This window comes from Leptodactylus fuscus, unplaced genomic scaffold (genome assembly GCF_031893055.1).
Source record: "Leptodactylus fuscus isolate aLepFus1 unplaced genomic scaffold, aLepFus1.hap2 HAP2_SCAFFOLD_184, whole genome shotgun sequence".
Lineage (NCBI taxonomy): Eukaryota > Metazoa > Chordata > Amphibia > Anura > Leptodactylidae > Leptodactylus > Leptodactylus fuscus.
In genome coordinates this window covers 77512-210282 of record NW_027440207.1, presented here as the reverse complement: position 1 = coordinate 210282, position 132771 = coordinate 77512, and the positions used below count along the sequence as shown (strand labels likewise).

The 132771-nt window shown below is 45.5% G+C and overlaps 2 protein-coding genes across 2 annotated transcripts in view; one reads left to right on the top strand and one right to left on the bottom strand.

The window, feature by feature from the left end:
• The first annotated feature begins 11180 nt into the window (after positions 1-11180).
• Positions 11181-74867, top strand: DOK1 (docking protein 1). The gene is made up of 5 exons (XM_075261530.1): positions 11181-11350; positions 40140-40442; positions 48646-48745; positions 69367-69539; positions 73248-74867. The coding sequence occupies exons 1-5, from the start codon at positions 11285-11287 to the stop codon at positions 74502-74504; spliced, it is 1899 nt and encodes a 632-aa protein (XP_075117631.1). The 5' UTR covers positions 11181-11284; the 3' UTR covers positions 74505-74867.
• Positions 74868-124739: 49872 nt separating this feature from the next.
• M1AP (meiosis 1 associated protein) overlaps positions 124740-132771 on the bottom strand; it is a 62620-nt gene continuing 54588 nt past the window's right edge. The window contains exon 9 of the mRNA XM_075261531.1: positions 124740-124877. Within this exon, the coding sequence (XP_075117632.1) occupies positions 124740-124877 (138 nt within the window). The remainder of the gene's footprint in view (positions 124878-132771) is intronic.

The window sequence follows — 132771 nt, the reverse complement described above, 5'->3', positions numbered from 1 at the left end:
TATTCCCGATGCCGGCATTGGCCACACAGCCCCAAAGCATGATGGAACCTCCACCAAATTTTACAGTGGGTAGCATGTGTTTTTCTTGGAATGCTGTTTCTTTTTGGACGCCATGCATAACGCCTTTTTTTATAACCAAACAACTCAATTTTTGTTTCCAAAATGAAGCTGCCTTGTCCAAATGTGCTTTTTCATACCTCAGGCAACTCTATTTGTGGCGTACGTGCAGAAACGGCTTCTTTCTCATCACTCTCCCATACAGCTTCTATTTGTGCAAAGTGCGCTGTATAGTTGACCGATGCACAGTGACACCATCTGCAGCAAGATGATGCTGCAGCTCTTTGGAGGTGGTCTGTGGATTGTCCTTGACTCTTCTCACCATTCTTCTTCTCTGCCTTTCTGATATTTTTCTTGGCCTGCCACTTCTGGGCTTAACAAGAACTGTCCCTGTGCTCTTCCATTTCCTTACTATGTTCCTCACAGTGGAAACTGACAGGTTAAATCTCTGAGACAGCTTTTTGTATCCTTCCCCTGAACAACTATGTTGAACAATCTTTGTTTTCAGATCATTTGAGAGTTGTTTTGAGTAGCCCATGATGCCACTCTTCAGAGGAGATTCAAATAGGTAGAACAACTTGCAATTGGCCACCTTAAATACCTTTTCTTATGATTGGATACACCTGGCTATGAAGTTCAAAGCTCACTGAGGTTACAAAACCAATTTTGTGCTTCAGTAAGTCAGTAAAAAGTAGTTAGGGGAATTCAAATCAATAAAATGATAAGGGTGCCCATACTTTTGCACCGGTCAAATTTTGGTTTAATGCATATTGCACATTTTCTGTTAGTACAATAAACCTCATTTCAATCCTGAAATATTACTGTGTCCATCAGTTATTAGATATATCAAACTGAAATGGCTGTTGCAAACACCAAAATATTTAGAACAAAAAATGATTAAGATTAATAGGGGTGCCCAAACTTTTTCATAGGACTGTATATAGTACACTGATGTATGGGCGGTCAGGCTCTCATACAGGACAGTATATAGCAGTATATATATATATAGTACACTGATGTGTGGGCGGTCAGGCTCTCATACAGGACAGTATATGGCAGTATATATATATATATAGTACACTGATGTGTGGGCGGTCAGGCTCTCATACAGGACAGTATATAGCAGTATATATATATAGTACACTGGTGTGTGGGTGGTCAGGCTCTCATACAGGACAGTATATAGCAGTATATATATATAGTACACTGTGTGTGGGCGGTCAGGCTCTCATACAGGACAGTATATAGCAGTATATATAATATAGTACACTGATGTGTGGGCGGTCAGGCTCTCATACAGGACAGTATATAGCAGTATATATATATTATAGTACACTGATGTGTGGCGGTCAGGCTCTCATACAGGACAGTATATAGCAGTATATATATATATATATAGTACACTGATGTGTGGGCGGTCAGGCTCTCATACAGGACAGTATATAGCAGTATATATATATATAGTACACTGATGTGTGGGCGGTCAGGCTCTCATACAGGACAGTATATAGCAGTATATATATATATAGTACACTGATGTGTGGGCGGTCAGGCTCTCATACAGGACAGTATATAGCAGTATATATATATATTAGTACACTGATGTGTGGGCGGTCAGGCTCTCATACAGGGACAGTATATAGCAGTATATCTATATATATATATAGTACACTGATGTGTGGGCGGTCAGGCTCTCATACAGGACAGTATATAGCAGTATATATATAATATATAGTACACTGATGTATGGGCGGTCAGGCTCTCATACAGGACAGTATATAGCAGTATATATAATATATAGTACACTGATGTGTGGGGCGGTCAGGCTCTCATACAGGACAGTATATAGCAGTATATATATATATAGTACACTGATGTGTGGGCGGTCAGGCTCTCATACAGGGACAGTATATAGCAGTATATATATATATAGTACACTGATGTGTGGGCGGTCAGGCTCTCATACAGGAGACAGTATATAGCAGTATATATATATATATATATAGTACACTGATGTGTGGGCGGTCAGGCTCTCATACAGGACAGTATATAGCAGTACTATATATATATATAGTACACTGATGTATGGGCGGTCAGGCTCTCATACAGGACAGTATATAGCAGTATATATATATATAGTACACTGATGTGTGGGCGGTCAGGCTCTCATACAGGACAGTATATAGCAGTATATATATATATAGTACACTGATGTGTGGGCGGTCAGGCTGTTATACAGGACAGTATATAGCAGTATATATATAGTACACTGATGTGTGGGCGGTCAGGCTCTCATACAGGATGCTCTCATACAGGACAGTATATAGCAGTGTATATATATATATAGTACACTGATGTGTGGGCGGTCAGGCTCTCATACAGGACAGTATATAGCAGTATATATATAGTACACTGATGTGTGGGCGGTCAGGCTCTCATACAGGACAGTATATAGCAGTATATATATATAGTACACTGATGTGTGGGCGGTCAGGCTCTCATACAGGACAGTATATAGCAGTATATATATATATATAGTACACTGATGTAGTGGGCGGTCAGGCTCTCATACAGGACAGTATATAGCAGTATATATATATATATAGTACACTGATGTGTGGGCGGTCAGGCTCTCATACAGGACAGTATATAGCAGTATATATATAGTACACTGATGTGTGGGCGGTCAGGCTCTCATACAGGACAGTATATAGCAGTATATATATATATAATACACTGATGTGTGGGCGGTCAGGCTCTCATACAGGACAGTATATAGCAGTATATATATATAGTACACTGATGTGTGGGCGGGTCAGGCTCTCATACAGGACAGTATATAGCAGTATATATATATATAGTACACTGATGTGTGGGCGGTCAGGCTCTCATACAGGACAGTATATAGCAGTATATATATAGTACACTGATGTGAGGGCGGTCAGGCTCTCATACAGGGCAGTATATAGCAGTATATATATATATAGTACACTGATGTGTGGGTGGTCAGGCTCTCATACAGGACAGTATATAGCAGTATATATATATATAGTACACTGATGTGTGGGTGGTCAGGCTCTCATACAGGACAGTATATAGCAGTATATATATATAGTACACTGATGTGTGGGCGGTCAGGCTCTCATACAGGACAGTATATAGCAGTATAGTATATATAGTACACTGATGTATGGCGGTCAGGCTCTCATACAGGACAGTATATAGCAGTATATATATATATAGTACACTGATGTGTGGTGGTCAGGCTCTCATACAGGACAGTATATAGCAGTATATATATATAGTACACTGATGTGTGGGCGGTCAGGCTCTCATACAGGACAGTATATAGCAGTATATATATATAGTACACTGATGTATGGGCGGTCAGGCTCTCATACAGGACAGTATATAGCAGTATATATATATATAATACACTGATGTGTGGGTGGTCAGGCTCTCATACAGGACAGTATATAGCAGTATATATATATATATATATATAGTACACTGATGTGTGGGCGGTCAGGCTCTCATACAGGACAGTATATAGCAGTATATATATATAGTACACTGGTGTGTGGGCGGTCAGGCTGTTATACAGGACAGTATATAGCAGTATATATATATATATATAGTACACTGATGTGTGGGCGGTCAGGCTCTCATACAGGACAGTATATAGCAGTATATATATATATAGTACACTGATGTGTGGGCGGTCAGGCTCTCATACAGGACAGTATATAGCAGTATATATATATATATATAGTACACTGATGTGTGGGCGGTCAGGCTCTCATACAGGACAGTATATAGCAGTATATATATATAGTACACTGATGTGTGGGCAGTCAGGCTCTCATACAGGACAGTATATAGCAGTATATATATATATATAGTACACTGATTTGTGGGCAGTCAGGCTCTCATACAGGACAGTATATAGCAGTATATATATATATAGTACACTGATGTGTGGGCGGTCAGGCTCTCATACAGGACAGTATATAGCAGTATATATATATATATATATAGTACACTGATGTGTGGGCGGTCAGGCTCTCATACAGGACAGTATATAGCAGTATATATATATAGTACACTGATGTGTGGGCGGTCAGGCTCTCATACAGGACAGTATATAGCAGTATATATATATATATAGTACACTGATGTGTGGGCGGTCAGGCTCTCATACAGGACAGTATATAGCAGTATATATATATAGTACACTGATGTGAGGGCGGTCAGGCTCTCATACAGGACAGTATATAGCAGTATATATATATAGTACACTGATGTGTGGGCGGTCAGGCTCTCATACAGGACAGTATATAGCAGTATATATATATATATAGTACACTGATGTGTGGGCGGTCAGGCTCTCATACAGGACAGTATATAGCAGTATATATATATAGTACACTGATGTGAGGGCGGTCAGGCTCTCATACAGGACAGTATATAGCAGTATATATATATAGTACACTGATGTGTGGGCGGTCAGGCTCTCATACAGGGCAGTATATAGCAGTATATATATATATATAGTACACTGATGTGTGGGCGGTCAGGCTCTCATACAGGACAGTATATAGCAGTATATATATATAGTACACTGATGTGAGGGCGGTCAGGCTCTCATACAGGACAGTATATAGCAGTATATATATATAGTACACTGATGTGTGGGCGGTCAGGCTCTCATACAGGACAGTATATAGCAGTATATATATAGTACACTGATGTGTGGGCGGTCAGGCTCTCATACAGGACAGTATATAGCAGTATATATATATATAGTACACTGATGTGTGGGCGGTCAGGCTCTCATACAGGACAGTATATAGCAGTATATATATATATATATATAGTACACTGATGTGTGGGCGGTCAGGCTCTCATACAGGACAGTATATAGCAGTATATATATATAGTACACTGGTGTGTGGGTGGTCAGGCTCTCATACAGGACAGTATATAGCAGTATATATATATATAGTACACTGGTGTGTGGGCGGTCAGGCTCTCATACAGGACAGTATATAGCAGTATATATATATATATATAGTACACTGATGTGTTGGCGGTCAGGCTCTCATACAGGACAGTATATAGCAGTATATATATATAGTACACTGATGTGAGGGCGGTCAGGCTCTCATACAGGACAGTATATAGCAGTATATATATATATATATATAGTACACTGATGTGTGGGCGGTCAGGCTCTCATACAGGACAGTATATAGCAGTATATATATATATATATAGTACACTGATGTGTGGGCGGTCAGGCTCTCATACAGGACAGTATATAGCAGTATATATATATATATATATATATAGTACACTGATGTGTGGGCGGTCAGGCTCTCATACAGGACAGTATATAGCAGTATATATATATATATATATATAGTACACTGATGTGTGGGCGGTCAGGCTCTCATACAGGACAGTATATAGCAGTATATATATATAGTACACTGATGTGTGGGCGGTCAGGCTCTCATACAGGACAGTATATAGCAGTATATATATATAGTACACTGGTGTGTGGGTGGTCAGGCTCTCATACAGGACAGTATATAGCAGTATATATATATATAATACACTGATGTGTGGGCGGTCAGGCTCTCATACAGGACAGTATATAGCAGTATATATATAGTACACTGGTGTGTGGGTGGTCAGGCTCTCATACAGGGCAGTATATAGCAGTATATATATAGTACACTGATGTGTGGGCGGTCAGGCTCTCATACAGGACAATATATAGCAGTATATATATATATAGTACACTGATGTGTGGGTGGTCAGGCTCTCATACAGGACAGTATATAGCAGTATATATATATATAGTACACTGATGTGTGGGCGGTCAGGCTCTCATACAGGACAGTATATAGCAGTATATATATATATAGTACACTGATGTGTGGGCGGTCAGGCTCTCATACAGGACAATATATAGCAGTATATATATATATAGTACACTGATGTGTGGGTGGTCAGGCTCTCATACAGGACAGTATATAGCAGTATATATATATATAGTACACTGATGTGTGGGCGGTCAGGCTCTCATACAGGACAGTATATAGCAGTATATATATAGTACACTGATGTATGGGCGGTCAGGCTCTCATACAGGGCAGTATATAGCAGTATATATATAGTACACTGATGTGTGGGCGGTCAGGCTCTCATACAGGACAGTATATAGCAGTATATATATATAGTACACTGATGTGTGGGCGGTCAGGCTCTCATACAGGACAGTATATAGCAGTATATATATATAGTACACTGATGTGTGGGCGGTCAGGCTCTCATACAGGACAGTATATAGCAGTATATATATATAGTACACTGATGTGTGGGCGGTCAGGTTCTCATACAGGACAGTATATAGCAGTATATATATATAGTACACTGATGTGTGGGCGGTCAGGCTCTCATACAGGACAGTATATAGCAGTATATATATATATAGTACACTGATGTGTGGGCGGTCAGGCTCTCATACAGGACAGTATAGAGCAGTATATATATATATATATAGTACACTGGTGTGTGGGCGGTCAGGCTCTCATACAGGACAGTATATAGCAGTATATATATAGTACACTGATGTGTGGGCGGTCAGGCTCTCATACAGGACAGTATATAGCAGTATATATATATATATAGTACACTGATGTGTGGGCGGTCAGGCTCTCATACAGGACAGTATATAGCAGTATATATATATAGTACACTGATGTGTGGGTGGTCAGGTTCTCATACAGGGCAGTATATAGCAGTATATATATATATAGTACACTGATGTGTGGGCGGTCAGGCTCTCATACAGGACAGTATATAGCAGTATATATATATATATAGTACACTGATGTGTGGGCGGTCAGGCTCTCATACAGGACAGTATATAGCAGTATATATATATATATATATAGTACACTGATGTGTGGGCGGTCATACAGGACAATATAGAGCAGTATATATATAGAACACTGATGTGTGGGCGGTCAGGTTCTCATACAGGACAGTATATAGCAGTATATATATATATAGTACACTGATGTGTGGGCGGTCAGGCTCTCATACAGGACAGTATATAGCAGTATATATATATATATATATAGTACACTGATGTGTGGGCGGTCAGGCTCTCATACAGGACAGTATATAGCAGTATATATATATAGTACACTGGTGTGTGGGTGGTCAGGCTCTCATACAGGACAGTATATAGCAGTATATATATAGTACACTGATGTGTGGGCGGTCAGGCTCTCATACAGGACAGTATATAGCAGTATATATATATATAGTACACTGATGTGTGGGCGGTCAGGTTCTCATACAGGACAGTATATAGCAGTATATATATATATAGTACACTGGTGTGTGGGCGGTCAGGTTCTCATACAGGACAGTATATAGCAGTATATATATATATAGTACACTGGTGTGTGGGCGGTCAGGTTCTCATACAGGACAGTATATAGCAGTATACATATATATATAGTACACTGGTGTGTGGGCGGTCAGGCTCTCATACAGGACAGTATATAGCAGTATATATATATAGTACACTGATGTGTGGGCGGTCAGGCTCTCATACAGGACAGTATATAGCAGTATATATATATATATATATAGTACACTGATGTGTGGGCGGTCAGGCTCTCATACAGGACAGTATATAGCAGTATATATATAGTACACTGATGTGTGGGCGGTCAGGCTCTCATACAGGACAGTATATAGCAGTACATATATATATATATATAGTACACTGATGTGTGGGCGGTCAGGCTCTCATACAGGACAGTATATAGCAGTATATATATATAGTACACTGATGTGTGGGCGGTCAGGCTCTCATACAGGACAGTATATAGCAGTATATATATATAGTACACTGATGTGTGGGCGGTCAGGCTCTCATACAGGACAGTATATAGCAGTATATATATATAGTACACTGATGTGTGGGCGGTCAGGCTCTCATACAGGACAGTATATAGCAGTATATATATATATATATAGTACACTGATGTGTGGGCGGTCAGGTTCTCATACAGGACAGTATATAGCAGTATATATATATATATAGTACACTGATGTGTGGGCGGTCAGGCTCTCATACAGGACAGTATATAGCAGTATATATATATAGTACACTGATGTGTGGGCGGTCAGGCTCTCATACAGGACAGTATATAGCAGTATATATATATATAGTACACTGATGTGTGGGCGGTCAGGCTCTCATACAGGACAGTATATAGCAGTATATATATATATATATAGTACACTGATGTGTGGGCGGTCAGGTTCTCATACAGGACAGTATATAGCAGTATATATATATAGTACACTGGTGTGTGGGCGGTCAGGCTCTCATACAGGACAGTATATAGCAGTATATATATATAGTACACTGATGTGTGGGCGGTCAGGCTCTCATACAGGACAGTATATAGCAGTATATATATATATAGTACACTGATGTGTGGGCGGTCAGGCTCTCATACAGGACAGTATATAGCAGTATATATATATAGTACACTGGTGTGTGGGCGGTCAGGCTCTCATACAGGACAGTATATAGCAGTATATATATATAGTACACTGATGTGTGGGCGGTCAGGCTCTCATACAGGACAGTATATAGCAGTATATATATATAGTACACTGATGTGTGGGCGGTCAGGCTCTCATACAGGACAGTATATAGCAGTATATATATATAGTACACTGGTGTGTGGGCGGTCAGGTTCTCATACAGGACAGTATATAGCAGTATATATATATATATAGTACACTGATGTGAGGGCGGTCAGGCTCTCATACAGGACAGTATATAGCAGTATATATATATAGTACACTGATGTGTGGGCGGTCAGGCTCTCATACAGGACAGTATATAGCAGTATATATATATAGTACACTGATGTGTGGGCGGTCAGGCTCTCATACAGGACAGTATATAGCAGTATATATATATATAGTACACTGATGTGTGGGCGGTCAGGCTCTCATACAGGACAGTATATAGCAGTATATATATATATAGTACACTGATGTGTGGGCGGTCAGGTTCTCATACAGGACAGTATATAGCAGTATATATATATATAGTACACTGATGTGTGGGCGGTCAGGCTCTCATACAGGACAGTATATAGCAGTATATATATATAGTACACTGATGTGTGGGCGGTCAGGCTCTCATACAGGACAGTATATAGCAGTATATATATATAGTACACTGGTGTGTGGGCGGTCAGGTTCTCATACAGGACAGTATATAGCAGTATATATATATATATAGTACACTGATGTGTGGGCGGTCAGGCTCTCATACAGGACAGTATATAGCAGTATATATATATAGTACACTGATGTGTGGGCGGTCAGGCTCTCATACAGGACAGTATATAGCAGTATATATATATAGTACACTGATGTGTGGGCGGTCAGGCTCTCATACAGGACAGTATATAGCAGTATATATATATAGTACACTGATGTGTGGGCGGTCAGGCTCTCATACAGGACAGTATATAGCAGTATATATATATATAGTACACTGATGTGTGGGCGGTCAGGCTCTCATACAGGACAGTATATAGCAGTATATATATATATAGTACACTGATGTGTGGGCGGTCAGGCTCTCATACAGGACAGTATATAGCAGTATATATATATAGTACACTGATGTGTGGGCGGTCAGGCTCTCATACAGGACAGTATATAGCAGTATATATATATAGTACACTGATGTGTGGGCGGTCAGGCTCTCATACAGGACAGTATATAGCAGTATATATATATATAGTACACTGATGTGTGGGCGGTCAGGTTCTCATACAGGACAGTATATAGCAGTATATATATATATATATAGTACACTGATGTGTGGGCGGTCAGGCTCTCATACAGGACAGTATATAGCAGTATATATATATATATATATATATATAGTACACTGATGTGTGGGCGGTCAGGCTCTCATACAGGACAGTATATAGCAGTATATATATATAGTACACTGATGTGTGGGCGGTCAGGCTCTCATACAGGACAGTATATAGCAGTATATATATATATATAGTACACTGATGTGTGGGCGGTCAGGCTCTCATACAGGACAGTATATAGCAGTATATATATATAGTACACTGATGTGTGGGCGGTCAGGCTCTCATACAGGACAGTATATAGCAGTATATATATATATAGTACACTGATGTGTGGGCGGTCAGGCTCTCATACAGGACAGTATATAGCAGTATATATATATATAGTACACTGATGTGTGGGCGGTCAGGCTCTCATACAGGACAGTATATAGCAGTATATATATATATAGTACACTGATGTGTGGGCGGTCAGGCTCTCATACAGGACAGTATATAGCAGTATATATATATATAGTACACTGATGTGTGGGCGGTCAGGCTCTCATACAGGGCAGTATATAGCAGTATATATATATAGTACACTGATGTGTGGGCGGTCAGGTTCTCATACAGGACAGTATATAGCAGTATATATATATAGTACACTGATGTGTGGGCGGTCAGGCTCTCATACAGGACAGTATATAGCAGTATATATATATAGTACACTGATCTGTGGGCAGTCAGGCTCTCATACAGGACAGTATATAGCAGTATATATATATATAGTACACTGATGTGTGGGCGGTCAGGCTCTCATACAGGGCAGTATATAGCAGTATATATATATATATAGTACACTGATGTGTGGGCGGTCAGGCTCTCATACAGGACAGTATATAGCAGTATATATATATATATAGTACACTGATGTGTGGGCGGTCAGGCTCTCATACAGGACAGTATATAGCAGTATATATATATAGTACACTGATGTGTGGGCGGTCAGGCTCTCATACAGGACAGTATATAGCAGTATATATATATAGTACACTGATGTGTGGGCGGTCAGGCTCTCATACAGGACAGTATATAGCAGTATATATATATAGTACACTGATGTGTGGGCGGTCAGGTTCTCATACAGGAAGCTGACAGAGGAGGAAGTTATAGAAAAAGCAGAAATGTAGGAGGGGGAGGGGCAGAGAGGAGAGAAGTTGGGTGAGGAGTTGAGAAGTGTCAGCTCTGCGGGTCGCTCCGGTGTGGACATGTCCTGAGGAGGGGCCGGTGCAGGGTCAGTGATGGCGGCCACAGACAGACCCCTGATGGAGGGAAAACTGCATATCAAGCAGAACAAGTTCGGGAAGGTGAGTGCGCTGTAATCTGTATACTGTACCTAGCCAGTATATACTATGTATACTCCCCCCTACCCCAGTATATACTATGTATACTCCCCCTACCCCAATATATACTACGTATACTCCCCCTACCCCAGTATATACTATGTATACTCCCCCTACCCAGTATATACTATGTATACTCCCCCTACCCAGTGTATACTATGTATACTCCCCCCTACCCCAGTATATACTATGTATACTCCCCCTACCCAGTATATACTACGTATACTCCCCCTACCCCAGTATATACTATGTATACTCCCCCTACCCCAGTATATACTATGTATACTCCCCCTACCCCAGTATATACTATGTATACTCCCCCTACCCAGTATATACTACGTATACTCCCCCCTACCCCAGTATATACTATGTATACTCCCCCTACCCCAATATATACTACGTATACTCCCCCTACCCCAGTATATACTATGTATACTCCCCCTACCCCAATATATACTACGTATACTCCCCCTACCCCAGTATACACTATGTATACTCCCCCTACCCAGTATATACTATGTATACTCCATCTACCCCAGTATATACTATGTATACTCCACCTACCCCAGTATATACTATGTATACTCCCCCTACCCAGTATATACTATGTATACTCCACCTACCCCAGTATATACTATGTATACTCCACCTACCCCAGTATATACTATGTATACTCCCCCCTACCCCAGTATATACTATGTATACTCCACCTACCCCAGTATATACTATGTATACTCCCCCTACCCCAGTATATACTATGTATACTCCCCCTACCCAGTATATACTATGTATACTCCCCCTACCCCAGTATATACTATGTATACTCCCCCTACCCCAATATATACTATGTATACTCCCCATACCCCAGTATATACTATGTATACTCCCCCTACCCAGTGTATACTATGTATACTCCCCCTACCCCAGTATATACTATGTATACTCCCCCTACCCCAGTATGTACTATGTATACTCCCCCTACCCAGTATATACTATGTATACTCCCCCTACCCAGTATATACTATGTATACTCCATCTACCCCAGTATATACTATGTATACTCCACCTACCCCAGTATATACTATGTATACTCCCCCTACCCCAGTATATACTATGTATACTCCCCCTACCCCAGTATATACTATGTATACTCCCCCTACCCCAGTATATACTATGTATACTCCCCCTACCCCAGTATATACTATGTATACTCCCCCTACCCCAGTATATACTATGTATACTCCCCCTACCCCAATATATACTATGTATACTCCCCCTACCCCAGTATATACTATGTATACTCCCCCTACCCAGTATATACTATGTATACTCCCCCTACCCCAGTATATACTATGTATACTCCCCCTACCCAGTATATACTATGTATACTCCCCCTACCCAGTATATACTATGTATACTCCATCTACCCCAGTATATACTATGTATACTCCCCCTACCCCAGTATATACTATGTATACTCCCCCTACCCCAGTATATACTATGTATACTCCCCCTACCCCAGTATATACTATGTATACTCCCCCTACCCCAATATGTACTACGTATACTCCCCCTACCCCAGTATATACTACGTATACTCCACCTACCCCAGTATATACTATGTATACTCCACCTACCCCAGTATATACTACGTATACTCCCCCTACCCAGTGTATACTATGTATACTCCCCCTACCCCAGTATATACTATGTATACTCCCCCTACCCAGTATATACTATGTATACTCCCCCTACCCCAGTATATACTATGTATACTCCCCCTACCCAGTATATACTATGTATACTCCCCCTACCCCAGTATATACTATGTATACTCCCCCTACCCCAGTATATACTATGTATACTCCCCCTACCCCAGTATATACTATGTATACTCCCCCTACCCAGTATATACTATGTATACTCCCCCTACCCCAGTATATACTATGTATACTCCCCCTACCCCAGTATATACTATGTATACTCCCCCTACCCCAGTATATACTATGTATTCCCCCCTCTACCCCAGTATATACTATGTATACTCCCCCTACCCCAGTATATACTACGTATACTCCCCCTACCCAGTATATACTATGTATACTCCCCCTACCCCAGTATATACTACGTATACTCCCCCTACCCCAGTATATACTATGTATACTCCCCCTACCCCAGTATATACTATGTATACTCCCCCTACCCAGTATATACTATGTATACTCCACCTACCCCAGTATATACTATGTATACTCCCCCTACCCCAGTATATACTAAGTATACTCCCCCTACCCAGTATATACTATGTATACTCCCCCTACCCAGTGTATACTATGTATACTCCCCCTACCCAGTATATACTATGTATACTCCATCTTCCCCAGTATATACTATTTATACTCCACCTACCCCAGTATATACTATGTATACTCCCCCTACCCCAGTATATACTATGTATACTCCCCCTACCCCAGTATATACTATGTATACTCCCCCTACCCCAATATATACTACGTATACTCCCCCTACCCCAGTATATACTACGTATACTCCCCCTACCCAGTATATACTACGTATACTCCCCCTACCCAGTATATACTATGTATACTCCACCTACCCCAGTATATACTATGTATACTTCACCTACCCCAGTATATACTATGTATACTCCCCCTACCCCAGTATATACTATGTATTCTCCCCTACCCAGTATATACTATGTATACTCCCCCTACCCCAGTATATACTATGTATACTCCACCTACCCCAGTATATACTATGTATAATCCCCCTACCCAGTATATACTATGTATACTCCCCCTACCCAGTATATACTATGTATACTCCCCCTACCTCAGTATATACTATGTATACTCCCCCTACCCCAGTATATACTATGTATACTCCCCCTACCCAGTATATACTATGTATACTCCCCCTACCCCAGTATATACTATGTATACTCCCCCTACCCCAGTATATACTATGTATACTCCCCCTACCCCAGTATATACTATGTATACTCCCGCTACCCAGTATATACTATGTATACTCCCCCTACCCAGTGTATACTATGTATACTCCCCCTACCCTGTATATACTATGTATACTCCATCTTCCCCAGTATATACTATTTATACTCCACCTACCCCAGTATATACTATGTATACTCCCCCTACCCCAGTATATACTATGTATACTCCCCCTACCCCAATATATACTACGTATACTCCCCCTAACCCAGTATATACTACGTATACTCCCCCTACCCAGTATATACTATGTATACTCCACCTACCCCAGTATATACTATGTATACTCCACCTACCCCAGTATATATTATGTATACTCCACCTACCCCAGTATATACTATGTATACTCCCCCTACCCCAGTATATACTATGTATACTCCCCCTACCCCAGTATATACTATGTATACTCCCCCTACCCCAGTATATACTATGTATACTCCCCCTACCCCAATATGTACTACGTATACTCCCCCTACCCCAGTATATACTACGTATACTCCACCTACCCCAGTATATACTATGTATACTTCACCTACCCCAGTATATACTATGTATACTCCCCCTACCCCAGTATATACTATGTATTCTCCCCTACCCAGTATATACTATGTATACTCCCCCTACCCCAGTATATACTATGTATACTCCACCTACCCCAGTATATACTATGTATAATCCCCCTACCCAGTATATACTATGTATACTCCCCCTACCCAGTATATACTATGTATACTCCCCCTACCTCAGTATATACTATGTATACTCCCCCTACCCCAGTATATACTATGTATACTCCCCCTACCCCAGTATATACTATGTATACTCCCCCTACCCCAGTATATACTATGTATACTCCCCCTACCCCAGTATATACTATGTATACTCCCGCTACCCAGTATATACTATGTATACTCCCCCTACCCAGTGTATACTATGTATACTCCCCCTACCCTGTATATACTATGTATACTCCATCTTCCCCAGTATATACTATTTATACTCCACCTACCCCAGTATATACTATGTATACTCCCCCTACCCCAGTATATACTATGTATACTCCCCCTACCCCAGTATATACTATGTATACTCCCCCTACCCCAATATATACTACGTATACTCCCCCTAACCCAGTATATACTACGTATACTCCCCCTACCCAGTATATACTATGTATACTCCACCTACCCCAGTATATACTATGTATACTCCACCTACCCCAGTATATATTATGTATACTCCACCTACCCCAGTATATACTATGTATACTCCCCCTACCCCAGTATATACTATGTATACTCCCCCTACCCCAGTATATACTATGTATACTCCCCCTACCCCAGTATATACTATGTATACTCCCCCTACCCCAATATGTACTACGTATACTCCCCCTACCCCAGTATATACTACGTATACTCCACCTACCCCAGTATATACTATGTATACTCCACCTACCCCAGTATATACTACGTATACTCCCCCTACCCAGTGTATACTATGTATACTCCCCCTACCCCAGTATATACTATGTATACTCCCCCTACCCCAGTATATACTATGTATACTCCCCCTACCCAGTATATACTATGTATACTCCCCCTACCCCAGTATATACTATGTATACTCCCCCTACCCAGTATATACTATGTATACTCCCCCTACCCCAGTATATACTATGTATACTCCCCCTACCCCAGTATATACTATGTATACTCCCCCTACCCCAGTATATACTATGTATACTCCCCCTACCCAGTATATACTATGTATACTCCCCCTACCCCAGTATATACTATGTATACTCCCCCTACCCCAGTATATACTATGTATACTCCCCCTACCCCAGTATATACTATGTATACTCCCCCTACCCCAGTATATACTATGTATACTCCCCCTACCCCAGTATATACTACGTATACTCCCCCTACCCAGTATATACTATGTATACTCCCCCTACCCCAGTATATACTACGTATACTCCCCCTACCCCAGTATATACTATGTATACTCCCCCTACCCCAGTATATACTATGTATACTCCCCCTACCCAGTATATACTATGTATACTCCCCCTACCCCAGTATATACTATGTATACTCCCCCTACCCAGTATATACTATGTATACTCCACCTACCCCAGTATATACTATGTATACTCCCCCTACCCCAGTATATACTAAGTATACTCCCCCTACCCAGTATATACTATGTATACTCCCCCTACCCAGTGTATACTATGTATACTCCCCCTACCCAGTATATACTATGTATACTCCATCTTCCCCAGTATATACTATTTATACTCCACCTACCCCAGTATATACTATGTATACTCCCCCTACCCCAGTATATACTATGTATACTCCCCCTACCCCAGTATATACTATGTATACTCCCCCTACCCCAATATATACTACGTATACTCCCCCTACCCCAGTATATACTACGTATACTCCCCTTACCCAGTATATACTACGTATACTCCCCCTACCCAGTATATACTATGTATACTCCACCTACCCCAGTATATACTATGTATACTTCACCTACCCCAGTATATACTATGTATACTCCCCCTACCCCAGTATATACTATGTATTCTCCCCTACCCAGTATATACTATGTATACTCCCCCTACCCCAGTATATACTATGTATACTCCACCTACCCCAGTATATACTATGTATAATCCCCCTACCCAGTATATACTATGTATACTCCCCCTACCCAGTATATACTATGTATACTCCCCCTACCTCAGTATATACTATGTATACTCCCCCTACCCCAGTATATACTATGTATACTCCCCCTACCCCAGTATATACTATGTATACTCCCCCTACCCCAGTATATACTATGTATACTCCCCCTACCCCAGTATATACTATGTATACTCCCGCTACCCAGTATATACTATGTATACTCCCCCTACCCAGTGTATACTATGTATACTCCCCCTACCCTGTATATACTATGTATACTCCATCTTCCCCAGTATATACTATTTATACTCCACCTACCCCAGTATATACTATGTATACTCCCCCTACCCCAGTATATACTATGTATACTCCCCCTACCCCAGTATATACTATGTATACTCCCCCTACCCCAATATATACTACGTATACTCCCCCTAACCCAGTATATACTACGTATACTCCCCCTACCCAGTATATACTATGTATACTCCACCTACCCCAGTATATACTATGTATACTCCCCATACCCCAGTATCAAATCAAATCAAAAAATGCTTTATTGGCACGTCCGAATAGGTATTTGGCATTGCCAAAGCTAGTAAAGTGTGTGTGGGGGGGGGAGTTGGGTTATAACAGTCCATGGAGTCTCATCTTCCTCTTCGTTGGTGACTGCTATATGGGGAGGTGGGGTGGGGTGGGGCGGGTGTATTGGGATAAATATAACAGTCCGTGGAGTCTCATCTTCCTCTTGTTTGGTGACAGCTGGACACGTATTGGGCAGCGATCTCCACAGTGGCCTCTTCTTCTCCCAGTAGGATGCAGAGTTTCCTCTTCTCCCAGTCTGGGATGTGGGCAGAGAGTCTTTGGTAGTAGACGGCCCTCACAGCTGAGTATTTGGTGCAGTGTAGCAGGAAGTGGGTCTGGTCTTCTAGGACCCCCTGGTCACAGTGCTGGCACAGTCTCTTCTCCCGTGGCTTGTACGTCTGTCTGTATCGCCCCGTCTCTATCTCTAGGTTGTGGGCGCTCAGTCTGTACCGGCTCAGGGTCTGTCTGTGCTTGGGGTGGCGTATTCTCTCCAGGTAGGTGGCCATGGTGTAGTCCCTTTGTAGGGATTGGTACACATTGGTGAGTTTCTTGGAGTTATTTATTTCGTTTCTCCATTCTTCAATGTACCGCTCTCTGTTTGCCTCTGTGGTCGCCTTTATTTCGGCCTTGGTTATCATCTGTTGGTGTTTTTGGTTTGGTGGTTGGCTGCTGTTTGGTTGGTGAGTATGTATACTCCCCCTACCCCAGTATATACTATGTATAATCCCCCTACCCCAGTATATACTATGTATAATCCCCCTACCCCAGTATATACTATGTATACTCCACCTACCCCAGTATATACTATGTATAATCCCCCTACCCCAGTACATACTATGTATACTCCCCCTACCCCAGTATATACTATGTATAATCCCCCTACCCCAGTATATACTATGTATACTCCACCTACCCCAGTATATACTATGTATAATCCCCCTACCCCAGTACATACTATGTATACTCCCCATACCCCAGTATATACTATGTATACTCCACCTACCCCAGTATATACTATGTATACTCCCCCCTACCCCAGTATATACTATGTATACTCCCCCTACCCAGTATATACTATGTATACTCCCCCTACCCCAGTATATACTATGTATACTCCCCCTACCCCAGTATATACTATGTATTCTCCCCTACCCAGTATATACTATGTATAATCCCCCTACCCCAGTATATACTATGTATACTCCACCTACCCCAGTATATACTATGTATTCTCCCCTACCCAGTATATACTATGTATAATCCCCCTACCCAGTATATACTATGTATACTCCCCCTACCCCAGTATATACTATGTATACTCCCCCTACCCCAGTATATACTATGTATACTCCCCCTACCCAGTATATACTATGTATACTCCATCTACCCCAGTATATACTATGTATACTCCACCTACCCCAGTATATACTATGTATACTACACCTACCCCAGTATATACTATGTATACTCCCCCTACCCCAGTATATACTATGTATACTCCCCCTACCCAGTATATACTATGTATACTCCCCCTACCCAGTATATACTATGTATACTCCACCTACCCCAGTATATACTATGTATACTCCACCTACCCCAATATATACTATGTATACTCCACCTACCTCAGTATATACTATGTATACTCCCCCTACCCCAGTATATACTATGTATACTCCCCCTACCCCAGTATATACTATGTATACTCCCCCTACCCCAGTATATATTATGTATACTCCCCCTACCCCAATATATACTACGTATACTCCCCCTACCCCAGTATATACTATGTATACTCCCCCTACCCCAGTATATACTATGTATACTCCCCCTACCCCAGTATATACTATGTATACTCCCCCTACCCCAGTATATATTATGTATACTCCCCCTACCCCAGTATATACTACGTATACTCCCCCTACCCCAGTATATACTATGTATACTCCCCCTACCCCAGTATATACTATGTATACTCCCCCTACCCCAATATATACTACGTATACTCCCCCTACCCAGTATATACTATGTATTCTCCCCTACCCAGTATATACTATGTATACTCCCCCTACCCCAGTATATACTATGTATACTCCCCCTACCCAGTGTATACTATGTATACTCCACCTACCCCAGTATATACTATGTATACTCCCCCTACCCCAGTATATACTATGTATACTCCCCCTACCCAGTGTATACTATGTATACTCCACCTACCCCAGTATATACTATGTATACTCCACCTACCCCAGTATATACTATGTATACTCCCCCTACCCCAGTATATACTATGTATACTCCCCCTACCCAGTATATACTATGTATACTCCACCTACCCCAGTATATACTATGTATACTCCCCCTACCCAGTATATACTATGTATACTCCACCTACCCCAGTATATACTATGTATACTCCACCTACCCCAGTATATACTACGTATACTCCCCCTACCCCAGTATGTACTATGTATGCTCCACCTACCCCAGTATATACTATGTATACTCCACCTACCCAGTATATACTATGTATACTCCCCCTACCCCAGTATATACTATGTATACTCCCCCTACCCCAATATATACTACGTATACTCCCCCTACCCAGTATATACTATGTATACTCCACCTACCCCAGTATATACTATGTATACTCCACCTACCCCAGTATATACTATGTATACTCCCCCTACCCAGTATATACTATGTATACTCCCCCTACCCAGTATATACTATGTATACTCCACCTACCCCAGTATATACTATGTATACTCCACCTACCCCAGTATATACTATGTATACTCCCCCTACCCAGTATATACTATGTATACTCCCCCTACCCAGTATATACTATGTATACTCCACCTACCCCAGTATATACTATGTATACTCCCCCTACCCCAATATATACTATGTATACTCCCCCTACCCAGTATATACTATGTATTCTCCCCCTACCCCAGTATATACTATGTATACTCCCCCTACCCCAATATATACTACGTATACTCCCCCTACCCAGTATATACTATGTATACTCCACCTACCCCAGTATATACTATGTATACTCCCCCTACCCCAGTATATACTATGTATACTCCCCCTACCCAGTGTATACTATGTATACTCCACCTACCCCAGTATATACTATGTATACTCCACCTACCCCAGTATATACTATGTATACTCTCCCTACCCCAGTATATACTATGTATACTCCCCCTACCCAGTATATACTATGTATACTCCACCTACCCCAGTATATACTATGTATACTCCACCTACCCCAGTATATACTATGTATTCTCCCCTACCCAGTATATACTATGTATACTCCACCTACCCCAGTATATACTATGTATACTCCACCTACCCCAGTATATACTATGTATACTCCCCCTACCCAGTATATACTATGTATACTCCCCCTACCCAGTATATACTATGTATACTCCCCCTACCCAGTATATATTATGTATACTCCACCTACCCAGTATATACTATGTATACTCCACCTACCCAGTATATATTATGTATACTCCACCTACCCAGTGTATACTATGTATACTCCACCTACCCCAGTATATATTATGTATACTCCCCCTACCCCAGTATATACTATGTATACTCCCCCTACCCAGTATATACTATGTATACTCAACCTACCCCAGTATATACTATGTATTCTCCCCTACCCAGTATATACTATGTATACTCCACCTACCCCAGTATATACTATGTATACTCCACCTACCCCAGTATATACTATGTATACTCCCCCTACCCAGTATATACTATGTATACTCCACCTACCCAGTATATACTATGTATACTCCACCTACCCAGTATATATTATGTATACTCCACCTACCCAGTGTATACTATGTATACTCCCCCTACCCCAGTATATATTATGTATACTCCCCCTACCCCAGTATATACTATGTATACTCCCCCTACCCAGTATATACTATGTATACTCCACCTACCTCAGTATATACTATGTATACTCCCCCTACCCCAGTATATACTATGTATACTCCCCCTACCCAGTATATACTATGTATACTTCACCTACCCCAGTATATACTATGTATACTCCACCTACCCCAGTATATACTATGTATTCTCCCCTACCCCAGTATATACTATGTATACTCCCCCTACCCCAGTATATACTATGTATACTCCCCCTACCCCAGTATATACTATGTGTACTCCCCCTACCCCAGTATATATTATGTATACTCCCTCTACCCAGTATATACTATGTATACTCCACCTACCCAGTATATACTATTTATACTCCACCTACCCCAATATATACTATGTATACTCCCCCTACCCAGTATATACTATGTATACTCCCCCTACCCAGTATATACTATGTATACTCCACCTACCCCAGTATATACTATGTATACTCCACCTACCCCAGTATATACTATGTATTCTCCCCTACCCAGTATATACTATGTATACTCCACCTACCCCAGTATATACTATGTATACTCCACCTACCCCAGTATATACTATGTATACTCCCCCTACCCAGTATATACTATGTGTACTCCCCCTACCCCAGTATATATTATGTATACTCCCTCTACCCAGTATATACTATGTATACTCCACCTACCCAGTATATACTATTTATACTCCACCTACCCCAATATATACTATGTATACTCCCCCTACCCAGTATATACTATGTATACTCCCCCTACCCAGTATATACTATGTATACTCCACCTACCCCAGTATATACTATGTATACTCCACCTACCCCAGTATATACTATGTATACTCCACCTACCCCAGTATATACTATGTATTCTCCCCTACCCAGTATATACTATGTATACTCCACCTACCCCAGTATATACTATGTATACTCCCCCTACCCAGTATATACTATGTATACTCCACCTACCCAGTATATACTATGTATACTCCACCTACCCAGTATATATTATGTATACTCCACCTACCCAGTGTATACTATGTATACTCCCCCTACCCCAGTATATATTATGTATACTCCCCCTACCCCAGTATATACTGTGTCAAATCAAATAAAATAAAATCAAACAAGCTTTATTGGCACGTCCGAATACATATTTGGCATTGCCAAAACTAGTAAAGTGTGTGTGTGTGTGGGGGGGGGAGTTGGATTCGGGTGGGTGAGTGGTGGGTATGGGGGGTGGGGGGGTGGTTTGGGGTATAACAGTCCGTGGAGTCTCGTCTTCCTCTTCGTTGGCGACTGCTATATGGGGAGGTGGGGGTGGGGTGGGTGTTTTGGGATAAATATAACAGTCCATGGAGTCTCATCTTCCTCTGGTTTGGTGGCAGCTGGACACGTATTGGGCAGCGATCTCCACAGTGGCCTCTTCTTCTCCCAGTAAGATGTAGAGTTTTCTCTTCTCCCAGTCTGGGATGTGGGCAGAGAGTCTTTGGTAGTAGACGGCCCTCACAGCTGAGTATTTGGTGCAGTGTAGCAGGAAGTGGGTCTGGTCTTCTAGGGCCCCCTGGTCACAGTGCTGGCACAGTCTCTTCTCCCGTGGCTTGTACGTCTGCCTGTATCGCCCTGTCTCTATCTCTAGGTTGTGGGCGCTCAGTCTGTACCGGCTCAGGGTCTGTCTGTGCTTGGGGTGGCGTATTCTCTCCAGGTAGGTGGCCATGGTGTAGTCCCTTTGTAGGGATTGGTACACATTGGTGAGTTTCTTGGAGTTATTTATTTCGTTTCTCCATTCTTCAATGTACCGCTCTCTGTTTGCCTCTGTGGTCGCCTTTATTTCGGCCTTGGTTATCATCTGTTGGTGTTTTTGGTTTGGTGGTTGGCTGCTGTTTGGTTGGTGAATGTCTGGTTTGCTCAGGTGGCTTAGCCAGGCTTGGTGGTGGTAGGAGTTGCTCCCCTGGATGTGTGCCTGGAAAGCTAGCGCCCTCTTCTGTATGGTGAGCCATAGGGGGAGTCTGCCTAGCTCTGCCCTGCAGGCCATGTTGGTGGTGTTGCGATGGACATGGAGCAGGTATTTGCAGAACTCCAGGTGGAAGTTCTCTGTTGGGCTGGAATCCCACTGTGACTGGTCTGGGTAGGTGGCTGGGCCCCAAACCTCGCTGCCATAGAGAAGGATCGGGGAGATGACTGCGTCAAATATCTTCATCCAGACCCTCACCGGTGGTTTGAGGTGGTACAGTTGTCTTCTGATGGCGTAGAAGGTTCTGCAGGCTTTTGCTTTCAGGGTTTCTATTGCTGCTTTGAAGCTTCCTGATTGGCTGAGCTCCAGCCCCAGGTAGGTGTAGTTGTTGGTTTTCTCCAGTGTGGAGCCGTTCAGTGTGAATTGTGGGGTGGTGGAGGCTTTATTGTGGCCCTTCTTCTGGAATACCATGATTTTGGTCTTCTTCTGGTTGATGGGTAGGGCCCATGTGGTGCTGAATTTTTCCAGCACTGACAGGCTTTCTTGGAGGTCTTTCTCGGTGGGGGCCAGGAGTAGGAGGTCATCGGCGTATAGCAGGAACTTCACCTCTCGATTGTTCAGGGTGAGGCCTGGGGTTGGTGAGGCCTCCAGGGCTGTAGCCAGTTCATTGATGTAGATGTTGAAGAGCGTTGGGCTCAGGCTACAGCCTTGTCTGACCCCTCGGGCCTGTTGGAAGTATGCTGTCCTTTTCCCATTCACCTTCACACTGCACTGGTTTCCGGTGTAGGAGCTCTTGATGACGTTGTACGTTCTTCCTCCTATTCCACTCTCTAGGAGTTTTAGGAGTAGGCCTGGGTGCCATACTGAATCAAACGCCTTCTTAAAGTCCACGAAGCAGGCGAATATCTTGCCTCTTCTGGTGTTGTGGACGTGCGTCTTGATGAAGCTGTGCAGGGTGTAGATATGGTCTGTGGTGCGGTGGTTTGGCATGAACCCTGCTTGGCTCTTGCTGAGGACCCCGTGTTGTGTGAGGAAGGTGAGGATTCTGTTATTGATGATGCTGTTGAACAGTTTCCCCAGCTATGTGCTGCTGACGCAGATCCCTCTGTAGTTGTTGGGGTCATATTGGTCCCCATTCTTGTAGATGGGGGTTATGAGCCCTTTGTTCCAGTCTTCGGGGAAGTGTCCAGCATTGAGCACGAGGGTGAATAGCTTTGCCAGTGCCGCGTGTATTGCTGGAGAGCTGTATTTCATCATCTCTGGTAGGATGCCGTCAGGGCCACTGGCCTTTTTGCCTTTCAGCAGGACAATTCTTTCCTGTATATCTTTTATGGTGATTGGTGACTGTCACGGGATGGTTAGAGTCTATACTATAGGCCATGTGTAATATATATTTCATGTGGAATGTATTCTCTAACCTGTTATATACATCAATGTGTAGTTGGCTGATTCGGGTCTAGTGTGTTAGCACATTGTATGCAAATCCCTCTAACTAGTGAGGATAATGGGTGGAGATAATCTGATCAGTGTCTCCAAGAAGATGTTGGACGGTGCATTGTCCATAGTAGACAGGGAGTCTGCTCTCCTTGGTATAGGTGAGGGGGGAAGGATCTGTGACTCAGCCCTTCCCCCCCACAGATATAGGTGTAACAGTCTTAGTATATAGTATATAGCGAGCAGTTAGTATGTGTTAGCCGGCCTGTGCACAGCTCTGCAGAGAGCCAGGATTTAGTTACAGGACCAAGGAGCCAAAGCTATCATTGGATTGTGACTTCTGTGGACTTATTGTTATTACGGTTGATGTGACCGCCGCCGGCTACTAACTTTGTGGATTACAATAAATTGCTGTTGTCTCCCGACCTCTTGCGTCCGTGTTGATTCAAAAGACCTTCCGGAGGAAGACGTATACCTTTGCTCCGTGACAACTGGTGGCAGCGGTGGGATCAACAGCGGACAGCGAGATGGACTACAACAGCTCAGTGATTAATGGAGCCACAACCTCAGAATACAGGAACTGGACTATGGCAAGTCTGCAAGTAAGGGCCCGGGAACTAAACCTGAGTTATCAGGGAAGAACGAAAGATCAACTGATCGAGGCACTGGAGGAGATGACCCTGCAAAGCGACCATGAGGAGGGCTGCCCCCAGGAGACAGTAGAGATACGGGAGTGGCAGGTACAGACCCAAAAGAGCAGATGGGTTGTTTTGTATGAGGAGGAATTGGCAGTGCTGGGGCTAGGAGCAACTGCAGAGCAAAGGAGTAGAGCATTACAGAGGGCTCAGGAAACGGAGAAGGAGGAACAGAGAATGGCGCATGAAAAGGAAAGAATGGCGCATGAAATGCGAATGGCTGAGATAACTACGCGGAATTATAATCAAATGTCGACCCCCAGCCCAACAGTGAGAGAACCACCATATGTCTCCCATAAACACTTCAAGACCTTTGAGGAAGCGGCTGGGGATGTTGATGGATATTTTCAGGACTTCGAACATCAGTGCCACCTGATGGAAGTCCCAGAGAAGGATTGGGTCCGGTATCTGGTGGGGCACCTACGAGATGGGGCTGCGGAAGCTCTCAGAGCCATGGACCCTAGTGATCAGCGGGACTATGAGGCCATTAAAAGAGCGGTGCAGAAGTATTATGCAGTCACTCCAGAGACCTACCGAGTTCAGTTCCGCTCTTTGTCTTACAATGGGGGAAGCTCCTTCCACATGTTCGCCCACAAGTTGAAGCAAGCATGCAAGCGCTGGCTAGAAGGAGAGGAGGCTGTCACAGTCGATAAGATCCTCCAAGTCATACTTAAGGAACAGTTCTTTTCCCAGTGCCCCGCTGAGATCCGTGAGTGGGTGCTGGAACGGAACCCAGCCACAGTGGAGCAAGCTGCTTCCCTTGCAGATGAGGGCCTGACCATCAAGCCGCAGTGGAAGAGGTTGTTTGCAGAGAAGCGGAAAACTACCACAGTCCGCCAGACACCCTTCATCCAGCCACCCACCTTTCGTGCCCGGCCTCAGGATTACAATTCCCCCTCTACCCTTGCCCCAGCCCATCGGCCTCCAGCTATGAACAACCCTGTCCCTAGACAACGACCTACTGGAAGAATGCTAGAGCGCAGATGTTTTGGGTGCGGGCGGCCTGGACATTTGCAAGCTAGCTGCCCTGCTAACATGGGGGCACGGGCCACCGTGGCATCCCGGCCTATTCACTACCTGGGAACCACCCCTAGGACAGAAAGTTTGGCCCCATTTCCAGATGACTCCATGAATGACCCATCTGTTCCACCTCCAGGGGTCTATGGGATTCAGCCTTCCGCCACACATCCCGCAAACCTTCAGCGGAAGCACTTGCAGGAGGTCCTACTGGATGGCCGAACAGTTGTTGGATTCCGGGACTCGGGAGCTTTCCTAACGGTAGCGGACCCCCGAGTGGTTCGACCCGAGGCCCTAGAGGAGGGCCCTGGCCTTTCTATCGAGTTGGCAGGAGTTACTCGGAAACGTATTCCTAAAGCTACCGTGGAACTCGACTATGGTTATGGACCAAAACGATGCACAATTGGTGTGATGAGCGGGCTGCCGGCCGATGTTCTGTTAGGCAACGATGTTGGAAATCTACAGTGCCACTTTGTGGGAGCAGTGACCCGAAGCCAAGCTCAGAGAGACGCCAACATGGATCGACCGGATTTTCTGCCAGATGCCAGCCCTTCAAACCTACAACTTTACCATTCAGTACCGCCGAGGGAACCAACACCAGAACGCAGATGGGTTATCCCGGCAGGAGGACATATGAGCTATAGAGACTGATGTGCATTCCCCAATTTACCTGTGTAGGCCAATTGTGTCATGCACATGTTTTGAGAGGGGGAGGGGTTGTCACGGGATGGTTAGAGTCTATACTATAGGCCATGTGTAATATATATTTCATGTGGAATATATTCTCTAACCTGTTATATACATCAATGTGTAGTTGGCTGATTGGGGTCTAGTGTGTTAGCACATTGTATGCAAATACCCCTAACTAGTGAGGACCAGTGAGGACAATGGGTGGAGATAATCTGATCAGTGTCTCCAAGAAGATGTTGGACTGTGCATTGTCCATAGTAGACAGGGAGTCTGCTCTCCTTGGTATAGGTGAGGGGGGAAGGATCTGTGACTCAGCCCTTCCCACCCACAGATATAGGTGTAACAGTCTTAGTATATAGTTGTAGCTTGCAGTTAGTATGTGTTAGCCGGCCTGTGCACAGCTCTGCAGAGAGCCAGGATTTAGTTACAGGACCAAGGAGCCAAAGCTATCATTGGATTGTGACTTCTGTGGACTTATTGTTATTACGGTTGATGTGACCGCCGCCGGCTACTAACTTTGTGGATTACAATAAATTGCTGTTGTCTCCCGACCTCTTGCGTCCGTGTTGATTCAAAAGACCATCCGGAGGAAGACGTATACAGTGGGGCAAAAAAGTATTTAGTCAGTCACCAATAGTGCAAGTTCCACCACTTACAAAGATGAGAGGCGTCTGTAATTTACATCATAGGTAGACCTCAACTATGAGAGACAAAATGAGAAAACAAATCCAGAAAATCACATTGTCTGATTTTGTAAGAATTTATTTTCAAATTATGGTGGAAAATAAGTATTTGGTCACCTACAAACAATCAAGATTTCTGGCTCTCACAGACCTGTAACTTCTTCTTTAAGAGTCTCCTCTTTCCTCCACTCCTTACCTGTAGTAATGGCACCTGTTTAAACTTGTTATCAGTATAAAAAGACACCTGTGCGCACCCTCAAACAGTAAGATTCCAAACTCCACTATGGTGAAGACCAAAGAGCTGTCAAAGGACACCAGAAACAAAATTGTAGCCCTGCACCAGGCTGGGAAGACTGAATCTGCAATAGGCAACCAGCTTGGATTGAAGAAATCAACTGTGGGAGCAATAATTAGAAAGTGGAAGACATACAAGACCACTGATAATCTCCCTCGATCTGGGGCTCCACGCAAAATCTCACCCCATGGGGTCAAAATGATCACAAGAACGGTGAGCAAAAATCCCAGAACAACGCGGGGGGGACCTAGTGAATGAACTGCAGAGAGCTGGGACCAATGTAACAAAGCCTACCATCAGTAACACACTACGCCGCCAGGGACTCCGATCCTGCAGTGCCAGACGTGTCCCACTGCTTAAGCCAGTACATGGCCGGGCCCCTCTGAAGTTTGCTAGAGAGCATTTGGATGATCCAGAAAAGTATTGGGAGAATGTCCTATGGTCTGATGAAACCAAACTGGAACTGTTTGGTAGAAACACAACTTTACGTGTTTGGAGGAAAAAGAATACTGAGTTGCATCCATCAAACACCAGACCTACTGTAAAGCATGGGGGGGGGAACATCATGCTTTGGGGCTGTTTCTCTGCAAAGGGGCCAGGACGACTGATCCGGGTACATGAAAGAATGAATGGGGCCATGTATCGTGAGATTGTGAGTGCAAACCTCCTTCATCAGCAAGGGCATTGAAGATGAAACGTGGCTGGGTCTTTCAACATGACAATGATCCAAAGCACACCGCCAGGGCAACGAAGGAGTGGCTTTGTAAGAAGCATTTCAAGGTCCTGGAGTGGCCGAGCCAGTCTCCAGATCTCAACCCTATAGAAAACCTATGGAGGGAGTTGAAAGTCCGTGTTGCCAAGCGACAGCCCCAAAACATCACTGCTCTAGAGGAGATCTGCATGGAGGAATGGGCCAACATACCAACAACAGTGTGTGCCAACCTTGTGAAGACTTACAGAAAACCTCTGACCTCTGTCATTGCCAACAAAGGAGAGAGAACAAAGGATTGAGATGAAATGTTGTTACTGACCAAATACTTATTTTCCACCATAATTTGAAAATAAATTCTTACAAAATCAGACAATGTGATTTTCTGGATTTGTTTTCTCATTTTGTCTCTCATAGTTGAGGTCACCTATGATGTAAATTACAGACGCCTCTCATCTTTATAAGTGGTGGAACTTGCACTATTGGTGACTGACTAAATACTTTTTTGCCCCATTGTACCTTTGCTCCGTGACAGTGAGTCCAGAGGGTTCTGGAAGTCTTTGATGACTTTCTCCATGTCCCTCAGTTTGGTGATTATCTGTTGCTGTTCTGGAGTTAGTTCTTCTTCTGGGATGTTTTTGTAGAGACCTCTGAAGTAGTTGAGCCAGATATTGCCATTTTGGATGTGGAGAGAGTTTTTCTTGGGCTTTGTGCCCATGTGGTGCCAGGTCTCCCAGAATGAGCTGTCCTGGAGGGAGTCCTCTAGTTGCTCTATTTTGTGGGAGAGGTATCTCTGTTTCTTCTCTCTGAGGGTGCCCTTGTATTGCTTGCATAGATTGCTGTAGGCTTCCCTCACCTCCTTGTTGTTGGGGTCCCTGTGTTTTTGGTTGGAGGCTGTTCTTAGGGTATGGCGTAGTGCTCTGCAGTCGCTGTCGAACCATTTGTGGGACTGTTTGTTGGTTTGTCTTATTGGTTTGGTTCGTTTCAGGCCTGCTAGTTCTGCTGTGGTCTGTAGGATGTACTTGAGATCCTTCACAGCTCTGGTGACTCCCTGTTGGTCTGGCTGATAGGTGTTTGTATGGAAGTTTGTGAGCAGTGTCTTGATTTCGGGTCGGTTGGTTGCGTTGGTATATTCTATGGCCTGGTGGTTGGCTCATGTGAAATGTCTTGGTAGGTTGTAGAGGCCGGACTGTTGGGGCTCATGTATGGGTGTTTTGTTCCTGGTTCTCATGTATAGTAGGATCTGGTTGTGGTCTGATAGATGGGAGTCAGGTGCGATTGTGAAGTCTTCAATGTCTGACAGGTCTGCGTCTGTAATGGCATAGTCCACCACGCTGTTGCCCACTTGAGAGTTTAGTGTGAAGCGTCCTCTGGGATCGCCTGTGGTACGTCCGTTTATTATGTACAGTCCTAGGCTTCGGCACATGTTCAGCAGTTGTCTCCCACTCTTGTTGACAATTCTGTCTTGGCTGTTTCTTCTTGTCTGTGTGGGTTCTGGGTGGTGGATCTCACTACCGTGCGTATGTGGGTTGTCGTCCGGGGGCAGGTAGTCTATCTCTGTGCCTGTCCTTGCATTCAGGTCTCCGCATATTAGTACTCTGCCTTTGGGTTGGAAGTGGACAGCTTCCCTTTGTAGGACCTCGTAAGTGTCGGGGTGGTGGTAGGGGGACCCTGGTGGGGGCATATATACTGCACAGAGATAGATGTCCTGCTGGCCGCTGAGGATGGAGCTGCTTATTTTTATCCATATGTGATTAGTTCCACGTTTGGTAGCTTTTACGTGTTCTTTGAGCTCCTCCTTGTACCATATTAGTATGCCTCCTGAGTGGCGGCCATGTTTGGTGGTCTTATTTTTCTGGGCGGGCACTGAGAATTCCTTGTAGCCCATGGGTGTTAGGGACTCGTCATCTGCCCGGGTCCATGTCTCTAGGAGGATTTGAATGTCTATGTTTTTTAGTCTGTCTATGAAGTCTGGATCTTTTGGGTTAGATCTATAGGCTGAGGCGTTCAGCCCTTGTATGTTCCAACTACTGATAGTTAGTGATTTCATCTTCAGTGTGTAAACCTTGTAATGAGCTGTCCTGCAGAGGACGGGCTGGGTTCTTGGTTGGTTGCAGTGTGGCCAGGTATTGGTTTATGTGCATTGCTGTTGTGGCCATTGTAGTGGCCGCATGCTCTATTCTCTTTATTGTCTCTATGTTGGTGCTCTGGGTTGCTCTGGTTGGCTTTTTCTTGATAGGTGGCATCTTTGGGGGGTTCTGTCTTGGATATTGGCGGTTGTCGGGTATTATTTCCATGGTTCTTTGTCTTGTTTGTTGTCTAGGCCCGGGGGCTCTGTTGAGCACTAAGTCTTTGAATTCCTTCGCTAGGAGGCTGACGCCATGTTTATTGAGGTGTTTGTCATCATATAGGTGACGCTTATCTATGGAGGGGTGTTGTGCCAGGGTGATGCCTGATGTTTGTCTGATTCTGGTCGCCAGCTCTTTGTTGATCCCCATGATGGTAGCTTCAGAGATGTCTCCTCGTGGGAGCAGAGATGACAGGATGATACTACTGTCTGGGAACTGTTGCTTTGCTTTCTCTGCTAGTTGGACCAGTTGGCCCGCTGTCTGTTGGGGCTGGTCAGAGAGATCTTCTGTGCCTGTGTGTATGACAATGTGTTTCGGGGTAGTGAAGAAAGGCTTGCAAATGACAATGTTGGCTTTTTCAATGGTTGGGCTGTGGATTTTCTTGACTCTTTGCCGTGGGAAGAGCTTTCTTGTATTAATGTACTTGCCATTGGAGTCTATGATCAGGACTATATCTGGGTTTGAGGTTCTCGTTGTTTGGGTTCTCTCTGGCTCTATGTCTGGGGTGATGGGCAGTTCTGGGCTTTCTTGTGATGTGTGAGGCATTTCTGGCTTATTGATACCTTGATCAGAGTCTGTTGTGTTTTCCTCCCCCTCTTCCTTAGATCTTATCTCTTGTGTCTGTAGTTTCAGGCCTGATAACTCTTCCTTTAGATCTGTGATTTCTTGTAGGCACTGCGCCATTATATCCCACAGCTTGGAATTCTCTTGCTGGCAGGCTGCTATCTCTTCTCTCAGATTTGTATTTTCCTGGATAAGTTTGTGAATGGCTTTTGTGTCACCATTTATGCTGGGCAGTTCTCTGGCTATTTGTGTGTCCTTGACATTACAATTTCTCTCACAGTTGTGTTTATAGATAGTAAAATCTCTCTCCAGCCGGGATACAATCTCTGTGAGGGACTCCAGTGAGAGGTGTGAGGGAGCGGGGGAGGGCTTGCTGGCTTGTTGTGTGCTGGCGGTTATGGATGGCTTTCTTGGGTTGGGGGAGGTCACGGGTGATTCACCTGAGTCAGTGGGTGTATCTGTCTCCCTTTTGTTTAGTTGTGCCTGATTCTTGATCTCTGGGAATTTTTCTATACACTGGAGAAGCCTATCTTCTCTTCCTTGAATCATTAAAGTTCCATTAATAAATATGGATGTTGTGAGAATCACTTCGCCGGCCCCTTGTGGGTTTTTTATTCTGATTGTTATTTTGCCTGTATCCGCCTCTTCTGTTGTTGTACTCTTGTAGCAGTCACATATTGCATGCTGCCAGGCTCTTATATGATCGGTGTGCATAATAAGGTTGGTCATTCTTTGGTTTGATGTGTAATCAGCAAACAGGGTCTCAGCAAGGGCTCTGAGGAGATCTTTCTTTGCATTTTTCTTTTCATTGGCACTCATGTTATCAGGGTATGTAATCTGTAGAGTGGCCTGCCCCCCGCTGTGTACAGAGACAGTGCTCTTAGCGTTACAGTCAATGTCCTCCATTGGCTCCATTGCTTCTTTCACACCTTCCAGAATGTCTGACCCCCTGCTTTGCTGGGATCTTGTCCTAGGCTCTGTCTTATAGTTAGCTATGGAGCTCATACAAAGTTCATCTAAGAATTCAGTATCCATATTGTAATTTCCCAGGTTCCCAAATTCTGAGGGTGTCCCCGATTTCCTTATTTCTGAGGGATGATCTACTTGGTTTGGGGATTAGCCAGGTGGTGGCCCTACCTTCTGTGATGTGGGATCCTGGGGTCAGATGTGATGTTCCTGTTGCATTCAGCCAGTCTGAGGTCTGTAGGAATCTTCTCTTGTATTTTAAAATCCTTTTTTTGTTCTTATTTCATTTTTCTTTTGGGATGTTTTTAGTCTTCCTTAGTTCTGTCTTCCATGGAGCCGATATTTCCTGGTTTTCGTCTTGCAGGTAGCTCAATTACAAGGTTTTACTTTGAAGGCATTCAGGAGCTCATGTTGGGAGATGCTTACACTCCAACTGCTGCAATATATACAGTTAGGGCCAGAAATATTTGGACAGTGACACAATTTTGGCGAGTTGGGCTCTGCATGCCACCACATTGGTTTTGCAATGAAACCTCTACAACAGAATTCCAGTGCAGATTGTAACGTTTAATTTGAAGGGTTGAACAGAAATCTCTGATAGTAAATGTAGGAATTGTAGACATTTCTTTACAAACACTCCACATTTTAGGAGCTCAAAAGTAATTGGACAAATAAACATAACCCAAACAAAATATTTTTATTTTCAATATTTTGTTGCGAATCCTTTGGAGGCAATCACTGCCTTAAGTCTGGAACCCATGGACATCACCAAACGCTGGGTTTCCTCCTTCTTAATGCTTTGCCAGGCCTTTACAGCCGCAGCCTTCAGGTCTTGCTTGTTTGTGGGTCTTTCCGCCTTAAGTCTGGATTTGAGCAAGTGAAATGCATGCTCAATTGGGTTAAGATCTGGTGAGTGACTTGGCCATTGCAGAATGTTCCACTTTTTTGCACTCATGAACTCCTGGGTAGCTTTGGCTGTATGCTTGGGGTCATTGTCCATCTGTACTATGAAGCGCCGTCCCATCAACTTGGCAGCATTTGGCTGAATCTGGGCTGAAAGTATATCCCGGTACACTTCAGAATTCATCCGGCTACTCTTGTCTGCTGTTATGTCATCAATAAACACAAGTGACCCAGTGCCGCCATTGAAAGCCATGCATGCCCATGCCATCACGTGGCCTCCACCATGTGTTACAGAGGATGTGGTGTGCCTTGGATCATGTGCCGTTCCCTTTCTTCTCCAAACTTTTTTCTTCCCATCATTCTGGTACAGGTTGATCTTTGTCTCATCTGTCCATAGAATACTTTTCCAGAACTGAGCTGGCTTCTGGAGGTGTTTTTCAGCAAATGTAACTCTGGCCTGTCTATTTTTGGAATTGATGAATGGTTTGCATCTAGATGTGAACCCTTTGTATTTACTTTCATGGAGTCTTCTCTTTACTGGTGACTTAGAGACAGATACACCTACTTCACTGAGAGTCTTCTGGACTTCAGTTGATGTTGTGATCGGGTTCTTCTTGACCAAAGAAAGTATGCGGCGATCATCCACCACTGTTCTCATCCGTGGACGCCCAGGCCTTTTTGAGTTCCCAAGCTCACCAGTCAATTCCTTTTTTCTTAGAATGTACCCGACTGTTGATTTTGCTACTCCAAGCATGTCTGCTATCTCTCTGATGGATATTTTCTTTTTTTTCAGCCTCAGGATGTTCTGCTTCACCTCAATTGAGAGTTCCTTTGACCGCATGTTGTCTGGTCACAGCAACAGCTTCCAAATGCAAAACCACACACCTGGAATCAACCCCAGACCTTTTAACTACTTCATTGATTACAGGTTTACGAGGGAGACGCCTTCAGAGTTAATTGCAGCCCTTAGAGTCCATTGTCCAATTACTTTTGGTCCCTTGAAAAAGAGGAGGCTATGCATTACAGAGCTATGATTCCTAAACCCTTTCTCCGATTTGGATGTGGAAACTCTCATATTGCAGCTGGGAGTGTGCACTTTCAGCCCATATTATATATATCATTGTATTTCTGAACATGTTTTAGTAAACAGCTAAAATAACAAAACTTGTGTCACTGTCCAAATATTTCTGGCCCTAACTGTATACACTCTACCTAGCCAGTATATACTATGTATACTCCACCTACCCCAGTATATACTATGGATACTCCACCTACCCAGTATATACTATATATACACTCTACCTACCTAGTATACACACTCATGACCAAAAGTTTAGAGACTGCCACAAATCTCCTCTTGTCACATGATCTGCTCCCTCTGGGTTCTGTGTTTGTCGGATGGTTTTATCACATACAGAAATAGAATTGCAATCATATTCTGAGTAATAAAAGCTTATAGTGACAGTTAGAAGGAGTTACTGCAGTGGTGTAATATTTGCAGTGTTGCCCCTTCTTCTTCTTCAGGACCTCTGCAATTCTCCCTGGCAGCTCTCAATCACCTTCTGCACCAAATCCTGACTGATAGCCGTCCATTCTTGCACAATCAATGCTTGCATTTTGTCAGAATTTGTAGGTTTTTGTTTGTCCACCCGTCTCTTGATGATTGACCACAAGTTCTCAATGGGATTAAGATCTGGGGAGTTTCCAGGCCATGGACCCAAAATCTCTGTGTTTTGTTCCCTGAGCCATTTAGTTCTCCCCTTTGCTTTATGGCAAGGTGCTCCATCATGCTGGAGAAGGCATTGTTGGTGGCCAAACTGCTCTTGGACGGTTGGGAGAAGTTGATCTTGGAGGACATTCTGGTCCCATTCTTTATTCATGGCTGTGTTTTTAGGCAAGACTGTGAGAGAGCCGATTCCCTTGGCTGAGAAGCCACCCCACACATGAATGGTTTCAGGAGGCTTTACAGTTGGCATGAGACAAGACTGGTGGTAGCGCTCACCTCCTCTTCTCCCAATAAGATGTTCTCCAGATGTCCCAAACAATCGAAAAGGGGATTCATCAGAGAAAATGACTTTCCCCCAGTCCTCAGCAGTCCACTCCCTGGACCTTCTGCAGAATATCAGTCTGTCCCTGATGGTTTTTCTGGAGAGAAGTGGCTTCTTTGCTGCCCTCCTTGAGACCAGGCCTTGCTCCAAGAGTCTCCGCAGTCTCACAGTGCGTGCAGATGCCCTCACACCTGCCTGCTGCCATTCCTGAGCAAGCTCTGCACTGCTGGTAGCCTGATCCCGCAGCTGAAACACTTTTAAGAGACGGTCCTGGCGCCTGCTGGTCTTTCTTGGGCGCCCTGGAGCCTTTTTGCCAACAATGGAACCTTTCTCCTTGAAGTTCTTGATGATGCGATAGATTGGTGACTGCGGTGCAATCTTTCTAGCTGCGATCCTCTTCCCTGTTAGGCCATTTTTGTGCAGTGCAATGATGACTGCACGTGTTTCTTTAGAGATAACCATGAGTAACAGAAGAGAAACAATGATGCCAAGCACCAGCCTCCTTTTACAGTGTCCAGTGGTGTCATTCTTACTTAATCATGACAGACTGATCTCCAGCCCTGTCCTCATCAACACCCACACCTGTGTTACTGGAGCAATCACTGAAACCATGTTAGCTGGTGCTTTTAAGGCAGGACTGCAATGATGTTGAAATGTGTTTTGGGGGATACAGTTAATTTTCTAGGCAAATATTGACTTTGCAAGTAATTGCTGTTAAGCTGATCACTCTTTATAACATTCTGGAGTATATGCAAATTGCCATTAGGAAAACTGAAGCCGTAGACTTTGTAACAATTACTATTTGTATCATTCTCAGAACTTTTGGCCATGACTGTACTATGTATACTCCACCTAGCTGGTATATACTATGGATACTCCCCCTACCTAGTATATACTATGGATACTCTACCTACCCCAGTATATACTATGGATACTCCCCCTACCTAGTATATACTATGGATACTCCACCTAGCCAGTATATACTATGGATACTCCCCCTACCTAGTATATACTATGGATACTCTACCTACCCCAGTATATACTATGGATACTCCACCTACCCAGTATATACTATGGATACTCCCCCTACCTAGTATATACTATGGATACTCCACCCACCCAGTATATACTATGGATACTCTGTCAGGAAAAAATCACAACCATTACCCCCTACCAAACCAGAAACAGGGCCATCATAAACCATTGTGGAAGCTTCCTGTGCCATACAGAGCAACGTAGACACAGACATGGAGGAGATAAAGACTCTGCTCAGCACCCTGATCCCGACTGTACTCAACATCCCACAACATGGCCACCAGTCAGGAACCCAGCCCGTCCTCTGCAGGACAGCCCATTACAAGGTTTACCCACCAAATCAAATCAAATCAAAAAAATGCTTTATTGGCACGTCCGAATAGGTATTTGGCATTGCCAAAGCTAGTAAAGTGGGTGGGTGGGGGTGGGGAGTTGGGTTGGGTGGGTGGTGGGTATGGGGGGGGGGTTCGGTTATAACAGTCCATGGAGTCTCATCTTCCTCTTCGTTGGTGACTGCTATATGGGGAGGTGGGGGTGGGGGTGGGTGGGGCGGGTGTTTTGGGATAAATATAACAGTCCATGGAGTCTCATCTTCCTCTTGTTTGGTGACAGCTGGACACGTATTGGGCAGCGATCTCCACAGTGGCCTCTTCTTCTCCCAGTAGGATGTAGAGTTTCCTCTTCTCGTCTGCAGATATGAAGTCTGGGATGTGGGCAGAGAGTCTTTGGTAGTAGACGGCCCTCATAGCTGAGTATTTGGTGCAGTGTAGCAGGAAGTGGGTCTCGTCTTCTAGGGCCCCCTGGTCACAGTGCTGGCACAGTCTCTTCTCCCGTGGCTTGTACGTCTGTCTGTATCGCCCCGTCTCTATCTCTAGGTTGTGGGCGCTCAGTCTGTACCGGCTCAGGGTCTGTCTGTGCTTGGGGTGGCGTATTCTCTCCAGGTAGGTGGCCATGGTGTAGTCCCTTTGTAGGGATTGGTACACATTGGTGAGTTTCTTGGAGTTATTTATTTGGTTTCTCCATTCTTCAATGTACCGCTCTCTGTTTGCCTCTGTGGTCGCCTTTATTTCGGCCTTGGTTATCATCTGTTGGTGTTTTTGGTTTGGTGGTTGGCTGCTGTTTGGTTGGTGAGTGTCTGGTTTGCTCAGGTGGCTTAGCCATGCTTGGTGGTGGTAGGAGTCGCTCCCCTGGATGTGTGCCTGGAAAGCTAGCGCCCTCTTCTGTATGGTGAGCCATAGGGGGAGTCTGCCTAGCTCTGCCCTGCAGGCCATGTTGGTGGTGTTGCGATGGACATGGAGCAGGTATTTGCAGAACTCCAGGTGGAAGTTCTCTGTTGGGCTGGAATCCCACCTTGACTGGTCTGGGTAGGTGGCTGGGCCCCAAACCTCACTGCCATAGAGAAGGATCGGGGAGATGACTGCGTCAAATATCTTCAGCCAGACCCTCACCGGTGGTTTGAGGTGGTACAGTTGTCTTCTGATGGCGTAGAAGGTTCTGCAGGCTTTTGCTTTCAGGGTTTCTATTGCTGCTTTGAAGCTTCCTGATTGGCTGAGCTCCAGCCCCAGGTCGGTGTAGCTGTTGGTTTTCTCCAGTGTGGAGCCGTTCAGTGTGAATTGTGAGGTGGTGGAGGCTTTATTGTGGCCCTTCTTCTGGAATACCATGACTTTGGTCTTCTTCTGGTTGATGGGTAGGGCCCATGTGGTGCTGAATTTTTCCAGCACTGACAGGCTTTCTTGGAGGTCTTTCTCGGTGGGGGCCAGGAGTAGGAGGTCATCGGCGTATAGCAGGAACTTCACCTCTCGATTGTTCAGGGTGAGGCCTGGGGTTGGTGAGGCCTCCAGGGCTGTAGCCAGTTCATTGATATAGATGTTGAAGAGCGTTGGGCTCAGGCTACAGCCTTGTCTGACCCCTCGGGCCTGTTGGAAGTATGCTGTCCTTTTCCCATTCACCTTCACACTGCACTGGTTTCCGGTGTAGGAGCTCTTGATGACGTCGTACGTTCTTCCTCCTATTCCACTCTCTAGGAGTTTTAGGAGTAGGCCTGGGTGCCATACTGAATCAAACGCCTTCTTAAAGTCCACGAAGCAGGCGAATATCTTGCCTCTTCTGGTGTTGTGGACGTGCGTCTTGATGAGGCTGTGCAGGGTGTAGATATGGTCTGTGGTGCGGTGGTTTGGCATGAACCCTGCTTGGCTCTTGCTGAGGACCCCGTGTTGTGTGAGGAAGGTGAGGATTCTGTTATTGATGATGCTGTTGAACAGTTTCCCTAGCGTGCTGCTGACGCAGATCCCTCTGTAGTTGTTGGGGTCATATTGGTCCCCATTCTTGTAGATGGGGGTTATGAGCCCTTTGTTCCAGTCTTCGGGGAAGTGTCCAGCATTGAGCACGAGGGTGAATAGCTTTGCCAGTGCCGTGTGTATTGCTGGAGAGCTGTATTTGATCATCTCTGGTAGGATGCCGTCAGGGCCACTGGCCTTTTTGCCTTTCAGCAGGACAATTCTTTCCTGTATATCTTTTATGGTGATTGGTGAGTCCAGAGGGTTCTGGAAGTCTTTGATGACTTTCTCCATGTCCCTCAGTTTGGTGATTATCTGTTGCTGTTCTGGAGTTAGTTCTTCTTCTGGGATGTTTTTGTAGAGACCTCTGAAGTAGTTGAGCCAGATATTGCCATTTTGGATGTGAAATCACTAACTATCTGTAGTTGGGACATACAAGGAACATTGTGGGGGGTGGCGTGATTTACTGTGGTTATTTAGGGGTTAAGGCCTGTGATCAGAGCTCTGCCCCGTCTGTGGGTGTCAGCCATATGACATGTAATAGTACAGTGGGATATGGGCCATACCATGACATGTCAGGAGGGGGTTCCCGCCGCACACACAATGGCTTTAACATGAAATGTTTTTCTCAGAAAATTAGAATTTTGTGCTAAAGTTGTGCAGTGTCGACTCCAGGTGTCCCCTTGGGGGGAGGGGGCTCCTCTGCTGGTCACTTTTAGTGACTGGATTCTCTGGACGATTTGATTTATGCCCATTGTCCTGGTCCAGTCATAGGTCCATGTTCTGAATGATTTCGTTTGGGTCTCCCCTCTTACTAACACGATGTTTCGCTCCCTCCTAGAAGTGGAAGAGATGCTACGTGGCTTTGTATCCAGACTCGCAGTTTGGTGTGGCTCGATTAGAGATCTATGATTGGAAGGATGGCACAATGACTGGAGAGAAGCCGTATGCCCGCCGCGCCGCTGATCGGAAGGTCGTACGACTGGCAGAATGTATTCATGTGGCACCTGCCCCAACCGAGAACGGCCATAAAGAAAACATGGCGGCTTTTATCATAGAGACCAGCGACAAGACCATGCTTCTCTCTGCTGAGCGCCCCCGGTGTGAGGAATGGGTGCAGAGGGTCAGCGAGGTGGCCTTCCCGGTGAGTAGCCGTGGACATCATCTCAAGGACTGTGTAATGAGCTCCTAAGGACAAGAACCGCGGTGGTGTCACCAGGAAGATAATAGTAATAGAGATACAGATAGAGCCGTGAAGCTGGCACACCAAAGTTTAACGACCCAGATCTACATATGTCCCCTCTGTGGAGGTATAGACTCCCACGTATGTCCTCTCTATGGAGGTGATGTCTCCTACGTAGGTCCCTCTATAGACGTGATATCTCCCTCATATGTTCTCTCTATGGAGGTGATGTCTACTACGTATGTCCTCTCTATGGAGGTGATGTCTCCTACGTAGGTCCCTCTATAGACGTGATATCTCCCTCATATGTTCTCTCTATGGAGGTGATGTCTCCTACGTATGTTCTCTCTATGGAGGTGATGTCTCCTACGTATGTTCTCTCTATGGATGTGATGTCTCCTACGTATGTTCCCTCTATGGGGGTGATGTCTACTACGTATGTTCTCTCTATGGGGGTGATGTCTACTACGTATGTCCTCTCTATGGAGGTGATGTCTACTACGTATGTTCTCTCTATGGAGGTGATGTCTACTATGTATGTTCCCTCTATTGAGGTGATGTCTCCTACGTATGTCCTCTCTATGGAGGTGATGTCTCCTACGTATGTTCCCTCTATGGAGGTGATGTCTCCTACGTATGTTCCCTCTGTGGAGGTGATGTCTCCTACGTATGTCCTCTCTATGGAGGTGATGTCTACTACGTATGTTCTCTCTATGGAGGTGATGTCTACTATGTATGTTCCCTCTATTGAGGTGATGTCTCCTACGTATGTCCTCTCTATGGAGGTGATGTCTCCTACGTATGTTCCCTCTATGGAGGTGATGTCTCCTACGTATGTTCCCTCTGTGGAGGTGATGTCTCCTACGTATGTCCTCTCTATGGGGGTGATGTCTCCTACGTATGTCCTCTCTATGGAGGTGATGTCTACTACGTATGTTCTCTCTATGGAGGTGATGTCTCCTACGTATGTCCTCTCTATGGGGGTGATGTCTCCTATGTATGTTCTCTCTATGGAGGTGATGTCTACTACGTATGTTCTCTCTATGGAGGTGATGTCTACTACGTATGTTCTCTCTATGGAGGTGATGTCTCCTATGTATGTCCTCTCTATGGGGGTGATGTCTCCTACGTATGTCCTCTCTATGGAGGTGATGTCTCCTACGTATGGTCCCTCTATGGAGGTGATGTCTCCTACGTATGTCCTCTCCATGGAGGTGATGTCTCCCACGTATGTTCCCTCTATGGAGGTGATGTCTCCTACGTATGTTCTCTCTATGGAGGTGATGTCTCCTACGTATGTTCTCTCTATGGAGGTGATGTCTCCTACGTATGTTCCCTCTATGGGGGTGATGTCTCCTACGTATGTTCTCTCTATGGAGGTGATGTCTCCTACGTATGTTCCCTCTATGGAGGTGATGTCTACTACGTATGTTCTCTCTATGGAGGTGATGTCTCCTACGTATGTTCTCTCTATGGAGGTGATGTCTCCTATGTATGTTCCCTCTATGGAGGTGATGTCTCCTACGTATGTCCTCTCTATGGAGGTGATGTCTACTACGTATGTTCTCTCTATGGAGGTGATGTCTACTACGTATGTTCTCTCTATGGAGGTGATGTCTCCTACGTATGTTCCCTCTATGGAGGTGATGTCTCCTACGTATGTTCTCTCTATGGAGGTGATGTCTCCTACGTATGTTCTCTCTATGGAGGTGATGTCTCCTACGTATGTTCTCTCTATGGAGGTGATGTCTCCTACGTATGTTCTCTCTATGGAGGTGATGTCTCCTACGTATGTTCTCTCTATGGAGGTGATGTCTCCTACGTATGTTCTCTCTATGGAGGTGATGTCTCCTACGTATGTTCTCTCTATGGAGGTGATGTCTCCTACGTATGTTCTCTCTATGGAGGTGATGTCTCCTACGTATGTTCTCTCTATGGAAGTGATGTCTACTACGTATGTTCTCTCTATGGAGGTGATGTCTACTACGTATGTCCTCTCTATAGAGGTGATGTCTACTACGTATGTTCTCTCTATGGAGGTGATGTCTACTACGTATGTTCCCTCTATGGAGGTGATGTCTCCTACGTATGTTCCCTCTATGGAGGTGATGCCTCCTATGTATGTTCTCTCTATAGAGGTGATGTCTACTACGTATGTTCTCTCTATGGAGGTGATGTCTCCTATGTATGTTCTCTCTATGGAGGTGATGTCTCCTACGTATGTTCTCTCTATGGATGTGATGTCTCCTACGTATGTCCTCTCTATGGAGGTGATGTCTCCTACGTATGTTCCCTCTATGGAGGTGATGTCTACTACGTATGTTCTCTCTATGGAGGTGATGTCTCCTACGTATGTTCCCTCTATGGAGGTGATGTCTCCTATGTATGTTCTCTCTATGGAAGTGATGTCTCCTACGTATGTTCTCTCTATGGAGGTGATGTCTCCTACGTATGTTCCCTCTATGGAGGTGATGTCTACTACGTATGTTCTCTCTATGGAGGTGATGTCTCCTACGTATGTTCCCTCTATGGAGGTGATGTCTCCTATGTATGTTCTCTCTATGGAAGTGATGTCTCCTACGTATGTTCTCTCTATGGAGGTGATGTCTCCTACGTATGTTCCCTCTATGGAGGTGATGTCTACTACGTATGTTCTCTCTATGGAGGTGATGTCTCCTACGTATGTTCTCTCTATGGAGGTGATGTCTCCTACGTATGTTCCCTCTATGGAGGTGATGTCTCCTACGTATGTTCTCTCTATGGAGGTGATGTCTCCTATGTATGTTCTCTCTATGGAAGTGATGTCTCCTACGTATGTCCTCTCTATGGAGGTGATGTCTCCTACGTATGTTCTCTCTATGGAGGTGATGTCTACTACGTATGTTCTCTCTATGGAGGTGATGTCTCCTATGTATGTTCTCTCTATGGAGGTGATGTCTCCTACGTATGTTCTCTCTATGGAGGTGATGTCTCCTATGTATGTCCTCTCTATGGAGGTGATGTCTACTACGTATGTTCTCTCTATGGAGGTGATGTCTCCTACGTATGTTCCCTCTATGGAGGTGATGTCTACTACGTATGTTCTCTCTATGGAGGTGATGTCTCCTACGTATGTTCCCTCTATGGAGGTGATGTCTCCTATGTATGTTCTCTCTATGGAAGTGATGTCTCCTACGTATGTTCTCTCTATGGAGGTGATGTCTCCTATGTATGTTCTCTCTATGGAGGTGATGTCTCCTACGTATGTCCTCTCTATGGAGGTGATGTCTCCTACGTATGTTCCCTCTATGGAGGTGATGTCTCCTACGTATGTTCTCTCTATGGAGGTGATGTCTACTACGTATGTTCTCTCTATGGAGGTGATGTCTCCTATGTATGTTCTCTCTATGGAGGTGATGTCTCCTACGTATGTTCTCTCTATGGAGGTGATGTCTCCTATGTATGTCCTCTCTATGGAGGTGATGTCTACTACGTATGTTCTCTCTATGGAGGTGATGTCTACTACGTATGTTCCCTCTATGGAGGTGATGTCTCCTACGTATGTCCTCTCTATGGAGGTGATGTCTCCCTCATATGTTCTCTCTGTTGAGGTGATGTCTACTACGTATGTCCTCTCTATAGAGGTGATGTCTCCTACGTATGTTCTCTCTATGGAAGTGATGTCTACTACGTATGTTCTCTCTATGGAGGTGATGTCTCCTACGTATGTTCTCTCTATGGAGGTGATGTCTACTACGTATGTCCTCTCTATGGAGGTGATGTCTCCTACGTATGTTCTCTCTATGGAGGTGATGTCTCCTACGTATGTTCTCTCTATGGAGGTGATGTCTCCTACGTATGTTCTCTCTATGGAGGTGATGTCTCCTACGTATGTTCTCTCTATGGAGGTGATGTCTACTACGTATGTCCTCTCTATGGAGGTGATGTCTCCTACGTATGTCCTCTCTATGGAGGTGATGTCTCCTACGTATGTTCTCTCTATGGAGGTGATGTCTCCTACGTATGTTCTCTCTATGGAGGTGATGTCTACTACGTATGTTCCCTCTATGGAGGTGATGTCTACTACGTATGTCCTCTCTATGGAGGTGATGTCTCCTACGTATGTTCTCTCTATGGAGGTGATGTCTCCTACGTATGTCCTCTCTATGGAGGTGATGTCTACTACGTATGTTCCCTCTATGGAGGTGATGTCTACTACGTATGTCCCTCTATAGACGTGATATCTCCCTCATATGTTCTCTCTGTTGAGGTGATGTCTCCTACGTATGTTCTCTCTGTTGAGGTGATGTCTACTACGTATGTTCCCTCTATGGAGGTGATGTCTCCTACGTATGTTCTCTCTATGGAGGTGATGTCTCCTATGTATGTTCTCTCTATGGAGGTGATGTCTCCTACGTATGTCCTCTCTATGGAGGTGATGTCTCCCTCATATGTTCTCTCTGTTGAGGTGATGTCTACTACGTATGTCCTCTCTATGGAGGTGATGTCTCCTACGTATGTTCTCTCTATGGAGGTGATGTCTCCTACGTATGTCCTCTCTATGGAGGTGATGTCTACTACGTATGTTCCCTCTATGGAGGTGATGTCTACTACGTATGTCCTCTCTATGGAGGTGATGTCTCCTACGTATGTTCTCTCTATGGGGGTGATGTCTCCTACGTATGTTCTCTCTATGGGGGTGATGTCTCCTACGTATGTTCTCTCTATGGGGGTGATGTCTCCTACGTATGTTCTCTCTATGGAGGTGATGTCTCCTACGTATGTTCTCTCTATGGGGGTGATGTCTCCTACGTATGTCCTCTCTATGGAGGTGATGTCTACTACGTATGTTCCCTCTATGGAGGTGATGTCTACTACGTATGTCCCTCTATAGACGTGATATCTCCCTCATATGTTCTCTCTGTTGAGGTGATGTCTCCTACGTATGTTCTCTCTATGGAGGTGATGTCTCCTACGTATGTTCTCTCTGTTGAGGTGATGTCTACTACGTATGTTCCCTCTATGGAGGTGATGTCTCCTACGTATGTTCTCTCTATGGAGGTGATGTCTCCTATGTATGTTCTCTCTATGGAGGTGATGTCTCCTATGTATGTTCCCTCTATGGAGGTGATGTCTCCTACGTATGTTCTCTCTATGGAGGTGATGTCTCCTATGTATGTTCCCTCTATGGAGGTGATGTCTACTACGTATGTTCTCTCTATGGAGGTGATGTCTCCTACGTATGTCCTCTCTATGGAGGTGATGTCTCCTACGTATGTTCTCTCTATGGATGTGATGTCTCCTACGTATGTCCTCTCTATGGAGGTGATGTCTCCTACGTATGTCCTCTCTATGGAGGTGATGTCTACTACGTATGTTCTCTCTATGGATGTGATGTCTCCTACGTATGTTCTCTCTATGGAGGTGATGTCTCCTATGTATGTCCTCTCTATGGAGGTGATGTCTCCTACGTATGTTCCCTCTATGGAGGTGATGTCTACTACGTATGTTCTCTCTATGGAGGTGATGTCTTCTACGTATGTCCTCTCTATGGAGGTGATGTCTCCTACGTATGTTCCCTCTATGGAGGTGATGTCTCCTACGTATGTTCTCTCTATGGAGGTGATGTCTCCTACGTATGTTCTCTCTATGGAGGTGATGTCTCCTACGTATGTTCTCTCTATGGAGGTGATGTCTCCTACGTATGGTCCCTCTATGGAGGTGATGTCTACTACGTATGTTCTCTCTATGGAGGTGATGTCTCCTACATATGTTCTCTCTATGGAGGTGATGTCTCCTACGTATGTCCTCTCTATGGAGGTGATGTCTCCTACGTATGTTCTCTCTATGGAGGTGATGTCTCCTACGTATGTTCTCTCTATGGAGGTGATGTCTCCTACGTATGTCCTCTCTATGGAGGTGATGTCTCCTACGTATGTCCTCTCTATGGAGGTGATGTCTCCTATGTATGTTCTCTCTATGGAGGTGATGCCTCCTATGTATGTTCTCTCTATGGAGGTGATGTCTCCTATGTATGTCCTCTCTATGGAGGTGATGTCTCCTATGTATGTTCTCTCTATGGAGGTGATGCCTCCTATGTATGTTCTCTCTATGGAGGTGATGTCTCCTACGTATGTTCTCTCTATGGAGGTGATGCCTCCTATGTATGTTCTCTCTATGGAGGTGATGTCTCCTACGTATGTTCTCTCTATGGAGGTGATGTCTCCTACGTATGTTCTCTCTATGGAGGTGATGTCTCCTACGTATGTTCTCTCTATGGAGGTGATGTCTCCTACGTATGTTCTCTCTATGGAGGTGATGCCTCCTATGTATGTTCTCTCTATGGAGGTGATGCCTCCTATGTATGTTCTCTCTATGGAGGTGATGTCTCCTATGTATGTCCTCTCTATGGAGGTGATGTCTACTACGTATGTTCTCTCTATGGAGGTGATGTCTCCTACGTATGTTCTCTCTATGGAGGTGATGTCTCCTATGTATGTCCTCTCTATGGAGGTGATGTCTACTACGTATGTTCTCTCTATGGAGGTGATGTCTCCTACGTATGTTCTCTCTATGGAGGTGATGTCTCCTATGTATGTCCTCTCTATGGAGGTGATGTCTACTACGTATGTTCTCTCTATGGAGGTGATGTCTCCTATGTATGTCCTCTCTATGGAGGTGATGTCTCCTACGTATGTTCCCTCTATGGAGGTGATGTCTACTACGTATGTTCTCTCTATGGAGGTGATGTCTCCTACGTATGTTCTCTCTGTGGAGGTGATGTCTACTACGTATGTTCTCTCTATGGAGGTGATGTCTACTACGTATGTTCTCTCTATGGAGGTGATGTCTACTACGTATGTTCTCTCTATGGAGGTGATGTCTCCTACGTATGTTCTCTCTATGGAGGTGATGTCTCCTATGTATGTCCTCTCTATGGAGGTGATGTCTCCTACGTATGTTCTCTCTATGGAGGTGATGTCTCCTATGTATGTCCTCTCTATGGAGGTGATGTCTACTACGTATGTTCTCTCTATGGAGGTGATGTCTCCTATGTATGTCCTCTCTATGGAGGTGATGTCTACTACGTATGTCCTCTCTATGGAGGTGATGTCTACTACGTATGTTCTCTCTATGGAGGTGATGTCTACTACGTATGTTCTCTCTATGGAGGTGATGTCTCCTATGTATGTCCTCTCTATGGAGGTGATGTCTACTACGTATGTTCTCTCTATGGAGGTGATGTCTCCTACGTATGTTCTCTCTATGGAGGTGATGTCTCCTATGTATGTTCTCTCTATGGAGGTGATGTCTACTACGTATGTTCTCTCTATGGAGGTGATGTCTCCTATGTATGTCCTCTCTATGGAGGTGATGTCTACTACGTATGTTCTCTCTATGGAGGTGATGTCTCCTACGTATGTTCTCTCTGTGGAGGTGATGTCTCCTACGTATGTTCCCTCTATGGAGGTGATGTCTACTACGTATGTTCCCTCTATGGAGGTGATGCCTCCTATGTATGTTCTCTCTATGGAGGTGATGTCTCCTACGTATGTTCCCTCTATGGAGGTGATGCCTCCTATGTATGTTCTCTCTATGGAGGTGATGTCTCCTATGTATGTTCTCTCTATGGAGGTGATGTCTCCTACGTATGTTCTCTCTATGGAGGTGATGTATGTCCTCTGTATAAAGGTGATAGCCCTCCATATGTCTTCTCTGCACTACTTACACATATACAAGTGAAGTCTCCACAATGTCCAGAGATGAGGTCTTACAGTCTTATCTTACTTGCTTTTTGCCTTCTCCACCAGCCCAGACCATTGTGATGACTTCTCCCAACATCTTTGCCCCTTTCTTACCTAGTAACAGTCCATCGTCCCGTTGCCTCCTCTAATTCTTTGGATGCAACTACAAAATGTTCTGCCCCGTAGTCATTTTTTAATTCCCTCTTCCCACCCCACAAATTAGTTATCAGCCACATTAACGGCAGGAGCGGGGCGGGGCGAGTCTAGGAGAAACCCCCTCCCCCTAAATGAATGGTCTTGTGGGACAGACATGTAACACCCGCAATCACTAATGACAATGTCCCTGTGGTGGGACCTGGCTGAGATGGCCATCTGCTACTTACTATGGCCACATCTCGCACATTCTCTGCTTTCCCTGATTATTTTCTGTTCTCTCATAGGGAAAGGTCAATGGCTCCCAGGACAAAGGGCCGGAGGCCTCAGATGGGACCACATCCCTGGAGATGGCTGTGAACAGCATTTACTTCTCCAGAGAGGAAGGTAAGAGGGTTTACTGGTAGAATAAGTCTGCGGATAATGGTGCCGGGGACAATGGGGTGAGGGACAAGGACCGAGGATAGAGGGGACAATGGTGATAGGGACAAGGATGGAGGATAGAGGGGACAATGGTGATAGGGACAAGGACCGAGGGTAGAGGGGACAATGGGGTGAGGGACAAGGACCGAGGATAGAGGGGACAATGGGGTGAGGGACAAGGATGGAGGATAGAGGGGACAATGGTGATAGGGACAAGGACCGAGGATAGAGGGGACAATGGGGTGAGGGACAAGGATGGAGGATAGAGGGGACAATGGGGTGAGGGACAAGGATGGAGGATAGAGGGGACAATGGTGATAGGGACAAGGACCGAGGATAGAGGGGACAATGGGGTGAGGGACAAGGACCGAGGATAGAGGGGACAATGGGGTGAGGGACAAGGACCGAGGATAGAGGGGACAATGGGGTGAGGGACAAGGGTGGAGGATAGAGGGGACAATGGGGTGAGGGACAAGGACCGAGGATAAAGGGGACAATAGTGATAGGGACAAGGACCAAGGATAGAGGGGACAATGGTGATAGGGACAAGGACCGAGGATAGAGGGGACAATGGGGTGAGGGACAAGGACCGAGGATAGAGGGGACAATGGGGTGAGGGACAAGGACCGAGGATAAAGGGGACAATAGTGATAGGGACAAGGACCGAGGATAGAGGGGACAATGGTGATAGGGACAAGGACCGAGGATAGAGGGGACAATGGGGTGAGGGACAAGGACCGAGGATAGAGGGGACAATGGGGTGAGGGACAAGGACCGAGGATAGAGGGGACAATGGGGTGAGGGACAAGGACCGAGGATAAAGGGGACAATAGTGATAGGGACAAGGACCGAGGATAGAGGGGACAATGGTGATAGGGACAAGGACCGAGGATAGAGGGGACAATGGGGTGAGGGACAAGGACCGAGGATAGAGGGGACAATGGGGTGAGGGACAAGGACCGAGGATAGAGGGGACAATGGGGTGAGGGACAAGGACCGAGGATAAAGGGGACAATGGGGTGAGGGACAAGGGTGGAGGATAGAGGGGACAATGGGGTGAGGGACAAGGATGGAGGATAGAGGGGACAATGGTGATAGGGACATGGACCGAGGATAGAGGGGACAATGGTGTGAGGGACAAGGATGGGGGATAGAGGGGACAATGGGGTGAGGGACAAGGACCGAGGATAGAGGGGACAATGGGGTGAGGGACAAGGGTGGAGGATAGAGGGGACAATGGTGATAGGGACAAGGACCGAGGATAGAGGGGACAATGGGGTGAGGGACAAGGATGGGGGATAGAGGGGACAATGGGGTGAGGGACAAGGACCGAGGATAGAGGGGACAATGGGGTGAGGGACAAGGGTGGAGGATAGAGGGGACAATGGGGTGAGGGACAAAGACCGAGGATAAAGGGGACAATGGGGTGAGGGACAAGGACCGAGGATAGAGGGGACAATGGGGTGAGGGACAAGGACCGAGGATAGAGGGGACAATGGGGTGAGGGACAAGGGTGGAGGATAGAGGGGACAATGGGGTGAGGGACAAGGGTGGAGGATAGAGGGGACAATGGGGTGAGGGACAAGGACCGAGGATAAAGGGGACAATGGGGTGAGGGACAAGGACCGAGGATAGAGGGGACAATGGGGTGAGGGACAAGGATGGAGGATAGAGGGGACAATGGGGTGAGGGACAAGGGTGGAGGATAGAGGGGACAGTGGGGTGAGGGACAAGGACCGAGGATAAAGGGGACAATGGGGTGAGGGACAAGGATGGAGGATAGAGGGGACAATGGTGATAGGGACAAGGACCGAGGATAGAGGGGACAATGGGGTGAGGGACAAGGACCGAGGATAGAGGGGACAATGGTGATAGGGACAAGGATGGAGGATAGAGGGGACAATGGTGATAGGGACAAGGATGGAGGATAGAGGGGACAATGGGGTGAGGGACAAGGACCGAGGATAGAGGGGACAATGGTGATAGGGACAAGGATGGAGGATAGAGGGGACAATGGGGTGAGGGACAAGGACCGAGGATAGAGGGGACAATGGGGTGAGGGACAAGGACCAAGGATAGAGGGGACAATGGGGTGAGGGACAAGGACCGAGGATAGAGGGGACAATGGGGTGAGGGACAAGGACCGAGGATAGAGGGGACAATGGTGATAGGGACAAGGATGGAGGATAGAGGGGACAATGGTGATAGGGACAAGGACCGAGGATAGAGGGGACAATGGTGATAGGGACAAGGACCGAGGATAGAGGGGACAATGGTGATAGGGACAAGGACCGAGGATAGAGGGGACAATGGTGATAGGGACAAGGACCGAGGATAGAGGGGACAATGGGGTGAGGGACAAGGACCGAGGATAGAGGGGACAATAGTGATAGGGACAAAGACCGAGGATAGAGGGGACAATAGTGATAGGGACAAGGATGGAGGATAGAGGGGACAATGGGGTGAGGGACAAGGACCGAGGATAGAGGGGACAATAGTGATAGGGACAAGGATGGAGGATAGAGGGGACAATGGGGTGAGGGACAAGGACCGAGGATAGAGGGGACAATAGTGATAGGGACAAAGACGGAGGATAGAGGGGACAATAGTGATAGGGACAAAGACGGAGGATAGAGGGGACAATAGTGATAGGGACAAAGACGGGGGATAGAGGGGCCAATGGTGATAAGGACAAGGACGGGGGATAGAGGGGACAATAGTGATAGGGACAAAGACCGAGGATAGAGGGGACAATGGTGATAGGGACAAACACGGAGGATAGAGGGCACAATGGTGATAGGGACAAGGATGGGGGATAGAGGGGACAATGGGGTGAGGGATGAAGACGGGGGATAGAGGGGACAATGGGGTGAGGGACAAGGACCGAGGGTTGAGGGGACAATGGGGTGAGGGACAAGGACGGGGGATAGAGGGGACAATGGGGTGAGGGACAAGGACCGAGGGTTGAGGGGACAATGGGGTGAGGAACAAGGATGGGGGATAGAGGGGACAATGGGGTGAGGGACAAAGATGATGGATAGCCCCCCGGTAATGTCTGTGGCCCCCCGGTAATGTCTGTGGCCCCTCACTGGTTAAAGTGGAGCTGCATATATCACACTTTGACTTTCACTAGTGTGCAGCAGATCCTGTCCCGGTCACTGTGATGACCCCAGGGGACTATGATAACTCCCCACCCAAATTGTCAGACATATACAGTACAGACCAATAGTTTGGCCGCACCTTCTCATTCAAAGAGTTTTCTGTATTTTCATGACGATGACAATTGTAGATTCACACTGAAGGCATCAAAACTATGAAGTACTGTGTTTCCCCGAAAGTAGGAAACCCCCCGAAAGTAAGGCATGCCCAAAAATCATTGCAGCTGGCTGAACACTGTGCGATGTGCTGCTGCCTCTGCTGCTGTAGGATGAGCTGGTAGATGCCGCTGTGCATAAGCTGCTGTGTCGACTCTCCCAGCTCATCCCAGAGGCAGCAGCACACAGAGCACATCGCTCAGCATCCAGCCGGCTGCAATGCCAGTGAAGTGAGGCTCTCCAGCGAAACCGCCGTAAGCCTCGCTAAGCCCCGCCCACCGCTGCTGCCGGGACAGACAGCAGCACCAGCGCTGCTATGAAGATGGGAAAGGTAAGTAGGATACCTTCCCCCCTCCCCTACACTACCTACAACTGGCAGTCATGCTGACTCTCCGCTAAGGAAGTGCTGGCATGACTGCCGGTTGTAATAAGATATTCCCCGAAAATAAGACAGGTCCTATATTTAGGGTGACAATTTAATATAAGACACTGTCTTATTTTCAGGGAAACATGGTACACATGTGGAATTGTAGACTTACCAAACAGTGGGACACCACTGACAATCTGTCTTCTATTCTCGCTTCTTCCTTTTGCTCTGATTCCTGCTTTGCACACTCTTGGTATTGTCTTGATGAGCTCCATGAGGTAGTCACCGGGAATGGTCTTCCAACAGTCTTGAAGGAGTTCCCAGAGATGCTTAGCACTTGTCAGCCCTTTTGCCTTCACTCTGTGCTCCAGCTCACCCCAAACCATCTGGATTGGGTTCAGGTCTGGTGACTGTGGGGGCCGGGTCATCCGGTGTAGCCCCCCCATCACTCTCCTTCTTGGTCACAGCCTGGAGGTATTTGGGGTCATTGTCCGGATGGAATAGCATGCCGCTGCAAGATGCTGTGGTAGCCATGCTGGTTCAGTATAAATCCCCAATAGTGTCCCCAGCTTGGCCCCGCCCCCCCCCACACCATCACACCTCCTCCTCCAGGCTTCACGGTGGGAACCATCCCGTCACCTTTTCCCCAGTGTGAATCTACAATTGTCATAGTCATAAAAATACAGAAACTTCTGAATGAGAAGGTGCGGCCAGACTTTTGGTCTGGGCTGTACTTTCCAGTTAACCCCTTATATGCTGCTCACGTTACGTCAGTTATTTTACAAATAGACTTTTCCCACCTTGTTAATGGCGTCGCCAGATCCGTAACGTTATTCATTTTATGATAAGTCGCCATAATCCTTCACATTCTAGAATTCATGTATCCTCCATTTGGTATAAGGAGAATGTTTGTTTTGGTAACGTGTTAGCCAGTGGTTATGAAATATTAAAAAAAACAAAAAACTTACAAGTCTTCAGTAGGTGACACCTTTATTAATGGCTGACTCATAATGATGACAGAATATGACGCTTCGAAGCTTCCTCTGAGCTTCTTCTTCAGATATATATAAAAAAACTTTCTGCAGGCTGCATATATATATATATATATATATATATATATATATATATATATATATAACTGGACACAGGGGTAGGATTACAGGAGGGGGGGAGGGGCTTATTACTATATACATATACAAACAAATAATCAATCCCCAGTTCCCAGGTTCTTTATCTTTATGGCTCTTAGTTCAGTGATTTGTATAGAATGACATGAACCCATGTGACACATTCATTCCATTATCCAGAGTCTTGAATAGGGTCATGGTCTTGTACTCATATATCAGTCGCTGTTTTCTTGATTTAAAATTCCCTCTTACAATTAAAATTTTCATGTCACTGGTGATATTATGATCTTCCTGGCAGAAATGTTTTGGCACGGGAAGGTCCATTCTCTGTTGTTTAACCACTTCCAAACCACCCATAGACATATACATCCGGGAAGTGGTTGCCTAGTTCTGATAGGACGTACCGGTACGTCCAGTCAGAACACAGCAGCTGCACGGAGATCATGTAACTTCAGCCGGAGCTCCCAGAGAGATGGCAGGGAAGATTTTTTACCTCCCCTGCTATCTCGATCGCTGTGTATACAACGCTCAATGAGCGCTATATACACAGCTATGCACGCTGCCATAATTCAGCTGCCCTCTGACCCGGCCGACACGTGATCTGCCGGGAGCAGCATCTTACCAGAGCTGCTGGGTCCTACAGGACCCAGATCAGCTCTGTATACTGTGTACAGGACCCAGATAAGCTCTGTACACTGTGTACAGGACCCAGATCAGCTCAGTATACTGTGAACAGGACCCAGATCAGCTCTGTATACTGTGTACAGGACCCAGATAAGCTCTGTACACTGTGTACAGGACCCAGATCAGCTTAGTATACTGTGAACAGGACCCAGATAAGCTCTGTATACTGTGTACAGGACCCAGATCAGCTCAGTATACTGTGTTCAGGACCCAGATCAGCTCTGTATAATGTGTACAGGACCCAGATAAGCTCTGTATACTGTGTACAGGACCCAGAGCAGCTCAGTATAATGTGTACAGGACCCAGATCAGCTCAGTATACTGTGTACAGGACCCAGATCAGCTCAGTATACTGTGTACAGGACCCAGATCAGCTCTGTATACTGTGTACAGGACCCAGATCAGCTCTGTATAATGTGTACAGGACCCAGATAAGCTCTGTATACTGTGTACAGGACCCAGATCAGCTCAGTAAGCTGTATATACAGTGTGCAGGAGGCTGGATTTCTCCTGCAACTGGGGTTAAATGTAGCCGTTCCAGTTATAGGAGAAATCAGCCTCCAGTACAAAAAAAATAAGTGATCAGATGTCCCCAAAGGTCTCTAATCACCTTATGGGGACATAATCTGGAAAAAAAATAAAATAAAAATATAATAAAAAAGTAAAAAAAAAAGTAAATAAAATAATAATAAAAAATAAATACCTATAAGACTATAAGACGCACTTAATTTCGAAGGAAAATGAGGGTGCGTCTTATAGTCTGAATGTGGGGGGAGGAGCGGATTTACAGCATGGCCGCGCTACTGCCACCGCTGGTTTTCTTCAGCGGCAGGAGCGTGACTATACTGCAGGCCCCGGCAGCTAAGACACTCCCCGGCATCCGCCGGTCTATTACAGCAGATGCCGGGGACTGTCTTAGCTGCCGGGGCCGCGCTCCTGCCGCTGAAGAAAACCAGCGGTGACAGAAGTGTGGCCATGCTGCAAACCCACTCCTCCTCCACAGCTCCCGGCAGTCAGTTAGCCCCCCCCCCCCCACCGGCCCCATACCTTTAGTGATGCAGGCCGGCTCCTGCACGGCGAGGCCGCAGGAGCCGACCTGTTCCGATGACAGCCGGGAACCTAATGAAGGCTCCGAGGCCTGTCATAGATATATATTACTATCGCGGCTGGTCTATGACCCTCCGCGATAGTAATGTATAGAATCTCCCATAGACGGCAATACACTTGTATTGCCGTCTATGGGACTTGCAATCAAATGATTGCAGGTTCAAGCCCCCTAGGCGGGGGATATTAAAATAGTAAAAAAAAAAAAAAAAAAACACAAAAAAAAATATAATAAAAAATAATATAAAAGTTCACCTCCTTTCCCTAGAATACATATAAAAGTATAACATTACTGTGAAACATACACATTAGGTATCCCTGTGTCTGAAAATGCCCGGTCTACTAATAGCTTTATGTACAGTGAACGTCAAAATCAAAAGTGCTAAACTGCCGGGTTTTTCTCTCTGTTTTGCCTCTGAATTAAATAAAAGGTGATCTAAGCAATAAACATTTCCCAAAATGGTATATCTAAAAAGTACAGCTGGCCCCACAAAAACCGCCCTATACATCCCCGTACAGCTGCAGGGTCACCTGTCATTGTGGCCTTGCAGCTGTTCCAAAACTACAACTCCCATATATTAAATATTTTACCATTTTTTGCCTGAAAATTTTTTTTCCCTATTTTTCTCCTCTAAAACCTGGGTGCGTCTTATAGTCCGAAAAATAGGGTGGCCCTGGCTAAGTGTCAGAAACGCCCTTCTGACTGTAAATCGCTACGGTACCGGGACCGATAGCGCTTTACACCGGGCACAGATCGGGAAAGCCGACAGTGCACTGAATTCCAGCAGTATATAGAACTTTCCAGCAGTATATAGAACTTTCCAGCAGTATATAGAACTTTCCAGCAGTATATAGAACTTTCCAGCAGTATATAGAACTTTCCAGCAGTATATAGAACTTTCCAGCAGTATATAGAACTTTCCAGCAGTATATAGAACTTTCCAGCAGTATATAGAACTTTCCAGCAGTATATAGAACTTTCCAGCAGTATATAGAACTGCCTGCGCCCAATCTGATGAAAGGTCCTCTCTAATTGTATGGTGATGTGAGTTCATACGTGTTCTGAGCTGCGGTCCGGTCTCTCCATCATACAGATTATCAGGGGGACACTTGCTGCACATTATTACATACACTACATGCGGTGTTACAGTCCCGGGGTCTTATATTCCCTGTTAGTTTGGGATCTCTATCCTGTCAGGGGTCAGTATGTGGGGGCAGGTTTTGCTCCTTTTCTCTCCACATGGGAATGTTCCTGTGTTAGTTGGAGGTGACAGTGAGCTACTGACAATCACCATATTCCTGAGGTTTGGTGTCTGTAGCACAGGAGAGGGGGGTCTGGAGATCTGGATATTACACAAAGACATCATCATTAAACCAGCGGACAAGGGTGGTGCCATAGTCATGAGGAACACATCAGACTACATACAGGAAGCACACAGACAGCTGACTGACACACACTATTACACAGACAGCTGACTGACACACACTATTACACAGACAGCTGACTGACACACACTATTACACAGACAACTGACTGACACACGCTACTACACAGACAACTGACTGACACACACTATTACACAGACAACTGACTGACACACACTATTACACAGACAACTGACTGACACACACTATTACACAGACAACTGACTGACACACACTATTACACAGACAACTGACTGACACACGCTATTACACAGACAGCTGACTGACACACGCTATTACACAGACAACTGACTGACACACACTATTACACAGACAACTGACTGACACACACTATTACACAGACAACTGACTGACACACGCTATTACACAGACAGCTGACTGACACACGCTATTACACAGACAACTGACTGACACACGCTATTACACAGACAACTGACTGACACACGCTATTACACAGACAACTGACTGACACACGCTACTACACAGACAACTGACTGACACACACTATTACACAGACAACTGACTGACACACGCTATTACACAGACAACTGACTGACACACGCTATTACACAGACAACTGACTGACACACACTATTACACAGACAGCTGACTGACACACGCTATTACACAGACAGCTGACTGACACACGCTATTACACAGACAACTGACTGACACACGCTATTACACAGACAACTGACTGACACACACTATTACACAGACAGCTGACTGACACACACTATTACACAGACAACTGACTGACACACACTATTACACAGACAACTGACTGACACACGCTACTACACAGACAACTGACTGACACACACTATTACACAGACAACTGACTGACACACACTATTACACAGACAGCTGACTGACACACACTATTACACAGACAACTGACTGACACACACTATTACACAGACAACTGACTGACACACGCTACTACACAGACAACTGACTGACACACGCTATTACACAGACAACTGACTGACACACACTATTACACAGACAACTGACTGACACACGCTATTACACAGACAACTGACTGACACACGCTATTACACAGACAGCTGACTGACACACGCTATTACACAGACAACTGACTGACACACGCTATTACACAGACAACTGACTGACACACGCTATTACACAGACAACTGACTGACACACGCTATTACACAGACAGCTGACTGACACACGCTATTACACAGACAACTGACTGACACACGCTATTACACAGACAACTGACTGACACACGCTATTACACAGACAACTGACTGACACACGCTATTACACAGACAACTGACTGACACACGCTATTACACAGACAACTGACTGACACACGCTATTACACAGACAACTGACTGACACACGCTATTACACAGACAGCTGACTGACACACGCTATTACACAGACAACTGACTGACACACGCTATTACACAGACAACTGACTGACACACGCTATTACACAGACAACTGACTGACACACACTACTACACAGACAACTGACTGACACACACTATTACACAGACAACTGACTGACACACTATTACACAGACAACTGACTGACACACACTATTACACAGACAACTGACTGACACACACTATTACACAGACAACTGACTGACACACACTATTACACAGACAACTGACTGACACACACTATTACACAGACAACTGACTGACACACACTATTACACAGACAACTGACTGACACACGCTATTACACAGACAGCTGACTGACACACGCTATTACACAGACAGCTGACTGACACACTATTACACAGACAACTGACTGACACACACTACTACACAGAAAACTGACTGACACACACTATTACACAGACAACTGACTGACACACACTATTACACAGACAACTGACTGACACACACTATTACACAGACAGCCGACTGACACACACTACTACTCCAAGTTGGATCCAGACCCCACAGTGGAATACTCCAAAAAACTGAAAAAGGTGATCTCCGGCCTATCTAATGCAGCAGCAAGCCTAAGCGACCTCATACCAGCAAGTCCAAGGACGGGGACCTTTTATTTGCTTCCAGAACTGCACAAACCTGGGAACCCAGGGAGACCGATCATTTCATGTGTTGGCACCCTCACTGAACAGATCTCCGGATGGGTGGAGGGTACTCTTAAACCCTTCTGCCAGGAAGATCATAATATCACCAGTGTTAGAGACATCAAGCAGTCCCCATAATAAGAGTATGTTGCAGAGTTCCAAATTAAATAACAGGCCTGGATGATCTCACCCATCCTTTAGCCTGGAGAAGCCACATACACACAGCTGATAGTGTATCAAGTGAGTTCAGATTTTAATAGTGCAAAAAGGTAGTTTAAATACAATACAGACAAAAGCAGGTTGGACTATTCTAATGACATAACATTGTAGAGTTTTAACATAAACCTGGCACATGACTATTGGCTAAAGACCTGATGTAATTTGCATCTCATTATAGCTTTCCAAACTAGGATGGAATTTGTCCTTAAACACAAAGTTTCAAAATACTTATGTGTGAACTAACATCTCACACTATGTCTATATGTATATATCATGGCAAGATAGAGAAGATTACATGCTGGTGCCAATCAATTCCAACCTTGAAGATAACGAATAGGCTACATAAACTCTAAGTATATACACTCTACACACTCTAAGTGTATACATCGAGTAAAAGAGATAAGAGATATACAAATAGTCAGCTGCATCTTCAAAAGATGAGACTCTTGAGATAGACAAAGATAAGGATTCATCCACACAGCATTCCTTAAGTACCCAAAAGGGCCTCTTGAACTTTAAACAGACATACGTATACAATTTATATGAAAAAGGTTACAAGATGGCTCACAAAATACAAAGATGGAGGACTTAACTCTAACATTTCCCCCATTTTGAGATGGTTGAATACAGGAATTCATATTTAGGTACTTCAGTGACTTAATGTCTACTGCTGGACTTTTCCATATTCCCCTCGTATATTCCTGTGTTCCAACCTAATCTCAATCATAGTTCTGGCCTGTTATTTTCGGTCTGCTTTGTATTTTTCAAACAAAATAAACATAAGATTATTACTGTGACTTTCCTGTTGGATTATGAAAACAGAGATATATAACATGACTGATGCTAATATGGGGCTATGAGGACATATCCTACAGTCTGACACATTCAGATCTTCCTTCAACATCGTATGATGTTTAAGAAACTTATTGTCCCACTCATTGTCAAATGTTCTATGCAGGCTTATCGCCAGAAGCATCTGTAACAGTAACATCAGGAGAATCTTCATCGCTGTGTGTAGATTCTTCCTTGTAATGTGAAGCATGGATACAATTAGGCTTTCCGTCAAGTCTCATAGAAACATTGGTTATCAGCAGCACTTGGAAGGACCATCCACTCTTGGGTCCAAGGTTTTTCTCACGTGTCTCTTTATCACCATCAATCTCTTGGCTCAAATGAATAGGTCACGTCCAATAACTTAAAATCTGAGAGGGAGGAGAAAACTCAAAGCCATACATTAGTCAAATGTTTTTGCCAAGACATCACATAGTCAGTCAGTACACCATAATACAACTCTAACCTAGGGGCTGACCCAAAGTAAGTTTGCTATGGGCTAAAACCACTTCTCCTGTCAGGAAGATACCTTACAGAAAATACAAATACAAGTGACACACTACTTCTTTAGTAGCCGTCTACCTGCAGCCCACTTGTGATGGCTTTCTTCACCAGATATGCCCCGGGCCATCCTGAAGAGAAATAACTATACACACAAGCACGTCCTTATACCGTCTCACCTTTAGTAGTTACTAAAGTTCTAGTTATAGCATATAGTTATCCTGCAATCTCTGGAGCAGGTACAAGGGCTCCGGGCATGGCTCAAAGACACTTTTCACTTTTTGGTTTATATTGTGTTTAACACATGTCATGCAGGCTCACACATATCTTACTATAGTGATGCTAAATCCTGCAGCCGCCCATCCTCCGCTCACCAGGTCACACATGGCTACTACTAAACAGTGCACTTAATAATAATAATCTGCTTATGCCATCAGTGGGGACGATGCTCTCAGCACATACTCTCTTACCACCAGACACCAGGAGTTATTCATCCTCTTTTGATCCTTGCTGTTTCCAAGGCTTCTTTCCTCCTGGACCATTTTGGTGCTTCAGTGTTGTAAAACCTGAAAAGAGAGCTAAAAGGGGTTTTTGGGCCTAGTATAGTGACCACTTATCAATAAAGCATATCCCCTAGGCCTCTGCAGCTGGTTAGCGGCAGTGTCTGCCCACATGTTACCTCTACTTTCCTTCGTATCAGCCTTGGTGTGTGCCATGACTTCTGACTATACCCACCTGTGTGGGGGCAGCAGCAGGGTCCATCACTATCTGAACAGCCTGGAAATCCTTTTAGGCTTCACATTAACCCTACAGAAAGCTCTCGCTCTCCAGATTGGACCATAGTCCCACTATATCAAACACCTACCCTCAGACATTGTACCCTGTCTCAGTGATGGCTTCTAGTTCAGCTTCATGAGCTGAGACCCATACAGTTCTATAATGGTTCTACTTGTGCTTGGTTTCACCCTTGGTTTACCTCATATTCAGTGACCATGACATATCTGGTGCAGAATCCACCATCATTCCCAAATCGAGAATCATCTAAAATAAAAGAACTCTTATCAGAGTTAACAATAGATTCATCATTTACATAACCAAATCAGCAAAAATAAAATTAGTTTTAAGTTATCTGACTTTTCCCTCCCTTGAAACTATTGTTAACAGGTTTATATGGGACTTGTAGTGCAGCACAGAATGCAAAGCTTACATTAGAAGACATAGATAAGACACACTGCAGCCTGAGATTGTTATCTTTGTTTCCACTGCAAGATTTATTACCCCTTGTCTTATCATGGAAGCAGCTGCGCTGACTCTCCCCACACTTGTTATACCTGTAGTACTACATATCCCAGCACACTTATTTATACAATCCCAAGTAAATTCAGTTCTCTAAAACTTCTAAATACTCCAGAATTACAAACAATTCATTAAGGTAAGTACAAATTGTACTTTGTAATGGCACCATTCAATATGCTGTGCAATGTACTGGGAAGCTGGAAAAAAATTCAGAATGAGGTGCAATTGGAGAAAAAATGCATTTGCGCCATTTTCTTATGGGTTTAATTTTTACAGCGTTCACTGTTTGGTACAAATGACATGTTACCTGTGTTCTACGTGTCAGTACGAACGCGGTGATACCACATTTATAGAGTATTTGAAATGTTTTGATACTTTTAAAAAAATGATAAACTTTGCAAAATAGAAAAAAAAATGTGTCATCATGTTCTGACACCTGTAACTTTTTCATATTTCCATGTATGGAGCTGGTTGTGGTGTCTTTTTATGCGGGACAAGATGACGTTTCTATTGATACCATTTGGGGAAAGAACTGATGGTTTGATCAATTTTTATTCAATATTTTATAGAGGCAAAGTGTTGAAAAAAACGCTTTTTGGCTGTTTTTATTTTTTTTGCCGCTACGCCATTCGCAGTACGGGATAAATGTTTTAATATTCTAATAGTTCGGGCATTTTGGAGCGCGGGGATACCTAATATGTTTATGTTTAATGTTCTTTAATTACTTTTATAGCTAATCTAGGGAAAGGGGGGTGATTTGAACTTTTATATTTTTTTTATTTTTTTAATACTTTTAAAAACTTTTTTTTTTCTTCTGTTACATTTATGATCAGACCCCTTAGGTACCCTGAAACCTAGGGAGTCTGATCGCTCTTACAGTACTACAGTATTGCAGTGAATAGGAAAATCCCAGCACTTCTATTAGAGGCTGCCTCTGGCATCGTGTAATAGATCTCGTGCAGAGACAAGCCTGGAAGCCTTCAATAGCAACCGATCACCGCCCTCTTGTGACGTTCAGGAGGTGAAACATGGCGGCGCCCATGCCGCCGTTTAGACACTGCGGTCACGTTTGACCGCAGTGTGTAAAGGGTTAACAGCAGCGATCGGCTCGGGCACCGACCGCTGCTGTTAGTGGCAGGTCCTGGCTGTATGATACAGCCGGCATCTGCCCTGTATCCATACATCCCCATGCGACCCATGACGTACAGTTACGTCAAGGGTCGCTAAGGGGTTAAATAAGGGATCAAATCTATCCCCCCAATCATCATAACAAAAATTTATACACAAAAAAACATTACAGATCAGATATGTGAGTGACTTCTGATCTACTTAGTCAGATGTCTAGCACCTTATCAGAAGGATCATCTGAATAAAAATGACCAAGAACATTGTACAAGTATTAGATACAACTTTTTTCTCAAAATAATTCCCGATTGTTAACTTTCATAGATTTATAGTATAAACCCATAACCAATATTTATGTTACCAGTATAAAGCCCATGTGATATACTTGATACACACAAGCACCAATAAAAACTGAGTACATAGCACATGTACATGGTATATCAAGTACATCTCATATTCATCAGAACACACACATATATGTATTCAACATTTGGAAAGAAATTTTATGCTTCCCTTTCATATCTACTTGTCACCACCCTCTGTGGGGTTATCAATATCTTCATCTGCTTGCTGTGGAGACTGAAAATGTAACAATACAGACATGGACAAACAGAGCATGTACATATAGCAAACACATGTAACATGTACATATAACTGACACACATATATGGGCCCATTCACTTCTCTGAACCTTCCATACAAACACACAAACGTCACACTGGAGCTCTAGACAAACCAAACAAATGTCCATTAAATCAAAAGGAACTTGTCTGAACTAAAATCAAATTTTTCATATACTTTTTTTTTTCCAGTGATATCACTTATTGTCTCAGGACGGCCGGATCTTATTCTTCTTTTCCTACAAATAAGCCCAGAGTTAGTTATAATCCCTGCACAGCTAAATATTGAGGGGGAAAAAATAAACAAAACAAAAACATGTAAGTAGATGGCTTCATCTTCTCACCAATTTTTAAAGATATTACCATGAGGGGAGAAATCTTAAACTGGGAAAGCTTTCTTGAATAAAAGACACTATAGACATTCTAGAAATTCCTTAGTGTCCACACTCAAGCCTATATACACACATATATGTATACACATACCTACACTTAATTTTATCCAACTATCCATGAGTGGAGCCAGTTCCTGACCAATGACTACTATTCAGAAGTCCAGTACAACAACATTCTGACTTGAACAATTTGCTACAGCCTTTCTCCACGGCTCTACTTCCATCTCTTCTACTATCTCTTGGGCTGATTTCCAAACTGGCTGACTCTGTATCCCTCCCATTCTGTTCTGTGTGAATTCTTTTCTCTCCTCCTTCCCACTGTCTTATCCTGCCCCAAATTCCTATAAGACTTCTACAGTATAATAACATATACTGTATCTTATTCAATGGAGACTTTCAAGATCATTTAGAGGATTCCAGGGATCACTATGTCCCTTTGTCACGTGACTACTTAATGTCCACTAGACCCAAGTGAGAAATACCATGTATACCAAAAATACAACAGATCACCAAGCTAACTTCAGCCCAAGCTTTCATCTAGCAACACCCATACAACATACTGCACTTAGGTTCTTGCAAAAAGCTTGAGATATCTATATAAGGAACATATGTGTTTACCTAACACTCGGACAGGAAAAACAAAAGCACTTTAGAAACACAGATCATATTGGTAAGAGAAAAGCTCCTACCCAGTGACATGAAAATTTTGATTTCAAGAGGGAATTTTAAATCAAGAAATCAGCGACTGATGTATGAGTTCAAGTGCATGACCCTATTCAAGACTCTGGATAATGGAATGAATGTGTCACATGGGTTCATGTCATTCTATACAAATCACTGAACTAAGAGCCATAAAGATAAAGAACCTGGGAACTGGGGATTGATTATTTGTTTGTATATGTATATAGTAATAAGCCTCTCCCCCCCCCCCCCCACTGTAATCCTATCCCTAATCCCCTGTAATGTTATCCAGTTATATATAGATATATATATACAGCCTGCAGAAAGTGTTTTTATATATATCTGAAGAAGAAGCTCAGAGGAAGCTTCGAAACGTCATATTCTGTCATCATTATGAGTCAGCCATTAAAAAAAGGTCATCAAAAAGTCTTCTGTAGCCACAAAATACAAGTTCTCGTAAAGTTCTGAGCATGGGAATGATCATTATCAATGGCGATGATGTCGCAGTCCATGAATACGGGGCCAACCCTACCGTTCCACCGTTACTCTTGTGCTCTATATGGCGGTGATTTGGTGGGCACACAGAGGCCGGGATCTAGACTGTCCCCGTAGCTGTCACGCATCTTCACCACCAGGACACACAGAGTTACTGAATAACATCCTGAGACAAATGACAGAACCTATAGCAGAGCCAGAACTGGGAGAAGTCCTGGGGACGGAGACTCTGGTTTGGATTGACACGACTATTTATAAGGGCTATATGTGACATTTAGAGGAGAGCAGACAAGTCCCCGGAGTATATCGGATGCCTGTTCTAGGTGTCCAGACCTTGTTTTGTTTAATAAAATGTGGTGTTTTCTGTTGCAGTTGCTCGGGGTTCTGATCCGGTGGTTTCCTTGTCATTAGGCCATCTGCTTGGGCATTTGGGATCAGCCTTTTGACTGTATCTGAGGTTCTCTGGAGCGAACCTCAGGTGTTTGTCATTATCCTATGGGACTATCCTGGGTCCTGTATTAGGAGGAGGGCTGGTTCCATTAGTTGCCGGTTTTCCTTGTTACCACCTAGAACTCGTGGCTCTGGGAGGAATATTGTTTGGTATTACAGCTGACTAGGAAGTGGTGTGAGTGTTGCCTTGTGTGTGAGCGTGGTCTTGTGTGTGAGTGTTGCCTTGTGTGTGAGCGTGGTCTTGTGTGTGAGTGTTGCCTTGTGTGTGAGCGTGGTCTTGTGTGTGAGTGTTGCCTTGTGTGTGAGTGTGGTCTTGTGTGTGAGTGTTGCCTTGTGTGTGAGCGTGGTCTTGTGTGTGAGTGTTGCCTTGTGTGTGAGCGTGGTCTTGTGTGTGAGTGTTGCCTTGTGTGTGAGCGTGGTCTTGTGTGTGAGTGTTGCCTTGTGTGTGAGCGTGGTCTTGTGTGTGAGTGTTCCCTTGTGTGTGAGTGTTGCCTTGTGTGTGAGCGTGGTCTTGTGTGTGAGTCTGGTTTCCCCCTCCACACTTCTCCTCTCCCCTGCCCTCAGTCCTGGTTCCCTGGCACTATCTGGGTATTTGTGAGGTTTGGGTTCCAGTTGGTTTTGCCCCCGTCCTGTGTAACCCTTTCCTCACTGCTGTCCCTCTCCTCATTCTCTTGTTGTGTATTGTGTTGTGTTGCGTGTCTGTTATCCAGCACATCCCATCCTGGTTGTCTGCAGCTGCCCCTTGGTTTCTGTAGGGGTCACCCCCTTAGTACCCCCAGTCCCTAACTCTCTTGTAGCTCTCGCCCTGTCAGTTAGACCTTCGTGTTAGAGAGCCAGGAGTTGTCGGGGCCAGGACTAGCTTGTGTACAGCCGACCACCACCAGCAGGCAGGGCCTAGCCAGCCGCCGTAGTGTCAGGGAGAGTCTCCTTCCCCTGTTTTCGTAGCAGTGCAGTCTGCAGTCCGGATTCTGGGTCTGGGCATTGATACCAACGTAACACTAGGTCATACCCAGGTCACATTATCTCCCCTCCCCCACACACCCCATCTTCCTGTTTTCAGATGTGTTATATTATATGTGCAGTAGAAGAAAATGGTGCCTGGCAATACGGGGTTAAGGATTCTGCCTCTGTCGTATTCTCACTGCTCCATCCCCACAATGCTCGTCCCCCTCCCTCCTCCTGCAGAAGCTGCCATGTCTGCTCTCCTCTTCTCCTCGTACTGTGTATAGATATGGCTGATGCAGGGTTATATATGGCATGGAGAGGGGCATATACAGCTGGTGCCTGGCACACTAGTGAGGCTTCACTTATTGTACACACTAGTCCCTGCCTGCGACTTCGTCTGTGTGTTGTTGGCGTTGATGATCCGCCTGCTCTGGCGTTTCAGCAGCTCTCAAGCTGTCCTGCCTCTAAACTTGTTCCTTGCACCGTGCCTGTGATTGTTCCGGCATCTCAGCAGCTCGCTGGGACGCCATATAATTAGCGTGTTGTTGGTGCCGATGATCCTCGTGAGCTCCGCTTGAGGAGAACTCTGTGACTTCTGGCTCCTTCATCGCTCTCGTTGTTTGTGACAAATTAGATTTTCTTTTTCCCGCCATATTTAATATTAGCAAACTGCCAATGTGGAGTAAAGGTGATTCCCCTCCAGTGTGTCAGCACTGCCTGGAGCAGATCAGATAATATGCAGATGCTTGTACACAATGGACTGAGGGTTAGCTGAGTGTTACATAGAGAGATAACAGATCTGGGACCTGAGATAAGCGGCTGCAGGAGCAGTGTAATATAGTATGTGCCCATAAATCCAGAACAGTAGTGAAGCCATGTCATGTACCGGGATACAAAGTAGCCGATGTGTTACTCCAGGTTACAGAGTATCTATGGGACATGTAATATAGTATGTGACCATAAATCCAGAACAGTAGTGAAGCCATGTCATTTACCGGGATACAAAGTAGCCGATGTGTTACTCCAGGTTACAGAGTATCTATGGGACATGTAATATAGTATGTGATCATAAATCCAGAACAGTAGTGAAGCCATGTCATTTACCGGGATACAAAGTAGCAGATGTGTTACTCCAGGTTACAGAGTATCTATGGGTCATGTAATATAGTATGTGATCATAAATCCAGAACAGTAGTGAAGCCATGTCATTTATCGGGATACAAAGTAGCCGATGTGTTACTCCAGGTTACAGAGTATCTATGGGGCATGTAATATAGTATGCGACCATAAATCCAGAACAGTAGTGAAGCCATGTCATGTACCGGGATACAAAGTAGCCGATGTGTTACTCCAGGTTACAGAGTATCTATGGGACATGTAATATAGTATGCGACCATAAATCCAGAACAGTAGTGAAGCCATGTCATTTACTGGGATAGAAAGTAGCCGATGTGTTACTCCAGGTTACAGAGTATCTATGGAACATGTAATATAGTATGTGACCATAAATCCAGAACAGTAGTGAAGCCATGTCATTCACCGGGATACAAAGTAGCCGATGTGTTACTCCAGGTTACAGAGTATCTATGGAACATGTAATATAGTATGTGACCATAAATCCAGAACAGTAGTGAAGCCATGTCATTCACCGGGATACAAAGTAGCCGATGTGTTACTCCAGGTTACAGAGTATCTATGGGGCATGTAATATAGTATGCGACCATAAATCCAGAACAGTAGTGAAGCCATGTCATGTACCGGGATACAAAGTAGCCGATGTGTTACTCCAGGTTACAGAGTATCTATGGGACATGTAATATAGTATGCGACCATAAATCCAGAACAGTAGTGAAGCCATGTCATTTACTGGGATAGAAAGTAGCCGATGTGTTACTCCAGGTTACAGAGTATCTATGGGACATGTAATATAGTATGTGACCATAAATCCAGAATAGTAGTGAAGCCATGTCATTTACCAGGATACAAAGTAGCCGATGTGTTACTCCAGGTTACAGAGTATCTATGGGGCATGTAATATAGTATGCGACCATAAATCCAGAACAGTAGTGAAGCCATGTCATTCACCGGGATACAAAGTAGCCGATGTGTTACTCCAGGTTACAGAGTATCTATGGGGCATGTAATATAGTATGTGACCATAAATCCAGAACAGTAGTGAAGCCATGTCATGTACCGGGATACAAAGTAGCCGATGTGTTACTCCAGGTTACAGAGTATCTATGGGACATGTAATATAGTATGCGACCATAAATCCAGAACAGTAGTGAAGCCATGTCATTCACCGGGATACAAAGTAGCCGATGTGTTACTCCAGGTTACAGAGTATCTATGGGGCATGTAATATAGTATGTGACCATAAATCCAGAACAGTAGTGAAGCCATGTCATTCACCGGGATACAAAGTAGCCGATGTGTTACTCCAGGTTACAGAGTATCTATGGGGCATGTAATATAGTATGTGACCATAAATCCAGAACAGTAGTGAAGCCATGTCATGTACCGGGATACAAAGTAGCCGATGTGTTACTCCAGGTTACAGAGTATCTATGGGACATGTAATATAGTATGCGACCATAAATCCAGAACAGTAGTGAAGCCATGTCATTCACCGGGATACAAAGTAGCCGATGTGTTACTCCAGGTTACAGAGTATCTATGGGGCATGTAATATAGTATGTGACCATAAATCCAGAACAGTAGTGAAGCCATGTCATTCACCGGGATACAAAGTAGCCGATGTGTTACTCCAGGTTACAGAGTATCTATGGGGCAAATCTCATCCAAATCCGCTGAGTGGTTTATGTGATTGAGTAACAAACATCCAAACACACAAGCTATCACATTTCTAACATTAGTAGGATTGACCTGATTGTCCTCTTGCAGTGTCAGAATACTGGGTTACAGTGCAGAGGACAGAAGCTGCAGAGCGTTGCTCCCTTCGTGGAAATTACATCCTGAGAGCTGAAACTGACAACTTGATATTAAAAGATCCAAACACCAAGGAAGCCTTATATTCCTGGCCTTACAAACTGCTACGGAGATACGGAAGAGACAAGGTAAGGAGTCAAAGGACGGCTGCAACACTTCGAAGGACCTTCATAGACGCACCAAAAACACCAGGGTTAGTCTGTATAATAGTCTTAATCCCAGCACTGTCTACACAGTGTCCCCTGCTGAGGCAGCCTCTATACAGTGTCCCCCAGCTCAGGCAGCCTCTATACAGTGTCCCCCAGCTCAGGCAGCCTCTATGCAGTGTCCTCAGCTCAGGCAGCCTCTATACAGTGTCCCCCAGCTCAGGCAGCCTCTATACAGTGTCCCCCAGCTCAGGCAGCCTCTATACAGTGTCCTCAGCTCAGGCAGCCTCTATACAGTGTCCTCAGCTCAGGCAGCCTCTATACAGTGTCCCCCAGCTCAGGCAGCCTCTATACAGTGTCCCCCAGCTCAGGCAGCCTCTATACAGTGTCCCCCAGCTAAGGCAGCGTCTATACAGTGTCCCCCAGCTCAGGCAGCCTCTATACAGTGTCCACAGCTCAGGCAGCGTCTATACAGTGTCCCCCAGCTCAGGCAGCCTCTATGCAGTGTCCTCAGCTCAGGCAGCCTCTATACAGTGTCCCCCAGCTCAGGCAGCCTCTATACAGTGTCCCCCTGCTCAGGCAGCCTCTATACAGTGTCCTCAGCTCAGGTAGCCTCTATACAGTGTCCCCCAGCTCAGGCAGCCTCTATACAGTGTCCTCAGCTCAGGCAGCCTCTATACAGTGTCCCCCAGCTCAGGCAGCGTCTATACAGTGTCCCCCAGCTCAGGCAGCGTCTATACAGTGTCCACAGCTCAGGCAGCGTCTATACAGTGTCCCCCAGCTCAGGCAGCCTCTATGCAGTGTCCTCAGCTCAGGCAGCCTCTATACAGTGTCCTCAGCTCAGGCAGCCTCTATACAGTGTCCCCCAGCTCAGGCAGCCTCTATACAGTGTCCTCAGCTCAGGCAGCCTCTATACAGTGTCCTCAGCTCAGGCAGCCTCTATACAGTGTCCCCCTGCTCAGGCAGCCTCTATACAGTGTCCTCAGCTCAGGCAGCCTCTATACAGTGTCCTCAGCTCAGGCAGCCTCTATACAGTGTCCCCCTGCTCAGGCAGCCTCTATACAGTGTCCCCCAGCTCAGGCAGCCTCTATACAGTGTCCCCCTGCTCAGGCAGCCTCTATACAGTGTCCCCCAGCTCAGGCAGCCTCTATACAGTGTCCCCCTGCTCAGGCAGCCTCTATACAGTGTCCTCAGCTCAGGCAGCGTCTATACAGTGTCCTCAGCTCAGGCAGCGTCTATACAGTGTCCCCCAGCTCAGGCAGCCTCTATACAGTGTCCCCCAGCTCAGGCAGCCTCTATACAGTGTCCTCAGCTCAGGCAGCCTCTATACAGTGTCCTCAGCTCAGGCAGCCTCTATACAGTGTCCCCAGCTCAGGCAGCCTCTATACAGTGTCCTCAGCTCAGGCAGTGTCTATACAGTGTTCTCAGCTCAGGCAGCCTCTATGCAGTGTCCCCCAGCTCAGGCAGCCTCTATACAGTGTCCCCCAGCTCAGGCAGCCTCTATACAGTGTCCTCAGCTCAGGCAGCCTCTATACAGTGTCCTCAGCTCAGGCAGCCTCTATACAGTGTCCTCAGCTCAGGCAGCATCTATACAGTGTCCCCCAGCTCAGGCAGCCTCTATACAGTGTCCCCCAGCTCAGGCAGCGTCTGTACAGTGTCCCCCTGCTCAGGCAGCCTCTATACAGTGTCCCCCTGCTCAGGCAGCCTCTATACAGTGTCCCCCAGCTCAGGCAGCCTCTATACAGTGTCCTCAGCTCAGGCAGCGTCTATACAGTGTCCTCAGCTCAGGCAGCCTCTATACAATGTCCTCAGCTCAGGCAGCCTCTGTACAGTGTCCTCAGCTCAGGCAGCCTCTGTACAGTGTCCTCAGCTTAGGCAGCCTCTATACAGTGTCCTCAGCTCAGGCAGCCTCTATGCAGTGTCCTCAGCTCAGGCAGCCTCTATACAGTGTTCTCAGCTCAGGCAGCGTCTATACAGTGTTCTCAGCTCAGGCAGCCTCTATACAGTGTCTTCAGCTCAGGCAGTGTCTATACAGTGTTCTCAGCTCAGGCAGCCTCTATACAGTGTCCTCAGCTCAGGCAGCCTCTATACAGTGTCCTCAGCTCAGGCAGCCTCTATACAGTGTCCTCAGCTCAGGCAGCCTCTATGCAGTGTCCTCAGCTCAGGCAGCGTCTATACAGTGTCCTCAGCTCAGGCAGCATCTATACAGTGTCCTCAGCTCAGGCAGCCTCTATACAGTGTCCTCAGCTCAGGCAGCATCTATACAGTGTCCCCCAGCTCAGGCAGCGTCTATACAGTGTCCCCAGCTCAGGCAGCGTCTATACAGTGTCCTCAACTCAGACAGCCTCTATACAGTGTCTTCAGCTCAGGCAGTGTCTATACAGTGTTCTCAGCTCAGGCAGCCTCTATACAGTGTCCTCAGCTCAGGCAGTGTCTATACAGTGTTCTCAGCTCAGGCAGCCTCTATACAGTGTCCTCAGCTCAGGCAGCCTCTATACAGTGTCCTCAGCTCAGGCAGTGTCTATACAGTGATGTCAGTAGCAGGGGGCGGGGCTCTGAGACATATACAGGCAGTTGTCACTAGTAATAGATGAATAGCTGAACTGTAGTATAAGGGGGCGGATCTCATGTCTGATCACATGTCATTATATCGGTGATGTCAGTAACAGGGGGCGGGGCTGTGACTACCTCTCAGACATGATATATACAGCTGGTTGTCAGTAACAGGGGGCGGGGCTGTGACTACCTCTCAGACATGGTATATACAGGCGGTTGTCACTAGTAATAGATGAATAGCTGTGGGGGTGGATCTCATGTCTGATCACATGTCATTATATCGGTGATGTCAGTAACAGGGGGCGGGGCTGTGACTACCTCTCAGACATGATATATACAGCTGGTTGTCAGTAACAGGGGGCGGGGCTGTGACTACCTCTCAGACATGATATATACAGGCTGGTTGTCAGTAACAGGGGGCGGGGCTGTGACTACCTCTCAGACATGATATATACAGCTGGTTGTCAGTAACAGGGGGCGGGGCTGTGACTACCTCTCAGACATGATATATACAGGCGGTTGTCACTAGTAATAGATGAATAGCTGTTAGTGCAGTGTATATGAGGCATGGATCCCATGTCTGATCGCTCTGTAGTCCTAGACGTTCAGTGTCCACCTTTTATGAATTACATAGAAGGACATAATAAAAACAACCTCAGATGATGAATATCGCACAACAGATTCCATAAGGTAATAATGAAGTCTATGCTGCTTCCAAAGGAGAAGTTTTTGTAGTTTGCTGGTCTGGAGCATATAGGCACGTGATGATACTATGCCAAGGAGGAAAGACATCAGCAATGATCTTAGAGTCTCTCTGCTGCCCAGCAGTCTGGGTCGGGTTATAAGTAGAGATGATGGAACTAGTTTGTAATGAGTTGTAATGGAGTATAATAAGGGGAGGTCCAGAAAATATTAACACTGATACTCGCCCTCCCTCAGCTCTCCCGGACTCCCTTGCTGTGTCTGGCACTCATTCGTGGGCATCTTCTGGCCTCTTGAGTGACCTGGTGGATTATGTTTGTGATGTTCTTCATCTGAGGTTAGATTTACTGAATTTTATGACCTTGTAAGGAACAGGCTTTTCTTGTTCTATCCTGATAGTCTTTCCAGTAATCTTCTACTTTATTCCTTTAGGTCATGTTCTCCTTCGAAGCTGGCAGAAGATGTCAATCAGGTCCTGGAAATTTTACCTTTGAGACCTCACAAGGTCATGAGATTTTTCAGAAAGTGGAAAGCTCTATCCGAGCTCAGCAAGGCCCAGAAAATCGTCTCAGCTACCCCACCCTGGACCCTCAGGAGCCCCTCGCAGATAACACCTCACTGGGTTCTGACTCGGGTGGTTCTGATGTCCAAGCTAGAAAGGATGCAGAGGAGAAGTCTCTTAAAGGCAGAGCTCTCCCCAATCTGCCATCAGCCAAACCTCTTCAGACCCAGCACCTGGTTGACCCTTCGTCTTTGGGTGCCATACCTGGGAAGACCAGCACTCCCCCGCGCTCTCCAATATCCCGCTCTCTGAGCTGCCATTCTGGGGATACAGAGCACATGATGGTTTATTCTGAGCCCAAAGATTCTGTCAAGGGGACAAGTCCTCATTTTGATCCCCTTTATTCAGATCCTGTGGATAGCGTGTCCGGTCAAGATATGAGATTACCGAAGGTGAAACCTGCTGCCTCGCCTCTCTACTCCGACCTCTATGAACATGTTGGCTATGAAGTTGTGGGAGGAGGGAGCAGTGCACACCCGAAACTTCAAAGAGGATGTGAAGAACACATTTATGACGAGCCCGAGGGTATAGCGCAATCCTGTAACCCCCTTGAATTATACTCGGAGGTACAAACAGAGTCTGCAGCCTGGAGAAAGCAAGCCAATGATGAAAAGGTGGGCTATGAGTTTCCATACAATCCCAACTCTGATGACTACTCTGTACCAAACTTTCCAGGTAAACGCAGTCACCCACGTAAAATAACTGGTCCTAAACCAATTCCAGCCCCAAAGCCTCAAGGAAAACCTCTCCCAAAAGCACCTGGAAAAGAAGAGGAGACTGAAAGAGTCTCAGGTCCAGCTCACGTCCTACAGGTCAACAACAACAACAACAACAATGGAAACGCAGAACCCATCTATAGTCAAGTGATCAAAACAGGGACTGTAGGGACTAAGGAAGCCAAACCAAAACCCACCCCACCCCTGCCGCCCAAACCACAGTCCACACCACCTCTCCCACTGCTGACTAAACTACAACCTGGGACACCACCAACTAAATCTCAGCCAAGTCCTGAGGCCCAGCAGGATGTGGACAACGTGACGACTGCCCCAACACTGGCTCCCGAGGTGGCTCCTCCAGAAAAGGAAGCGTCTGGTGATCTGATTTATGAGGATATGGGGGTCTTGTGATAAGAACGTTCAGTATATCCATTCTTCTAATCTTGGGGCCGTCACTCCCATGACCAGGCTCCATTTGCTGTTCATAGAGGTTGTAGGCACAAAAAGGGAGATGGTTGATAGAAAGCTGCTGTTCATGAAAACATTCGGCTAAGAAGGTGGAGGACACAGATGTATGATCTACATCCATGGTATCTCCAGATCTGAGTAAGGGTCTTGTGCCATTACCTGGAGTGTGGACGGACAGAGATGGTCCAGGAGTCAAGAGCCCTGCCATGACTGATCTGGGATTGCTGCCTGAATGTCATATACACTGTACCTCTAGTGGTGCGCCGCCCCAGCCATGAGACACTGCCAGGCTGATATTGGGCACTTGTCTAATCCATTCAATAAATAGTTGTGTTCTAATGAGCCACGTGTACGGTATAGGGCCGAGCTATTCCTATAGGAGAACCTTACTCTATGTCCGTGTCTGTCTCCTAGAAGCGTTATTGTGTGCCGCAGCCGTGTGTGAGGTGACAATACCAACTACTGATGGTCTCCGAGCCTACGTAATGTCCTCAGATATACCGCATGGGTGTAAAGGGCCTGGCTGGGTATATATAGAGAACATCCAGGCCACAGACTGACCCCTCACCATGTACTGCTAGATCTAGGAACTGCACAATGCCAGTCAGCTGCTGAAAAGCCACTAAAGTGGAGGCCGGGACAAGCAGGATGATAGGGTCACCTCTCTAAGGGAACATTCGTGTGGCCTCATCTAGACTAGGATTAGAGGTCAGCTGCAGGATAGCCACAACTGGGGTCTGGTAGGGGCATTATTGTGGGGGCCCTGGTGAGCTCTGCCATACGTGACGGCTCGAGCACACATGGAGGATGTTTCCTGAACACGATGGGCCCGACAGCGCTCAGCACTTCCTGAGGCCGGGTGTGTGACAGGTTATTTATAGCTGACGTGTGATACTGACGTGTGATACAGGCGGCTCACCAGCACATTACTGGGGCCCAGTCATAGTCACCGCCACATGGCTAGTCGGGTGTTTCTACACTCAAGTTAATGATGATAATTAGTTATTTTAGAGCACCATTAATTCCATGGTGGTGTGTAGTATTACATTACTTTCATGGTGTACGGTATTATTTACATAGTGTATGGTATAGAACCATAGTATACAGTATTACATTACTTCCATGGTGTACGGTATTATTTACATGGTCTACGGTATAGAACCATGGTATATAGTATTACATTACTTCCATGGTGTACGGTATTATTTACATGGTGTACGGTATTTACATAGTGTATGGTATAGAACCATAGTATACAGTATTACATTACTTCCATGGTGTACGGTATTATTTACATGGTGTACGGTATAGTACCATGGTATACAGTATTACATTACTTCCATGGTGTACAGTATTATTTACATAGTGTACGGTATAGTGCCATGGTATACAGTATTACATTACTTCCATGGTGTACGGTATTATTTACATGGTGTACGGTATAGTACCATGGTATACAGTATTACATTACTTCCATGGTGTACGGTATTATTTACATGGTGTACAGTATAGAACCATGGTATACAGTATTACATTACTTCCATGGTGTACGGTATTTACATGGTGTACGGTATAGAACCATGGTATACAGTATTACATTACTTCCATGGTGTACGGTATTATTTACATGGTGTACGGTATAGTACCATGGTATACAGCATTACATTACTTCCATGGTGAACGGTATTATATTACCATGGTGTACGGTATTATTTACATAGTGTACGGTATAGAACCATGGTATACAGTATTACATTACTTCCATGGTGTACGGTATTATATCACCATGGTGTATGGTATTATTTACATAGTGTACGGTATAGTACCATGGTATACAGTATTATATTACTTCCATGGTGTACGGTATTATATTACCATGGCGTACGGTATTATTTACATGGTGTACGGTATAGTACCATGGTATACAGTATTACATTACTTCCATGGTGTACGGTATTATTTACATAGTGTACGGTATTTACATAGTGTATGGTATAGAACCATAGTATACAGTATTACATTACTTCCATGGTGTACGGTATTATTTACATGGTGTACGATATAGTACCATGGTATACAGTATTACATTACTTCCATGGTGTACAGTATTATTTACATAGTGTACGGTATAGTGCCATGGTATACAGTATAACATTACTTCCATGGTGTATGGTATTATTTACATAGTGTACGGTATAGAACCATGGTATACAGTATTACATTACTTCCATGGTGTACGGTATTATATTACCATGGCGTACGGTATTATTTACATGGTGTACGGTATAGTACCATGGTATACAGTATTACATTACTTCCATGGTGTACGGTATTTACATGGTGTACGGTATAGAACCATGGTATACAGTATTACATTACTTCCATGGTGTACGGTATTATTTACATGGTGTACGGTATAGTACCATGGTATACAGTATTACATTACTTCCATGGTGTACGGTATTATATTTCCATGGTGTACGGTATTATTTACATAGTGTACGGTATAGTGCCATGGTATACAGTATTACATTACTTCCATGGTGTACGGTATTATTTATATGGTGTACGGTATAGAACCATGGTATACAGTATTACATTACTTCCATGGTGTACGGTATTATTTACATGGTGTACGATATAGTACCATGGTATACAGTATTACATTACTTCCATGGTGTACGGTATTATTTACATAGTGTATGGTATAGAACCATGGTATACAGTATTACATTACTTCCATGGTGTACGGTATTATTTACATGGTGTATGGTATAGTACCATGGTATACAGTATTACATTACTTCCATAGTGTACGGTATTATATTACCATGGTGTATGGTATTATTTACATAGTGTATGGTATAGAACCATGGTATACAGTATTACATTACTTCCATGGTGTACGGTATTATTTACATGGTGTACGGTATAGTACCATGATATACAGTATTACATTATTTCCATGGTGTACGGTATTTACATGGTGTACGGTATAGAACCATGGTATACAGTATTACATTACTTCCATGGTGTACGGTATTATATTACCATGGTGTATGGTATTATTTACATAGTGTATGGTATAGAACCATGGTATACAGTATTACATTACTTCCATGGTGTACGGTATTATTTACATGGTGTACGGTATAGTGCCATGGTATACAGTATTACATTACTTCCATGGTGTACGGTATTTACATGGTGTACGGTATAGAACCATGGTATACAGTATTACATTACTTCCATGGTGTACGGTATTATTTACATGGTGTACGGTATAGTACCATGGTATACAGCATTACATTACTTCCATGGTGTACGGTATTATATTACCATGGTGTACGGTATTATTTACATAGTGTACGGTATAGAACCATGGTATACAGTATTACATTACTTCCATGGTGTACGGTATTATATCACCATGGCGTACGGTATTATTTACATGGTGTACGGTATAGTACCATGGTATACAGTATTACATTACTTCCATGGTGTACGGTATTATTTACATAGTGTACGGTATTTACATAGTGTATGGTATAGAACCATAGTATACAGTATTACATTACTTCCATGGTGTACGGTATTATTTACATGGTGTACGATATAGTACCATGGTATACAGTATTACATTACTTCCATGGTGTACAGTATTATTTACATAGTGTACGGTATAGTGCCATGGTATACAGTATTACATTACTTCCATGTGTACGGTATTATTTACATGGTGTACGGTATAGAACCATGGTATACAGTATTACATTACTTCCATGGTGTACGGTATTTACATGGTGTACGGTATAGAACCATGGTATACAGTATTACATTACTTCCATGGTGTACGGTATTATTTACATGGTGTACGGTATAGTACCATGGTATACAGTATTACATTACTTCCATGGTGTACGGTATTATATTTCCATGGTGTACGGTATTATTTACATAGTGTACGGTATAGTGCCATGGTATACAGTATTACATTACTTCCATGGTGTACGGTATTATTTATATGGTGTACGGTATAGAACCATGGTATACAGTATTACATTACTTCCATGGTGTACGGTATTTACATGGTGTACGGTATAGAACCATGGTATACAGTATTACATTACTTCCATGGTGTACGGTATTATTTACATGGTGTACGGTATAGTACCATGGTATACAGTATTACATTACTTCCATGGTGTACGGTATTATATTTCCATGGTGTACGGTATTATTTACATAGTGTACGGTATAGAACCATGGTATACAGTATTACATTACTTCCATGGTGTACGGTATTATTTACATGGTGTACGGTATTATTTACATAGTGTACGGTATAGAACCATGGTATACAGTATTACATTACTTCCATGGTGTACGGTATTATTTACATGGTGTACGGTATAGTACCATGGTATACAGTATTACATTACTTCCATGGTGTACGGTATTATTTACATGGTGTACGGTATTATTTACATAGTGTACGGTATAGAACCATGGTATACAGTATTACATTATTTCCATGGTGTACGGTATTATTTACATGGTGTACGGTATAGTACCATGGTATACAGTATTACATTACTTCCATGGTGTATGGTATTATATTTCCATGGTGTACGGTATTATTTACATAGTGTACGGTATAGAACCATGGTATACAGTATTACATTACTTCCATGGTGTACGGTATTATTTACATGGTGTATGGTATAGTACCATGGTATACAGTATTACATTACTTCCATGTTGTACGGTATTATATTACCATGGTGTATGGTATTATTTACATAGTGTATGGTATAGAACCATGGTATACAGTATTACATTACTTCCATGGTGTACGGTATTATTTACATGGTGTACGGTATAGTACCATGATATACAGTATTACATTATTTCCATGGTGTACGGTATTATATTACCATGGTGTACAGTATTATTTACATGGTGTACGGTATAGTACCATGGTATACAGTATTACATTACTTCCATGGTGTACGGTATTATTTACATAGTGTACGGTATAGTACCATGGTATACAGTATTACATTACTTCCATGGTGTACGGTATTATTTACATGGTGTACAGTATAGAACCATGGTATACAGTATTACATTACTTCCATGGTGTACGGTATTATTTACATGGTGTACGGTATAGTACCATGGTATACAGTATTACATTACTTCCATGGCGTACGGTATTATTTACATGGTGTATGGTATAGTACCATGGTATACAGTATTACATTACTTCCATGGTGTACGGTATTATATTACCATGGTGTATGGTATTATTTACATAGTGTATGGTATAGAACCATGGTATACAGTATTACATTACTTCCATGGTGTACGGTATTATTTACATGGTGTACGGTATAGTACCATGGTATACAGTATTACATTATTTCCATGGTGTACGGTATTATTTACATGGTGTACGGTATAGTACCATGGTATACAGTATTACATTACTTCCATGGTGTACGGTATTATATTACCATGGTGTACGGTATAGAACCATGGTATACAGTATTACATTACTTCCATGGTGTACGGTATTATTTACATAGTGTACGGTATAGAACCATGGTATACAGTATTACATTACTTCCATGGTGTACGGTATTATTTACATAGTGTACGGTATAGAACCATGGTATACAGTATTACATTACTTCCATGGTGTACGGTATTATTTACATGGTGTACAGTATTATTTACATGGTGTACGGTATAGAACCATGGTATACAGTATTACATTACTTCCATGGTGTACGGTATAGTACCATGGTATACAGTATTACATTACTTCCATGGTGTACGGTATTATATTACCATGGTGTACGGTATTATTTACATAGTGTACGGTATAGAACCATGGTATACAGTATTACATTACTTCCATGGTGTACGGTATTATATTACCATGGCGTACGGTATTATTTACATGGTGTACGGTATAGTACCATGGTATACAGTATTACATTACTTCCATGGTGTACGGTATTATTTACATGGTGTATGGTATAGTACCATGGTATACAGTATTACATTATTTCCATGGTGTACGGTATTATTTCCATGGTGTACGGTATAGTACCATGGTATACAGTATTACATTACTTCCATGGTGTACAGTATTATATTACCATGGTGTACGGTATTATTTACATAGTGTACGGTATAGAACCATGGTATACAGTATTACATTACTTCCATGGTGTACGGTATTATATTACCATGGTGTACGGTATTATTTACATAGTGTACGGTATAGAACCATGGTATACAGTATTACATTACTTCCATGGTGTACGGTATTATTTACATGGTGTACAGTATTATTTACATAGTGTACGGTATAGAACCATGGTATACAGTATTACATTGCTTCCATGGTGTACGGTATTATTTACATGGTGTACGGTATAGTACCATGGTATACAGTATTACATTACTTCCATGGTGTACGGTATTATATTACCATGGTGTACGGTATTATTTACATAGTGTACGGTATAGAACCATGGTATACAGTATTACATTACTTCCATGGTGTACGGTATTATATTACCATGGTGTACGGTATTATTTACATAGTGTACGGTATAGAACCATGGTATACGGTATTACATTACTTCCATGATGTACGGTATTATATTACCATGGTGTACGGTATTATTTACATAGTGTACGGTATAGAACCATGGTATACAGTATTACATTACTTCCATGGTGTACGGTATTATTTACATAGTGTACGGTATAGTACCATGGTATACAGTATTACATTACTTCCATGGTGTACGGTATTATTTACATAGTGTACGGTATAGTACCATGGTATACAGTATTACATTACTTCCATGGTGTACGGTATTATTTACATAGTGTACGGTATAGTACCATGGTATACAGTATTACATTACCTCCATGATGTACGGTATTATATTACCATGGTGTACAGTACAAAAGTATTTACATGTGTACAGTATTATATTACTGCCATGGTGTACATTATTTCTATGGTGTACAGTATTACCGTATATGCGCGAGTAAAGGCCGAGTTTTCCAGCGCAGTTTGTGTGCGCCCGCCTTGGCTTATAATCGAGACATTACGGTAATTCGGCAATATTTATAGTTACAGACCCGGCATCCAGACAGCGTGGCGGGGGCCGGGCTCGCAGTATCGCCATACTCATAGCAGGAGCTTGGCGATGCTGTTCATTTCAAACTGCAGAAGTAATTACGGTACTTCTGCCAGCAGGCCAGGAACGCAGCCCACACACACACACACACACTCTCTCTCTCTATCACACGCTGGGTGATGTGGCCACGTAAGCTCAGGCCCGCACCCGGCGTGTATCTGCGTTCCTGTCCTGCTAGCAGAAGTACCGTAAGTACTTCTGCAGTTTGAAATAAATGGCATGCTGCGGCTCGGCACCCGCCCCGGTGTCTGGATGCCGGGGCTGTAACTATAATGGCGCTACTCTGCTCCAGAGCGGTCACCATACCAAGCGGCACCTCCGCTGTAACTCTTACAGCGGTAATGCCGGAGCTGATGCCTGCAATGAGAGAGAGCAGACCTGAACTCTGACATCTCCGCTGTCCGCCCCTTCACATGGCGTAAGCACTCCGCTCATTCTGAGCCGTACACGCGAGCGCTTCTAAACACTTCCCATTCACTTGAATGAGAGCGCGCGTAAAGCCGGCGGACCTAAAGGAGAACCTCGGCCACCAGACAGCTGACGTCCTCCTTCAGGTTCGCCCCTCAGCACCTCTGCCGGCGACAGGGGATCTCCCTCAGCAAGTTGTATAATTACCCCTTCCCTTAGACTGGGTCCTCCCCCCACTTGGAATTTAGCCTGACTACAGCCAGGCTGACTATAGGGGATCTGCAGATCTGTCTGGAAGGGGTTAATAGGAGCCCTGCAGATCCCCTATATACAGCCAGGCTGAGGTCCAAGTGGGGGAAAAATCCCCAGTCCTCAAGCTCAAGGAAGGGGCAGACAGACAACCAAACACCCCCTCCCCCTCCCCAGCATCTGCCGCACCCAAAAGCTCCGGCCATTTTAAATTTTGAAATTTTCTAGTAGCTTCTGCATTTCCCTCCTAGGCTTATACTTGTGTCAATAACTTTTCCCAGTTTTTTGTGGTAAAATTATGGGCTTCGGCTTATACTCAAGTATATACGGTATTGTCACGGAGCAAAGGTATACGTCTTCCTCCGGATGGTCTTTTGAATCAACAGGGACACAAGAGGTCGGGAGACAACAGCAATTTATTGTAATCCACAAAGTTAGTAGCCGGCGGCGGTCACATCAACCGTAATAACAATAAGTCCACAGAAGTCACAATCCAATGATAGCTTTGGCTCCTTGGTCCTGTAACTAAATCCTGGCTCTCTGCAGAGCTGTGCACAGGCCGGCTAACACATACTAACTCCAGCTACATCTATATACTAAGACTGTTACACCTATATCTGTGGGGGGAAGGGCTGAGTCACAGATCCTTCCCCCCTCACCTATACCAAGGAGAGCAGACTCCCTGTCTACTATGGACAATGCACCATCCAACATCTTCTTGGAGACACTGATCAGATTATCTCCACCCATTGTCCTCACTAGTTAGAGGTATTTGCATACAATGTGCTAACACACTAGACCCCAATCAGCCAACTACACATTGATGTATATAACAGGTTAGAGAATACATTCCACATGAAATATATATTACACATTGCCTATAGTATAGACTCTAACCATCCTGTGACAGGTATGTTACTTCCATGGTCGCTCAGGATCCAGATTTGTTTTCAGTCTAATGGCTCGTCCACATCTGCGTTGTGAACTCGGTACTTCAGGTTATCTTATCTTATGGTAGAGTTGGAAGGGACCTGAAGGGCCATCGGGTCCAACCCCCTGCGAGTGCAGGTTTTCCTAAATCATCCCAGCTATATGTTTCTCCAGATTCCGCTTGAAGATTTCCATTGATGGAGCGCCCACCACCTCCCGTGGCAGCCTATTCCACTCTCTCACTCCCCTCACTGTCAGAAAGTTTTTCCTAATGTCTAATCTGTATCTCTTTCCCTTTCGTTTCATCCCATTGCTTCTTGTACTTCCTTGTGCTAATGAGAATAGGGGAGATCCCTCTGCACTGTGACTACCTTTCAGATATTTGTAGACTGCTATTAAATCTCCCCTCAGCCTTCTCTTCTGCAAACTAAACAATCCCAGTTCTTTTAGCCGCTCCTCATAGGACATGGTTTGCAGACCTTCCACCATTTTGGTTGCTCTTCTCTGGACTTGCTCCAATATATCGATGTCTTTCTTGAATTGAGGCGCCCAGAACTGTACACAGTATTCCAGGTGTGGTCTGACCAGGGAAGAGGACAGCGGAATAATGACCTCTCTTCATCTAGATTCAATGCTTGTCTTAATACATCCTAGAATTGTATTCGCCTTTTTTGCAGCAGCACCGCACTGTTGGCTCATGTTGAATTTGTGATCTACTATTATGCCCAAGTCCTTTTCCCCTCTGCTATCACTTAGTTCTATTCCTCCCATACTATACATGTTTTTTACATTTCTGTTACCCAGATGTAGAACTTTGCATTTGTCCCTGTTAAATCCCATTTTGTTGGCCTCCGCCCATTGTTCCAGTGTGTCTAAGTCCTTTTGAATACACTCTCTCTCCTCTCTAGTGTTGGCTATTCCTCCTATCTTCGTATCATCTGCAAATTTTATGAGTTCCCCAATAATTCCATCGTCCAGATCATTTATAAAGATATTAAACAGTACTGGGCCCAGAACAGAGCCCTGCGGCACCCCGCTTTTGACTTTCTTCCAGTTGGATGTGTAGCCATTTAGTATTACTCGTTGTGCCCGATCATTAAGCCAGTTGTGAATCCACCGAACTGATTTTTTGTCAAAGCCATACTTAATCATTTTTTCAATAAGAAGGTTATGTGATACTTTATCAAATGCCTTACTGAAGTCAAGATATACTATGTCCACGGCATTCCCTTGGTCCAACCATTCAGTGATTTTGTTGTAGAAGGAAATCAGGTTAGTCTGACAAGATTTATTGGTCATAAAGCCGTGCTGGCTCTGGTTAATTAATGCCTTCCCATCCAGGTAACGAAGTAAATGTTCCTTGACAATTTGCTCAAAGATTTTTCCTGCTATCGAGGTCAGACTTACCGGCCTGTAATTTCCTGGATCGTCCCTTTTCCCCTTTTTGTAGATGGGGACAACATTTGCCCTTTTCCAATCTAAAGGGACCACTCCTGTTTCCCATGACTTACTGAAGATTATAGCAAGGGGTTCTGTTATTTCCTCTGCTATCTCTTTCAGGACTCTAGGGTGTAAATCATCTGGTCCTGGGGACTTGGTTTCCTGTAACTTGGCTAAGTGCTCTCTTACCAGACCTTCGCTTATAGTCAGCTTGGAGTCCTCCTTCCCCTCATCTCCATCACCATTAATGGCGATATTTCCATTAGTTTCTTGGGAGAAGACGGATACAAAATATGAATTTAGTAGCTCCACCTGCTGTTCCACCATGTTAACTGTTTCTCCTTTGTCATTCTTCAGGACTCCAATGGTCTCCGTCACTTTTCTTTTGCTTTTAACATATCCCCAAAATCCTTTTACCTTACTCTTTGCCTCTTTTGCAAGCTTCAATTCGTGTTCAGCCTTAGCTCCTTTGATGCTTGTCTTGCAGTCTGCAGACTGCTGTGTACTCTTCCTTAGGTATAGTTCCCATCTTCCACTTTTTGTATGTTTCCTTTTTAGCAGGTTATGTAATTTTTTGGTCATCCATCCTGATATTTTTAGGTGCTTCCCATTTTTCTTCCTTCTAGGTATTGTTAGTTCCTGTGCTTTAATGATTTCCCTACGGAAGATTTCCCACCCTTCATGTGCATTTTTGTGCTTAAGAATTTTGCACCATGGAATTCTGCTAACCCTTGCCTTCAGGCTCTTGAAGTCTGCCCTGCTAAAGTCGAGCATTGAAGTCTGTGTCTTCTCAGGTCTTCTTCTTCTTGCAACCCCAAACTCAAGTATAGCATGATCGCTGAATCCCAGGTTTCCGTTTCCTGCCTAAAACAGAGCAGGAGACGGAAACCTGCAGGAGTCTCTCTCACCCATTCATTTGAATGGGTGAGAGAGATGTCCGGCTGTGAGTGGTGGTGAGCGTTTTAGGCTCTCCGCCGCGAAACCGGGTTTTTTAATCCAGACACAGAGTCGGACATGTAGTACTCTGTGTCCGGATAAAAAAAATCCGGTTTCGCGGCGGAGAGCCTAAAACGCTCACCGCCGCTCACGGCCGGACCCGCTCTGTGCTTTGCGTCTTCTGGCATGCAGAAGACGGAAACCATAGAACGGAGACCAGAACGCAGGTGTGAACCTAGCATTACTTTAAATTGGCTTAAAGTAGTACATCTATCTATAATACATAGTGTATGACACTGTCAGGGCTCCTAGGACTATATATATCTATAATACATAGTGTATGACACTGTCAGGACTCCTAGGACTATATATATATATATATATATATATATATATATATATATATCTATAATACATAGTGTATGACACTGTCAGGGCTCCTAGGACCATATATATCTATAATACATAGTGTATGACGCTGTCAGGACTCCTAGGACCATATATATCTATAATACATAGTGTATGACGCTGTCAGGACTCCTAGGACCATATATATCTATAATACATAGTGTATGACGCTGTCAGGACTCCTAGGACTATATATATCTATAATACATAGTGTATGACACTGTCAGGGCTCCTAGGACTATATATATATCTATAATACATAGTGTATGACACTGTCAGGGATCCTAGGACTATATATATCTATAATACATAGTGTATGACACTATCAGGGCTCCTAGGACTATATATATCTATAATACATAGTGTATGACACTATCAGGGCTCCTAGGACTATATATATCTATAATACATAGTGTATGACACTGTCAGGGATCCTAGGACTATATATATCTATAATACATAGTGTATGACACTATCAGGGCTCCTAGGACTATATATATCTATAATACATAGTGTATGACACTGTCAGGACTCCTAGGACTATATATATCTATAATACATAGTGTATGACACTGTCAGGACTCCTAGGACTATATATATATCTATAATACATAGTGTATGACACTGTCAGGACTCCTAGGACTATATCTATCTATCTATCTATCTATCTATCTATAATACATACTGTATGACACTGTCAGGGCTCCTAGGACTATATATATATCTATAATACATAGTGTATGACACTGTCAGGACTCCTAGGACTATATATATCTATAATACATAGTGTATGACACTGTCTGGACTTCTAGGACTATATATATATATAATACATAGTGTGTGACACTGTCAGGACTCCTAGGACTATATATATCTATAATACATAGTGTATGACACTGTCAGGACTCCTAGGACCATATATATCTATAATACATAGTGTATGACACTGTCAGGGCTCCTAGGACTATATATATCTATAATACATAGTGTATGACACTGTCAGGACTCCTAGGACTATATATATCTCTATAATACATAGTGTATGACACTGTCGGGGCTCCTAGGACTATATATATCTATAATACATAGTGTATGACGCTGTCAGGACTCCTAGGACTATATATATCTATAATACATAGTGTATGACACTGTCAGGGCTCCTAGGACTATATATATCTATAATACATAGTGTATGACACTGTCAGGGCTCCTAGGACTATATATATCTATAATACATAGTGTATGACACTGTCAGGGCTCCTAGGACTATATATATATCTATAATACATAGTGTATGACACTGTCAGGGCTCCTAGGACTATATATATCAATAATACATAGTGTATGACACTGTCAGGACTCCTAGGACTATATATATCTATAATACATAGTGTATGAAACTGTCAGGACTCCTAGGACTATATATATCTATAATACATAGTGTATGAAACTGTCAGGACTCCTAGGACTATATATATATCTATAATACATAGTGTATGAAACTGTCAGGACTCCTAGGACTATATATATCTATAATACATAGTGTATGAAACTGTCAGGGCTCCTAGGACTATATATATCTATAATACATAGTGTATGACACTGTCAGGACTCCTAGGACTATATATATCTATAATACATAGTGTATGACACTGTCAGGGCTCCTAGGACTATATATATACAGTCCTATGAAAAAGTTTGGGCACCCCTATTAATCTTAATCATTTTTAGTTCTAAATATTTTGGTGTTTATAACAGCCATTTCAGTTTGATATATCTAATAACTGATGGACACAGTAATATTTTAGGATTGAAATGAGGTTTATTGTACTAACAGAAAATGTGCAATATGCATTAAACCAAAATTTGACCGGTGCAAAAGTATGGGCACCTCAACAGAAAAGTGACATTAATATTTAGTAGATCCTCCTTTTGCAAAGATAACAGCCTCTAGTCGCTTCCTGTAACTTTTAATCAGTTCCTGGATCCTGGATAAAGGGATTTTGGACAAACAATTCAAGTTCAGTTAAGTTAGATGGTCGCCGAGCATGGACAGCCCGCTTCCAATCATCCCACAGATGTTCAATGATATTCAGGTCTGGGGACTGGGATGGCCATTCCAGAACATTGTAATTGTTCCTCTGCATGAATGCCTGAGGATTTGGAGCGGTGTTTTGGATCATTGTCTTGCTGAAATATCCATCCCCGGCGTAACTTCAACTTCGTCACTGATTCTTGAACATTATTCTCAAGAATCTGCTGATACTGAGTGGAATCCATGCGACTCTCAACTTTAACAAGATTCCCGGTGCCGGCATTGGCCACACAGCCCCAAAGCATGATGGAACCTCCACCAAATCTTACAGTGGGTAGCATGTGTTTTTCTTGGAATGCTGTTTCTTTTTGGACGCCATGCATAACGCCTTTTTTTATAACCAAACAACTCAATTTTTGTTTCCAAAATGAAGCTGCCTTGTCCCAATGTGCTTTTTCATACCTCAGGCAACTCTATTTGTGGCGTACGTGCAGAAACGGCTTCTTTCTCATCACTCTCCCATACAGCTTCTCCTTGTGCAAAGTGCGCTGTATAGTTGACCGATGCACAGTGACACCATCTGCAGCAAGATGATGCTGCAGCTCTTTGGAGGTGTCTGTGGATTGTCCTTGACTCTTCTCACCATTCTTCTTCTCTGCCTTTCTGATATTTTTCTTGGCCTGCCACTTCTGGGCTTAACAAGAACTGTCCCTGTGCTCTTCCATTTCCTTACTATGTTCCTCACAGTGGAAACTGACAGGTTAAATCTCTGAGACAACGTTTTGTATCCTTCCCCTGAACAACTATGTTGAACAATCTTTGTTTTCAGATCATTTGAGAGTTGTTTGGAGTAGCCCATGATGCCACTCTTCAGAGGAGATTCAAATAGGAGATCAACTTGCAATTGGCCACCTTAAATACCTTTTCTTATGATTGGATACACCTGGCTATGAAGTTCAAAGCTCACTGAGGTTACAAAACCAATTTTGTGCTTCAGTAAGTCAGTAAAAAGTAGTTAGGGGAATTCAAATCAATAAAATGATAAGGGTGCCCATACTTTTGCACCGGTCAAATTTTGGTTTATTGCATATTGCACATTTTCTGTTAGTACAATAAACCTCATTTCAATCCTGAAATATTACTGTGTCCATCAGTTATTAGATATATCAAACTGAAATGGCTGCTGCAAACACCAAAATATTTAGAACAAAAAATGATTAAGATTAATAGGGGTGCCCAAACTTTTTCATAGGACTGTATATATATATATATATATATATATATATATATATATATATCTATAATACACAGTGTATGACACTGTCTGGACTTCTAGGACTATATATATCTATAATACATAATGTATGACACTGTCAGGGCTCCTAGGACTATATATATCTATAATACATAGTGTATGACACTGTCTGGACTCCTAGGACTATATATATATCTATAATACATAATGTATGACACTGTCAGGACTCCTAGGACTATATATATCTATAATACATAGTGTATGACACTGTCAGGACTCCTAAGACTATATATATCTATAATACATAGTGTATGACACTGTCTGGACTTCTAGGACTATATATATCTATAATACATAATGTATGACACTGTCAGGGCTCCTAGGACTATATATATCTATAATACATAGTGTATGACACTGTCAGGACTCCTAGGACTATATATATCTATAATACATAATGTATGACACTGTCAGGACTCCTAGGACTATATATATCTATAATACATAGTGTATGACACTGTCAGGACTCCTAGGACTATATATATCTATAATACATAGTGTATGACACTGTCAGGACTCCTAGGACTATATATATCTATAATACATAGTGTATGACACTGTCAGGACTCCTAAGACTATATATATCTATAATACATAGTGTATGACACTGTCAGGGCTCCTAGGACTATATATATCTATAATACATAGTGTATGACACTGTCAGGACTCCTAGGACTATATATATCTATAATACATAATGTATGACACTGTCAGGACTCCTAGGACTATATATATCTATAATACATAGTGTATGACACTGTCAGGACTCCTAAGACTATATATATCTATAATACATAGTGTATGACACTGTCAGGGCTCCTAGGACTATATATATCTATAATACATAGTGTATGACACTGTCAGGGCTCCTAGGACTATATATATCTATAATACATAGTGTATGACACTGTCAGGACTCCTAGGACTATATATCTATAATACATAGTGTATGACACTGTCAGGACTCCTAGGACTATATATATCTATAATACATAATGTATGACACTGTCAGGACTCCTAGGACTATATATATCTATAATACATAGTGTATGACACTGTCAGGGCTCCTAGGACTATATATATCTATAATACATAGTGTATGACACTGTCAGGACTCCTAGGACTATATATATCTATAATACATAATGTATGACACTGTCAGGACTCCTAGGACTATATATATCTATAATACATAGTGTATGACACTGTCAGGGCTCCTAGGACTATATATATCTATAATACATAGTGTATGACACTGTCAGGACTCCTAGGACTATATATCTATAATACATAGTGTATGACACTGTCAGGGCTCCTAGGACTATATATATCTATAATACATAGTGTATGACACTGTCAGGGCTCCTAGGACTATATATATCTATAATACATAGTGTATGACACTGTCAGGGCTCCTAGGACTATATATATATCTATAATACATAGTGTATGACACTGTCAGGACTCCTAGGACTATATATCTATAATACATAGTGTATGACACTGTCAGGACTCCTAGGACTATATATATCTATAATACATAGTGTATGACACTGTCAGGACTCCTAGGACTATATATATCTATAATACATAGTGTATGACATTGTCAGGACTCCTAGGACTATATATCTATAATACATAGTGTATGACACTGTCAGGACTCCTAGGACTATATATCTATAATACATAGTGTATGACACAGTCAGGATTCACTGATCAGGGAGGAGATTGGACGCCATTGTGTTACTGTTGAATGCCTAAGGTAGATACTAGAGGATGGAATCTATAGGACGGTCCGTTCTTTACCTTATTCTTGAAGTTCAGGACTGGCGGAGTCCAAGGACAGGCAACGATGAGAAGTGAACCAGTGAAATAAAAAAAATCATATAGCACAGAAATCACAGGAACCAAAGACCCTTGAGATGTCAGGTACGGGTAGTGTGTCAGCCACTGTACAGACATGACCGTGCATGTGCTGGCCCTTTAAGTAGTCAGACATAGTACGCAGGTTGTACTGTAACTAGTAGAATGGTAGCGGAGGGGGACAGCAGCTGCAGGGACGGCCGCCAGGGGCTTCTGAGTTCCTGCACAACTGAGTTGGGATTACTATAAATTTCCGCTCTTAAATACCATTGAACTGATTTTTCTCCAACGCCCCATCTTTATAGGAGTCGCAGCTGCAAAGCCCCAAACACAACCATCAGTATATAGGAAGCGCCCTCTAGTGGTGGCTGTGGGTCCTGCTCGCTCCTACGGCTTCGACATTCAGGTTTTTTCACATTCGTGTAGTTCCAATTGCTAGGACCCTACTGATCACAGGAATGAGGCCCCATTTGTAGTTCATAGACACCGCCTTCTAGACAGTGTAAAGACCTATTTCCACCTAAACTATACAATTTCCACCACTGCCACCTAAATAGCATGTGTCTGCAGCAAAGAGATATTTGTAAGGGATGAGGAACCACCTGACTCCTAGAATTAGGAGGGTCACGTCCTCCTAAGGACGACCAATCGTGGATTATGTAGATAATCTGTGTTCCCTTAGGCAGCACAATGCGGGGTCTTCCTGCCCCTGTGTGCTGGTAGGACAGGTGGAATTTTTAATCAGCAAACTAATTAATATGCATGACCGTGAAGCTGCCGCACAGATTTGATCCAATGGCACCGCTCTCCTCTCTGCCCATTAATTTGAGACCTGCCCTCATAGAATGCGCCTTAAGGCAAGCCGGAGAAAGTAACTAGAGATGAGTGAACGCCGTTCGATCGACTAGGTATTCAATTGAATATCAGGGCGTTCGAGGTATTCGTTTGCACTCGAATACCACACAGCATACACAGTAAAAATTTGTGTCCCCTCCCACCTTCCCTGGCAGGAACTACGACAACGGAGGCATCGAAAAAAATGTAAAAAACCCATTGGCTGCCAAAAACATGTGACCTCAGCCGCCATCTTCGTTTCATTTTCCAGCTTTCAGACATAGGGACAGAGGTGCTGCTGAGGACTAGAGAGGGATTAGCTTCAGATACGCAGGGGAAAACGGAAGAACAACAACAGCTCTTCTCAGAGCTATACACTGCAGGGAGAGGAGTCGATAGACGCTCCGTCCAGCTTTGCACCGGGTGTCCCCCCAAAACACCTAAGTGGGATACAGAGCAATTCAGTCCAGCAATAAACGCTCAACCTAGCTTTGCAGGCGGCGTCCCCCCAAACACCTGACAGGGATACAGAGCAATTAGATCCGGCTATGTCTGCTCAATCCAGATATCCATGGTGTGTACCCCCAAAACCTAGGTGGGAGACACAGAAATTCAATCAGGCTATGTACGCTCAATCCAATTTTTAAGGGTGTACCCCCCAAAAGCTATGTATGATACACAGCAATTCAGTTACGCTATTTCAGCTCAATCCAATTTTTTGTTCAATCCAGTATTGTTTGCTCTCCATGATGTTAACTATGCCTTTGTCTCTTGAAAAGCAACCCAAGATGAAGTCAGCCATGTGTGCCAGTGTGTTACTTGGCATGACTTTGCTGCCCCCAACTGTAAGGGTCACTCTCCATTTCCTCCATTTTACACTCCCCTTCACGCCATCTGTGGTGAAGCAATGGGATGCACTGAAGTGCACCCTGAAGCCTCGTGTGGGACAGGGACATCAGATGCCACTCCATCCCCCTCGTCTTCCTCCGCCAGCCAACGGTGCGAAGATGAGAGGAGTGTGCTCTGAATGTTTTCTGCCTAGTAGAGGCTAGTTCTCACTTTGACCAGTATATCAGGCACAATGGTGTAGGTTTCCTTTGCAACAACAAGTTGAAAACGTGGGCCATGTGTGGACCATGTTTGAGTCTGGCAAGCTCCAGATCTGCTACCAGGTTCCGGCCATTATCACACAAAAAAAAAATTCCTGGCCCCAGGTGTAGCAGGGAAAACACATTGTCATCTCAGCCAGGATGGCACCCCTGACCTCGGAGGCAGTGTGCTGTCTGTCCCCCAAGCTGATGAGCTTCAGCACGTCCGGCTGACATCTCCCCACGCCAGTGTTACAGCTCGTAGCTGGGGTCGATTTAACGGTGGAGGAGGAGGGTGGTGTTTCAGCACTCCTGCCAGAATATTGGGCGGGGAGACGAGGCAGGCCGCCGCAGTTTGCGACCTGGTCCCAGCCTCAACTACATTCAGCCAGTGTGCCGTGATTGAGATGTAGCATCCCTGGCCACATGCACTTGTCCACGCGTCGGTGGTCAAGTGGAACTTTGTGCAAAGCGCAGAACTTATGGCCCGCTTGATGTTACCGGACATGTGCTGGTGCAAGGCTCAACTCACCCTAAGGGCCAAAAACACTGCTGGTGAATTTTGTTCAGTTCCAAAGGACTCTGTGTTTAGATTTGGCTCAGTCGCAGCTCCAGGACAGGCCTTGGAAGGCAAGGTTTCCTTTAGTGGCTCCATCTCAGCAGGATGATGATGGTGAAGCTTGGTTAAATCTGGTGTCGGAAGGGAAAGTGGTTTCTGATCTACATGTAAAGTACTGGAGCATGTTGTTTGGACTATTAACACCTGATCAGAACCCTGTAGAGGTCATGTAGAGTCCCATATTAGAAGACCATTAGTGGTTGCAGCCAATTCTCCCCCTTTGCGGTCCTCTAAATAAAAGTTGCCCCCAGGACTTGATGCCAAAATGTTATCAATTTCACAATCAAAATCAAGGTCAATGTCTGGGTCCTCAGTCCAATCCACTGCATCAATCCCACACAATGAGAGTGATGGTTCTGGAACCACCGGGGCTAACACTCTGCTGGTGCAAGGCTCTACTCACCCAAAGGGCCCCAATCTCTGCAGGTAGAGGCTGAAGTCACCTGAAGGGCCCCAATCTCTGCAGGTAGAGGCTGAAGTCACCTGAAGGGCCCCAATCTCTGCAGGTAGAGGCTGAAGTCACCTGAAGGGCCCCAATCTCTGCAGGTAGAGGCTGAAGTCACCTGAAGGGCCCCAATCTCTGCAGGTAGAGGCTGAAGTCACCTGAAGGGCCCCAATCTCTGCAGGTAGAGGCTGAAGTCACCTGAAGGGCCCCAATCTCTGCAGGAAGAGGCTGAAGTCACCTGAAGGGCCCCAATCTCTGCTGGAGCTCAGCTTAAGGGCTGGGAACTTCATTTGGAAGGGCTCATGTTAAGGGCCATAAAAGTGAATTTTGGAAGGTCTCACCACATCACACACACATATATATACATACATATACACACACACACATACATACAGTACACACACACACACACACACACACATACATACATATACACATCACATATATACACATCACACACATCCACAATGACAGGTCAGAGGGGAATGAAGGATTTCCCATTGTCTATTCCATCTGTGGTTGTCATGGGCAACGTGATTTAAAGGGGGGCTTGGTAATGTTTGTGGGGCTTACATTGGGGTTTGTGTCCCTCCATTTGGGGAGTAAAGAAGGTTTCCAGGTATTTCCCCCCACTTTGATAGAGGTTGTAGTGAGTGTGTATAGTGTGTAGTTGTTAGGCTGTGATAGTGGGGTAATAGAGGGGCTTTGGTGTGTTAGATGCCCCCAGACATGCGCCCCCTGCTGGCCCAGTTACATTGCAGAGGTGTTGCATCATTTCCTGGGGTGTCATAGTGGACTTGGTGACTCTCCTGAGGTGAATGGTGGGATCCCCTGAAACGAAGCATTTTCTCCCATAGACTATAATGGGGTTCGATACTCGTTCAAATAGTCAAATATTGAGATGCTATTCGGAACGAATATCGAATTTTTCACTGTTTGCTCATCTTTAGAGGTAACCCCTATGATGAGAAAGCCACTTTTATGGCCTCTCTAACCCATCGGAAAATAGAGGCCTTAAGAGAATCTTCGTACAAAGGAATAACCTTACAGATGAGGAAAACAATCACTCATCCAGGTAATTGGAATTAAACTCACCACGAATTCTTTTACCCACACCACAATATCACCGGTGGACAATTCCTTAGGCGGAGGGCCTCTGCAGGAGCTAAATGCCAATGCAATGAGAAAAGGCTCCCGCCATGTGAACAGACCCTAACTTCGGCAAAAACAAAATAAATCCCTGCTCGTCTGAGCCACTAGCTAACAGAATGGACAACCTAACTATACATGTGACTTACTATCAGCCACACCAACTCAGGAGTAATATAGTGCCACTGCACTCAGGGTTACAGGACAGACCCGGCGCCTCCTCTTACCTCATGGATCTGTCTGACAATGTAAGAGCTGCAGCCTTTATGGGTCTGGGATCTGCCCCTGTGCTGAGGCTCCTCCAGACCTGCCCCTGTGCTGAGGCTCCTCCAGACCTGCCCCTGTGCTGAGGCTCCTCCAGACCTGCCCCTGTGCTGAGGCTCCTCCAGACCTGCCCCTGTGCTGAGGCTCCTCCAGACCTGCCCCTGTGCTGAGGCTCCTCCAGACCTGCCCCTGTGCTGAGGCTCCTCCAGATCTACCCCTGTGCTGTGGCTACTCCAGACCTGCCCCTGTGCTGAGGCCCCTCCAGACCTGCCCCTGTGCTGAGGCTCCTCCAGATCTGCCCGTGCTGAGGCTCCTCCAGATCTACCCCTATGCTGAGGCTACTCCAAATTTGCTCCTGTGCTGAGGCTACTCCAGATCTGCCCCTGTGCTGAGGCTCCTCCAGACCTGCCCCTGTACTGAGGCTCCTCCAGACCTGCCCCTGTGCTGAGGCCCCTCCAGATCTGCCCCTGTGCTGAGGCCACTCCAGATCTGCCCCTGTGCTGAGGCCCCTCCAGATCTGCCCCTGTGCTGAGGCTCCTCCAGATTTGCTCCTGTGCTGAGGCTACTCCAGATCTGCTCCTGTACTGAGGCTCCTCCAGATCTACCCCTGTGCTGAGGCTCCTCCAGACCTGCCCCTGTACTGAGGCTCCTCCAGACCTGCCCCTGTGCTGAGGCCCCTCCAGATCTGCCCCTGTGCTGAGGCCACTCCAGATCTGCCCCTGTGCTGAGGCCCCTCCAGATCTGCCCCTGTGCTGAGGCTACTCCAGATCCGCCCCTGTGCTGAGGCTCCTCCAGATCTGTCCCTGTACTGAGGCTCCAGCAGATCTGCGCCTGTGCTGAGGCTCCTCCAGATCTGCCCCTGTGCTGAGGCTCCTCCAGATCTGCCCCTGTACTGAGGCTCCTCCAGATCTACCTCTGTGCTGAGGCTCCTCCATGCCTGCCCCTGTGCTGAGGCTCCTCCAGATCTGCCCCTGTACTGAGGCTCCTCCAGATCTACCCCTGTGCTGAGGCTCCAGCAGATCTGTGCCTGTGCTGAGGCTCCTCCAGATCTGCCCCTGTGCTGAGGCTCCTCCAGATCTGCCCCTGTACTGAGGCTCCTCCAGATCTGCCTCTGTGCTGAGGCTCCTCCATACCTGCCCCTGTGCTGAGGCTCCTCCAGACTTGCCCCTGTGCTGAGGCCCCTCCAGACCTGCCCCTGTGCTGAGACTCCTCCAGATCTGCCCCTGTGCTGAGGCTCCTCCAGATCTGCCCCTGTGCTGAGGCTCCTCCAGACTTGCCCCTGTGCTGAGGCCCCTCCAGACCTGCCCCTGTGCTGAGACTCCTCCAGATCTGCCTCTGTGCTGAGGCTCCTCCAGACCTGCCCCTGTGCTGAGGCCCCTCCAGACCTGCCCCTGTGCTGAGACTCCTCCAGATCTGCCCCTGTGCTGAGGTTCCTCCAGATCTGTCCTTGTGCTGAGGCTCCTCCAGATCTGCCCCTGTGCTGAGGCTCCTCCAGATCTGCCTCTGTGCTGAGGCTCCTCCAGATCTGCCTCTGTGCTGAGGAGATATAGCGGGACTCCAGCACTCTGCCTGTCACCTCCTCACATATCCCCCCCCCCCCCCTGTTTGGACCTGTAGGGGTGGACACTTTTGGCTACATATAATTGGTCCTGGATAGGACATCCTCATTCCCCTGCAGCTCTCCTGCCTTGTTTTCCACAGTGAACTGTTTTGCAGGGTCAGAGAGGGGAGTGATCAGTCCCCAGCTTAAAGGGATTCCTGGACAGGCTTGATGCTGAGGATGTACAAGCTATTGGTGCTGCCCAGAAGCCGTCTCAGGGTGACAGAGCGACAAGAGAACTCTCTGAAGTTCATGAACTTAAACATGTTGATGCAATGAAGATACTAGAAGCTCCAGGCCTGACACTGCAGGAACGAGGAATATCTTACAAGACGTGCAAAGGAAAGTTACAGGGTTTGCTAAAGCAAGGCTTGAGGCATCCGGAGCTGAAATCCAGACACTTTAGCACTTGTGAAGTTGTGAACAATTTACAAACCGTTGGAAAACCTGGAGACAAAATGTGCAGCCCTTCCGTCACATGACAAGCTCCAGATTCTCCAATCTTGTAATGGTGACGGCGCTTCTTACCATTTTTCCACCTACAAATTCTATCCCTAGTGATCAGGACTGTGCACGGCCCCTCTGGGAGGCTGATAGGATAACCATGTATTGCTCTCCGGGGCAGAGTTCTGAGCTATGGCAGCAGGCCGATCCAGTATATCCGGGTGGCTTCCTGTTCAGCATTACCATGTGAGATCTTACCTGCTTCTACCATGACCACCTCGGCCCTCTTCAGGAATACCTGGACTTTGCCAGTCACTAACAATTCATTTCTCACTTGTCCAATCTTGGGAAGAATATGCAAATCTGTCTCCCAAGATGTAAACAGGGAGACAGTGCCTCTGTTATGCTGCCCTCTATTGGAAAGCACCCTGAACATCATGCCCAACTTCCCAGAAGTCTTCACTGCATAATGCGAGGATATTGAAGACTTCTGGGAAGTCGGGCATGATGTTCAGGGTGCTTCCTATAGAGGGCAGTATAACAGAGGCACGCTCTCCCTGTTTACATCTTAGGAGACAGATTTGCATATTCCTCCCATGTGCCCTTGCAGTGGAGCAACTATGGCTGTATAAGTCTCCACACACCTCAGAAGGTGGTCTCTCCCTAAGGATAGACGTTATCCCCATAATCTTGTCCAACCTTGTAATACCAGATCAGAGAAGGCTTCTCAGATTCTATCAGTCCACCCCTGAAGGCTGGCACCCCCTGCTGCTGGGGCAGTTTTGACACGAGAAACCTTTCTTGTGGTTGTTCCTACTACTTGCGACTTGAGGCTTAGGTAGGGGAGGACTTCTTATCTCTTTCAGGTTGGAATTACAATAGATTAAATTTTGTGCCACATAAAGAAATTGGTGAAGGTCCTCCTCCTCCTTATCGCCTAAAAGACCAGGACTACTCCATGTCTATCCCAACTGCACAATCTCCTAGAAATAAGACCCCAACTACGCCACCTCTGGAGCATCAGCCACAAATTACAGAAGCTCCTGGACATCAGACACCAACAACACCACCTCTGGACATCAGAACCAAACTACACAAGCTCCTGGACATCGGCCCCAAATTACACCACCCCTGGAACATCAGACCCCAACTACACCAGCTCTGAAATACCAGACCCCAAATACACCAGCTACTGGATATCGTCCCCAAAATACACGAGATCCTGGACATCAGCCCCAAATTAACCTAGCTTCTGGACACCATACTCCAACGACATGAGATCCTGGACATCAGTGCCAAATTACACGAGCTCCTGGACACCAGCCCAAAATTACACAATCTCCTAGAAATCAGACCCCAACTACGCCACCTCTGGAGCATCAGCCCCAAATTACAGGAGCTCCTGGACAGCAGACACCAACAACACCACCTCTGGATATCAGAACCAAACTACACGAACTCCTGGACACTCAGCCACCAACTACACAACCTCCTGAACATCAGACCAGAACTACACAAACTCCTGGACATCAGCCGCAAATTACACAAGCTCCTGGACATCAGCCGCAAAGTACACAAGCTTTTGGACATCAGATTCCAACTATACCACCTTTGGAGCATCAGCCATAAATTACATGAGTCCATGCGTCTCATCTTCCTCTTATTTGGTGACAGCTGGGCACGTATTGGGCAGCGATCTCCACAGTGGCCTCTTCTTCTCCCAGTAGGATGTAGAGTTTCCTCTTCTCGTCTGCAGATATGAAGTCTGGGATGTGGGCAGAGAGTCTTTGGTAGTAGACGGCCCTCACAGCTGAGTATTTGGTGCAGTGTAGCAAGAAGTGGGTCTGGTCTTCTAGGACCCCCTGGTCACAGTGCTGGCACAGTCTCTTCTCCCGTGGCTTGTACGTCTGCCTGTATCGCCCCGTCTCTACCTCTAGGTTGTGGGCGCTCAGTCTGTACCGGCTCAGGGTCTGTCTGTGCTTGGGGTGGCGTATTCTCTCCAGGTAGGTGGCCATGGTGTAGTCCCTTTGTAGGGATTGGTACACGGTGAGTTTCTTGGAGTTATTTATTTCGTTTCTCCATTCTTCAATGTACCGCTCTCTGTTTGCCTCTGTGGTCGCCTTTATTTCGGCCTTGGTTATCATCTGTTGGTGTTTTTGGTTTGGTGGCTGGCTGCTGTTTGGTTGTTGAATGTCTGGTTTGCTCAGGTGGCTTAGCCATGCTTGGTGGTGGTAGGAGTCGCTCACCTGGATGTGTGCCTGGAAAGCTAGCGCCCTCTTCTGTATGGTGAGCCATAGGGGGAGTCTGCCTAGCTCTGCCCTGCAGGCCATGTTGGAGGTGTTGCGATGGACATGGAGCAGGTATTTGCAGAACTCCAGGTGGAAGTTCTCTGTTGGGCTGGAATCCCACTTTGACTGGTCTGGGTAGGTGGCTGGGCCCCAAACCTCACTGCCATAGAGAAGGATCGGGGAGATGACTGCGTCAAATATCTTCAGCCAGACCCTCACCGGTGGTTTGAGGTGGTACAGTTGTCTTCTGATGGCGTAGAAGGTTCTGCAGGCTTTTGCTTTCAGGGTTTCTATTGCTGCTTTGAAGCTTCCTGATTGGCTGAGCTCCAGCCCCAGGTAGGTGTAGCTGTTGGTTTTCTCCAGTGTGGAGCCGTTCAGTGTGAATTGTGGGGTGGTGGAGGCTTTATTGTGGCCCTTCTTCTGAAATACCATGACTTTGGTTAGGGTTAGATAAGATAATCCTGTAATAGTGGCCCAGTGCGGATACTCAGTATGTTACAGCAGCATAGTAATACAGATACAGGATAATACACAGGAATATATTACAGGACACACAGACTGAGGAGAGAAGATATACTAGGAGTCCATAGCAGCTAAGGAACGGAAGAGAAAGAAGGAAGACCTCATAGTCATAATCATTAGTTCTCTGTGCGGAGTGATCTTCGCTTGGTCTGATGTAGATTATACAGCCTGGTCGCGGTTGGGAGGAAGGACCTGCGATAGCTCCTTCTCACACTTGGGGTGAAGCAGACGGTCACTTACAGAGCTGCCAAGTCCCATCAAGGTCCCATACATGGGGTGGGATTTGTTCTCCCGCATGGAGGTCACCACAGACAGTGTCCTTCTGTCACCCACCACCTGTACTGGGTCCAAGGGGCCCCCCAGGACAGAGCTGGCCCTCCTGATCAGCCTGTCAAGTCTATTTCTGTCCTTGTTTGATATACTGCTCCCCCAGCAGGCCACACCGAAAAAGATGGCTGAAGCAACCACAGAGTTAAAGAAGGCCCTAAGAAGTGGCCCCTGGACTCTGAAGGCCCTCAGCCACCTGAGCACGTAGGGCCTGCTGTGGCCCTGTGGGTTAGGGTTAAGGGTTGGGGTTAAGGGTTGCCAGGAGTAGGAGGTCGTCGGCGTATAGCAGGAACTTCACCTCTCGATTGTTCAGGGTGAGGCCTGGGGTTGGTGAGGCCTCCAGGGCTGTAGCCAGTTCATTGATATAGATGTTGAAGAGCGTTGGGCTCAGGCTACAGCCTTGTCTGACCCCTCGGGCCTGTTGGAAGTATGCTGTCCTTTTCCCATTCACCTTCACACTGCACTGGTTTCCGGTGTAGGAGCTCTTGATGATGTCGTACGTTCTTCCTCCTATTCCACTCTCTAGGAGTTTTAGGAGTAGGCCTGGGTGCCATACTGAGTCGAACGCCTTCTTAAAGTCTACGAAGCAGGCGAATATCTTGCCTCTTCTGGTGTTGTGGACGTGCGTCTTGATGAGGCTGTGCAGGGTGTAGATATGGTCTGTGGTGCGGTGGTTTGGCATGAACCCTGCTTGGCTCTTGCTGAGGACCCCGTGTTGTGTGAGGAAGGTGAGGATTCTGTTATTGATGATGCTGTTGAACAGTTTCCCCAGCTATGTGCTGCTGACGCAGATCCCTCTGTAGTTGTTGGGGTCATATTGGTCCCCATTCTTGTAGATGGGGGTTATGAGGCCTTTGTTCCAGTCTTCGGGGAAGTGTCCAGCATTGAGCACGAGGGTGAATAGCTTTGCCAGTGCCGCGTGTATTGCTGGAGGGCTGTATTTGATCATCTCTGGTAGGATGCCGTCAGGGCCACTGGCCTTTTTGCCTTTCAGCAGGACAATTCTTTCCTGTATATCTTTTATGGTGATTGGTGAGTCCAGAGGGTTCTGGAAGTCTTTGATGACTTTCTCCATGTCCCTCAGTTTGGTGATTATCTGTTGCTGTTCTGGAGTTAGTTCTTCTTCTGGGATGTTTTTATAGAGACCTCTGAAGTAGTTGAGCCAAATGTTGCCACTAAGTCCTATATACTAGTATGTTATACCTATATACCGTATCACTAAGTCCTATATACTAGTATGTTATACCTATATACCGTATCACTAAGTCCTATATACTAGTATGTTATACCTATATACTGTATCACTAAGTCCCATAATTCTACACTCCCAATCATGTGACCTTGATGAGATCATGTGACATAGCCAAGTCATGTGACCCTTTTGTTTTTGATATCTACTTTGTAATTTAGGTCAATAAATTTATATTTATTTTATTATTTTTGGAGTGACTTATATTTATTAGCAAAAAGTAAAGAATATCCAGCGTCTCCAGAAGGTAAAAATTAACTTTTATTTCCGCATTAAAAAAATATAAGCATGACAGGTAAGTACACCCAGCGTACAGAGATTGTTTAGCTACGAGTTTCAGAACCTTGCTGGTTCCTTCATCATGGCTTACTGCTAGCTTACACACAAGTTCCTTATAAAACAATCAATAATACAGACCCCTCCCCTAAAACATATATTAACTCTATATGGTAAGTATACCTTTAGCCTGCATTGTCATGTATTTAAACTCTTATTTTATAATCACTCATCTCAGTTTTAAACACTTGTAACTCGTCACATTTTTAGTTTATTTATAATATACAGACATGTAATATTAAATACATTGTCAATGTGATCATATGCTATTTATCCTATTGACCTATTTACCTGGTTTTATAGCATAGGCCATTCTACGTCCATATTCACATTGCCCTGAAATTGTCGGCCTACTCCAGGCCGCAACGTATTCACTCGTTTTCCATATTACCGTATATACTTGAGTATAAGCCGAATTTTTCAGCCCAGTTTTTGCGCTGAAAAAGCCCCCGTCGGCTTATACTCGAGTCAGCAAAAAAAAAAAATATATATATTTTTTTTTTTAGGAGTGGGGGTCCATGACCAGCCACAATATTAATCTATAGAATCTCCCATAAAATAGTGCAAAAGAAAAAAAAAGATTTTTAAAAAATAAAAGTTCTAAATCCCTCCTTTCCCTGGAATACATAGAAAAGTAGAAACTTACTGTGAAACACAAACACTTGAGGTCTCCCTGTGTCAGTGACCGGTCTACTGAATATAGGGGATCTGCAGTGCTTCTGTTCCGTCGGGAAGGGGTTAATAGAAGCACTGCAGATACTCTATATTCAGCCAGACTGAATTCCAAGTGGGGGAAGAAAAAAAACCAGTCCTCAAGCTCAGGGAAGGGGCCGACAGACAACCAAACACCCCCTCCCCAGCACCCAGCATCTACTGCACCCAAAAACTCCGGCCATTTTAATTTTTGAAATTTTCCAGTAGCCGCTGCATTTCCCCCCTCGGCTTATACTCGAGTCAATAAGTTTTACTAGTTTTTTGTGGTAAAATTAGGGGAGTTGGCTTATATTCGGGTCGGCTTATACTCGAGTATATACGGTAGATTCTGATCATGTGTTTTCATTAACCACACCTACTATCACATGAGTACAGACAACACTGCTATACACAATATATCCACATGGACATCCCACATCAATGGACCCCAGCATGTTTCCCAAGAAAAAGAAGCACGCAAGTAAGTTCAAGTTTTAGATTTCTCTAGTTATATATAGGAATATGAATGAAACATGCAAAAAGCTGCACATATGAAACATTATTTTAAAATCATATAATGTATCCTACATCTCAAATTAACCTAGAAACCTAAAATAAACAAGCATATCACCTGTCATATACCAATCCTATGATGTAACTATTATTTAATGGATGTACGACAGGTCAGATCTCATATTTAGACCGTAGGGATGTCGGGTATTGAGTTTCATTATCCAATGCGCCTCACGTATCAACAGTTTTTTACGCCAATTGCCGCCTCTAATGGGCTTAGGTACTTGTTCTATGGCGTAAAAAACTAACGACTCCGTTTTCCCTCCATGTTCCTCCAAAAAATGGCAAGAAACATTGGACATACTTCCTTTTTGTTTAGAACTATCACAAATATGTTCTGCTATTCTGATTTTTACTTTTCAGATCGAACATCCGACATATAATAATTCGCACTCAGTACACTCAATAACAAATGATGTAATTGCTATTACAGTTTAAAAAAATCTTTAATGCTGTACATATTTTTGTGTTCTGAATCAAAAAAATTATTTGTTTTTTTTTTAACGTATCAGCACATATTACAACGTGGCGTGCCACATCTAAAAAATCTTTTCACCTTGAGCCATGTTTCAGATGGACTTTGTTTTTCACTTACCGTATTTTTCGGACTATAAGACGCACCCAGGTTTTAGAGGAGAAAAATAGGGAAAAAAAAATTTCAGGCAAAAAATGGTAAAATATTTAATATATGGGAGTTGTAGTTTTGGAACAGCTGCAAGGCCACATTGACAGGTGACCCTGCAGCTGTACGGGGATGTATAGGGCGTTTTTTTTTGTGGGGCCAGGTGTAGACCGGGCATTTTCAGACACAGGGATACCTAATGTGTATGTTTCACAGTAATGTTATACTTTTATATGTATTCTAGGGAAAGGAGGTGAACTTTTATTTATTTTTTATTATATTTTTTTTTAAGTGTTTTTTTTTTTTTTTTTACTATTTTATTATCCCCCGCCTAGGGGGCTTGAACCTGCAATCATTTGATTGCAAGTCCCATAGACGGCAATACAAGTGTATTGCCGTCTATGGGAGATTCTATACATTACTATCGCGGAGGGTCATAGACCAGCCGCGATAGTAATATATATCTATGACAGGCCTCGGAGCCTTCATTAGGTTCCCGGCTGTCATCAGAACAGGTCGGCTCCTGCGGCCTCGCCGTGCAGGAGCCGGCCTGCATCACTAAAGGTATGGGGCCGGGGGGGGGGGGGGGGGGCTAACTGACTGCCGGGACCTGCGGAGGAGGAGTGGGTTTGCAGCATGGCCGCGCTACTGTCACCGCTGGTTTTCTTCAGCGGCAGGAGCGCGGCCCCGGCAGCTAAGACAGTCCCCGGCATCTGCTGTAATAGACCGGCGGATGCCGGGGAGTGTCTTAGCTGCCGGGGCCTGCAGTATAGTCACGCTCCTGCCGCTGAAGAAAACCAGCGGTGGCAGTAGCGCGGCAATCTGCAGGCCCCGGCAGCTAAGACACTCCCCGGCATCCGCCGGTCTATTACAGCAGATGCCGGGGAGTGTCTTAGCTGCCGGGGCCTGCGGATTGCCGCGCTACTGCCGCTGAAGAAAACCAGCGGTGGCAGTAGCGCGGCCATGCTGCAAAGCCACATTCAGACTATAAGACGCACCCTCATTTTCCTCCGAAATTTGGGGGAAAAAAAGTGCGTCTTATAGTCCGAAAAATACGGTATATATAAACTCGGAGACAATATGTGTCCAAGTGAACGACCTTTCCTAGCTGTGAATTGGACTCCATTTCTAAGTAAATTACATGTAATAGGGTCTTGTAATAATATGGGGATATTGTGTTCAAAAATCTTCTTAATTTTATTAAATTGCCTGCTGTAAGGAGTGGAAAAAACTATTTTTTGATTATCTCTTAATAAATCCCCTTGTTTAATTTTTTGTTTATTATTTTCCAATAAAGATTTTCGTGGCCTATTATCGGCTATTTTCTTTGCTCGTTGTAGGGACCACTCAGGGTATCCCCTGTCCCTAAGTCTGGCCAATGTAATCTCACTCTGTTTTTCATATATTCTGTCTGATGAACACGTACGACGGGTTCTGATAAGCTCCCCAACAGGGACCGACTTTAAAGTGTGAACTGGGTGACAACTATTGGCTAACAATAAAGTATTGCCAGCCAAACGTTTCCAAAAAATACTTGTCTCTATTCTATTCTCTTTACTGACCCCTTCCAGAGTAACATCCAAAAAGGATATGCTCATACAATGACACATACATGTAAATTTCAAACCCATTATATTTGAATTAAAATAAGAAATCAGGTTTGGTACGGACGTCATCGACCCTTTCCATATCATCAGGACATGGGGAAAGGATTTTTTAGATGTGGCACGCCACGTTGTAATATGTACTGATACGTTAAAAAAAAAACAAATAATTTTTTTGATTCAGAACACAAAAATATGTACAGCATTAAAGATTTTTTTAAACTGTAATAGCAATTACATCATTTGTTATTGAGTGTACTGAGTGCGAATTATTATATGTCGGATGTTCGATCTGAAAAGTAAAAATCAGAATAGCAGAACATATTTGTGATAGTTCTAAACAAAAAGGAAGTATGTCCAATGTTTCTCGCCATTTTTTGGAGGAACATGGAGGGAAAACGGAGTCCTTAGTTTTTTACGCCATAGAACAAGTACCTAAGCCCATTAGAGGCGGCAATTGGCGTAAAAAACTGTTGATACGTGAGGCGCATTGGATAATGAAACTCAATACCCGACATCCCTACGGTCTAAATATGAGATCTGACCTGTCGTACATCCATTAAATAATAGTTACATCATAGGATTGGTATATGACAGGTGATATGCTTGTTTATTTTAGGTTTCTAGGTTAATTTGAGATGTAGGATATAGAGATGAGCGAACACTAAAATGTTCGAGGTTCGAAATTCGATTCGAACAGCCGCTCAATGTTCGTGTGTTGGAACGGGTTTCGAACCCCATTATAGTCTATGGGGAACAGATACTCGTTAAGGGGGAAACCCAAATCCGTGTCTGGAGGGTCACCAAGTCCACTATGACACCCCAGGAAATGATGCCAACACCTCTGGAATGACACTGGGACAGCAGGGGGCGCATGTCTGGGGGCATCTAACACACCAAAGCCCCTCTATTACCCCAACATCACTGCCTAACAACTACACACTTTACACACTCAAAAAAACCTCTATCAAAGTGGGAAAATACCTGGAAACCTTCTTTACTCCCCAAATGGAGGGACACAAACCCCAATTTAAGCTCAACAAACAGTAACAACCACCCCTTTAAATCACGTTCCCCATGACAACCACAAATGGAATAGGCAATGGGAATTCCAAAAGCCCTCACCCTTAACTGTCATTTTGAGTGTGTGTGTGTGTGTGTGTGTGTGTGTGTGTGTGTGTGTGTGATGTGGTAAGACCTTCCAAAATTCACTTTTCTAGCCCTTAACATGAGCCCTTCCAAACAAAGCTACCAGCAGAGATTGCGGCCCTTGGCATGAGTAGAGCCTTGCACCAGCAGTGTTTTTGGCACTTAGGGTGAGTTGAGCCTTGTACCAGCGTGTGTCCCTTAACATCAGGCGGGCCCTAAGTTCTGCGCTTTGCACAAAAGTTCCACATTAACTAGGCTGAATGGTACAAAGATTAGTAGGCCCGAGAACCAGGACCAGGTCTTGCAATGGCTGTCGGATAACGCTTAAAGCACATTGCCCACCAGCCAGTCAGCCTCTACCTCCTCTTACCCAACAGTCTTGTCCTCCTTCCACCCAAAATTCCCAATCTTCCCAGAACAATAACCCCAACTGTCCCTGCTCCCCAGAGCTGTTCTCCCTTCCTTTGACTGTACCGCAACCTGCCCCTCCATTTCGCGATTCCACGGACCTAACAGACGAGTATCTGTGTCCAGATGCTCAAACACTAGAGTCTCCTCCATCTCCGGTCGATTTGGTGGAGGATGACCAGCAACCCACCCTCATTGACGACGATGAGACGCAGTTGCTGTCAGGGCAGCCAGTTGACATGCACATTGTGCAGGAGGAGGAGGCGAGACAGGAGTTGGAAGAGGAGGTGGTGGACGACGAGGACACCGACCCCACCTGGACAAGGCGGATGTCAAGCTGGGAAAGTAGTGTGGATGTTGAGGCAGGTGCAGCACCAAAAAGGGTAGCTAGAGGCAGAGGTCAACAGCTTCGCCGAAGCCAGGCCAGACCCGGAATGTCCGAAGATGTTCCCTTTTGTACCCAGCCCAGAAAAACTCCCCCATCGAGGGCACATTTCTCGAAGGTGTAGAGTCTTTTCAAGGAATGCGCCGAGGACAGATATAGTGTCGTCTACACAATTTGCCTCTCGAAATCGAGTAGGGGCCCTGAGAAGAGCAACCTGTCCACCACTTCAATGCACCGTCATTTGGAATCCAAGCAATGGAATCAGTGGCAGGCAGCAACGGCAGGACAAACGTCGCCTGCCGTTCACGCCACTGCCTCTGCTCACAGTGCTGGCGATGCACTCCAGAGGACGAGCCAGGACATCACTTCATCTGCCTCCGCCACTTTGTTGACTTCTCCCTCATCCTCCCCTGTTTCTGTCTTATCTCCTTCTCCTGCACCATCAAAGGCACCATCAGGCGCTTCTTTACAACAACCCACCATCTCTCAGACATTGGAGCGCCGGCAGAAATACACCGCTAACCACCCACCCACGCCTAGAACGCCAACATCGCTAAACTGCTGGCCCAGGAGAGGTTGGCGTTCCGGCTTGTTGAAACTCCCGCCTTCCCGGACCTGATGGCAACTGTGGCACCTCACTATGCCGTCCCTACTTCTCCCGGTGTGGCGTCCCCGCCTTGCACCAGCACGTGTCACTCAACATCAGGTGGGCCCTTAGTTCCGCGCTTTGCTGCAAGGTCCACTTGAGCACCGACACTTGGACAAGCGCCTGTGGTCAGGGATGCTGCAGTGCTTATCTTTAATGACAGGCAGGGTGAATGTGGTGGAGTCTGTTCCCCGGGTGCAAACTGGGGTGGCCTATCTCCTCTCCCAGGCCAAAATTCATGGCAGGAGTAGACTGAAACCCTACGAAGCTGCAACCTCCACCCCAGCTACTAGCGGCAAACGCTAAAACACTGGTGTGGGGAGACGTCAGCAGGCGGTGCTGAAGCTCATCAGCTTGGGGGACAGACAGCACAGTGCCTCCGAGGTCAGGGATGCCATCCTGGCTGAGATGGCATTTTTTTTTTCCCTGCTACACCTGGGGCCTGGCATTTTTGCGCCTGTGATAATGGCTGGAACCTGGTAGCAGATCTGGAGCTTGCCAGACTCAAACACGGTCCACGCATGGCCCACGTTTTCCAACTTGTTGGTGCCATGTTTCTTTGAAACCTACACCATTGTGCCTGATATACAGGTCAAAGTGGGGCCATTTTCGTAAGTGAGAACTAGTCTCTGCTAGGCAGAAAACATTCAGAGCACACTCCTCTCATCTTCGCACCGTTGGCTGGCGGAGGAAGACGAGGGGGTTGGAGTGGCATCTGATGTCCCTGTCCCACACGAGGCTAGAGGGTGCACTTCAGTGCATCCCATTGCTTCACCACAAATGGTGTGAAGGGGAGTGGAAAATGGAGGAAATGGAGAGTGACCCTTACAGTTGGGGCCAGCAAAGGCATGCCAAGTAACACACTGGCACACATGGCTGACTTCATCTTGGGTTGCTTTTCAACACATATTTCACATCATGAAGAACAAATAATACTGGATTTTTACAAGCCTCGAACCCCGTTCTAGGTCTAATGTCTGTTCCTTTCTTATATTAGGGGAGAGGGAAAAAAAATTACTTCAGTGATACGTTTAGCGTACATAGACTGACTATTAATGTGTATCCCACTTAGTGTTGTTAGGGTTACACACCGTCACAACCTGGCTAAAGCTTCTATAGCTGTTAATAAAGTCAACATAACTTTACGGTATCCAAAAAGACAGCTGGTACCGACAGAGAGCAAGACAAATGTCACCCAAAGCTGTGAGCTCTGAACACCCACAGTGACTTTGGCGTCATCATCATTATAAGGGAGCGGGTGGTAATAAATAACTTGGCAGTGCCTAAAACCCAAAAAGCTTATACAACTATATTTACATTAAGATACACAAATGACACTTTTCAGTAGCATGTCATGAGACAAGCTGATAAGCTCTTCCTTTGTGCAGTGCTATTTGAAAGTTAAACGTTGCCTTTATTTTAATTCTGGAGAAGGTGCAGACATTAGATTTAGAACATGTTGTCTTCATTGTCCAAATCCTCTATATAGGTAACGTGTTTTTCGGGCCGAGCTGTCTGGGAACGAGCTGGTGCAGCACTGACAACCTGGGTGAATATGGCAAGAGCCTGAGATGTAGGGTGAATGAATCCCCAAATTATTTGTGGAATTCCCAGTGAGACAATGGCACTATCTACCAGTAGCAAAAATTGTGGGTGCACGTAACCCCAATATATTCTTTGAATTACCAGTGAGACAATGGCACTGTATAGCAGTAGTAAAAATTGTGGGTGCACGTAACCCCCATATATTCTTTGAATTCCCAGTCAGACAATGGCACTATATACCAGTAGTAAAAATTGTGGGTGCACGTAACCCCAATATATTCTTTGAATTCCCAGTCAGACAATGGCACTGTATACCAGTAGTAAAAATTGTGGGTGCACATAACCCCCATATATTCTTTGAATTACCAGTCAGACAATGGCACTGTATACCAGTAGTAAAAATTGTGGGTGCACGTAACCCCAATATATTCTTTGAATTACCAGTCAGAAACTGGCACTATATAGCAGTAGCAAAAATTGTGGGTGCACATAACCCCAATATAAACTTTGAATTCCCAGTGAGACAATGGCACTGTATAGCAGTAGCAAAAATTGTGGGTGCACATAACCCCAATATATTCTTTGAATTCCCAGTCAGACAATGGCACTATATACCAGTAGTAAAAATTGTGGGTGCACATAACCCCAATATATTCTTTGAATTCCCAGTCAGACAATGGCACTATATACCAGTAGTAAAAATTGTGGGTGCACGTAACCCCAATATATTCTTTGAATTACCAGTCAGAAACTGGCACTATATGGCAGTAGCAAGAAATGAGGGTATTTGTAACCCCAATATATTCTTTGAATTCCCAGTCAGACAATGGCACTGTATACCAGTAGTAAAAATTGTGGGTGCACGTAACCCCAATATATTCTTTGAATTCCCAGTCAGACAATGGCACTGTATAGCAGTAGCAAAAATTGTGGGTGCACGTAACCCCCATATATTCTTTGAATTCCCAGTGAGACAATGGCACTGTATACCAGTAGTAAAAATTGTGGGTGCACGTAACCCCCATATATTCTTTGAATTCCCAGTGAGACAATGGCACTGTATAGCAGTAGCAAAAATTGTGGGTGCACGTAACCCCCATATATTCTTTGAATTCCCAGTGAGACAATGGCACTGTATAGCAGTAGCAAAAATTGTGGGTGCACATAACCCCAATATATTCTTTGAATTCCCAGTCAGACAATGGCACTGTATACCAGTAGTAAAAATTGTGGGTGTATATAGCCCCAATTCTATTGCTAGGGGACTTGCAGGGTATTTCTGGGGTGAAGGTGGGGGGGCACACCGTTGGAACGGGTATCGGGGGTATATATGGGGTATACGGGAATACACTGTCAGTGTATTCCATTCAGGATCCTGGGAAAGCTGGGTTGCGGCGATTGAGCCCGTCAGTGCCACGTTACACTGACAAGCTTCTCCCTGGAATTTAGCTCTTATAAGAGCTGTTGGTTGTCTTCTCCTTCCTATCTAGCCTGTCCCTGCCTACCCAGAATCTAAGCCCTAGCTAGCTGGACGGAAACCTCCGTCCTCGGTGAATTGCAAGCTCAGAATGACGCGAACCTGGGCGGCGCTGTTCTTTTAAATTAGAGGTCACATGTTTTCGGCAGCCAATGGGTTTTGCCTACTTTTTTCAACGTCACCGGTGTCGTAGTTCCTGTCCCACCTACCCTGCGCTGTTATTGGAGCAAAAAAGGCGCCAGGGAAGGTGGGAGGGGAATCGAGTAATGGCGCACTTTACCACGCGGTGTTCGATTCGAACATGCCGAACAGCCTAATATCCGATCGAACATGAGTTCCATAGAACACTGTTCGCTCATCTCTAGTAGGATACATTATATGATTTTAAAATAATGTTTCATATGTGCAGCTTTTTGCATGTTTCATTCATATTCCTATATATAACTAGAGAAATCTAAAACTTGAACTTACTTGCGTGCTTCTTTTTCTTGGGAAACATGCTGGGGTCCATTGATGTGGGATGTCCATGTGGATATATTGTGTATAGCAGTGTTGTCTGTACTCATGTGATAGTATGATCACGTTAGAAGGTAAATAGTCAGAAGTAAGATGGGGTGTGTTGATTATGTGATGGTAGGAGTGATCAGTGTTGTCACATGAGCAGTGATCACATGATCGGAACAAACAGAAAAGATAGATGGGTTAATATGCCGGCGGCTTAGATATAACAGTACGCCCTATCAGGAATTAGCAACACGGTCATGTGACAGTGGGAGGAGTTGGAGATATGTGTGTCTTTTTGATCATGTGATAGTAGGTGTGGTTAATGAAAACACATGATCAGAATCTAATATGGAGAACGAGTGAATACGTTGCGGCCTGGAGTAGGCCGACAATTTCAGGGCAATGTGAATATGGACGTAGAATGGCCTATGCTATAAAACCAGGTAAATAGGTCAATAGGATAAATAGCATATGATCACATTGACAATGTATTTAATATTACATGTCTGTATATTATAAATAAACTAAAAATGTGACGAGTTACAAGTGTTTAAAACTGAGATGAGTGATTATAAAATAAGAGTTTAAATACATGACAATGCAGGCTAAAGGTATACTTACCATACAGAGTTAATATATGTTTTAGGGGAGGGGTCTGTATTATTGATTGTTTTATAAGGAACTTGTGTGTAAGCTAGCAGTAAGCCATGATGAAGGAACCAGCAAGGTTCTGAAACGCGTAGCTAAACAATCTCTGTACGCTGGGTGTACTTACCTGTCATGCTTATATTTTATTAATGCGGAAATAAAAGTTAATTTTTACCTTCTGGAGACGCTGGATATTCTTTACTTTTTGCTGGCTTTACAAGTGGAACAAGGTCCATCCACATCCGTGCGGCCCAGGATCAGGTGTTCATGATTAAGGGGTGAGCTGAATATACATTGTTTTTGTTATATTTATTATAATTGGTTGATTTCGTTTTTTGGTTCCCAAAGTACACGAGCTCCTGGACATCAGAGCCCACTACACGAGATCGGGGAGATCAGAGCCCAACCACACGAGATCGGGGAGATCAGAGCCCAACTGCACGAGATCAGCCCCCAACTACACGAGATCGGGGAGATCAGCCCCCAACTACACGAGATCGGGGAGATCAGAGCCCAACTACACGAGATCGGGGAGATCAGAGCCCAACTGCACGAGATTAGCCCCCAACTACACGAGATCGGGGAGATCAGAGCCCAACTACACGAGCTCCTGGACATCAGAGCCCACTACACGAGATCGGGGAGATCAGAGCCCAACCACACGAGATCGGGGAGATCAGAGCCCAATTACACGAGATCAGCCCCCAACTACACGAGATCGGGGAGATCAAAGCCCACTACACGAGATCGGGGAGATCAGAGCCCAACCACACGAGATCGGGGAGATCAGAGCCCAACTACACGAGATCGGGGAGATCAGAGCCCAACTACACGAGATCGGGGAGATCAGACCCCAACTACACGAGATCGGGGAGATCAGAGCCCAACTACACGAGATCGGGGAGATCAGAGCCCAACTACACGAGATCGGGGAGATCAGAGCCCAACTGCACGAGATCAGAGCCCAACTGCACGAGATCGGGGAGATCAGAGCCGAACTACACGAGATCAGCCCCCAACTACACGAGATCGGGGAGATCAGAGCCCAACTGCACGAGATCAGAGCCCAACTACACGAGATCGGGGAGATCAGAGCCCAACTACACGAGATCGGGGAGATCAGAGCCCAACTGCACGAGATCGGGGAGATCAGCCCCCAACTACACGAGATCGGGGAGATCAGAGCCCAACTACACGAGATCGGGGAGATCAGAGCCCAACTGCACGAGATCGGGGAGATCAGAGCCCAACTGCACGAGATCAGCCCCCAACTACACGAGATCGGGGAGATCAGAGCCCAACTACACGAGATCGGGGAGATCAGAGCCCAACTGCACGAGATCGGGGAGATCAGAGCCCAACTGCACGAGATCAGCCCCAACTACACGAGATCGGGGAGATCAGCCCCCAACTACACGAGATCGGGGAGATCAGAGCCCAACTACACGAGATCGGGGAGATCAGAGCCCAACTGCACGAGATCGGGGAGATCAGAGCCCAACTACACGAGATCAGCCCCCAACTACACGAGCTCCTGGACATCAGCCCCCAACTACACGAGATCGGGGAGATCAGAGCCCAACTACACGAGATCGGGGAGATCAGAGCCCAACTGCACGAGATCAGCCCCCAACTACACGAGCTCCTGGACATCAGAGCCCAACTACACGAGATCAGCCCCCAACTACACGAGCTCCTGGACATCAGAGCCCACTACACGAGATCGGGGAGATCAGAGCCCAACTACACGAGATCGGGGAGATCAGAGCCCAACTACACGAGATCGGGGAGATCAGATCCCAACTGCACGAGACCGGGGAGATCAGACCCCAACTACACGAGATCGGGGAGATCAGAGCCCAACTACACGAGATCGGGGAGATCAGAGCCCAACTACACGAGATCGGGGAGATCAAAGCCCACTACACGAGATCGGGGAGATCAGAGCCCAACTACACGAGATCGGGGAGATCAGAGCCCAACTACACGAGATCGGGGAGATCAGAGCCCACTACACGAGATCGGGGAGATCAGAGCCCAACTACACGAGATCGGGGAGATCAGAGCCCAACTACACGAGATCGGGGAGATCAGATCCCAACTGCACGAGACCGGGGAGATCAGAGCCCACTACACGAGATCGGGGAGATCAGAGCCCAACTACACGAGATCGGGGAGATCAGAGCCCACTACACGAGATCGGGGAGATCAGAGCCCAACTACACGAGATCGGGGAGATCAGAGCCCAACTACACGAGATCGGGGAGATCAGAGCCCAACTACACGAGATCGGGGAGATCAGAGCCCACTACACGAGATCGGGGAGATCAGAGCCCAACTACACGAGATCAGAGCCCAACTACACGAGATCGGGGAGATCAGAGCCCAACTACACGAGATCGGGGAGATCAGAGCCCAACTACACGAGATCGGGGAGATCAGAGCCCAACTACACGAGATCGGGGAGATCAGAGCCCAACTACACGAGATCAGCCCCCAACTACACGAGATCGGGGAGATCAGAGCCCAACTACACGAGATCAGCCCCCAACTACACGAGATCGGGGAGATCAGAGCCCAACTACACGAGATCAGCCCCCAACTACACGAGCTCCTGGACATCAGAGCCCACTACACGAGATCGGGGAGATCAGAGCCCAACTACACGAGATCAGAGCCCAACTACACGAGATCGGGGAGATCAGAGCCCAACTACACGAGATCAGAGCCCAACTACACGAGATCAGAGCCCAACTACACGAGATCGGGGAGATCAGACCCCAACTGCACGAGATCGGGGAGATCAGCCCCCAACTACACGAGATCAGACCCCAACTGCACGAGATCGGGGAGATCAGAGCCCAACTACACGAGATCAGACCCCAACTGCACGAGATCAGACCCCAACTGCACGAGATCGGGGAGATCAGCCCCCAACTACACGAGATCAGACCCCAACTGCACGAGATCGGGGAGATCAGAGCCCACTACATGAGATCGGGGAGATCAGCCCCCAACTACACGAGATCGGGGAGATCAGATCCCAACTACACGAGATCAGACCCCAACTGCACGAGATCAGACCCCAACTGCACGAGATCGGGGAGATCAGAGCCCAACTACACGAGATCGGGGAGATCAGAGCCCTACTGCACGAGATCAGAGCCCAACTACACGAGATCGGGGAGATCAGAGCCCAACTACACGAGATCGTAGAGATCAGAGCCCACTACATGAGATCGGGGAGATCAGCCCCCAACTACACGAGATCGGGGAGATCAGCCCCCAACTACACGAGCTCCTGGACATCAGAGCCCACTACACGAGATCGGGGAGATCAGAGCCCAACCACACGAGATCGGGGAGATCAGAGCCCAACTACACGAGATCGGGGAGATCAAAGCCCACTACATGAGATCGGGGAGATCAGAGCCCAACTACACGAGATCGGGGAGATCAGAGCCCAACTACACGAGATCGGGGAGATCAGAGCCCACTACACGAGATCGGGGAGATCAGAGCCCAACTACACGAGATCGGGGAGATCAGAGCCCAACTACACGAGATCGGGGAGATCAGAGCCCAACTACACGAGATCGGGGAGATCAGAGCCCACTACACGAGATCGGGGAGATCAGAGCCCAACTACACGAGATCGGGGAGATCAGAGCCCAACTACACGAGATCGGGGAGATCAGAGCCCAACTGCACGAGATCAGAGCCCAACTACACGAGATCGGGGAGATCAGAGCCCAACTACACGAGATCGGGGAGATCAGAGCCCAACTACACGAGATCGGGGAGATCAGAGCCCAACTGCACGAGATCAGCCCCCAACTACACGAGATCGGGGAGATCAGAGCCCAACTACACGAGATCGGGGAGATCAGAGCCCAACTACACGAGATCAGCCCCCAACTACACGAGATCGGGGAGATCAGAGCCCAACTACACGAGATCAGCCCCCAACTACACGAGATCGGGGAGATCAGAGCCCAACTACACGAGATCAGCCCCCAACTACACGAGCTCCTGGACATCAGAGCCCACTACACGAGATCGGGGAGATCAGAGCCCAACTACACGAGATCAGAGCCCAACTACACGAGATCGGGGAGATCAGAGCCCAACTACACGAGATCAGAGCCCAACTACACGAGATCGGGGAGATCAGACCCCAACTGCACGAGATCAGACCCCAACTGCACGAGATCGGGGAGATCAGCCCCCAACTACACGAGATCAGACCCCAACTGCACGAGATCGGGGAGATCAGAGCCCAACTACACGAGATCGGGGAGATCAGAGCCCAACTACACGAGATCGTAGAGATCAGAGCCCACTACATGAGATCGGGGAGATCAGCCCCCAACTACACGAGATCGGGGAGATCAGACCCCAACTACACGAGATCAGACCCCAACTGCACGAGATCAGACCCCAACTGCACGAGATCGGGGAGATCAGCCCCCAACTACACGAGATCAGACCCCAACTGCACGAGATCGGGGAGATCAGAGCCCAACTACACGAGATCGGGGAGATCAGAGCCCTACTGCACGAGATCAGAGCCCAACTACACGAGATCGGGGAGATCAGAGCCCAACTACACGAGATCGTAGAGATCAGAGCCCACTACATGAGATCGGGGAGATCAGCCCCCAACTACACGAGATCGGGGAGATCAGAGCCCAACTACACAAGATCAGCCCCCAACTACACGAGATCAGAGCCCAACTACACGAGATCAGACCCCAACTACACGAGATCAGAGCCCAACTACACGAGATCAGACCCCAACTACACGAGATCAGACCCCAACTACACGAGATCAGACCCCAACTACACGAGATCAGAGCCCAACTACACGAGATCAGACCCCAAATACACGAGATCGGGGAGATCAGAGCCCAACTACACGAGATCGGGGAGATCAGAGCCCAACTATACGAGATCAGACCCCAACTACACGAGATCGGGGAGATCAGAGCCCAATTACACGAGATCGGAGAGATCAGAGCCCAACTATACGAGATCAGACCCCAACTACACGAGATCGGGGAGATCAGAGCCCAACTACACGAGATCGGGGAGATCAGCCCCCAACTACACGAGATCAGACCCCAACTGCACGAGATCAGAGCCCAACTGCACGAGATTGGGGAGCTCAGCCCCCAACTACACGAGATCGTAGAGATCAGAGCCCAACTACACAAGATCAGACCCCCAACTACACGAGATCAGAGCCCAACTACACGAGATCAGACCCCAACTACATGAGATCGGGGAGATCAGAGCCCAACTACACGAGATCGGGGAGATCAGAGCCCAACTACACGAGATCGGGGAGATCAGAGCCCAACTACACGAGATCGGGGAGATCAGAGCCCAACTACACGAGATTGGGGAGATCAGCCCCCAACTACACGAGATCGGGGAGCTCAGCCCCCAACTACACGAGATCGTAGAGATCAGAGCCCAACTACACAAGATCAGACCCCCAACTACACGAGATCAGAGCCCAACTACACGAGATCAGAGCCCAACTACACGAGATCAGACCCCAACTACATGAGATTGGGGAGATCAGAGCCCAACTACACGAGATCGGGGAGATCAGAGCCCAACTACACGAGATCGGGGAGATCAGACCCCAACTACACGAGATCGGGGAGATCAGAGCCCAACTACACGAGATCGGGGAGATCAGAGCCCAACTACACGAGATCGGGGAGATCAGAGCCCAACTACACGAGATCGGGGAGATCAGCCCCCAACTACACGAGATCGGGGAGATCAGCCCCCAACTACACGAGATCAGACCCCAAATGCACGAGATCAGAGCCCAACTACACGAGATCGGGGAGATCAGAGCCCAACTACACGAGATCGGGGAGATCAGCCCCCAACTGCACGAGATTGGGGAGATCAGCCCCCAACTACACGAGATCGGGGAGATCAGACTCCAACTACACGAGATCAGAGCCCAACTACACGAGATCGGGGAGATCAGAGCCCAACTACACGAGATCAGAGCCCAACTACACGAGATCGGGGAGATCAGACTCCAACTACACGAGATCAGAGCCCAACTACACGAGATCGGGGAGATCAGACCTCGACTATAAGAAGAGGCAGATCATAACAAAGACACGGAAACAACGTAGAGTAATGCAGTAATCATGTAATAATAACCAGTAACTATGGCAACATTAGACTCCCCTGCTGCCCCCAATGGTCAGACTGAGTCACTTCACAATACTAGTGTCTAGTGGGCAGCAGTGTACAGTATATATGTAGGAGGGCGGCAGTGTACGGTATATATGTAGGAGGGCAGCAGTGTACTGTATATATGTAGGAGGGCGGCAGTGTACGGTATATATGTAGGAGGGCGGCAGTGTACGGTATATATGTAGGAGGGCAGCAGTGTACTGTATATATGTAGGAGGGCGGCAGCAGTGTACAGTATATATGTAGGAGGGCGGCAGTGTACGGTATATATGTAGGAGGGCAGCAGTGTACGGTATATATGTAGGAGGGCGGCAGTGTACGGTATATATGTAGGAGGGCGGCAGTGTACGGTATATATGTAGGAGGGCAGCAGTGTACTGTATATATGTAGGAGGGCGGCAGCAGTGTACAGTATATATGTAGGAGGGCGGCAGTGTACGGTATATATGTAGGAGGGCGGCAGTGTACGGTATATATGTAGGAGGGCGGCAGTGTACGGTATATATGTAGGAGGGCGGCAGCAGTGTACAGTATATATGTAGGAGGGCGGCAGTGTACAGTATATATGTAGGAGGGCGGCAGTGTACGGTATATATGTAGGAGGGCGGCAGTGTACGGTATATATGTAGGAGGGCAGCAGTGTACAGTATATATGTAGGAGGGCGGCAGTGTACGGTATATATGTAGGAGGGCGGCAGTGTACGGTATATATGTAGGAGGGCAGCAGTGTACGGTATATATGTAGGAGGGCGGCAGTGTACGGTATATATGTAGGAGGGCGGCAGTGTACGGTATATATGTAGGAGGGCGGCAGTGTACGGTATATATGTAGGAGGGCAGCAGTGTACGGTATATATGTAGGAGGGCGGCAGTGTACAGTATATATGTAGGAGGGCGGCAGTGTACAGTATATATGTAGGAGGGCAGCAGTGTACGGTATATATGTAGGAGAGCGGCAGTGTACGGTATATATGTAGGAGGGCGGCAGTGTACGGTATATATGTAGGAGGGCGGCAGTGTACGGTATATATGTAGGAGGGCGGCAGTGTACGGTATATATGTAGGAGGGCGGCAGTGTACGGTATATATGTAGGAGGGCGGCAGTGTACAGTATATATGTAGGAGGGCGGCAGTGTACGGTATATATGTAGGAGGGCAGCAGTGTACAGTATATATGTAGGAGGGCAGCAGTGGACAGTATATATGTAGGAGGGCGGCAGCAGTGTACGGTATATATGTAGGAGGGCGGCAGCAGTGTACAGTATATATGTAGGAGGGCGGCAGTGTACGGTATATATGTAGGAGGGCAGCAGTGTACTGTATATATGTAGGAGGGCAGCAGTGTACGGTATATATGTAGGAGGGCAGCAGTGTACGGTATATATGTAGGAGGGCGGCAGCAGTGTACGGTATATATGTAGGAGGGCGGCAGCAGTGTACAGTATATATGTAGGAGGGCGGCAGTGTACGGTATATATGTAGGAGGGCAGCAGTGTACTGTATATATGTAGGAGGGCAGCAGTGTACGGTATATATGTAGGAGGGCGGCAGTGTACGGTATATATGTAGGAGGGCGGCAGTGTACGGTATATATGTAGGAGGGCAGCAGTGTACTGTATATATGTAGGAGGGCAGCAGTGTACGGTATATATGTAGGAGGGCAGCAGTGTACGGTATATATGTAGGAGGGCAGCAGTGTACGGTATATATGTAGGAGGGCAGCAGTGTACGGTATATATGTAGGAGGGCGGCAGCAGTGTACGGTATATATGTAGGAGGGCGGCAGCAGTGTACAGTATATATGTAGGAGGGCAGCAGTGTACTGTATATATGTAGGAGGGCAGCAGTGTACAGTATATATGTAGGAGGGCAGCAGTGTACTGTATATATGTAGGAGGGCGGCAGTGTACAGTATATATGTAGGAGGGCAGCAGTGTACGGTATATATGTAGGAGGGCGGCAGCAGTGTACGGTATATATGTAGGAGGGCGGCAGTGTACAGTATATATGTAGGAGGGCGGCAGTGTACAGTATATATGTAGGAGGGCGGCAGCAGTGTACAGTATATATGTAGGAGGGCGGCAGTGTACGGTATATATGTAGGAGGGCAGCAGTGTACTGTATATATGTAGGAGGGCAGCAGTGTACGGTATATATGTAGGAGGGCGGCAGTGTACGGTATATATGTAGGAGGGCGGCAGTGTACGGTATATATGTAGGAGGGCGGCAGTGTACGGTATATATGTAGGAGGGCGGCAGTGTACAGTATATATGTAGGAGGGCGGCAGTGTACGGTATATATGTAGGAGGGCAGCAGTGTACGGTATATATGTAGGAGGGCGGCAGTGTACTGTATATATGTAGGAGGGCGGCAGTGTACAGTATATATGTAGGAGGGCGGCAGCAGTGTACGGTATATATGTAGGAGGGCGGCAGCAGTGTACGGTATATATGTAGGAGGGCAGCAGTGTACAGTATATATGTAGGAGGGCAGCAGTGTACTGTATATATGTAGGAGGGCAGCAGTGTACGGTATATATGTAGGAGGGCGGCAGTGGACAGTATATATGTAGGAGGGCGGCAGTGTACGGTATATATGTAGGAGGGCGGCAGTGTACGGTATATATGTAGGAGGGCAGCAGTGTACTGTATATATGTAGGAGGGCAGCAGTGTACGGAATATATGTAGGAGGGCGGCAGTGGACAGTATATATGTAGGAGGGCGGCAGTGTACGGTATATATGTAGGAGGGCGGCAGTGTACGGTATATATGTAGGAGGGCGGCAGTGTACGGTATATATGTAGGAGGGCGGCAGTGTACGGTATATATGTAGGAGGGCGGCAGTGTACTGTATATATGTAGGAGGGCGGCAGTGTACTGTATATATGTAGGAGGGCGGCAGTGTACGGTATATATGTAGGAGGGCGGCAGTGTACGGTATATATGTAGGAGGGCAGCAGTGTACTGTATATATGTAGGAGGGCAGCAGTGTACTGTATATATGTAGGAGGGCAGCAGTGTACGGTATATATGTAGGAGGGCAGCAGTGTACTGTATATATGTAGGAGGGCAGCAGTGTACTGTATATATGTAGGAGGGCAGCAGTGTACAGTATATATGTAGGAGGGCAGCAGTGTTCGGTATATATGTAGGAGGGCAGCAGTGTACAGTATATATGTAGGAGGGCGGCAGCAGTGTACGGTATATATGTAGGAGGGCGGCAGCAGTGTACAGTATATATGTAGGAGGGCGGCAGTGTACGGTATATATGTAGGAGGGCAGCAGTGTACGGTATATATGTAGGAGGGCAGCAGTGTACTGTATATATGTAGGAGGGCAGCAGTGTACTGTATATATGTAGGAGGGCAGCAGTGTACAGTATATATGTAGGAGGGCAGCAGTGTACTGTATATATGTAGGAGGGCAGCAGTGTACGGTATATATGTAGGAGGGCAGCAGTGTACGGTATATATGTAGGAGGGCAGCAGTGTACAGTATATATGTAGGAGGGCAGCAGTGTTCGGTATATATGTAGGAGGGCAGCAGTGTACAGTATATATGTAGGAGGGCGGCAGCAGTGTACGGTATATATGTAGGAGGGCGGCAGCAGTGTACAGTATATATGTAGGAGGGCGGCAGTGTACGGTATATATGTAGGAGGGCAGCAGTGTACTGTATATATGTAGGAGGGCAGCAGTATACAGTATATATGTAGGAGGGCAGCAGTGTACGGTATATATGTAGGAGGGCAGCAGTGTACGGTATATATGTAGGAGGGCAGCAGTGTACAGTATATATGTAGGAGGGCAGCAGTATACTGTATATATGTAGGAGGGCGGCAGTGTACGGTATATATGTAGGAGGGCAGCAGTGTACGGTATATATGTAGGAGGGCGGCAGTGTACGGTATATATGTAGGAGGGCGGCAGTGTACGGTATATATGTAGGAGGGCAGCAGTGTACAGTATATATGTAGGAGGGCGGCAGTGTACGGTATATATGTAGGAGGGCAGCAGTGTACTGTATATATGTAGGAGGGCAGCAGTGTACGGTATATATGTAGGAGGGCAGCAGTGTACAGTATATATGTAGGAGGGCGGCAGCAGTGTACAGTATATATGTAGGAGGGCGGCAGCAGTGTACAGTATATATGTAGGAGGGCGGCAGTGTACGGTATATATGTAGGAGGGCAGCAGTGTACTGTATATATGTAGGAGGGCAGCAGTGTACGGTATATATGTAGGAGAGCGGCAGTGTACTGTATATATGTAGGAGGGCAGCAGTGTACGGTATATATGTAGGAGAGCGGCAGTGTACTGTATATATGTAGGAGGGCAGCAGTGTACGGTATATATGTAGGAGGGCGGCAGTGTACGGTATATATGTAGGAGGGCAGCAGTGTACGGTATATATGTAGGAGGGCAGCAGTGTACGGTATATATGTAGGAGGGCAGCAGTGTACTGTATATATGTAGGAGGGCGGCAGCAGTGTACGGTATATATGTAGGAGGGCAGCAGTATACTGTATATATGTAGGAGGGCGGCAGCAGTGTACGGTATATATGTAGGAGGGCAGCAGTGTACGGTATATATGTAGGAGGGCAGCAGTGTACGGTATATATGTAGGAGGGCAGCAGTGTACTGTATATATGTAGGAGGGCAGCAGTGTACGGTATATATGTAGGAGGGCAGCAGTATACAGTATATATGTAGGAGGGCAGCAGTGTACGGTATATATGTAGGAGGGCAGCAGTGTACGGTATATATGTAGGAGGGCAGCAGTGTACGGTATATATGTAGGAGGGCAGCAGTGTACTGTATATATGTAGGAGGGCAGCAGTGTACGGTATATATGTAGGAGGGCAGCAGTATACGGTATATATGTAGGAGGGCAGCAGTATACAGTATATATGTAGGAGGGCGGCAGTGTACGGTATATATGTAGGAGGGCGGCAGTGTACGGTATATATGTAGGAGGGCAGCAGTGTACAGTATATATGTAGGAGGGCAGCAGTGTACTGTATATATGTAGGAGGGCAGCAGTATACTGTATATATGTAGGAGGGCAGCAGTGTACGGTATATATGTAGGAGGGCAGCAGTGTACGGTATATATGTAGGAGGGCAGCAGTGTACGGTATATATGTAGGAGGGCAGCAGTGTACAGTATATATGTAGGAGGGCAGCAGTGTACGGTATATATGTAGGAGGGCAGCAGTGTACTGTATATATGTAGGAGGGCAGCAGTGTACGGTATATATGTAGGAGGGCAGCAGTGTACGGTATATATGTAGGGTGGCAGCAGTGTACGGTATATATGTAGGAGGGCGGCAGCAGTGTACGGTATATATGTAGGAGGGCAGCAGTATACAGTATATATGTAGGAGGGCAGCAGTGTACGGTATATATGTAGGAGGGCAGCAGTGTACGGTATATATGTAGGAGGGCAGCAGTGTACGGTATATATGTAGGAGGGCAGCAGTGTACGGTATATATGTAGGAGGGCAGCAGTGTACTGTATATATGTAGGAGGGCAGCAGTGTACGGTATATATGTAGGAGGGCAGCAGTATACAGTATATATGTAGGAGGGCAGCAGTGTACGGTATATATGTAGGAGGGCAGCAGTGTACACTGCAGGGTCTGTCTGTAAAATGATAAATCAGAGTCTGGAGTAACCTGGTGACTATGGCGGATGTGACGCCCCCGGTGGGGTTCAGTCCTCTTTCTCATGTACAATTCTCCTCTTAGGGGACGGACTGTCATTTTCTGCACGTCGGCACTTAGTAAGACCTGGAGCAATAAAATGTAGGGGAGCAATGGCGGCTCTGGCCTTCCCACTGGGGTAAGTAACCTGGAAGAAGAAGAAGAAGAAGTGGTATTACTGCTCAGTGCTGCCTCCGCAGGCTCTACATCTTCTCACACTCATTGTCCTCACATAAGATAATCCTGTAATAGTCCCACAGTGCGGATACTCAGTATATTACAGCAGCCTAGTAATACAGATACAGGATAATACACAGGAATATATTACAGGACACACAGACTGAGGAGAGAAGATATACCAGGAGGCCAGAGCAGCTAAGGAGGAGGAGAAGGAAGAAGGAAGACCTCATAGTCATTAGTCCTGTGTGCGGAGTGTCTGCGCTTGGTCTGATGTAGATTATACAGCCTGGTCGCGGTTGGAAGGAAGGACCTGCGATAGCTCCTTCTCACACTTGGGGTGAAGCAGACGGTCGCTTACAGTGCTGCCAAGTCCCATCAAGGTCCCATAGATGGGGTGGGATTTGTTCTCCCGCATGGAGGTCACCACAGACAGTATCCTTCTGTCACCCACCACCTGTACTGGGTCCAAGGGGCCCCCCAGGACAGAGCTGGCCCTCCTAATCAGCCTGACAAGCCTATTTCTGTCCCTGGTTGATATACAGCACCCCCAGCAGGCCACACCGAAAAAGATGGCTGAGGCAACCACAGAGTTGAAGAAGGTCCTAAGAATTGGCCCCTGGACCCCCGGCCCTAAGAAGTGGCCCCTGGACCCCCGGCCTCCTGAGCAGGTAGAGTCTGCTGTGGCCCTTTCTGTGCAGCGCCTCCAGGTGGTCAGCCCAGTCTAGTTTATTATTGAGGAGCACGCCCAGATACTTATAGGTCCTGACTATCTCCATGCATGTTCCTTGGATCTCCTCCGGGGTCGGGGCACTTCTCCGCTTACTAAAGTCTTCTCACACTCACTGTCCTCACATACGTTTAGATGAAAGGTTTAAGGCCCCACATTGCAGATTTTTGAAGCCAAGAATGGGAAATATAAAGGCAGGTCTCCTCCTGCTCAGTCCGTGCCTGGCTTTGGCAAGATCTTCAATACAAAGTGCTCAGCCCTGCCCCCTCCATCACTCAGATGATCACTGCATACCAGACACAGCGTCACACATGGTATAGTGGCTGAGCGTGGTACTGCAGGCTGTGTGACATCACTGGACGCCCTCCTGGGATTTATCTAGGGCTGTGATTTCTTTGTTTTCATTTCTAGACCAGGACAGCGGAGATGTGAGGGCAGCCATGACTGCAGGGGCCACAAGGACTGCGGGCAGGGGAACGGCTGGGTCCCTCATCGGCTCCTGCTCTGGTCATACATACAGTAGGGGCGGGGGGGTAATGGCTGGCCTACCCCAGAAAGTGGGAACCTGTGTACTATTGGGATGTGTGGCCCCTGGTACTTCCCCTGAATTTTTAGTCTTGCACCCCACACCGGCCATAATGGAGTCCGTCAGGTGCTCAGTGTTTGTAAAGAAACTACCAGATGGAAACGTTGGGTTTGCAGCAATTTTTTGTTTGTACTGCTGTGGCACAGATGTGAACAGAGCCGGAAGCTGCCATCATACTAGTGGACATTATACATTCTAGTGTTCTATCCATGTGTCATATGTGTGCTATCCGTGTGTCATATGTGTGCTGTCCGTGTGTCATATGTGTACTATCCGTGTGTCATATGTGTGCCATATGTGTGCTATCCGTGTGCCATATGTGTGCTATCCATGTGCCATATGTGTGCTATCCGTGTCATATGTGTGCTATCCGTGTGCCATATGTGTGCTATCCGTGTGCCATATATGTGCTATCCGTGTGCCATATGTGTACTATCCGTGTGCCATATGTGTGCTATCCGTGTGCCATGTGTGCTATCCGTGTGCCATGTGTACTATCCATGTGCCATATGTGTGATATCCGTGTTCCATAAGTGTGCTATTTGTGTGCCATATGTGTGCTATCCATGTCATATGTGTGCTATCCATGTGTCATATGTGTGCTGTCCGTGTGTCATATGTGTACTATCCGTGTGTCATATGTGTGCCATATGTGTGCTATCCGTGTGCCATATGTGTGCTATCCATGTGCCATATGTGTGCTATCCGTGTCATATGTGTGCTATCCGTGAGCCGGAAGCTGCCATCATACTAGTGGACATTATACATTCTAGTGTTCTATCCATGTGTCATATGTGTGCTATCCGTGTGTCATATGTGTGCTGTCCGTTTGTCATATGTGTACTATCCGTGTGTCATATGTGTGCCATATGTGTGCTATCCGTGTGCCATATGTGTGCTATCCATGTGCCATATGTGTGCTATCCGTGTCATATGTGTGCTATCCGTGTGCCATATGTGTGCTATCCGTGTGCCATATATGTGCTATCCGTGTGCCATATGTGTACTATCCGTGTGCCATATGTGTGCTATCCGTGTGCCATATGTGTGCTATCCGTGTGCCATGTGTACTATCCATGTGCCATATGTGTGATATCCGTGTTCCATAAGTGTGCTATTTGTGTGCCATATGTGTGCTATCCATGTCATATGTGTGCTATCCATGTGTCATATGTGTGCTATCCGTGTCATATGTGTGCTAACCGTATGTCATATGTGTGCTATCTGTGTGCCATATGTGTGCTATCCGTGTGTTGTATTTGTGCTATCCGTGTGCCATATGTGTGCTATCCCTCCGTCTGACACTGTACTGCAGGCCGATGCATTGTATACAGTAGGATCAATGAAGTGCCGGAATTTGAGAAATAAAATCTAGGGAACAACAGTAAGGTCCATATTTTATATACAGTCCAGATCCGTCACGAACAGCCCCATGTACAGTGTTGGCCAAAAGTATTGGCCCCCCCTGCAGTTCTGTCAGATAATCCTCGTGTTCTTCCAGATAATGATTGCAATCACAAATTCTTTGGTATTATCTTCATTTATTTTGTCTTCAATGGAAAACCACAAAAAGAATTGTCAAAAAGCCAAATTGGATATAATTCCACAGCAAACATAAAAAAGGGGGTGGACAAAAGTATTGGCACTGTTTGAAAAATCTTGTGATGCTTCTGTAATTTGTGTAATTAACAGCACCTGTTACTTACCTGAGGCACCTAACAGGTGGTGGCAATAACTAAATCACACTTGCAGCCAGTTGAAATGGATTAAAGTTGACTCCACCTCTGTCCTGTGTCCTTGTGTGACCACATTGAGCATGGAGAAAAGAAAGAAGACCAAAGAACTGTCTGAGGACTTGAGAAGCAAAATTGTGAGGAAGCCTGAGCAATCTCAAGGCTACAAGTCCATCTCCAAAGCCCTGAATGTTCCTGTGTCTACCGTGCGCAGTGTCAGTAAGAAGTGTAAAGCCCATGGCCCTGTGGCTAACCTCCCGAGATGTGGACGCAAAAGAAACATTGCCGAGAGATTTCACCGCAAGATTGTGCGGATGGCGGATAAAGAACCGCGACTAACATCCAAACAAGTCCAAGCTGCCCTGCAGTCCGAGGGTACAACAGTGTCACCCCGTACTATCCAGCGTCAGCGTCTGAATGAGAAGGGACTGTATGGTAGGAGACCCAGGAAGACCCCACTTCTTACCCACAGACAGAAGCCAGGCTGGAGTTTGCCAAAACTTACCTGAGAAAGCCAAAACCGTTCTGGAAGAATGTTCTCTGGTCAGAGGAGACAAAAGTAGGAAAAGGCCTCAACATAGAGATTACAGGGAAAAAGAGAAGAAGACGCCACCTACAGTCAGACATGGCGGAGGTCCCTGATGGTTTGGGGTGGCTTTGCTGCCTCTGGCACTGGACTGCTTGACCGTGTGCATGGCATTATGAAGTCTGAAGACGACCAACACATTGTGCAGCATCATGTAGGGCCCAGTGTGAGAAAGCGGGGTCTCCCTCAGAGGTCAGGGCTCTTCCAGCAGGACAAGGACCCAAAACACACTTCAGGTCAGCACTAGAAAATGGTGGTGAGAGAAAGCCCTGGAGACTTGTAAAGTGGCAGCAATGAGTCCAGCCCTGAATCCCATAGAACACCTGTGGGGGAGGGGGAGAGATCTCTTGGTGGCAGTTTGGAGAAGGCCCCCTTCACATCTCAGGGGGGACCGCGAGCAGGAGCCAAAGAAGAAGGGTCTAAGATTCCAGCAGAGCCTTGTAAGAAACTCATTGCTGGTTAGCGGAAGCGGTTGTGCGCAGTTATTGTGTCTAAAGGTTGTGCTACCAAGTATTAGGCTGAGGGCGCCAATACTTCTGTCCGCACCAGTTCTGGAGTTTTGTGTAAAATGATCAATGATGTGACTTTATTTTCATTCTCTTTTGTGTTTTTTCATTGCAAAATAACTGAAGATATTACCAAAGAGTTTGTGCTGTGTAATCATTATCTGGGGACAGCGAGGATTATCTGACAGGACTGCAGGGGGCGATACTTATACTGTATATACCCTGTGTCACTTATATACTATATAAGAGTTTGTGCTGTGTAATCATTATCTGGGGACAGCGAGGATTATCTGACAGGACTGCAGGGGGCGATACTTATACTGTATATACCCTGTGTCACTTATATACTATATAAGAGTTTGTGCTGTGTAATCATTATCTGGGGACAGCGAGGATTATCTGACAGGACTGCAGGGGGCGATACTTATACTGTATATACCCTGTGTCACTTATATACTATATAAGAGTCTGTGCTGTGTAATCATTATCTGGGGACAGCGAGGATTATCTGACAGGACTGCAGGGGGCGATACTTATACTGTATATACCCTGTGTCACTTATATATACTATATAAGAGTCTGTGCTGTGTAATCATTATCTGGAGACAGCGAGGATTATCTGACAGGGCTGCAGGGGGCGATACTTATACTGTATATACCCTGTGTCACTTATATACTATATAAGAGTCTGTGCTGTGTAATCATTATCTGGGGACAGCGAGGATTATCTGACAGGACTGCAGGGGGTGATACTTATACTGTATATACCCTGTGTCACTTATATACTATATAAGAGTCTGTGCTGTGTAATCATTATCTGGGGGACAGCGAGGATTATCTGACAGGACTGCAGGGGGCGATACTTATACTGTATATACCCTGTGTCACTTATATACTATATAAGAGTCTGTGCTGTGTAATCATTATCTGGGGACAGCGAGGATTATCTGACAGGACTGCAGGGGGCGATACTTATACTGTATATACCCTGTGTCACTTATATACTATATAAGAGTTTGTGCTGTGTAATCATTATCTGGGGACACCAGGGATTATCTGACAGGACTGCAGGAGGCGATACTTATACTGTATATACCCTGTGTCACTTATATACTATATAAGAGTCTGTGCTGTGTAATCATTATCTGGAGACAGCGAGGATTATCTGACAGGACTGCAGGGGGCGATACTTATACTGTATATACCCTGTGTCACTTATATACTATATAAGAGTCTGTGCTGTGTAATCATTATCTGGAGACAGCGAGGATTATCTGACAGGACTGCGGGGGGCGATACTTATACTGTATATACCCTGTGTCACTTATATACTATATAAGAGTCTGTGCTGTGTTATCATTAACTGGGGGACAGCGAGGATTATCTGACAGGACTGCAGGGGGCGATACTTATACTGTATATACCCTGTGTCACTTATATACTATATAAGAGTCTGTGCTGTGTAATCATTATCTGGGGGACAGCAAGGATTATCTGACAGGACTGCAGGGGGCGATACTTATACTGTATATACCCTGTGTCACTTATATACTATATAAGAGTCTGTGCTGTGTAATCATTATCTGGGGGACAGCGAGGATTATCTGACAGGACTGCAGGGGGGACCAGACTTTTGGCCTACACTGTAATAAGCAGCATAGGATCCCTCAAGAGCCAAATCAATAAGAACAGGAAGCTCCCCAAAATTATCACATAAAGTGCCACGTGGGGTTATTGCAACTGCAACGTTTCGGTTGTACAGACACAGAAACATGACACAGTCCATATAGATTTAGTGACTATATATACAAGTCATCACAATTCACATAAAACATTCCTATTAATAAAATATATGTATATGTGCTATACGTGACGCCAATAATAACCCTGCGCCAAATGTGACAACACAAGGTCAGTCCAAAAATCCTAATCCCTCAGCACCTGCTAATCTAAGACACTCACCCCCTTCTGTCATCTCAGTAGAGGCCACAATCTCGCTGATCAGACTTGTAAATAATGCAGTGAGTAAATCTGGATGGAGTGCTGATCCGCGCATGCGCAGAGCCAACCACTGAGGTCCAGAGAACTAAGGACAACTGCTGCTACTACTCAGAATGGGTAACTACCAGTGCGCATGCACAGAGCCAACCAGTAAAGACCAGACAACTAAGGACAACTGCTGCTACTACTCAGAATGGGTAACTACCAGTGCGCATGCGCAGAGCCAACCAGTAAAGACCAGACAACTAAGGACAACTGCTGCTACTACTACTCAGAATGGGTAACTACCAGTGCGCATGCACAGAGCCAACCACTGAGGACCAGAGATCTAAGGACAACTGCTGCTACTACTCAGAATGGGTAACTACCAGTGCGCATGCACAGAGCCAACCAGTAAAGACCAGACAACTAAGGACAACTGCTGCTACTACTCAGAATGGGTAACTAACAGTGCGCATGTGCAGAGCCAACCACTACAGACCAGACAACTAAGGAGAACTGCTGCTACTACTCAGAATGGGTAACTACCAGTGCGCATGTGCAGAGCCAACCACTACAGACCAGAGATCTAAGGACAACTGCTGCTACTACTCAGAATGGGTAACTACCAGTGCGCATGCACAGAGCCAACCAGTAAAGACCAGACAACTAAGGACAACTGCTGCTACTACTCAGAATGGGTAACTACCAGTGCGCATGTGCAGAGCCAACCAGTAAAGACCAGAGATCTAAGGACAACTGCTGCTACTACTCAGAATGGGTAACTACCAGTGTGCATGCGCAGAGCCAACCACTACAGACCAGAGATCTAAGGACAACTGCTGCTACTACTCAGAATGGGTAACTACCAGTGCGCATGTGCAGAGCCAACCAGTAAAGACCAGACAACTAAGGACAACTGCTGCTACTACTCAGAATGGGTAACTACCAGTGCGCATGCACAGAGCCAACCAGTACAGACCAGAGATCTAAGGACAACTGCTGCTACTACTCAGAATGGGTAACTACCAGTGCGCATGTGCAGAGCCAACCAGTAAAGACCAGACAACTAAGGACAACTGCTGCTACTACTCAGAATGGGTAACTACCAGTGCGCATGCACAGAGCCAACCAGTAAAGACCAGACAACTAAGGACAACTGCTGCTACTACTACTCAGAATGGGTAACTACCAGTGCGCATGTGCAGAGCCAACCAGTAAAGACCAGACAACTAAGGACAACTGCTGCTACTACTCCGAATGGGTAACTACCAGTGCGCATGTGCAGAGCCAATCACTACAGACCAGACAACTGCTGCTACTACTCAGAATGGGTAACTACCAGTGCGCATGTGCAGAGCCAACCAGTAAAGACCAGACAACTAAGGACAACTGCTGCTACTACTCAGAATGGGTAACTACCAGTGCGCATGTGCAGAGCCAACCACTACAGACCAGACAACTAAGGACAACTGCTGCTACTACTCAGAATGGGTAACTACCAGTGCGCATGTGCAGAGCCAACCACTACAGACCAGACAACTAAGGACAACTGCTGCTACTACTCAGAATGGGTAACTACCAGTGCGCATGTGCAGAGCCAACCAGTAAAGACCAGACAACTAAGGACAACTGCTGCTACTACTCCGAATGGGTAACTACCAGTGCGCATGTGCAGAGCCAACCACTACAGACCAGACAACTAAGGACAACTGCTGCTACTACTCAGAATGGGTAACTACCA

What these genes read in the sequence shown, in the direction of transcription:
- DOK1 (XM_075261530.1), top strand. Translation starts at nt 11,285, where the DNA reads ATGGCGGCCACAGACAGACCCCTGATGGAGGGAAAACTGCATATCAAG. An exon ending in AGCAGAACAAGTTCGGGAAG is followed by an intron (nt 11,351 to 40,139) that starts GTGAGTGCGCTG and finishes GCTCCCTCCTAG; the next exon opens with AAGTGGAAGAGATGCTACGT. An exon ending in GGAGATACGGAAGAGACAAG is followed by an intron (nt 69,540 to 73,247) that starts GTAAGGAGTCAA and finishes TTATTCCTTTAG; the next exon opens with GTCATGTTCTCCTTCGAAGC.